General features: G+C 36.4%; 1 protein-coding gene across 1 annotated transcript; it reads left to right on the plus strand.

Moving 5' to 3' along the window:
* The first annotated feature begins 11,917 nt into the window (after nt 1-11,917).
* On the plus strand, nt 11,918-109,290 carry CD226 (CD226 molecule). The gene is made up of 6 exons (XM_036741338.1): nt 11,918-11,981; nt 12,300-12,638; nt 71,582-71,929; nt 101,662-101,758; nt 104,490-104,532; nt 108,771-109,290. Exons 1-6 carry the CDS (start codon nt 11,936-11,938, stop codon nt 108,879-108,881), a joined length of 984 nt encoding a protein of 327 aa, XP_036597233.1. The 5' UTR covers nt 11,918-11,935; the 3' UTR covers nt 108,882-109,290.
* The last annotated feature ends 34,889 nt before the right edge of the window (nt 109,291-144,179 follow it).

Genomic DNA, 144,179 nt, shown 5'->3' on the forward strand with positions numbered 1-144,179 from the left:
TTCCTATGACTATAGATATCCTTAATTTCATCCTCTGAAGCTGTCGAGTGTCTGAGGTCATATTTGAACTCAGGTCCTCTTGACTCCAGGGTCAGTGCTCTACTCACTGCACGACCTGGCTGCCCCAAAGATTAATACTTATTCTTTTTTTTTTTTTTTTGTGGGAGTGCAGGACAGTTGGGGTTAAGTGACTTACCCAAGGTCACACAGCTGGTACATGTGTCAAGTGTCTGAGGCCGGATTTGAACTCAGGTCCTCCTGACTCCAGGGCTGGTGCTCTACTCACTGTGCTACCCAGCTGCCCCTTGCCAGTATCAGAGATACTGGTTGTAAAAATTCTTTCCCAATTTTCTGCTTCCCTCCTAATCTTGGTTGCATTGGCCTTGTTTGTACAAAAACTTTTCAATTTAATGTAATCAAAATTATCCATTTTGCATTTCATAATGCTCTCTAACTCTTGTTTAGTCATAGATTCCTCCTTTCTCCATAAGTCTGACAGGTGAACTATTCTCTTCTCTTCTAAATTGCTTATAGTATCAGCCTTTATATCTAAATCATGAATCCATTTTGACTTTATTTTGGAGTATGGAGTAAGATATTGGTCTATGCCCAATTTTTGCCATACTATTTTCCAGTTTTCCCAGCAGTTTTTGTGAAATAGTGAATTCTTATCCCAGAAGCTGGACTCTTTGGGTTTATAAAAGAGTAGATTACTATATTCATTAACTACCGAGTCTTGTGTACCTAACATATTCCACTGATCCTTCACTCTATTTCTTAGCCAGTACCAAGTAGTTTTGTTGATTGCTGCTTTATAATATAGTATAATGTCTGGTATGGCTAGGCCTCCTTCCTTAGCATTTCTTTTCATGAATTCCCTTGATATTCTGGATCTTTTGTTCTTCCAGATGAATTTTGTTATTATTTTATCTGGCTTTATAAAATAATTTTTGGTAATTTGATTGGTATGGCACTAAATAAACAAATTAGTTTAGGTAAAATTGTCATTTTTATTACATTAGCTCAGCCTAACCATGAGCAACAGATATTTTTCCATTTATTTGGATCTGACTCTATTTGTGTGAGAAGTGTTTTGTAATTGTGTTCATATAGTTCTTGAGTTTGTCTTGACAGGTAGACTCCCAAATATTTTATAGTGTCTACAGTAACTTTAAATGGAATTTCTCTTTTTGTCTCATGTTGTTGAGCTTCGTTATTATTACATAGGAATGCCCCAGATTTACATGGGTTTATTTTGTATCTGGCAACTTTGCTAAAGTTATTTATTATTTCAAGTAGTTTTTTACTTGATTCTCTAGGATTCTCTAAGTAAATCATCATATCATCTGCAAAGAGCGATAACTTAGTTTCTTCTCTGCCTATTCTAATTCCTTCAATTTCTTTTCTTCTGTTATTGCTAAAGCTAATTTCTAGCACCAAGTAGAATAATAGAGATGATAATGGACATCCTTGTTTCACCCCCAATCTCACTGGAAATGCATCTAGCTTATCCCTATTCCATATAATGCTTGATGATGATTCTAGGTAGGTGCTATTTATAATTTTAAGGAAGACTCCATTTATTCCTATGCTTTCTAGTGTTTTTAATAGGAATGGGTGTTGTATTTTGTCAAAAACTTTTTCTACATCTATTGAGATAATCACAAGATTTTTGCTAGTTTTGTTGTTGACATGATCAATTATGCTGATAGTTTTTCTAATATTGAACCAACCTTGCATTCTTGGAATAAATGTTACCTGGTCATAGTGTCTTATTCTCTTAATAAGTTGCTGTAATCTTTTTGCTAATATCATATTAAAAATTTTTGCTTCTATATTCATTAGGGAAATTGGTCTTTTCTTTCTCTGTTTTGGCCCTTCCTGGTTTAGGAATTAGTACCATATTTGTGTCATAAAACGAATTTGGTAGGATTCCTTCTTTGCCTATTTTCCCAAATAGTCTATAAAGTATTGGAATTAATTGTTCTTTAAATGTTTGATAGAATTCACATGTTAATCCATCTGGCCCTGAAGATTTTTTCCTAGGGAGTTCATTTATGGCTTGTTCACTTTCTTTTTCTGAGTTGGGGTTAAGTATTTTATTTCCTCTTCTGTTATTCTAAGCAGTTTATATTTTTGTAAATATTCATTCATTTCCCTAAAATTATCAAATTCATGGGCATACAATTGGGCAAAATAATTCCTAATTATTGTTTTAATTTCTACTTCATTGGAGGTGAATTCACCCTTTTCATTTTTGATACTGGTAATTTGGTTTTCTTCTTTATTTTTTTAAAACAAATTGACCAAAAGTTTATCAATTTTATTGGTTTTTTCATAAAACCCACTCAGTTTTATTTATTAATTCAACAGTTTTCTGGATTTCAATTTTATTAATCTCTCCCTTGACTTTCAGTATTTCTAATTTGGTATTTAATTGGGGATTTTCAATGCATTCTTTTTCTAGCTTTTTCAGTTGCATGCCCAATTCATTGATATCCTTATTCTTTATTTTATTCATGTAAGCATTCAGACATATAAAACTTCCCCCAAGAACAGCTTTCACTGCATACCATAAGTTTTGGTATGTTGCCTCATTATTGTCATTCTCTTGAATGAAGTTACTGATTGTTTCTATGATATGTTGTTTGACCCACTCATTCTTTAGGATTTGATTATTTAGTTTCCAATTAGTTTTTAGTCTATCTTTCCAATGCCCTTTACAACAAATAATTTTTATTGCATCATGATCTGAAAAGGATGCATTGACTATTTCCACCTTTCTACACTGTATTGTGAGATTTTTATGCCCTAGAACATGGTCAAATCTTGTGTATGTGATATACTGTTGAGAAAAAGGTATATTACTTTCTATCCCCATTCAGTTTTCTCCAGAGGTCTATCATATCTGCCTTTTCTAAAATTCTATTCACCTCCTTAACTTCTTTCTTGTTCATTTTAATGTTAGATTTATCAAGTTCAGAGAGGGGGAGGCTGAGGTCCCCCACTAGTATAGTTTTGCTGTCTATTTTTTCCTGTAACTGCCTTGACTTCTGCTCTAAGAATTTGAATGCTATACCACTTGGCGCATATATGTTAAGTAATGATATTACTTTATTGTCTATGGTGTCTTTTAGCAGGATATAGTTTCCTTTCTTATCTCTTTTAATTAGATCTATCTTTGCTTTTGCTTTGTCTGAGACTAGGATTGCTACCCCTGCTTCTTTTTTACTTCAGCTGAAGCTTAATATATTCTACTCCAACCTTTTACCTCTACCCTATGTGTATACCTCAGTTTCAAATGTGTTTCTTGTAAACAACATATTGTAGGATTATGGTTTTTAATCCATTCTGCTACTTCCCTCCATTTTATGGGAGAGTTCATCTCATTCACATTCACAATTATGATTACTGTGTTTTTTCCATCCTATTTCTCCCCCATTTATATTTTTGTTTCTCTCTTCTCCCTTCCCATCCTCAAAAAAATTTTGCTTTTGAGCATTGCCTCCCTCCATATTCCCTCCCTTTCAGTCACCCCCCTTATCTTATCCTTTTCCCCTTACTACTTCTTTCCTCCCTTCTAACTATCACCCCCTCCCCTTTCTTTCCCCTTTCCCCTCCTACTGCCTGTAGGACAAGTTTGATTTCTATACTTATCAGAATATGTTATTCCCTCCTTGAACCAAGTCCAAAGAGATTAAAGCTCAAACACTGCTCTCCTCCCTCCCTTCTTTTCCTCTATGATAATATATTTTTGTGTCTCTTCATGTGATATAATTTACCGTTTTCTACCTCCTCCTTACCTCTTCTCCCAGAACAATCCCTTTGCACCCCTTAATTATGTTTTTTATCATCACATCAGTTAATTTATATTCACACCTTCTATTTATATCCCTTTTGATTGTCATAATAACTATACCATTCTCAAGACTGACATATATATAACATATATAAAACAATATAATCCTATATAAGGATGTAAACAATTTTCCTTATTGAATAACAATGTTTTTTTCCCTCCCTGTTTACCTTTTTATGTCTCTCTTGAGTTTTGTATTTGAAGATCAAATTTTCCATTGAGCTATGGCCTTTTCATCCGGAAGGTCTGGAATTCCCTTATTTCATTGAATGTTCATCTCCTTGGCTGCTTGCAGTATTTTCTCCTTGACCTGATAATTCTGGAATTTGGCTACAATATTCCTTGAAGTTTTCAATTTGGCATTTCTTTCAGTGAGTGATCAGTGTATTCATTTGATGACTATTTTACCCTCTGGTTCTAGGACCTTAGGGTAGTTTTCCTTGTTGATTTCTTGGAAGATACTGTCCAGGCTCTTTTTTTTCTTCATCATGGCTTTCTGGTAGACCACTAATTCTTAGATTATCTCTCCTAGATCTATTTTCCAGGTCGATTATTTTTCTGATGAGATATTTTACATTTTCTTCTATTTTTTCATTCTTTAGATTTTGTTTGACTGATTCTTGATGCCTTATAGAGGCATTAGCTTCTACTTCTGCAATTCTGATTTTTGATGAATTGTTTTCTTCACTTAGCTTCTGTACCTCTTTTTCCATTTGGCTAATTCTACTTTTCATGGAGTCATTTTCTCTAATTAGATTCTGAACCTCCTTAACCATTTCACCAATTTTACTTTTTAAAGATTTGTTCTCATCAGTGAATTTTTTCCATTTTTTCTTTTACTTTTCTAACATGGTTTTTAAAAATCCTCCTTGAGCTCATCCAGGAATGCTTTTTGGGCTTGAGACCAGTTCATATTCCCTTTTGAGGTTTGAGATGTGGGTATAGTGCTAATGCTCTCCTCTTCTGAATTAGTATTTTGGTCTTCTCTGTCCCCGTAATATGATTCAATGGTCTTTTTAATTTTTCTAGCGTGCTTCTTCATGGTGGTTGCCTTTTTCTTGGCTCTTTAAATGGATGCTTCTGGGGCCCAGGGGGCTCTGTCTCAAGCTTCTTGTGCTATGAACTGGGGGCCTGGTTACTGGCTTTGTGTGCTATGGAACTCTGGTTTTGTCAGCTAGAGGCTATACAATGCTGCCACTCCCCTGGTGCTGAGTTGGTCTGTGTCAAGGTCAAGGCCAGGTGATGTCTTTCTGAATTTCCCCAGGATTACACTGAAGCTCCCAGTGTGAGGTATGGGGGAGGGGTGGTCTGGCTGCTGGAAGTCTCCTCTTCCCCTATGGCTGGGCTATAGCATGGGTGGTCTCAGCTGTTGTCTGCGCTGGTGTCTGGCAATTTCCTTGGCTGTGCGAAGGCACGTCTGGAGCCCTGGTGTTGGCACTTGCCAGTTCCACCCTTCTGGGACTCAGGAACTCTTGCTGTTCTGCTGAGGTGGGGCCTGCTGGGATGCCTTCCTTCCTGTACTGGTCTCCTTTGGCCACCACAAGAGGGGCCCATCTCCCCAGCCTCTCAAGCTATAAGACTTCTGAACCCCCACTTCTAGCTTCTCTATTCTAGGGTTTTTCCCAGGACCATATTCTCTGGGTGAGGAAGAGAGTGATGAGACCCATTTTATGTGGAAATTAAAGAAGGCAAGTTTCAAACCTTTAGACTGTGGGCTGAAAGCCTCAGGAGTAGCTGCTGCCACAGCCACAGGCTCTGCTCTCCTGTTTCACCCAGCTCTGACAGACTCCTATCTTTGGCTGAGAGTCCTGGGGATTGCCACTACAGCTGACAATTTAGCCCCAGGCCTGGTCTCACTCCCACTCTGGTATGATTTAGTTCTACATGCTCAGTGCTTTCCCAGTCTGGTCAGCTGGTTGGGTTCCCCTGCTGCTCCTGCTCTGGTGTGGTTGGGTGTAGTTCCCCATGCCCAATGCTTTCCCAGCCCACAGATCTGTGCAGTCGATCCTGGGGACTCTCCTGGGCTTGAAGTCTGCCACACTCAGTCTCCTAGTGGCTTTTACCTCTCTCAAATCTGCTCAGATTCCCTTTTTTAGAGAAATGTGGCAGAATTTGTAAGAGAGCTCCAGTAAAGTCCTGTTTTCACTCTGCCATCTTAGCTCCACCCCAATAAACAAATTCTTTTAAAAGTTCATAGATTAAAACCAGTCTTTTACAGAATTTACTACAGGGTACCATGAAATCTGCCTTTGTTTCAAGTTTTTCTTAAGTCTACACTTGCTCCCTTTCCTCCCCTTTCTTTAATTTCCATTTGTGTGTTGTCTTCCTCTGTTAGACTGCAGGCTCCTTGAGGGTAGGGATTCTTTAAAGAATGTGTATTTGGATCCCCAGTGCTTAGCACATAGCAAGTGTTTAATAAATGTTTATGGAGCAAATGATTGGTAGAAAGCTGGCCTTGGAGTGAAGAAGATGTGATTCTAGTTCCTTGTATGCCACATACTGGCTGTATGACCCTGAACAATTCACCTAGCTTTTCAGTGATCTAGGAAGCTATGACTATAAGTTACAGAGAATACACCAAGATGAATGTAAGAGTACATTCTTCACCAGAAACTCACTATGCCAATAAAATCAAAGTTTCAGTCAAAAGAATTCTTGGAAATCTTTCCTTATTTCTTTAATCTTTCTTCTGAACAATTCTGGAGGTTCTTTATATTATTTCTTTTTCATTTCAAGGCTCTTTCAGAATTTGTCATATCTTTTACCTTTCAAAGAATATTTTTGACTCAGTTTCTTTTGTGGTCAAGTACTTTTTTACTTAGATTCTCTTTTCTTTGAATGCTTGCACATTTACCCTCCTCAGTCAGCTTTTGTCTGTCCAAACAATCATCCTTTTGAATTTTTTATGATATCTTTTTTGAAAATTTTCATGCTACCAAATACTTTAAGATAACTTACTTATGTTGTGTCTCTCTGCTAGCATCTGTTGCCTGTTGTGTCTTTCAGATTTCCACAGTTGGATGAAGCAGGTCTCTTTTTTAAAAAAATTAATTTATTTTTAATTTTCAACATTCACTTCCATAAGATTTTGAATTCTAAATTTTCTCCCTCTTCTTCCCCTCTCCTTTCCCTAAGACAGAGTGCAATCTGATACAGGCTACGCATATACATTCATATTAAACATTTTCACATTAGTCATGTTGTAATGAAGAACTAGAACCAAAGGGAGAAACCATGAGAAAGAAGAAACAAAAGAGAGAGAGAGAGTAAATAGTATGCTTCAATCTGCATTCCGACAATGCACTCCTGATTCTGCTCACTTCACTTAACATCAGTTCATGTAAGTATTTCCAGGTTTATCTGAAGTCTGCCTGCTCATCATTTCTTATTGAACAATGGTATTACATTAAATTTATATACTACAACTTGTTCAGCCATTTCCCAATTGATGGGCATAGCCTCAATTTCCATTTCTTGGCCACCACAAAAAGAGCTGCTATAAATATTTTTGTACGTGAGGGTCCTTTTCCCATTTTTATGATCTCTTTGGGGTAAAGACCTAGAAGTGGTATTGCTGGGTCAAAGGGTATGCACAGTTTTATAGCCCTTTGGGCACAGTTCCAAATTGTTCTTCAGAATGGTTGGATCAGTTCACAATTCTACCAACCATGCATTTCCACATCTTCTCCAACATTTATCATTTTCTTGTTTGTCATGTTAGCCAATCTGATAAGTATGATGTGGCACCTCAGAGTTGTTTTGATTTGCATTTTTCTAATCAATGGTGATTTATTTAGAGTGAATGTCTCTTTCATAGGGGTAAGAGTGACCAGTGGCCCCTGGTCACCATATTAAGGCCTGTTCCCTAGCTTTACCTGTCCCATTTTTGTATTTTCCATAGTCTTTCTTCCAATGAGCTTTCTGCAGTTCCTGGGGTTAGCTGGGGTGGGAGGAAGGGAGAAAGGGGGACACAGGGTCTAAGAAAGGTCATTCAAGACTCTGATGAGAAGATGCTTCCAGAAACCTTTGCACATAGATCTTTTCTGTGTCCTTTTCTCCTTCCCTATACTCACTGCTTGTTACCTCCTTTACTGTATTGATTAATATTAATTAGTTATGTGTTTCTGGTTTTCTTCATGTTACACTTTATTTCCCAAGGTTAATATTCTTTGCTCCTCACTCCCTTTTCCTTCTTCTCAGGTGATCTGATTCATGGAACTCAACTTGCCTTAGTAGGTTCAGATTTAGAGCTAGAGGAAGCCTCAAATGTTATCTAGTCTAATCTCATTGGTTTATACATGAGGAAACTGAGGATCAAAGAAATTGCCTGTTACACTTGTAATAAATAAATAGTAGAATTAGGATTTGAACCTAAGTTCTCTGACTCAAAAATCAAATTCTTTTCCCCTTGAATTATGCTGCTTCTGTGATAATGTGAACATTGTCAGAGGGATATCTTCAAAATCTGGGTAAACCAAATTACAAAATCACAAGCTGTGGTCTAGTGCAGGCCTTTGGGCAGCTAAATGGAAGAATGGAAGCCAAGGTAGAGAGGCCCAGGATTCTGCCCACCCTAATAGTGGTAACTCCTTTGGCCAACTGAAAGAGGATGAATTTCAAAAGTCAGGCAGCCACTATCATAGTAGGGATCCTGGGATCCTGTTCTGTCCTTTGTTGGAGAAGGTAATGGGGAATCTAGGAACCCTGGGAGTGCTCTGACAAGCTGGTGAATTGGTCTTTATTTTTTATTTTTTGGAGGGGGAGTCCTGGCAAAAATTACCTTGTGACAGTTTCTTTCAATTTTCTTGTTTCTCTCCTGGCTCAGTTTACTGCATTTGGGAGCTTTTTGTTGGTTTATTTGAGGTTTGAGGTATGTCAGGGAGAGGAAGCTCCCCTCTAGATTACATCTAAATTGGTGATCTTCCCAGGATCTCATACTACTTCGTAATGTTTCTCAACTCTTCTCTATTACTTCCTTCTGCTATTTATGTTAAGCTCATGGTTATGAGGGTTTTTATTTAAAGTGATTTTAATCAACTGATCACAAGTACATATTTGAGCAGCATATTTAGATGGATGCAGAAGAAGCATAAAACATAAAACCTTCCTTTAAAGACCATACAAATTCATTGGAGCATTTCATGAAACACCGGAAATAACACTGAACAATATAGTCCACAACCAATTGCCAAGTTGCATGATCAAGACAGATCAGCAATGCTATATGAATTCAGAGTGGACATTTCATGTTGATAAGCTTCTCTTTCATCTTCTAAGAAAGATAAGTTAGAAGCCAAATTCATTCCATGAAGATACAGTAATGAAAAGATCTATTAATTGTTACTGATAGAAATGTTTCTTACTTTATGAAACAAGAACAACAGATGTGCAATAAACATTTTTATTTGTATTATAAATCTGAGTAGCAGAAGGTAATATTAATCCTCTTTTTTCTCCTCAAATATTTCTTTCTTCAGCTATTCTGCCAACAAGAAAGGAGGGAAAAGGAGGGGGGAAGGGTTGCAAAACAAGCAAGGCAATTAGAATTTCTTTCCAGTTACCTTAAAGATATATGTTCTATTCTCTTTTGAGATATATGTTGGTTGGTGCCAGTGACAAATTAAAATTCTGGGCCTGGCTCCCACAAAGCAAAATTTTGTAAAGGATCTTCCTCCAGTTCTTGGTCTCAACTCTGTTATGCCCTTTTATAATGCTTTAAACTTTACGGACCATTTCCTCCACAGTGCCCTGTATTTAAGGTATTGTCCCCATTTTACAGATGAGAAAAACAGAGATTCATCAGTACGAATGACTTTTCTGTTGTAACACTGCTATGAAGTGGCAGATCTGGGATATGTACTCAGGTCTCCTGGCTCCATTTCCAGTGCTTTTACTATATCAGTGGGGCAAGGAGTTCTTTCATTTGTCTCCAGAGCACTTGAGGGGCTTTTGAGGTGCTTTTTTTTCCTCTGAGATGGGTGTTGTTACAATGTTTAAAGTTTAATTCCCCTTCTACAGTATGGCTCAAGTAATGTCCTTGCAATTTCAATACTGTATGCTTTAGAAATAATGTGTCATGATTGTTGCTGGTTCACAGGCATCTCTTATTATCATTGTTTTCCTTGTCTGTGTAATGGGAATAATAATACTTGCTCTGCCTCTCTCACAGGGCCATTGTGAGTATTGAATCACATAACAGATAGGAAAATTTTTGTAAAGATACTATGCCATAGGAATATGAAGTGATATTATTATTATTATAATATTTTGTTTTCTACTGTTAGCTTGTTAATTCCATGGCACTTGGGAAGACTCCTCATTCTGATGTCATTTCCCAGACAAATATGGAAAAAAATTTTAATGGAACAAAATATGAAGAACAGGACCAGACTTGACAAAATTTGTCTACAATTTTGTTCTGTCCCCAGTCTCTTTTCAAGGCCAGTGAGAAATGCTCTTTTCAAGGCATTGTGCTAGCTGTAATAGGTCTATTTTTCTTTTTCCTTGATTTAGAGATCATAGAATCATAGATTTAGAGCGAGAAAAGATTGTAGAGGCCATGAACTCTGACACCATGCTCCTATCTTGCTGATAAAGAAACTGAGGCACAGAGAGGGTTGAATGACTTGCCCATAGTCACACAACTAGTTAGAAAGTGCCCAAGGTAGGATTTGAAACCAGGTCTTCCTTATTCCATGTCCAATGCCATATCTACTATACCATGCTTATTTCTAGTACTGATTCCTTCTGATGTGGTTTGAGGGGTTCAGGAACCCCAAGGACTGCAGTACAAGACAGGGTCATCTGGAATGAATTGATGGACTCAAGCAATCTTTAGGTCAAGATGGCAAAGGTTTATTGTTACGCTATTAAATGGGCAAAAATTCTTAAGGAGTTTGTGACCTTAGGAAAGCCCGGGTGGAGGGGTGCCAGGGGAACAGTGATTTTAGGACTGCTACATCACTAAGTTAAGTAGCAGTCAGGGCCAACTGAGGACTGCCCAGTTGGTCACTAATCAATGTCTTATTTGACAAGATGGATATAGGGAGTGTACATATGACTTAAGTCTGGGATACATATGAGGAGTCCAGGATGCACATAATGAGGTAGGGAGTTGGTATGGATAGTCTGGTGGGTACAGAATATCTTTATGAGCCAATACAAAGACAGTTCAAACTAATAATTCCTACGTGTGTGGTTTGTTACTAAACCAGGGAGAGAGATAAGTGTTTTGCTGGGGCCCACTCCTGGGTAATTGCTATGCATAATGTCCTTGTGCTGGGGAGAAACTGCCAGGGATAGTGTTTTTGAGGCTAGGGAGAAATATGGTCTTGGAATTGGGGTCTAGGCACAGGCACCCAAGTACCCCATCACTTCGGGCAAGAATTCAATCTAATAAGCTAATTTACACTTGTGAGCTTACTATTTTGGCCCTTTATGAATATTTAAATGTATTTTAAAAGGCAATTTTTTTTTTGAGGCAGAGGAAGTTTGCAGTAGAGGTCTGTGTCTAACTTAAAAAGTTACAGAGTTGCCTGGGGCCCACAAATGATTAAATGACTTGCCCATAATTATGCAACTTAACGTGTATTAGAAGTAAGATCTAAACCCAAGTCTTTTTGACTCCCACCAGACCATTTTTCCTCTCAAGGGATCCATTAAGGAGATGGAATGCTAGATACAAGTGGGCCTTATTTATCCTCCTTATATCACTAGTCTCAGCCAGGAAGGCTCAAAAAGAAGAATCAGTAGCTGCAGGACCATCTTAAACAAATGAAATGGGTGCGGCTAGTGAGCTGAAAAGCTTTACTGAAACAAAAGCAAGAAAATAAGCTTATGATCTTCTCTGTGACAGGAAGGAATTAGGAACTTGTCTAACCATATGTGAGAGTAAGCTGACTACAAAGGTACATGCCTTTCTTGAATTCTTTGATATTTGAAAAAAAAAAAGAGAAAGAAACTGAAGCTGTTTTAATTGTGTTCTCTTTAGAAAAAAAAAAGGCCTAATACTGTTGGCATCTTAGAGGCAGGAAACGGTTCACTGAATTCAATGTCAGCCTGCAAGTGCTTCCAGAGATGCATCGTCTTCCTTTCCTTTTTGTTATTCTTCAAGCATACAAAGGTAGGAATACCTTTTCTGGCTCTCTCTTTCTTTTTTTTTTTAATGTGTATTTTTCCTTATGTGTCATAAAGAATCAGAACTTTAAATGATTCAAAGGTCACACAGATGTTTGTTTTTTTCAGGTGTTCCGAGAAACTAGATGCTATAAAGATAACATCGGCAAAAATGTTTTTAGGCTTATAAAAATGATTATTATGTTATTTATTTGAATGAATACATTGACAATTTTGCTAGGTCTTAGAAAACCAGCTATTTATTTGGAATTTTGTGTATTTTTTTAAAAATCTAATTGAATTACTGTTATGTTGTACATTTCAGCCTTGTCTGAAGAGGAATTTGTGGATACAACTGTGAGGCTTGCCAAGAATATGATTTTCGACTGTGTGTATCCAGGATTGGACTTAATAAGCCAGGCGGAATGGTTCAAGATCACAATAACGGGGAAAGATTCCATGGCTATTTTCAGTCCTGAGTTTGGTGAGGATATCAGGACAGACTATATCAGTCGGGTTCACTTTTTGAACTCCAGTGTGACTGCAAATGATGTTTCCCTTTTTTTTCATAATGCGTCCACAGCTGACCTTGGCCTTTATTACTGCAGTCTCCAACTTTTCCCTCTTGGACTTTGGGAAAAGGTGATAAATGTTGTCCAGACAGGTAAGAGCAAACTTCCTTAGCACTTAACTCTCATCCCTCTTGTCATTAGAAACTTCTAGACCTTAGTAGAAACGGGTAAGTAGTCCTCATCACTAGACTAGTTACACAGTATTTTGTAATCTGGGAGCAGAATTTTTAGAGGGGCTAACAATTCAAATCAATTTAATTGTTCTTAAAATATGATGAGTTTGTAGTGGAATCATCTAATGGAAATATTACTTTACCAGTTTGAATATGAGATAATTGAGGTTGCAAAAGTTATATATTGTTGTAAGGCTTTCCACTGGCAAAGCATATTCTAAGTAAAGTTGGGAAGTAGGTTGAGTTTGTCTTCTACTTTCTTTTTCAGTATCATTCTCTCCCCTCTTTACAATTTTACTTCCACCTAGGCACCTAATGCATCTATGTTACTAACAGATAGTGATGGCTCCCTTATTGCACCCAGCATAGACTTTATTCAGTGTCCTTACCCTGGATCCCTCTCATTCTCCCCAATGTCCCATTCATTAGGGAGTTATTCTCTCTTAGCATGCTATCATTTTGGAAATGAACCCAAGGGGGCCCTGGTCTTGGTGCCAGGAAGATAGAAATAAACAAATAAAGCATTTATTAAGTACTTAACAGTATATAAAACAGTGTACCAAGCATTGGGGATAAGAATAGAAGAAAATTTGAATAATCTTACACTTATTTATTAGTTATGTATCCCAGTCGGGATAAAAATTGTACCTACAATCACAGTGGTCTTGTGAGGATCACAGGAGATGATGTATGAAATTCATTTTCGAATCTTAAAGTTCTATATAAATATCTGTTACTATTATTAATAATATGAATTAATTTAATCATGACTTATTGCATTACTTCTTCCAGGAGAATTTGAATTTGAATTCAAAGGGAAGTATTTCCGATGATATAATTCTAAACTCAAGAGACAGGAGAGTGGAAGTAATTTTTCTCTAGTGAAAGGAGATTCTTCTGAGTTTCCCTAAAATTATACTACTGAGGCAACCGCCTACTTATTCAAGCCAGCCCTGTCCACATGGCTTCTGTCTATTTCCCATTGCCCTATTTTTAAGGGAGTAACAGCTTGAAACTGTCACTGTCATTGCCAATAAAAACATCAAAAGGTAGGGAGTTAGGAAAGGACTCCAAGTCCTGTTGATATTCACTTGTACCTAAGCACAACGCATTCCACCCACTCCCCCCACTGGCATTCACTTGGTATCAGTTGTCAGGATCCTTTTGCTCAACTATTCATTCACTAAAGAATCCATTTTACTGTTCCAGTCCTTGTTGGTTTCTGTTTTCACTCATCAGTGAAGTACTTTTTGTAAGCTTATAGAGTACAGTCAACTCTTAATTATCCATGATAATAGAAGACAGCTTTGGCAGGCCTAAGAAGTATTAGTGTGTTACCTACCAGATGTCCACCATTGGCTGGAGACAAACCTGGGTTTCACCTTGCTTCTCTGGGTGGCAGGTCATTGTAGCTTTAATCCCAAGTGAGATTTTCTGCATCCTGCCTGAAGTCAGCCAATTTAAAACCTATAGTTTGACCTCATCCCAGATGGGTAGGCTATTGGGAATAGAGAAAAAGAGATGGATTTGCAAAGAACTAAATTGAAGTGGCAACCTTAAGGTAGGATTGTTGAATCTTATGAGTAATAAACTATGGCTATGCTTTCCTATTTTCTATCATAGGAGCAGAGAATGTAGAAGTGAAAGGGGCCATAGAAGTCAACTCATCCAAATTCCCCTATTTTATAGATGAAGAAACTGTAGCATAGAGAAGTTAAGAGTCTGGCCCAAAGACACAGATATTGGCAGGATTGGAGCTGAGGACTTCTGATTCCAGATTCAATCTTCTTTCTGCTGCTGTATTATTACTTGGGCTATAGGAGTAAGAATATTGGTTTTGTAGTTAGTGCATTTGCATTTTCTTTGCTCTCTCTTTTTCTCTCTGCCTTTGTCTCTGTCTCTATTTCTGTCTCTATCTATCTGTCCTCTGTGTTTTGGAAGGCCAGATTAGAGGAAAAGTGTTAGTGTGTTAGTATTTGATTGGATGTTTTCCCTTTTTTGTTTTCGAATAAAAATGTGATTTCCAAAATTCTAGCTGTATTTTTGCAGTAATGATACCAAGTCTAAGTAATCCCATTGCCACAAAAGAAATTTCTTGAAAATGGGCAGTATTCACAAATAATGTATTCGACCTCACAAATGCCTATTCTATAAGGAGGGCCAGGGAATTCTTTTTTTATTCACTTCACAGAATATAAGGGACAGGGCTGTATGAAATATTGTGCCTATGTGGCCCATGATAAGATTTTTTCTTGTTTTTTGTGTTTTTGGAGGGGGGAAGGCAAGGCAATTGGGGTCCAGGGACTTGCCCAAGGTGACACAGCTAGTAAGTGTCAAGTGTCTGAGGCTTCATTTGAACTCAGGTCCTCCTGACTCCAGGGCTGGTGCTCTATTCATGAGAAGATTTAAATAATAGGGATGGGAGGTGGGAAAAACTTCCTTCCGGGGCTGTCCCTGCATGGAGTTATACCTCTAAATATTCTAATTTGGTCAAAAAAGTGCCAAGGCTTTTTTGAAATATGTCCTTGGGAGGGCCTCAAGGATTTAATTTAAGTAAGCTAATCTGGGATTTAGTGGGGATGGAATGGAGCGCGAAGTTTGGTGGAGAAGAGAAGAAATCAATAGCCTCACTATCCCTCTTTTCTCCTTTTCCTTCATGATCATTGTTACACAGAGGGAGATTCTCACTCCCAGGTAGTCTAGGAGGTTGATATCCACAGTACACCCTTGAAATAAGGCACTATGGTCTCCTTTGAAGATATATCTTGAATAATAGGTATATTCCAAGGTAGCTGTCTATACTTGTCTAGCCCTAGCTTAAAGCCAACAAATGCAGTCATGCAGAGGTCACTTGCCCCCAAATATTTATGAAACCATAGCTGAAGTTCAATCATTTCCCCTTTTTCTTTCTTCCTTCTTAATGTCCTCTATTTCCTCCACTTCAAAAAACCAAACTAAATCTTTCACCACCCTTTCAGTTCCTTTTCAGTATTCATGCTCAGCCTCTTAGAGCAAAGCAATTTGTAGGTTTTATTGTAGAGAACTGGTACCATTTTCTAAGGTCCATTCTAGTACTAAAGTTCTGTGATTTTATGGTGATGCATAATTGCTTTTTAAAAAATGTATGGGGTTCAAAATCTCTCTCTCTCCCTCTCTCTCTCTCTTTCTCTCTCCCCCCCCCCCCCTATATCTCAACTAGAAGTTATTCCAGATGACCTAAGCAAAGGGAGCTAGCTGTACTCTGTTCACTTTTCCATTTCCATTTGATAGGCTTAGGTTTGAAAAAAGGTCTTCGGTATATCAAAGTTCTTTGTAAGCAGGCAATCAAGAAATATTTATCAAAGGCCACTATGTGCCAGGCAGTGTGCAAAATTAAAAGGGGGGAGAAAATATTTTTTTGCAAAATAAATAAAGTAATTTTAGAACACAAATAGCTAGAGTACTTAGGAAAGACTTCATGGAGGAAGTGGCACTTGACCTGAAATTTGAATTGAGCTAAGGATTCCAAGAGGTGGAGGTGAAGAGAATACATGCTAAGTAGGTAAGGCAAAGGTATGGAGAAAGGAGATAGAATGTTGTAAAGGAATAGCAAAAAATAGCTCCTAGGTAGCAACTAGGCTTTCTACTAGGTGTCAAGCCACAAGTGGCAAGGTCCTTCAGTACTTGAGAAGATTCAGTCTCCCTCCTCCCACCAGTAACATGGGACAACATTGGCTAGGGGGTCTTAACATTTTAAAAATCAATAATTCACTTCTTTTTCCTTCAATTCAGTAATAATTTATTAACTGCTTACTATGTGCCAGGTACTATGTTAGGCGCTGCAGATAAAAAGAATAGCGTAAAAACAGTCCTGGCCTTCAGAGAACTTACATTCTTTTGGGGGGAAGGGTCTAAGGAACATATATGCAGATTAATGTTAGAAAATATGGACAAAGTAAACAGAATAATTTGTGGGGCATGGAGTGTTTATGTGTGGGTGAGAGGGCCAGAAAAGAAGGCTTCTTAAAGGAGGTAACACTTGAGCTGATCCTGGAATCCAGGTAGGGATTCCAAAAAGCAGAAGTAAAGAGGTCATGGGGGCCAGTTTGCATAAATGCATGAAGACTAGAGGGCAGCTAGGTGGCAAAGTGGATAGTGCTGATCCTGAAGTCAGGAAGACTCATCCTCCAGAGTTCAAATATGGCCTCAGACACTTACCAGCTGTGTGACCCTGGACAAGTCACTTAACTCTGTTTGCCGCAGTTCCTCATCTGTAAAATGAGCTGGAGAAGGAAATGGCAAACCACTCCAGTATCTTGGCCCAGAAAACCTCAAATGGGGTTATGGAGAGTTGGAGAAGACTGAAATGACTGAATAACAACAACATATAGAGACTAGAGATGGAAGGTGTGTCCCTATGGGATGTAGGAAGTGTAATAACGATGTTGCTAGCAGCTGCTGTGGGGGGATCGACAACACCAGCATGTAGGAGGGCTGCTAGACAGGTCCTTTGATCTGCTTTTCTGAGGAAAGAAACTTTAAGGGGTAACAGTCTCACTTTAATCAAACATACATATATCATTCACTTAGTTCAGGGGGAAAAGCCAGCACCCTGAACTTCAGACAGAATACAAACAGAAATTACAAATATACATTATATAAACAGAACAAATAACACAAACTGGTCTATCCATAGTAATAGTTTTTGTTTTGTTTTTGGAGGGGAGAAGGCAGGGCAATTGGGGTTAAGTGACTTGCCCAAGGTCACATAGCTAGTTAAGTGTGTCAAGTGTCTGAGGCTGGATTTGAACTCCCCCAATAGCAATACATAGATACCAGAGAAGCACCAACATGTGGGTTTTTTCAAAGTTGGGGGTGCTCCTTAACAATGGTTACCCAGAGTCTCTCACTTAGTTCAAGTGGAAAAGCTAGGACCCTGAACTTCAGAGCAAATACAAGCAGAAATTACAAACAGAAAACACCAAAAGATCTATATAACACAAACTAGTAGAGATGCTTCTAGTTTTCTGTCCAACATCTCAGTGCATCTGGATTTTCAAGCCAGGGAGCTCTTAACAATGGCTGCCCAGGGTCTTCTCTAGTCAAATCACATGACATTCTTCCAGTGAGTGAGAGCCCCAAACAAAACACTAACCTCTTGAGTTTATATACCCTTCCTAGGACTGGAAGGCTGCACACCTAATCAGCAAAAGGGTATGGGCCTGGGGCTTCATCCCTACATAGCAAAAGGGTGTGGGCCTGGGGGTTTGCACCTAGTGCGACTTAATCAAAGGCACTTGATTACTTTAGTATTCTAAAAGAGAAAACTATAAAAAAAGTCCCACCTTAATTACCACTACAGCTAGAAGGTCAGTTTAGCTGATCTCTCTGTACTAAGGGCTTATATTTTGCTGAATTGACTGAGACATTCAGTCATTCTTTTATCCAACAATATATGGAGCACCTAGTATCTTTTGCTTTTCTTTTTATGTATGTAGTAAATTTAGTGTATTATTTTCAAAGCTGTTCTTGTTTGTGATTCCCATTGATCTTTGATATGTTTTTTTCCATATGTTTTTTTTAAAGCTTCAATGACACTTCTGTTTGGTAAACACATTTCCATCTTCCTCTGGCTACCCTCCAATTCCTACCACCCCATATTGAAAAAAAAATATAAAACCTTTGTATCATATATGGATAGTCCAGCAAAACAAATCTCTGCATTAGCCATGTCTGAAATGTATGTCTTTTCCTGTACCTTGAATTTGTTACCTCTGTGTCAAGAGATAGGTAGTGTGTTCATCACCAATCCTTTGGAATTATTGTTGGTCATTGCATTGATCTGTGTTCTTAAATAATAATAATAATATCATATTTATATAGTGCTTTAAGGTTTGCAAAATACTTTATAGATATCTTGTTTCTTCACAACAATCCCGGGTGGTAGGTGATGTTATTATCCCCTTTTTACCAATGAGGAAACTGAGGCACAGAAAGAGTAAGTGGCTTACCCAAGGTCACAAAATAAGTATCTTGAAGCAGGATTTAAACTTAAATCTTCCAGATTTTAAGTACTGAGCTCTATTCACTGTACTAACTACTGGCTAGTTGCTCCCAATAGCTGGCATTTCTAATAGTGCTTAAAGGTTTGCAAAGCACTTTACATATGTTAATTCATTTTATCCTTAACATGACCTGTGAAGCAGGTGCTATTATTATCCCCATTTACAGATCAATTTTTCAAAACTGTTTTTCCTTACTTTTTTTATATAACTATTCTCCTAGTTCTGCTTACTTGACTTTGCATTAATTCGTACAGATTTTCCCTGCTTTTCAGGAATCTATCCCTTTGATCATTTCTTAAGGCACAATAATAGGCTATTATTGTACATTCACATGCTATAATTTGTTTAGTCATTGGTTAGGTGATAAGCGTAGTTGTTTGTTTTTGCTTTTAAATTTATTATTCATTTTTTGCACTTAAAAGCTCTTTAATTTCCAGATTTTCTTTTCTCTAGCCCCTCCCCGTATCCATTGATAAGACAAGCTATATGATATCAATTATACATGTGAAATCATGCAAAACATATTTCCATGTTAGACATGTTGTAAAAAAAGCAAGAAAAATTAAGAAAGTAAAAAACATTATACTTCAGTTTGTGCTCAGAATTCATCAGTTCTCTCTCTGGAGGTGGATAGCATTTTTCTACCAGTACTTTGGAATTATCTTGGATCATTGTATTGATTATAGTAGCTAAGTCTTTCACAGTAGATCATCATTACAATATTGCTGTTACCATGTATAATGATCACCTGGTTCTGCTCACTTGACTCTGAGTCAGTTTATATAGGTTTTCCCAGGTTTTTCTGAAACTATCCTGCTCTTCATTTCTTATAGCCAATAATATCCATCACAATCATATACCACAACTTGTTTAGCCATTACCCAATTGATGGGTATCCTTTCAATTTCCAGTTCTTTGCCACCACAAAAAGAGCTGCTATAAATATTTTTGTATATATAGATCCTTTTCCTTTGTCTTTTCTCTCTTGGGATACAGACCTAGTAGTTATATTACTGGGTCAAAGAGTATGCACAGTTTTTTTTTAGCCCTTTGGGCATAGTTCCAAATTGCTTTTCAGAATGGTTTGACCATTTCACACCTCCACCAACAGTGCATTAGTGCCCCAGTTTTTCTAAATTCCCTCCAGCATTTGTCAATTTCCTTTTCTCTCATATTAGCCAATCTGATAGGAATGAGGCGGTATGGCAGAGCTATTTTAATTTGCATGTCTCTAATCAATAGTGATTTAGAGCATTTTTTTTGTATTACTATAGATAGCTTTTATTCCTGTTCTGAAAATTGCCTGTTCATAATTTTCGATCATTTGTCAATTAAGGAATGGCTCTTATTTTTATAAATTTGATTCAGTTCCCTATATATTTCAGAAAAGAAGCCTTGATCAGAGAAACTTACTATAAAATTTATTTCCCAATTTCCTGCTTTCCTTCTAATCTTGGCTGTATTTTTTTGTGTGTGCTTGTGTATGTGTGCAAAAATGACAATTCTATTTAAATTAACTTACTTTTTAAAATTTAAGTAGAATTGTCATTTTTATTATATTGGCTCAGCCTCCCCATGAGCAATAATTATTTCTCCAGTTGTTTGGATCTGTCTTTATTTGAATGAGAAGTGTTTTGTATTTTTTTCATATAGTCCTTGTGTTTGTCTTGGCAGGTAGTCTCCCAAGTATTTTCTATTGTCTTGCAGTTACTTCAAATGACATTTTTCTTTCTATCTCTTCCTGCTGTTTTTGTTGGTAATATATAGAAATTCTGATGATTTATGTGGGTTTATTTTATATCCTGTAACTGTACTAAAATTATTGTTTCAACTAGTTTTTAGTTGATTCTCTAGAGTTTTCTAAGTATAACATATTATCTGCAAAGAGTGGTAATTTTGTTTCCATTTTCTATTCTTATTTGTTTGAATTCTTTTTCTTGTCTCATGCTATAGTTAGCATTTCTAATACAATATTGAATAATAGTGGTGATAATGGACATCTTTGCTTCACCCAGATCTTATTGGGAGGGCTTTTAATTTATTCCCTTTACAAATAATTCTTACTCTTGGTTTTAGATTTATGCTACTTATGATTTTAAGAAAGGCTCCATTTCTTCCTATGCTTTCTAGTATTTTTTAATAGGAATGAGTGTTGTATTTTGTAAAAAGCCTTTTATGTTTCTATTGATATGATATGATTTTTATTGTTTTTGTTATTGATATTGTCAATTATGCTTATAGTTTTCCTAATGTTGAACTGGCCCTGCATTCCTGGTATAAATCTTACGTAGTCATAGTGTATGATCTTTGCGATATGTTGCTATAATCTCCTTGCTAGTATTTTATTTAAAATTTTTGCATCAGTATTCATTAGGGAAATTGGCCTATAATTTTCTTTCTCCATTTTTGCCTTCCTCAGTTTAGGCATCAATTTATATCATAGAAGGAATTTGGTAGAACTCCTTATTTAGGATTTTTTTTTTCAAATAATTTGTGTAGTATTGAAATTAATTGTTTTTTAAATGTTTGGTAGAATTCCCTTGCAATTCCATCTGGTCCTGGGGATTTTTCCTTAGGGAGCTCTTTTATGGCTTATTCAATTTCTTGTAGTTGCTGTTTAACAACAACAAAAAATAATCCTTTGGTTTGGACATAGAAAGAAATGTTTCATTTGATTGATGAGTGAATGAATGAATGAAATAATTAAAAAGCATCTATGGAGCACTTGCTATGCATGAAACTGTGCAAAGTGCTAGTTGTATAAAGTTATATAAAGCAAAGGAAGTACCTGACTTTATGGAACTTACATTGTAATAGGGGAATCACTCCCATATGAAAGGGAAATTTTGGCTAGGAAAGTCCCTGGGATGATGAGACTGGGCTCAGAAGAGTGAATTGTCACACCCCTTCCAGATACAATGGCAGAAGTTATATATCATGGGTCTAGGCAGTTCAATTAAAAAATATTTGGCCTTGGGTTCAAGAATTCCACTCCTAGCACTTGCTAGCTGTGAGAACCTGGGTCAGAAATCTAACCTCTTTGGGGACACTAACACTTGAACATTTGTGCCCCAGGATTATGAGCAAAGTACTTTGCAAACACTGAAGTACTAATTGTTAATTTCTTTTGTTCTGGTTTTTGCTTTCTATCTTGTTTTGATTCCAGCATCTGAAAGAAAGCACGTCACTAAAAACAGCCTATATTTATTTCTGATTTGAACCTTTCTCAATTAGAAGGAAATGACATCTTTTTAAGAGAGATTGGCATTCTAGCTTTAATTTTTCTTTAAGCATTTGTCTTCACTCCTTCCACCTCACGTTGCAATGCTTTACTCTCTTTTCCTCATCTCAGAGTCAGTGGCACAAAGTATAAAAATGGCCCTACCTGCTTCATATTGTGACAGGTACTAAGTTGTATCTTGGGAGTGCCCCTCTCTGAAATGTTGCCGTCTGTCAAAGGAGATGCCAAGAAGAATTAAAAAGGCCAAGGTGAAGAATTTGGTTTTTATTCTCTCTACTCTAGGGTCACCAATACATACTAGCTTGGTTTCCTTTCCTGTGTAGATTCTTTCTGTTTAGTCCATTACACTGTTTTGTTGTTTTGATGTTGGTTTCATGTGATTTAAAATAGGAAGAAAAAGAGAAAAAATCACCTTCAAAAATAACATTTAAAGAAATAAAGCCATAAAATCTCTCTTATGGCCCATTCCAACTAGATCAGTAACAGGCCCTTTCCTTGTTCTTATATGAAAATAAAAGTGTTCTGTAAAAATGCTGCATTTCAGTAGTTTTTGGTTTTAAAAGGAAATAAAATCTTCAAAAGCACCTATAAGAATTATTTTCAGGATTGTTTATTGAAGAAACTGAACGCTTTTAAGGGCTTGGAAATCTTACTCTTTAATGATATAGAAGATAGGTGGTAAAGGAAATTTTAAGACTTGTAGAAGGCAAGGTTATAGTCAATGCTCTTCTCTAGAGTGAAATGAATATGAATTTACAAGAAACTTTCCTCACCCTAAACCATCCCAAAGCTATTTTTTTTAAATTGAATCCCTAACTTTCCATTTATCATGCACAAGGAACCATATTCAAATACAGGTATCTTCCAGCAATTCTAGCTCTCTCTGATAGTACAGCTCTACAACCTTATAACCAAAAAATCAGGAAACCTTAAAAAGAATAGGATTATTTCTAATAGTTCATAATCAGATTGAAAGGCAGGGTGGTATATAGCACTGAGAACTGGTCAAGCCAAGAAGACCTTGATTCAGGCCATAAGTCTGACGCATACTGACTGGGCAAGTCATCTAACCTCTCAGGGCTAAATTATTCAGTTGTTTTCAGTTGTGTCCAACTTTTCATGAGCCCCTTTAGTGTTTTCTTCACAAAGATATTAGACTGGTTTGCCATTTCCTTCTCCAGCTCCTTATACAGATGAAGAAACCATGAGAAATGGGGTTAAGTGATTTGCCCAGGGTCACACAGCTAGTAAGTGTCTTAGGCCAGTTTTGAATTTAGAAAGATAAGTCTTCCTGATTCCAGATTTGGTACTCCATCCACTGTGCCACCTAGCTGCTCCATTATGTGAGGAGCATATATGAAACCAGAAACTTTGTATGCAATCAAGGTTTCAAGTATTTAGCAGTTTAGTGGTAGAATAAGTTTCCAACCAAGCCCCCGAAAAAGGAAAAGAAACAAGCTAGCATCAACCTCAGTTTTCTCACCCATTCCCAATTTGACCAAAGGACCTTGCGTACTTCAGAGGTTCAGAAGATTCGGCTTTCTCATCAGAGTCCTAGCAATGCCTGCTCACCTCTAGGACAGTTGTGGTTGGCAACAGTATTGCAACGGGAGCTGAAGGCAGAAGGAATAAGACAAAGAAAAGCAGATTCAACACTTCATGTATGAGGAGCTTAGCAGAAAGACTATACCTTACTAAGAGGAACGTCCTGAGGACTCTAGCAAAAGGATTTCCAGGAGCTGTGTTACCCCTTTATTTCATGTGCTAAGTTTAAGCCCACTCTCTTGGAGGGTGTATGTACTGTGGGGATACTGTATTGCAGACCTTTGGGACAGGACATAGGGGGACATTTTGTACCAATTATATCACCATACTAAGGACCCATTTCTTACTGGTAATTTATTCTGGTTAAGTAATTGATATTAAGAAACAATCACGTGGGAGAAGCAGTGGCTGGGAGCTATAGAATTAGAAAAAGTAACCCAACCTTTCAGAGCTACCCTAAGAGCTATCCTAAGAGGATATAGCAACCACTCTTTGGGGACCCAACCTTTAAATGTGAATTTGGGATGGGAGAGTAGCCTCAGAGTATATACTACATAAGTGACTATCAGATATATAAGAAAAGTAAATACAAGGTAATTTCAGGGGACATGCACTAGCCGCTGATTGTGGGGGAATGGTCAAAAGGAACTGGGAAAAATTCATGTAGAAGGTACCACTTGTGCTAAGCTTTGAAGAAATGGAGAGGTTCTCTGAGGTGGAAGGGAGTAGAGAGTGAATTCTAGGTATATAGGACAGGCTATGGCATGCAAAGGCAGGAAGATGAGAAATGGAATATCACGCATGATTTGAATAGGCCAGTTTAGTTGGAATACATAGTTTATGAAAGGAATTCATGTCTAATAAGTCTGCAAAGGTGGGCTGGAACCAGGTTGTGAAGGGTATTGCCAACCAAAAAGAAGAGTTTGTGTTTTATCATAGTTATTTGGGAGCAGTTGAAACCTTTTGAGCAGAGAAGTGATGTGATCAAACCAATGCTTAGGAATATCACTATGTGGTGAATGAATTAAAGAGGGGGAGAAACTCCAATCAGGGAGAGAAATTAGGAGACTACTACAACTGTATAGGTGAAAATAAACATACAGGGTAAAGTGCAAGTGAAGGGGTAGATTAAGTTAATAAATCAACTCCCTGATCTAAGGTGAGGAGGGCCTGAACTCAGGTGGTGGCCATGGAGTAGAGGGAAAGGGACAGATGTGAAAGATGTTGTGGAGGTAAAATTGACAAGACTTAGCCAAATGATAATGGAGAATGAGTGAAAAAAAAGAGCCAAAGATGCCTCTAAGACTATAAAACCTGGGTGACTGGAAGGATAATGGGGAGGTAGGAAGAAAGCTGGTTTTGACAGAAAGATAATTAAATTTGTTTTAGACATCTTAAATTCAATGTGGAAAACAAAAGTGTTTGTTAAGTACCTACTATGTACTAAGGAAAGAAGATATAAATAAAAAAGTAAGTCAGTTATTGAGAAGTTCACATTCTGTAAAGGAAAATAGTGCAAAGAGGAGAATTCAGCTGCATGGCAGATGGAAAGGACTTGTGGTAGTAACAGCTCAAATGACAATGCCTTGTGGACCAGAGAGCCTAGGTATGGAGCAGATGGTAAAGTTCAGTGATCCACACTGTTACTTGGTTACTCGGTTACTTCTCTGGTTATCCAAGCAGTGTGAGCAGTCATGTCCCTGACCAATGATTTTGGAGAAAGGTATAGTGGGCCTGAGAGTTTCTAGCCAGGAGGAAGAATCCAGCACCTAATGGGAATTGATAATGAGGTCTGGGGCAGGAGAGCAGCCTGTCCTAACTGGACCCTCAGGCTGCCTGTTGCTCTCTCAAATACCAACAGGATATCCAGTTCAAAATATTGAACATTGGTGATACAACACTGAAGATCAGGAGACAAACTAGGGCTGGATACATAAATGTAAGAGATATCTGCTTAGTGGTTATAGTTGAACCTCTGGAAGCTGATGACATGTGAATTGTCATGACAGGGAGTTGATTGAGAAGTTGTAGAGGGCAGGATCCCAGGGACAGTTCTTTGGTATACCTATGTTTAAGGGGAAAGATTTGGGTGATGATCCAATGACAGGGACTGAAGAGTGGTCTGGTAGGTAGGAGGAGAACCAAGAGAGAAACATAATGAAAACCCAGCAAGGAGAATAATTTTTTTCCAACAGACTTCCTCCATGAGACCATATGAAGGTTACAAGAGCATTTGAAGAAGTTGATTAGTCCTTTCATCAGCCTCGTTCTTCACACCTCTCCAGCTGCTTTCACAGAATCAATCATTGACTCTATGAGTGGGAAGTGGTCTCAGAGGCTATCTGACTTTCAGCAAAACTTCTATTGCAGTAAGCAGCCACAACAGCTGTAGCATTTCCTCTTCAAAATTAGCACATTTTGGGTTGGTGTTTGGAGGAGTTTGGGATGAGAGAATGAGAGACATTCTGAGTAAATGGGTATTTCCCATGATCAGAGAACATCTTGTGGTTGGAAGCAATAGGTAGGCTTGACTCATAGCATTTAAAGTCAAAGAAACTTATAGCAATAAGCAACTTCAAAGATCATCCAGTCAAAGCTTAGAATAGAAAACTGGTTCTTGCCCAAAGCTACACATGTAGTGAATCAATAGCAGAGACCAGACTCTGAGGTTAGTTCTTTTCTCACTATACCAGTTCAATATAAGAAACATTTATTAAGTGCCTACTATGTGCCAGGTACTGTGAAAAGTGTTGTGGATATAATTAATAAAAAGACAATTCCTGCCCTCAAGGAGTTCACAATCTAATGGGGGGGGGTAGCATATAAAAGGAGGGAGGAAAACGACAGAGGTAGAGAGAAGGGCATCAAGGGATAACTAGTACAGGGGTGAGGGGTGCATCTTGTTTTGTGGAATTGAAACCAGGCAGAAGAGCAGACGGAGAGTGGAGTGAGCTGTATACTATACTTCCTGTCTGAAAGAGTGGAAGAGACTGCCTAGGAAGGTGGCATTGTAAGCCTTTAAACAGAAGCTACATAAGCAGTGTTATAGAGGAGATTCCTGTTTATGTCTGGGTTTAATTCAATTCAATAAGCATTAATTAAATGCCTTTGAGTTCTAGGTACTGGGGGTTCAAAAACAAAAATGAAAACTGTCCCTGCCCTCAAAGTGCTTACATTCTATTGGATTAATCTAGAGTAGTAATCTTCAAACTTTTTGATTATTTATCTTTATCAGCAAAAGATTTTGATCATGTACCCCCTATATATATATATATATATAATGTATAATATATAATATATATTATATATAATATATATTATGTGTAATATATATTATATGTAATATGTAGTATATAATAAAAGTGAAGTGAAAATATTCACTTATTTAGCAATTATAAACATGTAATATTGCACGAGGCAGTATAGTTTAGTAGAAAAAGAACTGGCCTAAGAACCAGGAAGATCTGGATTTAAGTCTCATTTTTGGCACAGATTGGTTGTGTGACCCTGGGCAAGTCACTTAATTTCTCAGTACTATTTTCCCAATGGCATCTACATAGCTGCTATTATGGATTTCTGGGTAGCTGTTATGTTATAACCATCCTCTATATCTTGTCACTGAACCCAGATGGCTCCAAAGAAGAAAGTGAGGCTGGTGACTATGCGTAGCCCTCCCTTACTTAAATCCAATTCATTTTCAAGTGATAGCATCACCTTTCTCATGTCTTGGTCTTTTTCAAGAATGAAGGACAAACAACAACCTGTGAGTAGTACCCACTGCCCTCCTGAGGACCCAACTGGCCAGTTTCATTTGAGCAATGTAGCTCCTCTTCCCCTCCCCTCTCCTCTCTTCCCTTTTTCTTCCTTTTTCCTTCCTTTTCTACTTCCTCTCCCTCTGTCCTCATAGGGTATCATACCCTTACCTGCGGGTGCTCTGCCCAAAGGAATATAAATTTTGATTGCTGAAACCTGTCCAGGTATCTTGTGGTTTACTGGCTAGATTTCTTTGTTAAGGACCATGCCTTAAACGCAGTTCCCTCTGGCTCTCATTGATTGGCCAACAATAGGGCCCATCCCAAGCTCCACTTAGCAGTCATAGTCTGGGCCCTGATTGGCTTCAGAGTAAATGTAAATAGCAATTGTTTCTGTTTTGGCCAGAAACCCTGAGGGTCTTCCCCCTCCCATATTGTCCTTTTTTTTTTTTTTTTTTTTTGGACTAGGTAAAAAATGCCATTCTTTGTCTCACCTCTTACCCAGCCTTAATAACTGAATGAGTGTTGCCTCAGTCAAAATGAGCTCTGGGAAAGACTTTAGCTTAAGAAGGCGAAGGTCTCCCACTGCATCCTCGGCCATCTCCAGTCATCCCTGATCTGTATCTTGCCACTGGATCTAAATGGCTCTGGGAGAAGAAAGTGAAGCTTGTGACTTTGCACAGCCCTTCCTCACTTAAATCCAGTTCATTTGCAAGGTGATGCCATGACTGTCTAACTCTCCTCTGGAGCTATCTGGGTTCAGTGGCAAGATATGAATCAGAATAACTGAAGATGGCCCCAACCTTGGAGCCAGGAAGATCAGAGTTTCAATCTGGCCTTAGATACTTACTAGCTATGTGACCCTATTGAGCCCTTAATACTTTTTTTTGTGATGTTACCCATCTGTAAAATGGGTAACATCATGAAAATTGTCATGAAAATCAGATGAGATAATATATGTAAAGTGCTTTGCAAATTTTAAAGCATTACATAAATGTTAGCTATTATTATTATTATATTCAGGTGTTATATTAGAAAAATTTAGAGAATTCTGATCAAGCTATAACTCTTGTTAAATACATACCTATAGAATACTTTTCTATGGGAAGGTATTATTAGAACTCAAGCAACAAGATTTTAAAATGGTTTCTATTGATTCTGCAATTCAGTCATAGCAACCAATACATTGGGTAAATGGTGAATCTAATGTTAGAATCCAAATACCATGTGTCAGCTTTAAAATATATAAATCTATTCAGTAAAGAAAAGTTTGCATTTTGTTAGATATATTTCACTCTTTTAGGGTCTATCTTTATAGGTTAGAGGAAAAAGGAGAAAAAAAGAAGATAAAGCAGTATCTTTCAGATTCAGGGATTACATGAATAAGGGTCTTGATTTCAATGAGTAAATACGCTTTTAGGAAGAAACAAATTATAATTTAGAGGACTACTTTAATATCTTAAGGCCCTTTGAACCAATGAGAATGAAACTCTTCTGAGGGCACACATATTAGCTTCCCAGATGTGGATGAATCTTTTTTTTTTTTTGAAGGGGGAAGGCAGGGCAATTGGGGTTAGGTGACTTGCCTGAGGTCACATGGCTAGTAAGTATGTCAAGTGTCTGAGGCCAGATTTGAACTCAGGTCCTCCTGACTCCAGGACCAGTGCTCTACTCACTGCACCACCTAGCTGTGGATGAATCTTAAAGACAGCTAGTGTCTCAGAATGGTAATATAAACCTCAGTTAATGATACAAATAACTACTTAAATATAGTACCTCATATTTACAAGGTAAACTTTAAAGTTTACAAAGCACTTTCATTTGAACTCCACATTCCTATTGGGGGACAGTGCAGGGATTTTTGGCCCCTTTTACTGATGAACAACCTTGGGCTCAAAGTATTTAAGTGAGTTACTCAAGGTCATATAGCAGAATGGCTTACATATAGACTGGAATACAATTCAACAAACATGTATTAATTCCTGTGTACTATGTACTCTACTTTGCTCTGGGGATGAAAGAATGAAACAAGATACAAGTCCTGTCCCAAAGGAGCTTGTAGTTCAGAAGAAGGGGTAAGATGAACGAGTAATATTAAATTATTAGTGCATAGGGAAGTTAGATTTTGGGGCTTGCTCTCCATGTATTATGCTACATTACTTTACACAAAATAGGAAATTAATAAATGTTGAATTGAATCCTAGGTAAATAGAACAGCAAGAACAAAAGAAGAAAGAAAGAAAGTTTGGAATATGTTTGAGCAGTAGAGGTTGATCCAGTTTGGTTTGTGCATAAAAAGGGTAATGAGAGACAAGAATAGAAAGACAGGTTGAAACCAAACTGTGGGGATGCTTTTGCATCAATTACTCTGACCCTGCTCTCGAAGAGCAAAACCTGATATCTCTTCTTCAGATTTTTAGTGGTACCCCTTTCTGCAGTGTTCTTGGTCACTATTAATGTCCAACTACTACTTAACCAATTAACATCAATTAGCTTGCACCAAGGTTTTTTGGTTTGTTTTTTGATTTTGTTTTTTACTTTGAAGATTGGGTAAAAACAGAAGTATAAACATTTCTTTCGACTACCATGAGGGCTATTCTTGTTTTCTGGGGAAAGAGTATGCTCTGACTTAGCATAATATCTGCTCAGTATTGGTCCCAGAGGTTCATGTCCAAATGTGGCATCACTTGTAGATAACTCTGCCATCTCAGTTATTAACGCGCAGAGTACTGAAGGTTCTCCTTTAGGAGATTGATACTGAACTGGCTGGCCACAAAACCTGGCATGAATTCTGCTCCTGGACCTCCTAGGAGCTCACTCTCCTGTCCTTTCAAATCTCATAAAATCATAGCCATCTCCACTTCCTCCACCTAAAAGGAGAAAGAATAATCATAAAGGAGCAAAGAAAAGCCACATGTTGGCCACAAATGGGGAGGGCCAGAGGCCTCTTCCTTTAAAGCATTGTTTCTCACCACAAAAGACAAGAAAAGAGTAAGATCAGGAGGACTGGGCCTGGCTGACTAAAACCCTTTGAATGTATTTCTCTTCTATTTATGTTGCCAATCAAAAAACCTCCTCTTCATCACATAGGTAATGGATTAGAACCAGATACAGGTTGTCTGGGCATTCTCCACATATTTTCAAGGGGCTTCCATTAAACATCTTTATGTCTCTCTAGAAGCAGGTGCCCCAGTCTCTTCCATGTGGGGAATTACATCATCTGACCATGCTGATGCCTACTCTCTAGCCCTCCCTATACCCCAATTATTTTTGAATGCTAGACTAAGGAGTTTAGGCTTTATTTGGTAGGCAATATGTAGTCACAAAAGATTTTTGATTTTGGTGTTAAATGATCAGAGCAGTGCTTTAGAAAAATTAATCTGGAATCAATGTGAATGAGATCAGTTAGAAGCCTACCTCAAAGTGGTCTAGATAAAAGGTAATGAAGGACTGAATTATGGGGCTGTCAATTAGAATAAATAAAAAGAAATGGAGGCTTAAATCCTATTTGGGCACTAATGATCATGTTTGTGATGTAATTAGAAAATAACTAATATTATCTTTATTTACCAAGCAAAGAAACTTGTCAAGACCACACACGCAAAGAAGGGAATTCATCCAAGATCTAATGAAATCTCATGATAGACATAGTTAATAATGGCTCCTAGATCTTTTTTCATGAGTTATAATGGCTCAAAACATCTCAACAGTATGGCTTTGATTATTTCCCCCTAGATTTATTTCCTCAAATTAACTTGCTTCCACATGCCCTTATTAAAGCTCATGGGCCATTTTCCCCCTGCATAATCATTTAGCCTAAAGCTATCTGCCTACAATTTTCCCTTCTGTTTTGGCATTTCCCTACCCCTAAAAATATACTGTCATGGGTAAGCTAGGAGATGGTATAGTATTTACAAAAAACGCTAAATGAGATTGGTGTGGTTAAAAACGATGGATCTTCCTTATTTCCCTTAACATTTCTCCTTTGAAGATGTCTGTTTATCCTCATTTTTTTCTTTAAGCCACTTCTTTCATTCATAGAACAATTCCTACTAATCCTGAAGTCACTTTTAAAATTTTTGTAGTTTAAATTAGTCTTTAACCTAAAACCTTATAAAAAAACTTTTTGAAAGTTTAGATGCATTATATTCACTGCCTTCTTTTGTTATGGAGATTATTCATCTCTGCAAAGAATCTTAAGCATTTTGTCAGGTATGGTTTTCTTGTTATCTTTTTCTCATTTGGCTATAGTTGTTTTATGTATTCGCGATTTTACTCTTTTCAAACATAGTCGTAAAATTCATGAAGCTATGCTGCCCAATGTCTCCTCTAGAACCATTTGTTCTTTTTTTAATGACAATCACACTGGTCATCTGGTAGCCCTCTGACATTGTAGTCATGTGTGACATTTAACAATCAGGATTTGGTCTGAGTGCCTTCAGAATTCTTGAGTAGTTGCCATCTTGTCCTAGTGAAATACATTTGCCCATTTTGCTAATTAGCTCTGACATTCACTGTTGCTGGATGCAGTACTTCTTACCCATATGCTGTAAATAATAATTATAGGATTCCCTCTAACATTTCCTCAGTGAGGCTAGAAGTAAATATTGTGTCTCTGACAGATCTTTTTCATTTCACTTTAAACCCTTTGTTGTCCTTCATTTTTGTCATTAAATACCCTTGAGATGATTTAGCTGAGTTGAGCATTCATAGAGTTTTTTTAAATTTACTTTTACTCTAATGCTTCTTACTGATTCATGGGCAATATTGTTAGTAATGATCTGCCATACTCCTACATAAGGTTTAATAAGTGAGTTTGTATTCTTAACAGGTATTATTACTCTTGTCGGTCATATATTCCATTTGTCAAGGAAATCAAGAGTTTGCTAGGTGAGGTAGTTTCTAAGCTTCTAAAAAATCTTCAGTGTGGTAATTGAGTTAACTCTATTTATCCAGCTCCAATTGCTTATTGGAATACAGAACTGGGTGCCTAATAAATATTTTACACTCAATATGTCAAAAACTAAACTCATACTTTCCCTCAAAACCTTCTCTTTGTTCTAACTTCTTTATTAGTCTTGTGGGTACCACCATCGTCCCAGTTACCCAGTTTTACAATTTAGGTGTCATTTTCAATGCCTCATTTTCTTTCCCTTCTCCTCTCCCTCAACATATCTAATCCATTGCCAGATCTTTTGATTTTGCCTTTGCAACATCTTATATCCTATCATCAATTCTGACCTTGTCACCAACATGGCACAAACTCTCATCACCTCACATGTGGACTATAATAGTTTGCTTTTTGGTGTCTCTGTCTCAAGTTTCTCTCTATTTTAATCCATCTTTCACTCAGCTATCAAAGCAATCTTCCAAAAGTGCAGGTCTGACCATATCAACCCTCCTCACCTCCCCCCATTCAATAAACTCCAGTGGCTCCCTATTACCTTTGGTATCAAATTTGAAATCTTCTGTTTAGTTTTTAAAGCCCTTCATAATCTGGCTCAATCTCCCTCAATAGAGGGAAGACATCAACATTAAGGGGAATCAGGAAAGGTTTCTTGCAGAAGGTAGGATTTTAACTGAGACTTGAAGGAATTGAGAAAAGCCAGGTGGCAATGAAGAGATGAGGTTGGTGAGAATTCCAGGTATGAGGAACAGCTTGTGAAAATGCCCAGAGTTGGGAGATGGAGTATCAAAGTGTGAGAAAAAGCCAAGAGACCAGTGTCACTAGATTACAGAGTAATTGGGGGAATGGGAAGTTGTATACAAAAAGTAGAAAAGTTAATGGTGGGGGTAGGTGTGGCAAGTTATGAAGGGCTGTGAACTCCATACAGAAGGGTTTAGATTTGATCTTAGAGGTGTAAGGGAGCCAGTACAACCTAAGTAGGGAGTTGACATAGTCATACATGCACTTTAGGAAGATCATTCGGGTAGCCGAGTAGAGGATGTACTGGAGTGGGGAGAGACTTGAGGCAGGAATACCACTGCTTTCCTTATCTCTAGATTGAGGATGATAATCCCTGTTTTGCCCACTTAACAGTTGTGAGGATTTAATGAGATAATGTGAATGTGCTTTGTAAACTATAAAACCCTACACCAGCATCACTTTCCTCCCTCAGTCAAATGGCATTTCAGATCTGCTGTTTCTGTTTTTCTAAAAATATTTTTCAATGGTACCTGTGTTTCTCCGGGATTACAGTTTTAAACTGTTCCCTTCCATCTTTCCAAACTCAGGTCTGTATTTTGTGTTTGTAGCTCCTATTGCTAAAATTGGGAAAATTTTTCCAGAATTGTTTTGGGTCACCTATTCCAAGCAGAATTTAAGACCTTGTCGTGGAATGAGGATCATTTTTAGAGAGGAGTTCACAGATGCTTTTTACCTTAGATCCTTTGCACAGTTTATTTTTTACTTTTAGTTTACAACACTCAGTTCCACAAGTTTTTGAGTTCCAAATTTTCTCTCCTTCCCTCTTTTCCCCCCTCCTCCCTCCCAAGATGGCATGTAATCCAATGTAGGTTCTACATAGACCTTCACAATGAACTTATTTATATAATAGTCCAGTTGTAAAGAAGAATTATAAACAATGGAATGAATCATGAGAAAGAAGAAACAAAACCAAAAAAGAAGGAAAAAAAAAGAGAGAACAAATGATTTGCCTCCATCTGCATTCAGACTCCAAAATTCTTTCTCTGGATGTACATAGCTTTTTCCACCATGAGTCTTTTGGAGCTGTCTTGGAACCTTGCAATGATGAGAAGAGCCAAGTCTATCAAAGTTAGTCATCACAGATACTGTGTGTCTGTAATCATGTATAATTATCTCCTGGTTCTGCTCCCCTCACTCAGCATCGGTTCATATATGTCTTTCTAGGTTATAATGAAGTCCATCTGCTCCTCATTTCTTATAGCATAATAGTATTCCATTATATTCATATGCCACAATTTGTTTAGCTGTTCCCCAATTGGTGGGCATCCCCTTGATTTCCAATTCTTTGCCGCCAGAAAAAGAGCTGCTATAAATATTTTTGTACATATTGGTCCATTTCCCACTTATGTGGTCTCTTTGGGATATGGCCCTAGAAGTGTTATTGCTGAGTCAAAGGGTATGCACATTTTTATAGCCCTTTGAATCAGTTCACAACTCCACCAACAATGTAACAATGTTCCGGATTTTCTCTCTCCCTCTCCTCTCCCCACCAAGATGGCATGTAATCCAATGTAGGTTCTACATATACCTTCACATCAAACTTACTTACATAATAGTCCAGTTGTAAAAAAGAATTATAACCAATGGAATGAGCTATGAGAAAGAAGAAACAAAACCAAAAAAAAGAAGAAAAAAAAAGAGAGTAAATAGTTTGCCTCAATGTGCATTCAGATTCTGTAATTCTTTCTTTCGAAGTGGATAGCTTTTTCCATCATGAGTCTTTTGGAGCTGTCTTAGAACCTGGATTGCTGAGAAGAGCCAAGTCTGTCAAAGTAAGTTATCACAGATACTGTGCGCCTGTAATAGTGTGTAATGTTCTCCTGATTCTGTTCCCCTCACTCAGCATCAGATCACGTAAATCTTTCCCCATTGGGGAAAGAACCTTGATTTCCAATTCTTTGCTACTACAAAAAGAACTGCTATAAATATTATATATAAATTTATATATTTTAAATATAAATATTTTTGTATATATTCGTTCTTTCCCCAATTGTATGAACTCTTTGGGTTATAGCCCTTGAAGTGGTATTGCTCATCAAAGGGTATGTGCATTTTTTATAGCCCTTTGGGAATAGTTCTAAATTGCTCTCCAGAATGGCTGGATCAGTTCACAACTCCACCATCAATGTAACAATGTTCCTATTTTCCCACATCCTCTCCAGCATTTATCATTTTCCTGTTTTGTCATGTTAGCCAATCTGACAGGAGATATGTAGTACCTAAGAGTTGTTTTGATTTGTACTTCTCTAATCAATAGTGATTTAGAGCATTTTTTTCATATGACTATAGTAGATATCTTTAATTTCTTTCTCTGAAAACTGCCTGTTCACATCCTTTGACCATTTCTCTATTGGGGAATGACTTGTATTCCTATAAATTTGGTTCAGTTCCCCATATATTTTAGAGATGAGGCCTTTATCAGAGACACTGTTTGGAAATAATGAATTCTTAACCCAGAAGCTGGATTGTTTGGGTTTATCGAAGAGTAGATTGCTATAGTCATTGAGTACTGTGTCTTGTGCACCTAACCTATTCCACTGATCCACCACTCTGTTTCTTAGCCAGTACCAAGTAGTTTTGATGACTGCTGCTTTACAACACAGTTTAATATCTGGTATGGCTAGACCACATTCCCTAGCATTTCTTTTCATTAATTCCCTTGATATTCTGGACCTTTTGTTCTTCCAGATGAATTTTATTATTATTTTATCCAGCTCTGTAAAATAATTTTTTGGTGGTTAGATCCTTTGCACAGTTCAAGATGAAATCAAGTATTATTTTGTTTCCTTGTAGATTCTAAAACTACTTCTTCTAGGGAGCAGCTTTTTGTTCACTTCAAAACTCATCCAAAGCCTAATCAGAGGAAGAATTCTGGTCATCTATATGGGGCTGATTTAACCATCCCATGTCTATTACCTCAGCTCAATTTGTGCGTATAAACTTCAGGCTCAAGGGATCTATAGACTCTATCAACTACATTTTAAATTATTTATGTATTCAATTTTCACCCCATATGGATGGGTCAGAGGACTGTATCCACAATATAGTGTATCCAGAAAGTCACCCAATAAGCTTGAATTGGGTAATAATTTATTTTAAAAAATGGTCTTCTTTCAGCTCCAGTGTCCTAATCTATAAAATGGGGATGAGAATTCTTTTGTAATCTAATTAATAGGATTGTCATGAGGCTCAAATGTATCATGAAAGGGTTCTGTAAAATGCAAATCTTTGTCATATTATCAAGTCTTTTTTCCCTCCAAAGCTGTTCTTGATGTTATTTTTAATCTGATTTTACATGTATATTGTGTTTGGGAGTGGGGTATAAAACCTAAGGCCCAATTCCCTCCCATCTTCCCCTTTTCCCAAGGATGACCTTTGGTTTTAAATACTTCCCACCATAGTAGATACTCTTTATTCTTTAATCTTCACTGAACTTACGTTCAGTGAAGTGCTTTCAGAAATTCGGTTAGTCAGCAAGAATTTCTTAAGTGCTTACTGTATTCCAGGCACTGTAATAAAAGATAACAAAAAGAGCCCCTTCCCTCAAATATTTCACTTTCTAATGGGCAAAATTGAATCTATAGAAGCTGGTGAGATCATCAAGAGAGACAGTAGAGAGCAATGATGTCAAAGACATAGAAACGGTGGGGCCCTTTATTGATATCTAACCATATATTGACTTAGTATAAAAATGTGATATTATCTATGTTTTATTGTATTTTCTAGTTGTTGTAAACATAATATCTATCATTAGATATTTTCCAATTACATTTTAAACTGGTCCAAGTTCCACTCAGGAATGTTGCGGGCTTTGTGTTTGACACCTCTTTTGTAGAAGAAAGGAGGGCCTATCACAGAGAAACATGGGATAATTACTATTGGTTATGGCACAGATGATGTGGATATAACAAAGGAGACTTAGAAAACACCATCAAAAAAGTAGGAGAACTTGCTCAAATTTTCCTCTTTCAAATTCATTTTGTTGCCTCAATTTTAGTTCAAAATTATAGGTATTTAGTGGGTCATGGAGTAAGAGTTGGAAGGAAAGTTAGAGATCAACTGGTTACACCACCTCATTTTACATATGAAAACCATGATGCTCAGAGGGGTTCAAGGACTTGCCTAAATTCAAAGGAGTAGTATGTAGTAGAGCTGATATTAAAACCCAAATCTTCTAATTCCAAATCTTATTCTCTTTAACCTCTGAAACATTGCTGCAGACTTTCATATTTTTAAAGGGAAAAAAATAGCATTTCTTCTCATTCTCAGTGACTTAAATTTTGTAAAATTATTTTATTACTTATATGTCATATTTTAGATGCTATTATCTAAACTCTTGCAAGCATTTCTGTTTCTTTTCCCCTCCTCCTTGTGAGTATGTTTTTGGTTCATTTAATTGGTAACAATTGGTCATTTGTCATGGGGAGATATTTCCTGTCTTAGAGAGCTTGAATGAGTGGGTAATTAATGTAGTAGGGGTTTTCAGTGCCAATAAGAAGATTAGGCATTTTCACAGCTTGAATACAGTTATCTGTGATATCCTGTGACAGAAAAGAAAGATTAGTTTCTGGGTCCTCTGCTCAAATAAATCTAGAAGAATCTAAAGGATAGTAGGACCAGAAGAGAGAAAACTAAATTCACCCTATTAAGCAACTTGGATAGTTTTTCTGGGGGAGGGAAATATATGTAGCATTTATGATATTTATAAATTGGGAAGAGCCTTTAACTTAAATTTATGACATTATAATTATATTTCTACTAAAGTCCTATTCTGATAGAGTTAGTTTGACCCTAGTTTCACAAAACTATCCTCTGGTAGGCAATTTTCCAATGGAATAAAGTACCAAGAATTTCTTTTAGAAGTGACTCTAATATCCTGAAAAAACTGAAGATAATTTCTGACACAAATTTTCTATCTGGAAAAATAGAATATTTTCTATTTGTTTAGTGAAACTTGCTTTGGAAAATGCTCTAAATTGTCGCAGTAGACCTTCATTTCACTTTCCTAATTTTTTTAAAGGAACAAGTTCAAACATAACACTAATTTATATGATGGATCATTGTGTATTAGAATAATTTCTAAAAATATTCTTTTTTTTGTACTTCCTTCCACTGGAAAATTGCTGAGTTAGACAAAGTTGAGAAATCTTAAAAAAAGATAGGAGCTAATATATAGCTAGGATGTCCCAAAACACTCTCACATATGTTATTTGATCCTCACAACAAGTCTATGAGATAGGTGCTATGATCTCCATTTTACAAATGAGAAAACTGAGGCAGAGAAAGATTAAGTGACTTGAGAGTCACATAGCTAATAAATGTCTCAGGTGGGATTTGATCTCAGATAGTCCTGACTCCAAGTCTGGTGCTCTATCCACTGTACCATCTAGTCGCCTTTTTAAATTGCTTTGGGACCAAAGAGTTTAAGTATATGAATAAAGAAAATAAACTCATGATAGTAATTACTTATGTTAAATTCATATATGTGTACTGTTTAGAGGTTTGTATAGACCTTTACATAAATTAAAACAATAGCTTCCACCAAAAACTTCTTCCCAAGGACTTAGGAGTGAGAAGTCCTTTGTTCTGGTGCCAGATCTGCCACTTACTGGTTGTATGAACTTGGATAAATCATTTAAGTTTTCTTGGTCTCATCCCTCAAATTTCTCCTCTCTAAAGAAGTTTAGATTAAATGATCTCTAAGGTTCCTTATTGTTCTAACACTTCTGTCATTGGCATAAAAATATGTGAACAAGCAGTGGGCATCAAGCTTGTTTCTTAAGAAGATGGCAAGCAAGGTGTGGGTGTAGATCTTTTGAGCAGGAAGGTTACTGCAAAGGGTCAAGTCTCTCATGCATGAATCATAAAAAGAGAAAAAGAAAGCATATGGTTGGAGTTGTATCTTTGGCAAGATAAATGACTGACGCTACAGGATGCATGCAGCATTGCATATGTCTCAAGAGTGGGTATGAACATATGAATATAGTAGGCAGAGTGTGTCATGAGGGAAATGCCCAAACCTTGAGGGCTCTTCTAGCAGTTCACAAAGGTGAAGACAAATAAAGGGAAGATAATGTTTACAATTAAGTGTGGGGCTGTGGGACCATTATTCCTCAGACCAAGGCAGAAGGAGTAAAATAAGTTAATTTCACACAGTTTCCCCAGGGCAAACAAACCACCAAGCTACAGTTCCAAGTCCTTACAGATCCATTTTGGGGTTTGATTAGATGTGGGAGGAGAGCATAATGGGAGATGGAGGTGAGGTAATAGATACCACCATGGGGAAGCTGATTACCACAGCTTTTAAAGAGCTGGTTTGCCACCTCCAGCAGAGTCTGGTAGTGCACAGAACACTCTATAACATATTATTAGTACTTGTGAACCAGTAATGATAAACAATTTTTATTGTCAGACCTAATAACCATTTACTGCATTATTCAGCAAAATGAAAAGGAAGGTAAGCTTTGCCAAATACCATTCATGTCACATGCTGATGATGCCTTTTTCCTCTTCAAAATTTATTCCATCTTAAAATTTCAAGAAGAGATTCTTTCCTCTTCCTCACTTCTTCCAGAGTCAATAAGCCAAGGTAGCAAACATTTATTAAGCATTTATTTTATGGACTTAATAGGCACTGTGCTAGGCTTTGGGGATACAAATTGGAAAGTCAGAAAACAATCCCTGCTGTCAAGGAGCTCATCAGCCAGTTTAGAAGGCAGCTTCTTATCTATGTTATGATGATCCTTTAAATCTTGTGGGGAAAATAAACCTCATTGTACAGTGTGACAGATTTCTCTGGTTAAATGCTTTTTTTCTTCCCTCTTTGAGAGCTGACATTTATTTTTGAGGCAGTTAAGTATTGCAGTAGATTGAATGTTGGGCCTGTGGTCAAAGAGAATTGATTTCAAATCCATTCTCAGACACTTACAATATGTGTGACCCTGGGCATGTCACTTAACTTGTCTGCCTCAGTTTCCAGTAAAATGGGGAAATGATAGCACCTACGTCCTAGGTGGTTATGAGGATCCAGCAAGATAATACTTGTAAAGTTTTTAGCACCATGCCTGGAACATATTAAATGCATGTTTATCTTATGTAACAATTTAAGCTTTTCAAAGCCCTTTATAAACATGATCTCATTAGATCTACAACCTGATAGGGCATGTACTACAGGGATGAGTATATCCATTTTACAGATGAGGAAACTGAGTCTCAGAGAAGTAAAATGACTTATCCAATGTCAAACAGCTTGGATTATATCAGAGGTAGTATCAGAACCCAAGCCTTTCTGATTCATTGGTCAATTCTCATTGCAGTGCACTACACTGCCTTTCTATACTGCTGTCATTGCACTGCACGACTAGAAATGCTGAAGGCCTTTGCCTCATCCAATTATTTTTAATTAGAAGAACATATTATACAATTGCTTCATAATATCAGGTTATAGTTTTCCAAGTGTATCCATTTATCTTTTAAATGGAACCAATGGCAGCAGGAGAGCCACCATTCAATTCAATTTAATAAGCATTTAGTAAGGACCTATGCAAGACGTTGTATTAGGCTAGGGATAGAAAGAGAAAACAGAAAAGAGTCCTTGCTCTTAAGAATCTTGTATACTACTAGAGGTAAAGGTTGGGAAAGTAGCCACAGACCCTTTAAAAATTAAATATAAAGTTCGGCAGATGAACGGTAATAGTCCAGATGCATGGAATACACAGACAACTTCCAATTCTCTTGTTTTTAAATTTTTAAAAGAAATTTCACTTTTTTTAGTTAGTAAACCTTTATTTTCTCTCTGCCACTTCCCTTCCCCCTGAAAAAGAAAAGAAAAGATATTTGTAACAAATTGTTAGAAACAAATCTGCACAAAATATTTGTAGCAAAATAAAATTCTGCATTGTTCACATCCAACATGTCTAATTCTAAAAGAATCTATCGTCCCCCTGTCGGAGGGATGTGGGGCAGCATTTATTAATATCAGTCCTCTGTGTGGCTCCACATGGCAGGAGGAATCAAGCAGTGGATCAGAGCAGGAGTGCAGGGAGTGCTTTGCTGGTGCAGAAGCAGGGTTCTCTTGCTTCGCCCTGCTTAGATCTGGGTCACGGTCCTCGTTGGTGGTTCTTGGGGGAGGAGGAGTGCTGGTGTGGCAGAGCTTGCAGTGATGGTGGAGTAGAAGCAGCTCTGAAAACATCAGTGCAGTCCCTAAAGCTAGGAACAAAGTACTCTCTACTCTACAAGCAGTCATACCCTGACAGAAAGCTCAAGGGTCAAGTAGTTGGCTGGGAACATGAACAGGCAATGAAAAAGGATGCAGACTATTGAATCTTTTAGGTGACAAAGAAGATCAAAAAATACATCCAGAAGTCAACAAAGTCAAAGAGCCTACATCAAAAGACTCCAAGAAAAATATGAATTGGTCTCAGGCCATGGAAGAGCTCAAAAAGGATTTGGAAAAGAAAGTGAGAGAAGTAGAGGAAAAATTGGGAAGAGAAATGAGAGTGAAGCAAGAAAACCATGAAAAACAAGTCAATGACTTGCTAAAGGAAACCCAAAAAATACTGAAGAAAATAACACCTTGAAAATAGACTAACCCAAATAAATTAAAAAATAGACTAACCCAAAAGCTCAAAAGAGCTCCAAAAAGCCAATGAGGAGAAGAGCGCCTTGAAAGGCAAAATTAGCCAAGTCTCATGTTGACCAATATTTTCACGTTCTTTCTTGGGGTAGAAATGGGGAGAAAATTTGTAACTCAAAATCTTGTGGAAATTAATACTGAAAACTAAAAAAATATTAAATAATAAAGTATAGTGGAAAAAAACCTTTCACCACAGTGCTAGCAACACAAGAGGGAAACAGGGTAGTAACAATGTTCAAGTGAAGTGGATTTTACAAGATGTAAATTGCAACGATTTAAAATTTTAAGTTCCACCTCTTCTCCTTTTCAACCATTCCCTTACCTTTCATGCCCCAGCAAAAGCTAAGTAGTCTTAAGGGTAGTAAAGGACCTGACTAATCCTCAAAAGGAACCCTTTGTGTTTTGTTTGTGACATGCTATGTCTTTGGGAATGTCTACCATTATGGCAGGAGGCCAGGTAAGGCATGTGATTATAGGCCTGGATGGGTACTTATAAATATTCCTGAGGATAGTATTAATTCTGGAGCTTATTAATTTTCAGGGCAAGATCCAAAAAATTCAAAATGCAACCTCCAAGCTCTTCTCAGTGAATTCTAGATCTTGATCAGTCTGTCTTTTTGTGAACTCTCAGAGTGAGACTGGGATCCTAGGATTTTAAAGAATCTTTGTGTAACCCTCTGAATCCTCCCCCCAACTGCCCCAGCATCTTATAAGGTGACTGAATACCCATGACTGTTTGAGATAAGTATTACAATGGTGCTCATTTTACAGATTAGGCAAAAGAAACTCAAGGAAATTATCCATCTAGGCTAAGGTCAAAAATCTGAGACTCCAATTTAGAACTTTCTAATTCCATTGCAACTGATTTTTCTCTCTCATCTTACTTTATACTAGTTCACCCAGTTCAGCAAATTAGTATTTTCCTAGAAATACAGTCTAGGGTTTTGCATTTTGCTCTACATTGGCTTGGAAGCTTTTTAAAAATCAGGATGTCAAGATAGTTTATCTCTTGTGGTTTAAGCTAATCATGATTTATTTATGTGTATCACTTAAATGTCTAAATTGCACCTGGGAGTAAATGATATTTTCCCATTGAATACAACTGAATCTATCAACAAGCAAAAAGGATATTTTATTCTTCTGACTATTATTCTGTAATAATGTGCTTTGGAAAGGAAATTGCAACAACTGTGATTAACTCCACCTTAATTGAAGCACATTACAGAGTATTTGTATCTGTGCCATTGGCTTTACAACATCCTGTGATTAGACCTAGATTCAGAAATTTTATGGCTTTTGTTTTGTTTTGTTTTTAAAAGGCAAACACATAAATGTGATAAATACAATTTCAAGGTAATGGAGTTGGGAAGCCATTATTGGAGGCAATTCTGAAGGAAAATAGAGAGTGTAAAATGATGACTTAAAAATATTTAAAATTATGGAGGTGGAAATTAAATTGTGAGCTTTGGAGGGTACTGTGTGCTGCGCTGGGGAAATGGAATTTACCCTGAATCAAGGGAACCAGTTTAGAGTGAGTTGAAGTAGTCTGGGAGAATGGCAAAAACTTGAAGATCTCATCTTTTAAAGACTTCCATTTCTTTTCTTTAAAATTGTATCATGGCTGATTTATTTTTATTCAAGTTATGTCTTTTGTCAGTATGCATTTTATGTCAAAAAAATGACATCTTTAGTTTTGGAATCATCTTTATTTCCATATATATCCCTCCTAATTCCTTACCCATAAAGCCATCCCTGAAACAAAGAAAAAGAAGAGAGGGACAAATAAGATAGTACAATAAAATTAACCAACATATAAGTCAAATTTAATGGTACATACAATATCCTGCACCCATCTTCTTTGAGACAAAACTTAATCAAAAGCCTCAATTTCATTTTTTCAGAGAAATTTTTATTGATATTCCCCATTTTTACATTACCATCAAGGATATGCTACAGCCAGCTTGAACTAGCTAGCAAGAGCCCATTATTAAATTTTTAGTGTGAGCATTTTGTGCCTCAGAAATTAACAGATGCTACAAATCAGGGCTTCATTTCTTATTTTGCTGATTGTCTAGACACAATAAAGTGATGGAGAAAATGTTAATAATAATAATGCAGATTAAACTTAAAAGTGTGTCTTTCATAGATTATTTTTGGGAGAAGAGCTGGTTATTAAATATTTACCTGCACAACCTTGTCATATTTCTCAATATTTTTCTCATCCCTCCTCCTTCCAGAGAACCATCCCTAGTAACAAAATTAAAAAAGAGAAATAATACTAAGATATGGAAAATGTCTGATATCTTATGCACTGTTAAATTTCCAATCCCTTCCTCCCTGTTTCACAAAGTAGCAGGATGAAGGGCCTCTTCATATCTTCTTTGGGTCTAAACTTGGTCATAGCTTCACAACATTAAGTTAAGGTTTTGCTTTTGTTGTTGTTGTTAACATTTGCATTGCTGTAGCCATACGTATTGTTTTCCCAGTTCTGTTTACTTCTTTTTACATCAGTTAAGTCCTTCCATGTTTCTTTGTTTCCATCATATCCATTATTTATCATATTGTGGTAATATTCCATTGTATTAATGTACTCCCAACTTTAGGCATTCCCTAACTGAATGGTATCTACACTTTTTCCAATTCTTTGCCACCACACACAAAAAGGTGCTACTCTAAACATTCTGATATATATGGGGCCTTTATTTTTTTTATCTTTGAACACTTCAGAGTATATCCCCAAAATGGAATCTCTGAGTCAAAGACCATGAATATTTTGGTTTCTTTCTTAGCACAATTACAAATTACTTTCCAGAATGATTGACCAATTCATGATTCCACCAGCAATGCCTTAGTGTGTCTATCATTTTATAACCTTTCCAGCATTGATTATTCCCATCTTGTGTGATTTCTACCATTATTTTCTGGTTGTGAGGTGAAACCTGAGAATTGTTTTGATTTGTATTCCTCTCAATATTAGTAGTTTGGAACATTACTTTGCATGATTGTTAAGAGCCTGAAATTCTTTTTTTGAAAACTAGTCATATCCTTTGACTACTTACCTTTGGAGAATAGCTTAGGTTTTCATATAGTTCTTCTAGTTGTCTACATAGGCTATCCCAGATTCCAAGTTTAATGTTTAAATCTTCATTAAGTCTTTTAGAATATTTTACATAGCTTTTATATCAGACCCTTTAATAATATTTAAACACAGATCTTCCCCCCCATTGTTGATTGCTTCCTTTCTCCTAGTTGCATTAATTTTGTTTGTGCAAAAGTTTTTTTGATTTAATGTAATTAAAATGACTTATTTTATCCTTAGCAATCACCTATAAGAATTTATTCCATAGCCATAGTTGTGAAATGTTATTTATCTGATTATCATGTAATTCTTTAAGAATATAATGTTTAATAATCAAGTCACATATTCATTTTGAGTTTATTTTGATGTGTAGTGTAATTTGTTGCTCTACAGCTAATTTCTTCCAAACTTCTTTCCATTTTTTTCAATAATTCTTATCAAATAGGGAATTCTTTCCTAGTTAGTTTATGCTTTCAAATGTATAGAACATATGGTTATTGAGTTCAACTCTTTCTGATTCCCTCTTAATTAATCTGTTCCATTTACTTTTCAATTTTTTAGCCAGTGTCAAATGGTTTTAGTTACTGCTTCACAATATTGTTGAGTCTTGGAAATTATCTATTTTCTTTTTATTATTATGTTCTGCCTCCCCATTATTTCCTGTGATATTCTAGATATGTTATTCTTCTGAATGAATTTTGCTATTATTTTTTAAAACAATAAAGTATCTTATTAGTAGTTTGATTAGTTTAGTACTCATTCTGTAAATTATTTTGGGTACAACTGTCATTTTTGTTATATTGGCATGGCCTGGCTATGAAGACTGAATATTCCTCCAACAATTTTGTTTTTCTTTTTTAATTTCTTTAATGAATATTTTAAAATTGTGTTTAGGTAGATTTTGAGTGTTCTATGGTAGATTGACTCACTGTTATTTGTAACATTTCTTTTTTTTTAAATTATTTATTTATTTATTTTTAGTTTACCACACATGGTTCTACATAATTTTGAGTTCCAGATTTTCTCCCCTCCCTCCCCCCTCTCTCCCCAAGACAGCCTGGAATCTCATAAAACTACCATGTATAACTTCGCATTGAATTAATTTATACACGAGTCAAGTTGTGGAGAAGAATTATGACCAATGGAATGAATCATGAGAAAGAAGAGAGAGAACCAAAAAAACAAAACAAAACCAAAAACAAAAACAAAAGAGAAGCAAAAAAGGCGAACATGTAGTGTGCCTCAATCTGTATTCAAACTTCACAGTTCTTTCTCTGGATGAAGATAGCATTCTCCATTGTGAGTCCCCTGGAGTTGCCCTTGCACCTTACGTTGCTGAGACGAGCGAAGTATGTCAGGGTTGGTCCTCACGGAATCCATATATCTGTGGTTGTGTACAATGTTCTCCTGGCTCTGCTCCACTCACTCAGCATTATGTCGTGTAGGTTTTTCCAGGTTGTTACGAAGTCCATATCATCCCCATTTCTTATGGCACAATAGTATTCCATTACCTTCATATACCACAGCTTGTTCAGCCATTCCCCAATTGAAGGGTATCCCTTTGATTTCCAATTCTTGGCTACCACAAAAAAAGCCGCTATAAATATCCTTGTACATATGGGTCCTTTTCCCGCTTGTGTGATTTCTTTGGGATACAACCCTAGAAGTGGTATTGCTGGGTCAAAGGGTATGAACATTTTTATAACCCTTTGGACATAGTTCCAAATTGCTCTCCAAAATGGCTGGATCAGCTCACAACTCCACCAGCAATGTAACAATGTTCCAATTTCCCCACATCCTTTCCAGCATTTATCATTTTCCTGTTTTGTATTTTTAGCCAATCTGACAGGAGACATGTGGTATCTAAGAGCTGTTTTGATTTGCATTTCTCTAATCAGTAGTGATTTAGAGCATTTTTTCATATGCCTATAGATAGCTTTAATTTCTTCCTCTGAAAACTGCCTGTTCATATCCTTTGACCATTTCTCAATTGGGGGATGGCTTGTGTTCCTATATATTTGGCTCAGTTCCCTGTATATTTTATAAATGAGGCCTTTATCAGAGATACTAGTTGCAAAGATTTTCTCCCAATTTTCTGCTTCCCTCCTAATTTTTGTTGCATTGGCTTTTTTTGTACAAAAACATTTCAATTTGACATAATCAAAATTATCCATTTTGCATTTTGTAATGCTCTCTATCTCTTGTTGGGTCATGAATTCTTTACTTTTCCATAAATCTGATAAGTAGACTATTCCTTGCTTTCCCAAATTACTTATAGTATCAGCTTTTACTCCTAAATCATGAACCCATTTTGACTTTATTTTGGTATATGGTGTAAGATATTGGTCTATGCCCAGTTTTTGCCCTACCATTTTCCAATTTTCCCAACAGTTTTTGTAAAATAGTGAATTATTAGCCCAGAAGCTGGCCTCTTTGGGTTTATCAAAGAGTAGATTGCTAAACTTGTTGATTTCTCCTACTTGTGTACCTATCCTATTCCACTGATCCACACCCCTGTTTCTTAACCAGTACCAGGCAGTTTTGATGACTGCTGCTCTGTAGTACAGTTTAATATCTGGTATCGCTAGGCCACCTTCTCTAGCATTTCTTTTCATTAATACCCTAGATATTCTAGACCTCTTGTTTTTCCAGATGAATTTTGTTATTATTTTGTCCAGCTCAGTAAAATAATTTTTTGGTATTTCGATTGGTATGGCACTGAATAGATAGATTAATTTAGGTAAAATTGTCATTTTTATTATATTAGCTTGGCCTAACCATGAGCAACTGATATTTTTCCATTTATTTAGATCTGATTTTATTCACATGAGAAGTGTGTGATAGTTATGTTCATATAGGCCCTGGGGTTGTCTTGGCAAATAGACTCCCAAATATTTTATAGTGTCTACAGTAACTTTGAATGGAATTTCTCTTTCTATCTCTTGCTGTTGGGCTTTGTCAGTAATGTATAGGAATGCTGAGGGTCAAGTAATACTGGGAGGGGGAAAGAAAATCCTTATTTTGTTCTCTTTTATTAGGAAATTCCTAGTATTTCCCCATTGCATCTGTTAACCTGAAGGTTTGGTTAAAGGAGGCAAATGAGCTAGGTGATATGTAAATCCGTATCGTTTATTCCCTTAAAGCTAGCAGAGCTAGCTTACTTGTACATACAAGGAACCAGACAAAATCAGACTGCCTGAACAGTCTTTTTCTTTAACAGACTCAGCATGCCTGCATTACTTCACTTTTGTGATCCCTATGTATGTTTAACCATGATACAAGAAAAGGATTTTCCTTAATGGAATAGGTTGTAAACACAATAAGTCAGGATAGTTGACAAAGTGTCAATTGGGATTACAACCCAGGATCTCTGTGTTTAATTTACCATTAACATTCCATAACATAGCATATGCCCATAAAATATTAAGATAAGAAAAAGTCACATTATTAAAGATAATTTTCTTGGGTTAAAGGTCTCATCCTTAATGACCTTAGACAGAGGAGGAAAGAATGCTCTTAAGTCAGCCTGATCTGGCCTTGTTGACATAGGAAGAGGCATCCTCTGAGTTTACTCAGAGAACAAAGAGGTTGTTTGTTTAAGTTGGTTAATCATTTCAGTCTCTTCCTCTGGCCCATACTGAAAGTTACAAAAATGATATTAAATGATATTAATGATCATCACAGGTAATATATGACTTAGATACTTTTAAATCATATTTTAAAAACCTGAATATGCCTGTACTTTGTAAGGTTTTGCTTTTTTTTTTTTAGCATGAATAAATGTTGTCCTTTGTCAAAAGGTTTTTCTATTTCTCTTGATGTGATTTTGTCATTTTAAATACTTTTATATTTAATATGATTATGTTAATTGTTTTCCTAACATTGAACCATCTGTATATCTCTGGTATAAATCCCACTTGATCACAAAGAATGGTTTTTTTTCTGAATTGCTATACTATTTTTACCAGGACTTTATCTAAATTTTAAACTTACTATTCATCAGCACATATTTCTATAGTGATTCTTTTGCTTCATTCCTCCCCAGTTTAGTTATTTGAACTACCTTTGTCCCATAAAAAGAATTGGGAAGTATTTTCTTTCTCAATTTTTGGGAATAATTTGTATACTGTTGGTTAAAAGGGGGGTAGAATTCTTCTGAAAACCCATCAGGACCAGGGTCTCCTTTACCCCTCCCTACCCCTGGAATTCTTATAAAGCTAGTTTTATTTCTTTTCTGAAATTGTATTATTTAAAATGTCTAATGTAAAATGTACTGGAGAAAGCGACTAATCTATCATCATTTAGGTCACATGATCCTCAAATCCAAGGACCTCAAGTTAATTTTTAAGCAACAAATGTTTTATAATAGTTAGATTTCATTGGGCATCAGTGATCTTTGGCTATTATTTTGCTATCAAATCATTTTACTAATATAATTGACAGCTAACTTACCTCAGTAAAACTGTCAGTAAGAAAAATTATATTTCTCTCTTTTCTAACACATACAAAGGATTTTTTATTTTATTAATTTCAGCAATGTGGAGAATTCCAGGTGTGGAAGCTCTTTTCAACCTGCCCAGAACTTAGTAGATCACTAACAGGGAATTGCTTGCCCAGGGTCACACCATTAATAAGATAAGATATAGGATTTGGACCCAACCCTTCCTGATTCCAAGCTGAGGTTTCTGTCTCTTAGGCCATCTTACCTTTACTAGTATATGCAAATAAATTCATCAGTAAGGCATATTTTTTTTATCTGAGTGGAGCATTGTAAATTGAATGCTAGAGTGCATCCAAATGTGTGTCATTGGGAAATGACTCAAATAAAATAAATTTTTTGGGTTAAAAGTTGGTAATATTTCAACAATGATACATGAGGGTATGAAAAGGGCTTCCCATTTCTCTGTATACATTCTGCAACAATACAGCAAGAAGTGCAGTAGAAAGAACATTGTACTTGAAGTTAGGAGATCTCATTTGAAAAATGGATTTCTTTTCAACATGGGGAGGTTCTGACACTACGTGAGCATAAACAATATATTTAACCTCTTTGAGTCTCAGTTTCTTCATCTGTAAAATTTAGTACCCAGCTCACAACATTGTTATGAAGAAGGATTTTTAAAAATCTTAAAATGTTATGAGATGATTTCTCATCATTATTGCTTTAATTTTCTTATTTTATTTCATACCAAAATTTAGGCTCTCAGAATCTCAGTTTCCTCATCTATAAAACCGGGATCCTTCTGATTCCAGAATAAAAGAGAGGTATTGTGTCGTAGTAGATAGAGAGCTGGCCTCTATATTAGGAAGATGTGAGTTTAAGTCATGCCTCTGATCCGTACTAGTTGTACGACTCTGGCCAGGTCTCTTAACCTATAAATGGCAGAGAAGGTATAGCTGTGTATTGATAGAGGGAGTATACTTATCAGGAGTTCTTTACCAATGAATTCACATGTTGAATTCCCATACCATCCCCAAATGGAGATAATTATAACTGCCTTGTCTACTTCAAAAGTTAAGTGTAAGGATCAAATGAGATCATGTTTGTGAAAATACTTTGCATGTATTCTTTTTATTTCTTTCTCTTCCTTTTCTTCTCTCTCATCCTTCTTTCATCTAACATTAATACACACATATCACACAAAACTCACTCCACCTGCCCTCATGATACAGGTACCACATCATACACACATACTACATATACCACCTGCCCAACCATCCTCCCCACACATACCAGACCACACAGGCACACACATACACACACAGACCCAGATACACACACATACCCATGTGAACCCCAAAGTGACATATCATCATCTTATTAGTGCTGCATTGTTTGAATTAATAATTCCCAGGAAAATTCTTGACTGGAGGACCTGACCATTATTTATTTCAAAGTGTTATTTTTTCCAACTAATTTTAGGTTGGAAAGTTTCTCTGCTTCAGTATAAAACCCTTCTCACTTTGGGAATGACCCATGCTTGAAGGTGAATGTCAACTCGTAGGCTTTTTCAGAATTCACCAAATTGGGCTTTTGAGATTGTGAAATTAAGATTTCTAATTTCAATTCAAACCCTGATTTGTTTTGTGATCTTGGTTAGTTAAGCCTATTCATCTTTATGTTCTCTGTTTCCCTTTATTATAATATGAACAATGTGAATTACTTCTCTTCCTTAATATTGTGAGATATAAGTAATAATTGTAAAGGTAACCTGAGACCCAGAAAAAATACTCTTTCCTTAGTGATGGCATGATAATGACAGTACTAGATTATAAACTTCTTTAGGACTGTGTATATATATATATATATATATATATATATATATATATATATATATATATATATATACATATATACATATATATACACACACACATATATATGTATATATGTGTGTGTATATGTATATACATACATATATATATGTATGTATACACACAAACACACACACACATATATATGCACCTACCTACCCACCCATACTCTCTCTTATGCATAGTTTCTATAAGTAGTTACTACTTAATTAAATATTTTTTGATTGATAGACCCTCATAGACTGAGGCTTGAAATATTAAGTGATTTATCCAAAGTCACACAATGAATATAATCTTTGGAATAAAACTAGAGATCCCCAAACAAGGAGGTGAACTTTTATCTCAAAGATAATCACTAAGCCTGGGTGGTATGAGAGTTATGCATATAATATGGTCATTGAGGGTATAGCAGCTAGTATTTACAGAACTCTTTAAGGTTTGCAAATCACTTTACAATTCTTATCTCTGGTCTTCCCATAACCTTGTGAGGCAGGTGCTATTGTTATCTCTGTTCTCATCCCACAGATGAGAAAACAGAAGCACACAGAATTAAAGTGAATTGCCCAGGGTCACAGAGACATTAAATGTGTGAACCTGGATTTGAACTCAGGTTTTGCTGACTTTAGGTCCAGTGCTAAAAAATATCGATTTTTTAAAAAAAAATATTATTGGTGGTTGTGGAATAAGAATGAAAATATACTTTTGTGAAGAAACTGAAGAATAGTAGTGGTAAAAAAAAAGTAGTAGGAAGAGTAGTGGTAAACCAATGGAGAGCATTTGGCTTAGGGTCATGGAAGAAGAAATATAAATATTGTGGTGGGAGTGTACTAGAGAACATCTGGAGAAAATAAACGAGGTGTTAGAAAACATATGAATCTGATCCAGATGCATGATAAAATAGTGATGGAAGGCTTCAGTTATCCCTATATTTGCTGGAACTCTCTCTGACAGAAGAGCAGTTGAATTCATGATTTGATGAAAATTTCATTATTCAAATGGCTGAGGAAATGATATGTACTATTATTGACCTGATTCTTACCAAGAATCATGTTTCTCATTACCAAAACTGAAACTATGGAAAATTTGTAGGAAAATGACTAACTCATCTTGGAATTTTTAATAAAGAAGATGAAAGCCTGATATAATCTGACGTTCACTATAGACTTTGGAAGAATATATTTCAAAGCGTTCAGAGAAGTGATAGGTAGGGTTTCAAGACCTTAAATGCTGCAGCAAAAGTTAGTCTAAGAGAGATGAAATGCTCTCAGAATTATATTATGAAGACACAAACAGAAACAAATCTGATTTCCAACAAGTGATGAAGAGTTCTTTCCTCCTCCTGTCAACTCTTCTGTAGAAAATACCCAACAAGGGGTGACACAATCTTTGCTCAAAGATTTCTACTGATAGGGAAGCCATTAATGCCAAAACAACTCCTACTATTTTGAGATAGCTATAATAATTATGCATTTTTTTCTTAAAATGTATTAATAAAAAAATAAAAAAAAATAAAAAAAAACAAGAAAAAAATGTATTAATAACATATATGTACACATATATTATCCAGATACTTGCTGGAGCACCCTCTGACTGAAGAGCAGTTGAATTCCTGACTTACTGGATGAAAATTTTATTATTCAAAAGGATGAGGAAATGATAAGCACTATTTTTGACCTGATTCTTATCAACAATTATCTTTTTCATTGCCAAAACTGAAATTATGGAAACACAGCTTTATAGAATACATAGGTTATACCCAGGGTAACATTAGACCTTTTCAAATACACACACATATTTTATATATAATGCGTACATATAAGATACACATTTAATATATCATAATATGTAACACATATTATATAGAGACAGAGACAGATACAGAGAGAGTACTTATGGTTAGTAAAGTGCCCAACATAAAGTATCTCATTTAAGTGCTATTATTACCCAATTTTACAGTTGAGAACTTGGAGAGAGGTTTAATGACTTGCCTAGGAATACACAGTTGGTTAAGTATCAGAAACTGTATTTAAACTCAGGTCTTCCTGATTCTAGCACTCTATCCACTGTGCTGCATAGGTACCATATTTGTTGACTTTGTTTTTGAATACTGCAAATTTATACTATGAAAAGGACTTCTTTTCAGATCCAATCTATTTTAGATAGCCAGGGTTTGGATTCCATTTCTGACATTAGTGTTTTATCTTTTCCTTCAGGCATTGGTAACTAAGGTGGGGCTCCAGGTGGGGCTCCAGGTGGAGCTCCAGGTGGGGCCAAAGAAGGGAGGTCTGATTATATGTTTGCTCCCAAGTAGGCCCCAAACCCCTGTCTATTAAGTGCTAAGCCTATGTGGGCATGAAGCCCTCAGGGTCGTTAAGGGGAGTTGCTAAGACCAGAGCCAATAGTAAGAGCCTAAGTTCTGGTGTCTCAGATGACATTTGATGAAGGTTAAAGAGTGCATAAAAAGAGAGAACAGAGCTATTTGCTTAGGGCTCTCACTCTTGGCCGTGTGCTGATGTGGAGACTCTGGGCAGCTGTAGTTAAGAGCCGTCCAGCTTGTAAACCCGGATGTTTGGACTTTGTTCAACTCTGGTAACTATGCATTGAGATTTGAATCAGACAAGGTCTGCCTGTTGATGTTTGTAATTTGTTTGTATTTGCTCTGAAGCTCAGGGTGCTGGCTTTTCTCCCTGAACTGAGTGAATGATATTTGTATGTTGGATTAAAGTACGATTGTTAACCCCTTAATGTTGCTTTTCTTAGTAAAGCAGATCAAAAGAACCTGTGTTGGCAGCTTTCTGTGTGCTGGTTGTTGTTGGTTTTACACAGCCACAGTAGCTGCTAGCAAGATTGTTGCAACACCTTCTCAGGAACAGTGAATAGAGAAAAATAAACCCAAAGAGATATAAGAGGGATGTAAACAAACTTGTCTTGTAGTTTACAAAATGACTAGCATCATTAAATCTTGCAGCATCTGCATACAAGCTGGTGTGTATGTATGTGTGTGTGTGTGTGTGTGTGTGTAGATTAAAAACAGAGAGCATTCCTAGGTGTAACTATAAAAAGTGTGAATACTTCATCACAAGGGCTAGAGCTAAATATATCTCCAAAATGTATGGAGATATAAAAATTGTTACAACCAGTAACTGCAAGATGAAGAACTGAAGACATCAGAAATAATAGTAGCTCATTAAAAAGCTTGAAGCCTGTGATAAAAAAATTGGGAGAATTCAGTTTGAAGATTAAAAAAATTATTGTCTGTATTCAGTATGTTCACTTTGAAAAAGGAAAAATACCCAAAACTTTTAATGTTCTTTGAAATTTATTAAAAAGTTACTTGTATTTTAATCCATAGGCTATAAATAAGAAAAGAGCAAACTGTGCTGTAATTTTTCTAGGGCTCTAGTTTTAAGGAATTTAAAGTTTCCTAGATAGACACTTGGAATTCTTTAAAACTGGGCTCCTGAAGCATCACCATTACCAGATGCTATTGGCTCAGGCTAAGGGGATGATGGCAGTGACCCAAGAGGTTGGCAAGACAATGAGGATTTTAGTAGTTCTATTAGAAAAGACAGCAGATGGGGAGGAGTGCTACTGAATGCAGTTCCCTACTACCTTGGTATGTCAGGGGGCACTGTGGTATTCTGCAGGCCAGCATGATGTAGTGTAGGAATTTTTAACTTTTTTATTTTTGGTTTCATAGATCTCTTTGGCAGACTGGTGAAGCCTTCTCCAAATAATGTTTCTAATTCATAAAATAAAACATATAGAAATACAATGAGAATCAATTATATTCAAATTCAGTCATTAAAATATACCTGTTTTTAAAAACAAGAACATAATTCCCATGTTTGGTACCCTGGCGCAGTATACTGAGCTCTGGATTTGGAGTCAGGAAGACAGTTTCTAATTTCATCTGTGGTACTTTCTAATTGTGTGATCCTGCTCAAATCACTTAATATCTTTCTTCTACAGGTAGCTACCTAGAGTTTCTGATACTGACAGAATCACAGATCTTTCATGCTTTTGTGTATGCTTCAATTTTAAGTAGCATTATGTTGAAAGACTTGCCTGTTTACTGATGCTTTCTCCTCACCCCCAGTCACATGAACCTTTTTTTCTCAGATGAAAATGTGATGGCCCAACACTCAAATCCCCAACTAAGATATTTTTGCTAAGTTTTTGCAAGCACAAACTGTACGATGTCCTCAGGTCAGGACATCCTGAGCTTTCCCCAGGCATGGAGCTGGGATAGGGTGGGACTGGGCTGAAGAAGAGCTCAGTGAGGCTATAGATGCCACTGAGGGAGGAAGCAAGCAATTTGGTAGCTTCCTATCTTCTTAATAAAATTAAAGTTAATTCTTCTAAGTTCTATTACTTTGGTTGCTGAAGAACTTGCTTATGCTTTCAGCACCCTCTAAAATAGGAGCCCTAGGGCAAAGACTCTGTAGTCCTCAGTTTACTTATTGATTTTTCCCCTGCTTTTTATTTAAAAAAATTGGTTAAGTTTGGGTCTGGGAAAAGTTATCTTTTTGTCCTCTGGCAACTGTGGTTACTCCTTGACCTATAGATAATACAGATTTCCTTTCGTGCCTCAAATGAAAGATATTGAACAGAAACAGGCTTCAGACATGTTCCTTCTTATACTATCTGGCTCTCTCTGTTTACTTGTCAGTTCTGTATTGGCCTGGTAACTACAACTACTCCTGTTTTCACCCACAATTGCATTAAAAAATGACTGGATTTTTAATTTCAGTTGCATTAGAACTTAAGCTAAATAATTGAAGCCTTTTCTGCAACATAGCATTGTGAAAAATCATGCTTATTTTGTTGCTATTTGAAAAGCACCTGGAGCTCTCTTGAAGCAAGTTATTAAAGTATAGTCACCTGACACATGCTTCTAATGAGGCTGTGATGCAGAGATGGATTGGTTTCTGCCATCACTATTTGTTAAGCCTATGATTAAAGTCCTAGGAACTCAATAACACTGAAAATCTTATTAAGAAGTCAATTAGAGAATTAGACTGGAACAAAGGACTCTCAGATTTCAAGTCTAAATGTATATTGCCTGGACTATCTAATGGTTTATCACCTCTGAAACTGAGTGTATATATATATGGGGAAAAATTTATTGTAATCCAAAGATAAATTAAGATTATCCCCTTTAATTCTGCTTAGTTCAAAGTTCCAGGGTTTTTTTCTCTCAAATGACAGTTAGTTACTCACAATTGTAACTGATCAACCAACAAATATTTATGAAGCATCTACCATGTGTAGGGCAGTATAATGAATGGCGTCACACTCCTCCAGGTATCATTAAGAAGATTTGGGTATCAAGGGAATCAATGAAAAAAAATGTGAAGGAAGGTAGTCTAGCCATACTAGATCTCAAACTGTATTATAAAGCAGTAATTATCAAAACAATCTGGTCCTGGCGAAGAAATAGAGTGGTGAATCAGTGGAACAGATTAGGTCCAAATTACATTATAGTAAAGACCATAGTAATATGGTATATGATTAACCCAAAGATCCAAGCTTTTGGAACAAAAACTCATTATTTCACAAAAACTGCTGAGAAAATTGGAAAACAGTATGGCAGAAAGTAGGTGTAGATCATCATCTTACTGTATACCAAAGGGTACATGATTTATACATAAAGAGTGATACCAGAAGCAAATTAGGAGAGCATGGAATATCTGTCAGATCTATGGATAAGGGAAGAATTTATGACCAAACAAGAGATAAAGAACATTACAAAATGTAAACTAGGTAATTTTGATTATATAAAACTAAAAAGTTTTTGCACAAATGAAACCAATGCAACAAGATTATAAGAAAAGCAAAAAACTTGGAAAAAAATTCGCAACAAGTATCTCTGATGAAGGCCACATTTCTCAAATACATAGAGAACTGAGTCTATTTTTATAAGAATATAAGTCATTCCCCAATTGATAAATGGTCAAAGGATGTGAACAGGCAATTTTCAAAGAAGTCAAAACTATTTATAGTCATATGAAAAAATGCTCTAAATCACTATTGATTAGAGAAATGTAAATTAAAATAACTCTAAGGTACCACATCACATCTATTAGATTGACTAATATGACAAAAAGGGAAAAAAATAAATGTTGGAAGGGATGTGTGAAAACTGGGAGACTAATGTACTGCTGCTGGAATTGTGAACTGAGCCAACCATTCTGGAGAGCAATTTGGAACTATACTCTTTGACCCAGTAATACTGCTTCTAGGTCTTTATCCCAAAGAGATCACAAAAAAGGGGGGGGGGAGGACCTATTTGTACAAAAATATTTATAGCAACTCTTTTTGTGGTGGCTAAAGAATTGGAAATTGAAGGGATGTCCATCATTTGGCGAATGATTAAATGAGTCATGGTATATGATTGTAATGGAATATTGTTGTGCTATAAGAAATGACAAGCAGGAAGATTTCAGAAAAACCTGGAAAGACTTTCGTGACCTGATGCAAAGTGAAGTGAACAGAATCAGGAAAATGTTATATACAGTAATAGCAATATTGTTCGATGAAAGAACTGTGAATAACTTAGGTATTCTCAATAATACAATGATCCAAGGAAATCCCAAAGGATAATGATGAAGTATACTATCTGCCTCTAGAGAAAGAATTGACATTCTTGGAATACAGACTGAAACATGCTATTTTCCCACTTTCTTTAATTTTTTTTCTTTTGAGTCTTTTTGTACAAAATGACTACTAAGGAAATGTTTTACATGATTGCACATGTATAACCTACATCTGATTGCTTGCCATCTCAGAGAAGGGGGAGGTTAGGGTGGGAGGGCTAGAATTTGGAACTCAGAACTTTAAAAAAATGCCAAAAATTGTTTTAAATGTAATTGGGGGAAAATCATACGTACATACATACACACATATACGTACATACACACATGTATCTATATCTATATACATATATATGTATATGTATCTATATACCTATATATATCTATATCTATCTATCTCTCTATCTATCTATATACAAGAAGATCTGGATACTGAAGATAAATGATCATCATTTACTACAGAGGACCTGGACAGAAAAAGGAAATAGATAAGTCTGGGATACATGAGAGGCTTCACAAATAGGTATGAAATAGTTATGATGGAGGAATGGGCACACTCTCTCTCTCTGTTAAAAACAGGTGGACTGATTATTTCTTGACTGCTCTTTGATGATGACTTCATCTTTAAAAATGTAGATGAAATGACAAGAGAAAACTATATTCTGGATCAGATTTTCACCAACAAGGAGGAACTATTTGATAGGGTGGAAATAGTAGGAACCTTGGAGAAAACAAACAAAAAAACACTGCTCATCTTAGAATTTGTGTTACAGGAGAGGAAAACCAGGAATAATTTGATATGTTTCCTAGATTTGGGAATAGCAAATTTTGAAGATTTCAGCAAGAGGATAGGTAATATCCCTCTGACTAAAATTCTTTGGGGAAATTCAGCTCAACTGTGATGAGAAGGCTTTGAGAATGAAATCCTAATGAGGAGGAAAAAATGGAAGTTATCTAAAGAGACCAATATGGATACATGGGGAATTCATAAACTAACTTAGATTTTCAAAATAATATATAGTTCAATTCAACTATCATTTATTAAGATCCAACTGTGTGTGCTACATGTTGAAGATACAAGGGCAAAAATTTAAAAGGCCTTGCCAATAAGGAACTTAAGTTCTACTAATGGGAAACAAAACATGCACAAATAAGTAAATGCAAAATAAATACAAAATAAGTTCAATGCATGAGGAATAACAATTAGGAGAACCAGGAGAGGCCTGTTGTAGGTAGTGGCACTTCAGCTGAACCTTGAAGAAAGGTAAAAATTCTAAAAAGTAGATGTCAGGAGGGTGAGCATTACAGACATGGGCAGAGAACCTGTACAAAGACATGGAGATGGGTGATGGAATATTGTATATAGGCAATAGTATATAGGCCAGTATGACTGCAATCTAGCATGGAAAGAGCAAAGTATATTCATTCTGGAAAGGTAGGCTGGTGCTAGATTACGAAGGGCTTTAAATGTGAAACAGAAAAGTTTGGATTTTATCCTGAAGCAATAAGGAGGTATTGAAACTTTTTAATCAGATAAGTAAATACAATAGAGCATATAATGTGAACTTGTGGTTTTCTAAGTCAATATATGGCTGACAGGTGTCTATTTCTACTTTTGATACCACTGGTGTAAGAAAAAAGGATCAGAAGGAGGAGAGGTTGGTGAGAAAATCTATGGCAATTTTTTTCTTTTTCTATTGATGAAGAGAAGAAGATCAAAGAAGGGATAGAATTGCTCTCAGGAAGTATCTGATGATGATACCTGAAAACAAAGGGAAGCCTCTACTCATATTTCACTTTTGATTTCTCTGTCAAGGAGAATGATTGTTGAATGGGAGATACAGAATATTAGTATTCAATAGGTAGCTAAAAACCAAGACAAATTAAGGATATGGCAAAAAAAGCACCCAGCTATATTTGATGTACTAAATTCTGACCTCTATGAACTATACCCTTGGGTTTTAAAGGAAGATGTGATGACTGAGCTATTGTCAATAATTTTTATGTGATTGTGGAGAACTCAGGTAAAGCAGACTTCAAGGATCACAAACAGCACCCCAATTTTCAAAAATGGTAAAAGAATAAAATCTACAAATTAAATACCAGTGAACTTGACTTTAATTCCTGGGGGAAAAACTCTTAATTCTATCAATAATGGGGTGGTTGGTGAACATTTGTAAAAGGAAATGTTGATCATAATGGGCCAGCATATCTTCAAGAAAAGGTCAAGCCAGACTATTTGTTTGTTTTTTTTTGAATAAGATTGCCAAACTGGCAAATACTAGGAGTTCTGTGGACATAGTTTATTTAGACAGTAGGATCATTGATTTAGAACTAGCAAGGATCTTATAAGCCCACCCAGTCTAACTACCATTTTTTTTGGTGAAGACATTAAGAACCAGAGAGGTTGCATGAATTTTCAAAAGCCACATGTATACTAGCATTTGAAAAATTTCATAATTGTGGGAAAAATGGAAAGATTGGGGGTGGACGGGTCAGATGACCGTGCAGATAGGTGGACTTGGAACTGGTTGAATGGATGATTCCAAGGAGTAGTCAGCTTGGAAGGAGGTTTCCATGACAGGCCCAAGGGTACTTGGTCTTACACTGTTTAGCATTTTATAAGGAACTTAAGTTAAGTCACAGATGGTATCCTTAGCAAATTTTCAAAGAACAAAAACCTTGGAGGGAAAATAATATGTTGGATGACAGAATCATGATCCAAAGAGATCTTTACAGGCTAGAACATTGGACTGAATCCATAATCCATATCCATAACAAGGACAAATGTAAATTTGTACACTTGGCTTTAAAAAAAAATCAATTTCACAATTATAAGGTAAGGAAGTCATGGCTAGACAGCAATTTGTCTGAAAAAGATCTCGAGTTTTAATTGGGCTGCAAGCACAATATGAGTCAATACTGTGATATGGCAGCTGAGGAAATGAATGCAACTGTAGCCTACATTTTGGTGGAAAATAATGTTTATAACTAGGGAGGTAATACCATTGTCCATTGTCTTGATCAGATTACTGGAATTTTATGTTCAATTCTTAGCACTACATTTTAGGAAAGATATTGAAGGGAACTAGCATATTATTGTGCTGGCCTTGGAATCAACAAGATTGGGTTTCACCTGTTTCTGGTGCATTCTGGCTTAGAACCCTGGGACAATCATTTAATCTTTTAGTGCTATAGGTAACTCACTAAGACTATAAGTGTCAGAGAAGGGGCCTTTAGCATAGATAGAAGAAGTTCCTCAAAATAGAAGTTTCCAATACAATGAGATAGCAAGTTTGGTGTAGAAAGAAAAAAAATTTAAGCTAAAGGGTATCCAGAAGAGAGCCATGAGGGTTGGCAATGGCTTCAGTTTCACACTACAGGATAAGTTGAAATAGTTTGAGCTATTTCATTTGGAAGAGAGAAGATCTGGGGAGTGGGCAGATGGATGCTAGCGGTCTTCAGATGTTTGAAGTATTAGAAAAACTATTACATAGAAGGGGAATTAAATATGTTCTGTTTGACCTCAGAGGGTAGAACTGGGAACAATATCTGAAGCAAATTTAAGTTCAATGTGAGGAAAAAACTTCAAAGCAATTAGAATGATCAAAAAGTAGAATCAGCTGCCTTGGGAGGTAGGTGCCATAGTAAATACAATGCTGGAGTCAGGAAGATTTGAATGAATGAATGATAAAGAATTCATTAGTTTTGTGCTCTGTACAAAGAACCATGCTGCGCACTGGAGAGTCCAAATAGAAAAGTAAGATAGTCTATGCTTCTAAAAGGGGAAAACAAAATATATAGAAGGATAAAAGTCATATGGAAAAAACCAGTGCAGCTTAGGATGTAGTTGCAATAAACATGTTAATACATTTTGTTTAACGTCATTTCCATTGATAAAACCACATCTGTTTTTAATGTTAAACCACTTGACAGTGTCAAGGACCTTAGCAATAGGAACTTTCTTTTTTGCATCTTCTGTAGCTGTGGCTGCTGAAGATTCAGGCCCTTAAGAATTGATAGAAGCTGTTGACAGGCCCTGGATGATGGCTGCAGGGGCTAGATTGGAAGCAGAGTTGACGAGTTTAAATCCTCCTTCAGATGGATGTTAGCTGTTCGACCCTGGGCAAGTCGTAACTCTCTCAGTTTCTTCATCTTTAAAATGGTAATCATAATAGCACTAACCTCTCAGGGCTGTGATGAGGATAAAATGAGACAATATGTATAAAACTCTTCATAAGCCTTAAAATGTGTTATAGTTATTTCTTTTGGGCTCTTGGCTAATATAATGATCAATTCAATTTCCTGGGTGGTGTGGAGACCACCAGAACCATTGTGGGGATGCTCCAGAGGCTCTGGAGTCAGGCTAATTTTAGGACTTGAGGCTGACTGTTGAAGAAACTGGAGAAAGCAGAGTTTGTCTTCACTGTTGAACTACTTTCCATCTCAAGGACCCTCTACTTTTCTTTGTCTTTCCAAATACCTAACATAGTCATATTGCCCCTTAGCTACACAGAACCTTATACTGGTCCCTCCTTCAAGGCTATACCCAGTGTAGAAATGTTCCCTTTATTTTACTCTCCACTTCCCTAATGCAATAAGCATTCCATGTATCTTTTTTGAAAGGAATTGTTCAGTTACTGAAACAGTAAGGCAATAAACACAACATCAACAATAATTGTGAATATGCCTACATAGTTCAGTATCACAAGGTATGAGAGACTCTCCATAAAGAAGGTAAAAGAAGTATAACATTTATTCATACACCAGAAAATCATATCCCATAACCAAATGTTCAGCTCCCACAGCCAGTCAATGCATTTTATCATAATAGCAAGGAACCTAAAACACCACATCACAGCCTGGAAACCCGTCATCCCAAAACCTCTCCGACCCCCTGCTGGGGTCTTCCCCAAAACAAACTCATGGTACAGCTAAGTCAGCCTGTTCAGTTCTAACAATCATGAGGGCAACCATCAGCAACCATTAGTAGCCATAACATCTCTCTCTCTCATCATTTTCTGTGACAGAACTTCCTTTTCCTGTCAGAAAGCTCCTCTCACCACGTGTAACCTAGGCTTCCTGTAATGTAAGCAGGTCAAATGGCCTATTAATGGATGGGAAAGATCTTCAAGTCAAAATTGCTAATACAGTTACTTATTGTAATAATTTTATGAAAGTAATTCCCACTCTATTACTGACTTATTAGGGGGAGGTATCTAATGAGAACAACATGACTATATTTGAGATCAATGAGGAGGTCTGATAATCAGAAGGCATGCAAAAAAAATGATGCAAGCAAATGTAGTTAAGTGAGATTGGCTACAAAAGAGAGGAAAGGTCATGCAAATATAACATAGATTTACATAGCACTTCAAAGTTTTCAAAGTGCTTTTGATACATGATTTCATGAGACCCTCCAAGAAATCCTATGAAGACAGATGCTATAGAATTATTGTTGATATTTTACAGATAGGGAAGTTGAGGCTCAACATGGCTAAATTATTTGCTCCTGGGCACAGGCTTAATAAATATCACATGTGGGGTTTGAATTTAGGTTTTCCTCACTTTAAGCCGAGTACATTGTCATGTTGCCAATAATATATTCTTTTAGGTATGATAGAGAAGACAGGAATCATAAGTAATACATATGGCTCCTAGGAGTAGATGGGAAGGTCACAGAATCATAGATAATAACAGGGTGTAAAGACAAGGAAGAAATAATCAATTTGAATTTTCCTTGTATTTTCTCTACCAATAAGAATGATCTTCAGATAAGAAAGTGTATTTTAAAAAAATAATTAGTAGATGCAACAACAATGTTTCTAGCAGCTGCTGTGAGGGTGTAAGACCAACAACACCAGCACACAGGAGGGTCTGTTAACACTGGCTTTTTGATCTGCTTTTCTAAGGAAAGCAACTTTAAGGGTTTACAATCTCACTTTAATTAAAATATATGTGTGTGTGTGTGTGTGTGTGTGTGTGTGTATATATATATGTATATATATATATGCATATACACATATATATGTGTGTGTATATATATGTTTGTGTGTGTGTATATATATATATATAATTCACTTAGTTCCAAGTAAAAAGGTAGCACCTTGAACTTCAGAAAAAACACAAGCAGAAATTACAAGCAGAAATTATATAAACAGAGCAAATAACAAACAAATCAACAGACAGGCTTCTAGCTGTCTGACTAAGACATTACATACATAGTTATCAGAGAGAGAAGTACCAACATTTGGTTTCTTCAAAGCCAGGGGGCTCTTAACAATGGCTATCCGGAGTCTTATCTGGCCAAATCACAGGAACACTCTTCCAGTGAGTGAGCCCCAAAAGCAAGACACTAACTTCAGAGCATATATCTCCTGTTTAGGGCCCTGGGGCTTAGTGCCTATTTAGCAAAAGGGTGTAGGCCTGAGGCTTAGCATCTACTTAGCAAAAGGGTGTGGGAAAGATTTTTAATCATGAGTAGCACCATGTCATATATATTGTTTCCAATCAATGACTCTTGATTCAAACAAAGGCAAGGCTCATCAAAGATACTTGATTGCCTTAGTGCTGAGAACCACTCCAAAACAAAAGATAACAAAAAGTAACACTTTGCTTGCCATTACAGTAGGAAACTGGAACATTTGAAGTAAGGAAATGTTGAATCCCTAGTTGAATCAGTGAGTTCAAGTCAGCTGACTTCAAGAAATTGCATCCTATGGCTCTGAGAGAACATGGAACTGTTATAATGGAAAGAAAGCTAGATTGTTGGATCTTTGGGAATTCTAGAAAAAATAGGAAAGGTGACATCTGACTGAAGGTAGGAAAATATTACCCTGATTTTCAAAAAGCATGAAGAAGGTGAATATTTGAAACCATATGACAGTGAGTGTGATGGTGATTCCTGGTAAAATTCAGAGCAGATCATTAAAAGGATGATTTGTCATAACTTAGAAAAGGAAACTTAAATACCTGTAAGCCACATCAGACTAACAATTTCCTTTTTAAAAGGGTCATTAAAAATTTTGATTTTCTTCAGTAGACTGTAAGCTCATTAAGCACAATCACTGATTTTATTTTTGTCCTTGATTTCCCAGCATCTAGCACAGTGACTTATACATAATAGGTATTTAATAAATATTTTTTGAATGGAATTGTTGGGTAGTGTGCCACATTTTTTTAAAAAGAATTTGACAAAGACTCTCATGATCCAGATGAACAAAATGGAAAGATATGGGCTAGATGACAGTTCAAGGGGAAAGTTTCAGTATTAGTAGAATTAGAATATTGCTCTCCAACTACGTTAAGTTAAAAAAATTGAAGATGAAATCTGGATTTACATAAATAGTTTAACAAGGCCAAATGACACTCTCTACATGGTTTATGTAATAAGATAGCTGCACAAAGATGGCTTAAATTAGTAACACTATATACCAGGTACTCTACTAGGGAAAAACTGTCAAAAATGAAACAATCCTCAAAGTGTTCACCATCTGTATGGGGAAGGAACTTTTTATATCTATCTATCTATCTATCTATCTATCTATCTATCTATCTATCTATCTATCTATCTATCTATCTATTTATCTATCTATCTATCTATCTATCTATCTATCTATCTATCTATCTAATAATTTCAGGGAGGAACTAGCAATTGGGATTAGGGATCAGGAAAAACCTCATTTGGGGGTACTATGAAAGAAGCAATTTATACTTACCCTAGGTACAAGAGACCTTCTCTTCAGTAATCTACATTACATTGTCCTCTCACCCCAAATCTCAATGGACTAGCCATCCAACTGCATTAGGCATTTGTCATATCTTTTGAATTGTTAGGCTAATCTCTTTTGAATAAGAATGGATTTCATTGATGAGGTCCTGTAATGTTCTGGACCTTGATGCAACTGGACAATCTTGTCATCTTTAGGATATCTCCCTTTTACAGTATATCCTAGATGAGAGTGGATACTTTTGAAGACTATATGTCTTCTGTTTTATGCCTCACTTGATTCTAATTTATCAAGGAATCTTGGATGGTCTTAACATCAATATGTTAAGACCATACAAGACTCCTTATTGGGAAAAAAAGTCTTCAGGGGTATGTTTTTTCCCCCTACAATGTCAGATGCTTTATTGAAATCAAACTGTGATAAATAGAACAGAATCTTGAATGCTCTGCACCTTTTAGTCAATTGTATGATTGTAAAAATGTGGTCTCTTGGGTGATCTTAATATTTTCTGGAGAGAGGGAAGTGATAGTCCTCTTGTATCTTGGTCTCATAAAACTAAGTCTAGAGATAATACCTGTTTTTGACTTCCAGATTTTAGGAGTGATGTTGACCAGTGACCAGTTGACCAGTGAGCATCTGAAGCTGGAGCTGAACTCAGTTCTTCCTCACTCCAGGCCCAGTACTCTATCCATTGTGTCACTAGTTGTCTCAAGTGTTGGAAGCAATAAAGTGCTAAATAAATGCTAGTTATTATTCAAATAAGGAGATTTGAAACCATGCTACAGGAGGATCAGTTGGAGGATTTGGGAATTTTTATCCTTGAGAAGAGAAGCAAGAAGAACAGGGGAAACAGGAAATGTAAATTTTGAAATTCAAATATTTGAAAAATTACTTGAAAGATGGATTAATTTGTTTTGTTAGACTCATGAGGGCAAAATTAGTACCAAATGCAAAGTTACAGGGATGCAGATTTCAACTCACTATAAATAAAAACTTTCTAACAACTGGAACTGTTGCAAACTGAAATAGCTGCTTCACAAGCTAGTGATAAAAGTGGAGCCTAGATAAGTCTGTGTGATTATTATGGGTGTTGTAGGAGGGGATTTATGCTTTTTGACTATATGACTTCTAAGGTTTCTTTTGACCTAGAATTCACAAACTTGTTTTTTATTTTTAAAAATACTTTATTAACTCTACATTAACATAATTGGCTTCTTTTAATAATCTTATGTCTTTTATTTGATGTACTAAAGAACATTATTCTGAGAAGGGATTCACCCAGCTGCCAAAGGTTGACATGACAAATAAAATAAAATAAAGGTTAAGAACCCCTGCTTTAAGGTTCAGTAAGGCTATGATTCTATGAAGAGTTTAATGTGTTGCACCTTCACCTGATTTTCCTTTTTACTGGGAAACTATAGACAAATGAATTTCTTTTTTTAATATTTGATTCATTTTTTTTTTCAGTTTTTGACATTCACTTCCATAAGTTTTAAATTTTCTTCTCCTCCCTGCCTCTCCCCAAGACAGCATGCAATCTGATATGCGCTCTACACATACATTCCTATTAAACACATTTTCACATTAGTCATGTTGCATAGAAGAATTATAATGAATGGTAGAAACTATGAGAAAGGAAACAAAACAAAACAAAAGAGAAAATAGTCTGCTTCACTCTGCATTCCAACTCCATATTTTTTTCTCTGGATGTGGATGGCATTTTCCATCATGAGTCCTTTGGAAAAGCTTTAGATCCTTGCATTTCTGAGAAGAGCTAAGTCAAATGCATTTCTAATGGTAGAATTCAAAGTAACAGGAGGAAAGAGAGGTTCCCCTCCTTAGCACATATGTAAGGCAGCCCTGGATGAGGATGGGAACCTCTCCCCTACCCACCATGGCCATCTAGGGCAGCAAATTATACTCCAGCAGAGCATAAGTGCAGTTAGAAATTTGACCTTCCCTAGTACAGATATGGCATTCACTAAGATCTCTGCTTTGAAATGTCTCATGGGTATAGTCCTTAAAGATTTAATTTTATGAAATCCATAATGACAATAGGCTGAAAGACTTTCCTTTTCCCAGTTAAGGGATATTAGGAGATTGAACTAAACTTCTAATTTTACTATGGAAATTTGTCAGGCAGAAAATCTGTGGTAAAATTCTTAGATTAAGTTTTCAGTTAGTATGGTTTTGGTGCAACTCAGCCTAGTATTCTTTGGCTTTATGATTAACTGTCAGTTTCTACAGATACTAAAAAGTGGGCCATTCCTCCCTCATACTATAAAATGGCTCTCATCTTTATACCCTTCAGATTAACTTAACTGATACTATACATGACTGACTTTGCCAGAGGTATGTGCAGCTTTCTGAAGTAAGACATTTTTCTCAGTCTAGAGTGAGGAAGGACAGTGAATTACTTTAAACACCAAATTACTTGGACCAGAGCTACAGATGAGACTCATCCCCAGTGGAACTAGTGCTGAAATCATTTGACTGAGTGTGCCAAAGTGGAAGATGACAGTGACTTTTTAAGATTATTTAGCAGAATTATGCTGAAGTGGAAAGAGTGTAGGGTTTGGAGTCAGCAAGGTTTGGGTTTGACTCTTGCTGCTTGATACCTACTAACTATGTGATGATAGTAGGTCACAGCCTCTCCATGCTTCAGTTTCCCCAAATGTAAAATGCTTCCTGTGGTTGCTGGGAATGTTATATGAAATAATATAATGAAGAAGGAAGTGAACAGTTATTAATCACCTGTTATGTGCCAGACACTGTGCTAAGTGCTTTACAAATATAATCCCATTTAATTCTTGCAGTAACGCAGTGAAATAGCTGCAATGTTTCGCAGTTGAGAAAACTGAGGCAAATAGAGAATAAGTGACTTATCCAGGGCTACACAGCTAGTAAGTATCTGAGGCCAGATCAGAATTCAGCTCTTCCTCACTCTAGGCTCAATATTTTATCCACTGTGTCACCCAGCTGCCTCAAGTGTTATAAGCATTAAAGTGGTACTTATATGCGAGTTATTATTTATTGTTAAAACATGCAGAAATTGATTTCTTATACTATTTCTCATTAGAGGTATGTCCTTTAATGCCTTTGTTGTCTTTCATATTTGAAAAGGTTATAGCTACTGGTAATCAACAAAAATGTTTGGTGGTTTAGAAAATGTTCCATGGTTTTGATCTTACCTTTCATATGTAAAAATCAACCTCAGGTCTGTGGTCATGGGTTTTTATAGTTCTCTCTGTTCCACTTACCAGATGAAAATGATCTCAGTTGTCATTTTTTCTAAGCGTGATCCCAGCTATCTCTGTGATGTCCCCAACAATTGCTAATTCAGTGACAGGGAACTCACTACCTCTGGGTGCTGCTCTTTCCATTTTTGGACATCTCTAATTATTGGAAAGCTCTTTCTTAAACAGAAGACAAAGACTTTTCTTCTCTGCAACATGCCTCTGCTCAAACAGTGCAATAATTGCTCATTCCAGGAAAGGCCATGCCATTCTTAGGTAAAATTGTGAAGTAGGCAAACTGTGTCTTTGGCATCTGAGGCTCTACTTCCTGAAATTCTTTCCCTGATCTATAATGTCTTTATTTTGACTGTCCCTCCTTACTCCCTGTCTTTTAGGCACCCACCATCCTTCCTTCCTTCCAAACCTGTTCTCAAGTGTGGTGTCAATTATTGACAACTTAGTGTAATTTTAAATCAATATTTTGAAATGCCCATGTATTTCAAGTATATTTTGTGGAATACACCTTCCGTTAAATGAACTTGAATCATTACTGGTGGAAAGGAAGTTTTACTAAATTATAAGACCAAGCACTTGTTTATCCCACAGAGTCTCTGACAACACATAACTAGCAATTATTGAACTCTGGGTAAATTTTGGTGAAGAGTATTGGAAGCAACCTATCTGGTCAGGTGGCTATTAAGAGGGAAGGGCAACCTATATGAACACAATTACAAAACACTTCACACAAATAAAGTCAGGTCTAAGTAAATGGAAAAACATCAGTTGCTTATGGTTAGGCTGAGCTATAAATATAATAAAAATAACAATTTTACCAAAATTAATTTACTTATTCAGTGCCATACCAATCAAACTACCAAAAATTATTTTATAGAGCTGGATAAAATAATAACAAAATTCATCTGGAAGAACAAAAGGTCCAGAATATCAAGGGAATTAATGAAAAGAAATGCTAGGGAAGGTAGCCTAGGAAAATCATAAACGCGGGAGAGGATGTGGGAAAATTGAAGCATCGTTACATTGTTGATGGGGTTTTGAACTGATTCAGCCATTCTGAAGAGCAATTTGGAATATGTCCAAAGGGCCATAAAAATGTGCATGCCTTTTGACCCAGCAATGCCACTTCTAGGGCTGTATCCCAAAGAAATCACACAAGTAGGAAATGGACCAGTATATACAAAAATATTTATAGCAGCTCTTTTTGTGGTGGCAAAGAATTGGAAATCAAGGGGATGCCCATCAATTGGGGAATGGCTAAACAAATTGTGGTATATGAATGTAATGGAATACTATTGTGCTATAAGAAATGAGGAGCAGATGGGCTTCATTATAACCTGGAAAGACATATATGAACTGATGCTGAGTAAGGGGAGCAGAATCAGGGGAACATTATACACGATTACAGACACATGGTATATGTAAGGACTAACTTTGATAGACTTGGCTCTTCTCATCAATGCCAGGTTCAAAGACAGCTCCAAAAGACTCATGATGGAAAAAGTTATGCACATCCAGAGAAAGAATTATGGAGTCTGAATGCAGATTGAGGCAAACTATTTGCTCTCTTTCTTTTTTTTTCCTTCCTTTTTGGTTTTGTTTCTTTTTTTCTCGTGATTCATTCCTTTGGTTATGATTCTTCTTTACAACTTGACTATTATGTAAATAAGTTCAATGTGAAGGTATATCTAGAACCAATGTTGGATTACATGCCTTCTTGGGGGGAAGGGAGGAGGAGAGGGAGGGAGAGAAAATTTGGAACTCAAAAACTTGTGGAACTGAGTGTTGTAAATGAAAAATAAAAAATAAATTTAACACCCCCCCCCCCCCAAACAAAAACCCAACAACTGGAAACTAAAAGGATACCAATCAATTAAGGAATACCTAAATCATGTTGGTATGTGAATGTGATACTATAAGAAATTATGAAACAAATAATTATAAAAAAATAAGAAAGAGTGGAAGGCAGCAGTCAGGTGAGTCCTAAGAGTGGAGTTCTGCAAAGGTGAAAGTAGTGGCCTCTCAGGGCTAAGGATGGGAAGAGGAGTGGTCACTCATATGGCAAGGGGCTATCACAAGGAAAATGTTTGCACCCTGAAAAAAGCCCTGATCAACCTTCCCTAATTACAAGCCTCATTTCTGCCCCTAAGGAGTTTATAATCTAGTTATGGTGAATTGACCATGTCCTAAATGCCTAGTTATTAATGTTTCCTAGAATGCAGTCCTTCCTCAGCTCTTCCTCTCAGGATTCTTATTTTCCTCCAAGGCTCATTTCAGGAGTTGCCATGAAACTTTTCCTGATCCACCCAGATGTTAGTGCTCACTCTTTCTCCAAATTTCCTTGTATTCACTTATATGTGTATGTATTTCTATCTTCATAGTAGCATATAAATTTCTTGAGAACAGCCACAATTGCATTTTTTCTTCCACATTCTCAGCACCTTGCATAGTGCCATCAACATTTTTAAACAAATCTGACTTGTGATTTAATCACTATTGAGAATTCTCAGTGAAGAAACTTCTTCAATATTTGAACAACTTATCTGTATAAATGACCTTAGAGAGTGGCTTTAAGATTTGGGATGCTGAAAGGTTAAATGACTTGCCTGTGGCCTCATGGCCAATTTATACAAAAAGTAGGACTTGATTTTCTGACTCTAAGCTAGTTGTCCACTAAAGCATTACCTTTATGTGTCATATGTATAATGGGTACATAGTAAAAGTCAATTGAATTGAATTGATTTAAGCCAGGCATGAAGTAGATTTATTTACATTTTATAAATAAGGAAAATGAGTCTTTTAATGGAATTTGATTTGTTTTGCTTTGCCTCAGAGGGTGGAACTAGAAAGACCATTTTGAATACCAGTATTAATTATTGTTAAAAGATTTTTAAAAGTGTCATTACCTCCAAAAGATTGTCATGCTATAACAGCAGATATATGAAACACTTTTTTGCTTCTTTTCAGATGGTTTTGAAATCCGTGTTCCATCAAATAGCCATATGGTATCAGAACCTGGAAAAAATGTCACATTCGTATTTCAGACTCACATGGCCAGCCCCTTGAAACATGTGACATGGGAAAGGATTCGGTCCCATCAGATTGACCACTTAGCTTCTTGTAACTTGAACAACGGGAAAAGTTATGGCTTAAAATACCAAAGAAAAATATCGATAAGCTGCAGCCAAGGGATGAAAAGTAGCTCTATTGTCATTCAAAATGTCACTGCTTCTGACTCAGGATTTTACCAATGTTGCTTAACCACCAACACAGGAGAAAATGAAACCTTTGTGATGACATTGACTGTGACTGATGGTAAGTAAAAAAATGAAATTTTGGATTGTTATGAATTTAGAAATTTCCAGTAACTGCAGTAACTGGTTTCCGTTAAGGATTATTTAGTATGAAAAATTAGTTCCAATAGAATAATTTAAGGAGATTAGAAGTTACTGTAATCTTCAGCAAGTCACCCCTTGTTTAGTCTCTGATCATAGAAATCACAGTAAATTCATAATACCCTCCCCTCAATTTTTTTACTTGCCTTGTTCCTGAAATGAAGAAGCTGCTAAGTCTGTCAGGTTAAGATATATGTTTGATATAAATGGTCTTGAAATGATCTCTAATATTTGTTTGTGTACCAATCCAGTCCAGTGAGTTTTTACAATGATTCTAGACACAGGAATTGTGCTAGGTGATAAATACAATAATAAAATAACAAGTAGATTGTTCCCTGAACAAACTTACATTCTATGGAAGGGGATATTAATGTAGATTAGATAATACATACATATTCATTACTGTATATCTAACTAAACTGTATATTTTTGAGAACTGAGATTGTGTCTTCTATTTCTTTAGTATTCCACCAAAGCATCTTGTATGCCACTGTTTCAGGACTTAATGAATCTTTGTGGAATGTGATTGAATGGACCAATCAATTCTGGGTATTATTCTGTATTTGTTTGTCATAAACTTGAGCCTTTATGACCTCTATAATCTTCACAATTAGGACATAATGAAAAAACAAAGCTCTCATTAAAGAAATATACTCACTTTGAAGGAAGTCATGGGGATGGTTTATATTAGGTTCCATCTTATATTTGAGTAAGGGATAGGAGACTTGAAGCTCTATTCAGGATTAAAATGTGGACCCTAGCATTGCTCTTTCACTCTGAGAAACATACCAAAAATAATCCTTTATTCTTGGTGCTGACAGAAGTTGTCTATCACTTTATGCTTTTATTTTCCATATGCCTTTAGTCAGCTCATTTACTTTGGCTTTAATTTAGAGTTTTAAAGCCAAGCCAGGTTTGGGCTGCCTCCTTCATATTCTTGGCAGTGCCCAGGCTGACATTTCTTTCTGAAATGGAACTGAAGAAAAAATGCTTAAGGTTCTGTATAAGCAGCAGCAGCAGCAACAGCAGCAGCAGCAGCAGCAGCTGTGTGTAACAAGAAAAGAGTTTGCCAAAGTCGTAACTGATTTTCACACTTAATCACTGCGGGCTAACTCACATCTTCATTATTCCCATTGATGATAATCCCAGTTATGGGTGAGCTCAATGTTGAATTTGTAACTCTGAGCCAAAAAGAGGTCAACAGAACATTTCTTTATACAAAAAACTTGGAAGGGGGGCAGACTTTTAAATACTGACTCTGTCTCTTTTTGGACAAGTAAAGAAGTTCATTTCTAAAATATTCCTTACTTAATTAGGCTATATTATAGAATTGCTTATAGGGTCTAGGGTCCCCCAATAGTCTAAAGAATATGAATAAAAAGTATCTGCCAACTACCTCCAATGGACCAAGACAAGAAAATGCTTTAGGCAGGTAAGTGGTATAGATACAGGTTTATTATACTGCATTTTATTCTTGCTCATCATAATCGAAGAACAAATGAGAATTTTTACAATCATTTCATTGTAGTGGGGATAATGAAAGTAATCTTACAGGGTTGTATAATGTATGATTAATTGATGAGACATCCTTCCAGCCCACCACAACTTAGGAGGTCAGAAAAAGAGATCTGTGACATGGGGGTGGAGGCTGACATGGAGCCTACATAAATGCAGCACAGGAGTGGGACATGGTGATTACGACAGCAGCAGCAGAAATGTCATGATATCTCAAGCCATAGATGGATAAGGGGATTGGACAACTGGTTGGAAAGAGATTACAGGGGATGCCTGTGCTAGCACTGGGCACAGGACCAGAATCTGTTTGACAGCGTCATTGCCTATACCAATTTCCAGGTCACAGTTCAAGGACAGAGAGGAGCACTTTTGGTTATGAGTGAGTGGAGACCCTGAGGATCAATATCATTTATGGTTTCAAGGGAACAGGGGCCCTGGTATCACAATGAATAAGTAAATTAACTTATGTAGAATTCTCATTTTTATCCTATTGGCTCAGCCTATTCATGAGCAATTAATTTCTCCCTTTGTTTAGATCTGTCTTTATCTGTGTGAAAAGTGTTTATTTGTGTTCATATAATCCCTGTGTTTGTCAAGGCAGGCAGACTCCCAAGTATTATATATTGTCTACAGTTATTTTAAGTTGCATTTCTCTTTCTATCTCATCTTACTGAGTTTTGTTGGTAGCATATAGAAATGTTCTTGATTTATGTGGGTTTATTTTGCATCTGTACCTTTGCTAATTGTTTATTGTTTCAACGAACTTTTTAGTTGATTCTTTAAACTTCTCTTAGTATACCATCATAGCATCTGCAAAAAGTCATAGTGTTATTTCCTCGTTGCCTATTTTTATTCTTCTAATTTCTTTTTCTTGTCTTATTGCTTCAGCTACCATTTCTAATATAACACACAATGGTAATAATAATGGGTATCTTTGAAAGCAATGGTAAAGACCCCTGAAATTATTGAGAAGGCTTCTGTTTTATCCTTGTTACAGAAAATGCTTGCTGTTGGTTTTAGATAGATGCTACTTACATTTTAAGGAAAGATCCATTGATTCCTATGCTATCTGGTGTTTTTAGTCAGAATGGGTGTTGTATTGTGTCACAAGTTTTTTCTGAACCTATTGAGATAATAATATGATTTTCTTGTTTTTGTTACTGATGTGGTCAATTATACTGATAGGTTTCCTAATGTAGAACCAGCCTTGTACTCCTGATATAATCCTATTTGCTCATATTACATGACCTTTGTGATCTATTCCTGTAACCTCATTGCTAGCACTTTATTAAAATTTTTTGTATGAGTGTTCATTAGGGAAATTGGTTTGTAGATTCTTTCTCTGTTTTTACTTCTTCTGGTTTAGGTATAAAAACCATATTTGTGTAATAGAAGGAATTTGTTATAACTTCTTTGCCTATTTTTTTAGAGTTCATGTAGTGTTGGGATTAATTGTTCCTTAAATGTTTGGTGGAATTCACTTGCAAATCCTTCTGGTCTCAGGAATTTTTTTTCTTAAGAAAGCCATTTATTATTTTTTCAATTTCTTTTTCCAAGAGAGGTTATTTTCTCTTCTATTAATCTAGGCACTTTATCTTTATGTAAATATTAATCATTTCACTTAGATTGTCAGTGTTAATGGCATTGGACAAAATTGGGCAAAATAACTGCCAATAATCGACTTAATTTCATCCTCATTGATGGCTTATTACCATTTTCATTTCTCTTTTTGTGGTGGCAAAAAATTGGGAATTGAGGAAATACCCATCAATTGGGGAGTGGTTGAACAAGTTGTGATATATGATTGTGATGGAATGCTATTGTGCCATAAGAAATGAAGAGCGGAATACTTTCAGAAAAATCTAAGAAGTCTTATATGAACTGATGCAAAGTGAAGTGAACAGAACCAGGAGAACATTGTACACAATAACAGCAATATTGGAGGCCGCTAGGTGGTACAGTGGATAGAGTGTTGGACCTAAAGTCCGGAAGATTCACCTTTGTGAGTTCAAATCTGACCTCAAGTATTTAGTAGCTGTGTAACCCTGGGCAAATCACTCAGCCCTGTTTATTTCAGTTTCCTCATCTATAAAATGAGATGGAGAAGGAAATGACAAATCACTCTAGTATCTTTGTCCAGAAAGCCCCAAATGGTATTGTGAAGAATCAGACATGAGTAAAAATGAAAGATCAAACAACAAAACATCACTATTGCAGTGATGATCAACTACGAAAGACTCAGGTACTCTGTTCAGAACAACGATCCAATACAATTCCAATGGACTCATGTTGAAAAATGCTATACACCTACACAGGAAGAACTAATGAACTCTGAGTGAAGACTGAAGCATACCTTTTTCACTTTATTTTTTTTGGGGGGTGTTCTTTTTGTGTTTTCATTTGGAACATAGCTAAATGGACATATGTTTTGAATGACTTCACATATATAATCTCTATATTTGTATTTTAAGGGATGGGGAAGGGACAGGTGGGAAAGAGGGACTTTGGAACTTAAAAATTTAAAAAGTGAATGTTGAAAATGTTTTTAAATGCAATTGGGAAATATTTAATCAAATAAACAGTAAGTTACTATAAGAGGTACCAGTTTCTTTGATGAAATGGGATCAACAGAATTATTCCAGTCTCAGTTCAATTTGACTATGGTTGTAGAATTAAAATCAAAATTTTCAGTTATGTATGATAGCTCAATTTCTAGATGAAAATACTCTTGCCAGCCTTTACAAGTGAGCTGCCTACTTAAGCATGGGCTCTTCTCTCTTCATGGTCTTTGCACAAATCACCTCATTCAAGGGGCATCATGTTGGAAGAAAGTGAAACTGGTTTTTTTAGTACTACTCTCCCCACCAGCCTTATACATTGGCTTAGTGATTAATTCTTTTTTTTTTAAATTTATTTATTTAACATATTTGGTTTTCAGCATTGATTTTCACAACAGTTTGAATTACAAATTTTCTCCCCATTTCTACCCACCCCCCCACTCCAAGATGGCATATATTCTGGTTGCCCTGTTCCCTAGTCAGCCCTCCCCTCTATCACCCCCCTCCCCTCTCATCCCCTTTTCCTTTCCTTTCTTGTAGGGCAAGATAAATTTCTACGCGCCCCATTGCCTGTGTATCTTATTTTTTAGTTGCATGCAAAAACTTTTTTTTTTTGTTTTTGAACATCTGTTTTTAAAACTTTGAGTTCCAAATTCTCTCCCCTCTTCCCTTCCCACCCACCCTCCCTAAGAAGTCAAGCACTTCAACCTAGGCCACGCATGTATCATTATGTATAACCCTTCCACAATACTCATGTTGAGAAAGGCTAACTACATTTTGCTCCTTCCCAACCCATCCCGCTTTATTGAATTTTCTCCCTTGACCCTGTCCCCTTTCCAAAGTGTTTGTTTTGATTACCTCCACCCCCATCTGCCCTCCACTCCATCATCCCCCCCCTTTTATTTTTTTTTATCTTCCTCCCTCTTCTTTCCTGTGGGGTAAGATACCCAACTGAGTATGTATGGTATTCCCTCCTCAGGCCAAATCTGATGAGAGCAAGGTTCACTCATTCCCCCCTCACCTGCCCTCTCCCCTCCTCCCACAGAAATGCTTCCTCTTGCCACCTTTACGCGAGATAATCCACCCCATTCTATCTCTCCCTATCTCCCTCTCTCAGTATGTTGCTCTCTAGTCCCTTAATTTCATTTTATTTCTTTTAGATATCTTCCCTTCATCTTCAACTCACCCTGTGTCTGCTCTCTCTCTTTTACATATATATGTGTGTATATATATATATAAACACACATATATATACATACATACACATGCATACATATACACATAGATACATACATACATACACATTCACTTATATATATATACATAAACATATATATATGCATATTCCCTTCAACTACACTAATACTGAGGTCTCATGAATCATACACATCATCTTTCCATGTAGGAATGTAAACAAAACAGTTCAACTTTAGTAAGTCCGTTGCAATTTCCGTTTCTTGATTACCTTTTCATGCTTCTCTTGATTCTTGTGTTTGAAAGTCAAATTTTCTATTCAGTTCTAGTCTTTTCACTGAGAAAGCTTGAAAGTCCTCTATTTTATTGAAAGTCCATATTTTGCCTTGGAACATGATACTCAGTTTTGCTGGGTAGGTGATTCTAGGTTTTAATCCTAGCTCCATTGACCTCTGGAATATCGCATTCCAAGCCCTTCGATCTCTTAATGTAGAAGCTGCCAGATCTTGGATTATTCTGATTGTGTTTCCACAATACTCAAATTGTTTCTTTCTGGCTGCTTGCAGTATTTTCTCCTTGATCTGGGAGCTCTGGAATTTGGCAACAATATTCCTGGGAGATTTCTTTTTGGGATCTATTTGAGGAGGTGATCGATGGATTCTTTCAATTTCTATTTTGCCCTGTGGCTCTAGAATATCAGGGCAGTTCTCCTTGATAATTTCTTGAAAGATGATATCTAGGCTCTTTTTTTGATCATGGCTTTCAGGTAGTCCAATAATTTTTAAATTATCTCTCCTGGATCTATTTTCCAGGTCAGTGGTTTTTGCAATGAGATATTTCACATTGTCTACCATTTTTTCATTCCTTTGGTTCTGTTTTATAATATCTTGATTTCTCATCAAGTCACTAGCTTCCACTTGCTCCAATCTAATTTTTAAGGTAGTATTTTCTTCAGTGGTCTTTTGGACCTCCTTCTCCATTTGGGTAATTCTGCCTTTCAAGGCATTGTTCTCCTCATTGGCTTTTTGGAGCTCTTTGGCCATTTGAGTTAGTCTATTTTTTAAGGTGTTGTTTTCTTCAGTGTATTTTTCAGTATTTTTTTGGGTCTCCTTTAGCAAGTCATTGACATGTTTTTCATCCTTCTCATTTCTCTTCCCAATTTTTCCTCTACTTCTCTAACTTGCTTTTCCAAATCCTTTTTGAGCTCTTCCATGGCCTGGAACCAGTTCATGTTTTTCTTGGAGGCTTTTGTTGTAGGCTCTTTGACTTTGTTAACTTCTTCTGTCTGTATGTTTTGGTCTTCTTTGTCACCAAAGAAAGAATCCAAAGTCTGAGATGAATCTGGGTGTGTTTTCGCTCCCTGGCCATATTCCCAACCAACTAACTTGACCCTTGAATTTTTCAGTGGAGTATGACTGCATGTAGACTAAAGAGTTCTATGTTCCACATTTGGGGGGGATGTGCCAGCTCTGCCACACCAGCACTGCTCCTTCCCCAAGAACCCCCAACTTGGACTGGACTTAGATCTTCAGCAGGCTCTTCACTCCTGCTCTGATCTGCCACTTAATTCCTCCCACCAGGTGGGCCTGGGGCCAGAAGCAACTGCAGCTGTAGCTGCCCCACCTCCACTGCCCTGGGGGTGGTGGCTGAAACGCGAACTCCTTCCACTCCCACAGCTTTTCCCACTAACCTTCTCTGCTGTCTTTGGTGTTTGTGGGTTGAGAAGTCTGGTAACTGGTGCAGCTCACTGATTCAGGGTGCTAGGGCACGCTCTGCTTGGCTCCTGGTCTGGTTGGTCCACGCCGCTCATGCTGGGCTCTGCTCCTCTCCCAGCTCCCAGCTCCATGTGGGATAGACCTCACCCAGAAACCATCCAGGCTGTCCTGGGCTGGAGCCCTGCTTCCCTCTGCTGTTTTGTGGGTTCTGCAGTTCTAGAATTGGTTCAGAGCCATTTTTATAGGTTTTTGGAGGGACTCGGTGGGGAGCTCGCGCTAGTCCTTGCTTTCCAGCCACCATCTTCTGTCCTTCATTCTTGAAGACGACCATCACAGCCAGGAAGTGTTGCCATAACATACAAGGAAAGATTTAAGTAGGGGAAGGCTGTGAAAAGTCACCAGTCTCACTTTCTCCTGCAGAGCCATCTGGGTTCAGTAGCCAGATATATATCAGGACAACAGGAGATGATCTGGAATACAGTGGGGAACCTAGGCCTTGTTCAAGTTAAGGTCTTGAATAGGTCTCAGTTTAACTGAGGCAACACCCATTCACTGATTAAGGCTTAATTAGAAATAAGGCAGTGAATGGCCTCTTTAAAAGAATTATCTAGGAGGGGAAGAAACTCAGGGTTTCTGGCCTAAACAGAAACAATTGCTATTTACATTCATTCTGAGCCAATAAGGGGCCAAAAGATGACCAAAGGTGGCCTGGGACCTATTGTTGGCCAAGCAATGTTGTCCTGATCTATATATGACCACTGGACTGAGATGGCTCCAGAGGAGAAAGTGAGACTGGTGACTTTGCACAGCCCTCCCTCACTTAAAATCCAAAATCAATGACCTAAGAAAGGGATGGAAAGATTTGCACGAAATGGTGAAGAGGAAAGTGAGCAGGACCAAGAGAATGTTGTATATATTAACAACAATATTGTATTAAGAACAACTTTGAGTCACTTTGACTATTATAAATGCCCAAATTAACCACAAAGGACATATGAAGAAAATCTATATTCAGAGAAAGAACTGATAAATAGAACTATGTATAGAATAGTTTTATACATACACACATACATACACATTTGTGTCTAATGGTAGCCATCTCTAGGGGTAGGAGGGGGTGGGTGATAACCCAGGTGCTAGAGTAGCTACCCTATTAACCATAAAATGTTAGAAGACATAAAGGAAAACCTTCAACACACCAGGCAGGTCTATTCTGAAGGATTTCTGTGAGATTATGGACAAGTGTGAGAAATGGTGGGTGATTTGTGGTCTGGTACCCTTGTCAATAAAATCATGACCCAATGGAGCACTCAAAAAGTGGCAGTCTCGTCCAGTAGCAGAGCCAGGACTACCATCCTCTTAGGGCAGAGAGCTTACTCTTCAATCAAAAAAGATTATTGATTTCCTATTATTGTTATGCCGAAAAAAGTGAGCAAGACCCGGATATAAATTTTGATGTGGATTTATTCAAGCACTCGACTGTTCAGAGTAAAGACTCAAATTGAACAGCCCCAAGCAGGGGCAGGGGCAGGGTATTTAAAGGGAAAAAACGCAAACTGATTTCCATGGAGGTGGGAGTACAAACTGTGGAGCAAGCTGGGGCAGGATTATTTCCATGGAGATGGGAGCACAAACTGTGGGGCAAGCTGAGGCAGGATTATTTCCGTGGTGATGGGAGCACAAACTGTGGAACAAGCTGGGGCAAGATGAGGGGGAAACTGGGGGACAGGGCACAACATTATCAGTCAAATAGAAAGCAAATTACTTCATTCTAAAATACCAGATGTTGTTTAGGATAATTGAGAAAATAATTTGTATTATAGCTATTCTGGGTGTGTTTTTAAAGTGAAATATATACACATATACCCAAGTCCTCAATGCCCAAACAAAACAAATCCCTCAAATACCCTATGCCTGAATTGTCTTCTCTGTTACTTAATTCAGCAAGAGGATTGCTTTCAAGATTCATCTTTTGAACTACCAAATCAAAGATCAATCTTGAGACATGATGAGATAACGCTTTTAGAAATCTTGGCTGTTATTTTAGTAAGGAGATCACATCTATCATTTGGCTCTATGGGATAGTCTGGCAAAGTGTCCTTTGTAATTACTAACAGAGAAGCCTTGTTTCTGATAATCATGCATTGATTTTCTTGATTGTTGATCTTTTTGGAACAGCACTTACTAAGCTGAAAATTGGGAAAAAGACTTCATAGAAATTTTCTCAGATAGGGGCAGCTAGGTGGCACAGTGAGTAGAGCACCCACCCTGGAGTCAGGAAGACATGAGTTCAAATCTGGCCTCAGACACTTGACACACTTACTAGCCGTGTGACCTTGGGCAGGTCTCTTAACCCCAATTGCCCTGCCTTCCCCCCTCAAAAATAATTAAAAAAAGATAAAAAAATTTCTCAGATAAAGGTCTCATATCTTAAATATATAAAGAACTTTGTTAATACAAATCATTCCCCAGTTGAAAAATGGTCAAATGGTATGAACAGGCAGTTTTCAAATGAAGAAATCAGAACAATTTATAGACTTATGAAAAAATGCTCTAAATCATTATTGATCAGCAAAATGCAAATTAAAACAACCTTGAGATATCATTTTACACCTATCAGATTGGCTAAAATGATTGAAGGGGAAAGTGACAAATGTCAGAGGAAATGTGGGAAAATTGGGAGACTAATTCATCTTTGGGGGAACTGTGAACCGATCCAGTCATTGTGGAGAACAATCTGGAATTATGCTCAAAGAGTTATCAAACTGCCTATACCCTTTGACTCTACACTAGTAGGTCTATTTCCAAAGATGATTAGGGAAAAAGGAAAAGAACCCATATGTTATAATAGCAGCTCTCTTTGTGGTGTCAAAGAACTGGAAATTACAGGGATGCCCATCAATTGGGGAATGGCATAACAAATTGTGGTATGATTGTGATGGAATACTACTGTGCTATAAGAAATGATGAGCTCAATGATCTTAGAAAAACATGGAAAGACTTGCAAGAAATTATGGAGAGTGAAATGAGCAGAACCAAAAGAACATTGTACATAGTAATAGCAATATTGTTGGGGCTTTTCTTTAAAATTGGTCAGTCAGCATTTATTAAGTACCTAGTAAAGTCAAGTAAACAAGCATTTACTAAGTGCTTACCATGTACCAGACATTGTACTAAGTGATAAGAAAATAAAGGATGCATGACCCCTGCTTTCATGGAGATCTCATTCTAAAGGGGGAGACAACTGGCAATGTACATATAAGATATAAGCAGGGTAAATTGGAGGCATGTGCTAGGCACTGTTCTTTTTTTTAAATATATGGAGTAAAACAAGCACTTCCATAACATAGTACTATAAAAAGAGGATTGCATATGAAACTGCAAATCTACAATGCACAACTTGCTATTCCTTTCAAATATACAACAAAATTTGCATGTAAATTTCTATTTTTTTTCCTTATTCCCTCTCCCCCCCTCCAGATGGCTACCATTAGACACAAATAGATATACATAGGTAAATTCTTCCTTATCAGTTATTTTCCTGAATGTGTATAGTAGCTTTCTTCATATGTCCTTTGCAATTAATTTGGGTATTTATAATAGTCAAAATTACTTATTTGCTCAAAGTTGTTCTTGAAACAATAGGCTTCAGATCTCCTTAGTGTTGTTTTCTGAATTCTCTCTGGGGGCTCAACCTCAGGGACTCCTGTCCCCCTCCCTTAAGCCACAGGTAGGGCTCCAGCCCCATTGTCCTGAAAATGTTCTTGCTCCTTGTGGTACTACACTCACCTGGCAGGCATGGCTTCGTTGCTACTGGCCCACAGCCACAGTGGGAGATCACTTCTGGTCAGTACTTCCAGGCCTGGCTTCTGGAAACAGCATGGGGTCCTTCAATCTTCCCCCACTCAGCCATTGGCTATTCCCCAGATGAAAATTTGTGAGGTAAAAGTTTGTGACTTGAAATTTCTTGAGGCCTAGTCTGGCTTCCCTCCGGGCCTGCTGTTTGGTAATTCAGTGCAGTCAGCCTGGAGGTGTTTACACTTCACTCAGGCCAAACCTCAGCCTTGGTGAATCTTTTATGAGGTCCTTTCAAGTTATTCTGGACCACTGCTTTCCCCCTTTATTTTTGCTGCTCTATGTTAATTTCGTGGTGATTTTCTACTTGTGGAGGACATCTAGAAAGCCTGGAAATTCTGACCTACTTGCCATCTTCCCAGAATGCTCCCAGCAGTATTGTTTTAAGAATGACTTTGATTGAATAAGTAATTTTGACTATTATGAAGACCCAAATTAAGTATGAAGGACAAATGAAGAAAGACACTATCTACATGCAGAGGAAGAACTGATAAATAGAAGTTTTGTGTAGAATAATTTTACATATCTCTATATCTATATTTATTTCTAATGGTAGCCATCCCTGTGGTGGGAGTGGGGGAGGGAAGGAATAAAGGGGGAAAAAAGGAAATTTACATGATAACTTTGTTGTGTATTTAAAAGGAATAGCAAGTTGTAGATAGTGGGTTTGTGGTTTAATGTGCAATCATCTTTTTTATTGTACTATGTTATGGAAATGCTTGTTGTATTCTATAAATTAAAAAAATCTGTTTCTGCTCTCAAGGAGATCATGGTCTAGTGGGGAAGATAACATGTAAATAACTATGAACAAACAATACATATAGGGGATAAATTGCAGATAATCAACAGAGGGAAGGCACTGACATTAAGCAGGATCTGGAGGGGCATCTCACAGAAGGTAGGATTTTAGTAGGAATTTGGAGGAAGACAGAGAAACCAGGAGGTAGAGATGATGAAGGAGAAAATTCCAGGAATAGGGGACAGCCAGTAAAAATGCCCTAAGATAGATAGAGTGACATTTTCAGAAAGAAGCTGTTTTGTGGAATGTGACTCCTGAGCCCCAATAAGTAGGTAAGGAGATGGAAGAGAATTACCCCTCTTTCATTTGACCTTGGCATCTTCATTACTGAGAGGCTTTATATCTCACTGTTTGTCAGTGGAATCATTGTAGGGAAAGGGCAGAAAAACAATCATGGAGAGTGAATTAGGAATAGGTAGCGTTTTCAAGGAGTGTGACCTCTGGCAGTAGAGAAGAGAGATGGTATGGACTCAAGAGAGAACTTGTTCTGGCAATCAAGTGTAAAGCTGCAGAGAGAAGCAGAGCCAGGGGCATGCAGATACACTCATGCAAAAGATGTTGGGGCCCTATAATATTGGAGGCATGAGTTCCCTAAGCCATGTGTATTCCTTATACATGTGTTTCACTCATCACTAGTGATCTTTCAGTTGGTGCTCACTTGTCTTACAGACACTGTGTGTATTTTTAATTTAGTGTACCCCAGGTTTTTTGAGGAATTTTTGTAGCTACTATTTTACTGTGCCCTCTTAGTAAATACCATTGCTTTAGACTGGTTAACTACTGGAGGGTAGTACACTGGTGTTGGCTGGTGAGCTATAGTTTTAGGAGATTGGACCCACAGGATACTTTTGACACTTTTGTCTTGCCAGTGGATTTCAATGACTCTGGAGGAGAAAGTGAGGCTGATAACTTTGCACAGCTCTGCCTCACTTAAATCCAATTCATGTTCAAGACAAGACATCCTTGTGATATCATTGGTCTTCTTCAAGAGCAAAGGATGAACAACAATAACAACTTTGGACATTGTAAGAGTAGTCATCACCAATGGTAGTGAGTACTTGCAACCTTGTAAATACAGTATTGGGGAGGTAGTCCCTAAAGGAGGGGTGCTATATAAGGCCTTCATCTATGATATGTATGTGTCCTCTATGCATTTTTAGAGACCTACTGGAAAGATGTGTCTTCTGGGATTCTTTTTGGATGTTCTATTTTGCAGGGCTGTTTGCTTTCTCACTTGAAAGGCAACAAGGGGAAGTATATTTTCTCTCCTTTCATCTTATTAGCTATGGAATTTAGCAGTAGAGTTACTCATTGTTTAGGAGATATACTGTATCCAACAGTTTAAGAATTTGAGGCTGAGGGGCAGAGGACAACTGTATAGGAAGTGTTCCAAATCAGCAACGAGTAGTTTCCAGTCTGATAAATTAAAATCAGTTTAATGATCATGTTATTTGATTTTCATTATGTCCAGTGCATTCAAATTTTATTCTCAAAGTATTAATAATATATACTTGTGAGGCTTTCGTGTAGTTTCCAAGCCTTCGACCTCTCTCATTTCTTATTCCTAATCCATATTTTCTGCTATATTTCTTACTATCTCTCTTCTTTCACCTTAGCTTTGAAGTCACCGGTGGCATACTGTCCTCCCTCTTCCCCACGTACTTATATATGTGAGAGAGTCACAGGGTGAAATATATTTACATTCTGATTTAATTTGGAGGGTCTTACTGAGTTCTTGTTACAGTGCATCTCCTAATTAATTACAAAACATGCTGGTACATAAACTGCACTTATTTTCATGGTGAAATATTTATCATGAGCATTGAAGTATGAGATGACCAAATGTCACTGTTGCCTTTGGGCATATGATGAGACCATTTCCTTTGTCTAACTTTCTAAAGAGAAGTTGTGAACTGTCCTCTTCAACTGCAACTTTCTTTCTTCTGGTTTTATTCAAAGTGAAAATATAAAGACTGACATAATTCAATTCTTCTAGTAGTGTGCCTAGTTGTTGCTCATTAAACAAGAATGTCACATTTAGAATACCAATATTTAAGCTAAAGTTTATAGTGCAGCTAAAGATGATGTGATTCTTAACACCCTTGGCCAATTTTTCTGACACTTTTACCACTATCACCACAGAAGCAGAAAGTTTCACATAGGACTGAAGGTGATTTGGTACTTTTCTTTTATACAGACCTAGCCACAATTAACACCATCATCACCAAGTGACTAACCTACTGGCAATGAATCTATTTGTGCTTAGCTAGAGTGGTCCTTAGAGAGCAGTCTTTGGTTTCAATGGCTTTCTTTCATGGTAATACCTGCTAGACTATGTGCTCTGCTGGCACAACCTTTGAGAATCCAAGGTCACCTCTATGCCATGATGAAACTTTGTAGTAAGACTTCTGTGAAGAGTCACATTATAGTACTTTTAAAAATATGAATACTCCAAAAGAGAATTATATAGCAAACACAGACATTCACAGAAGTCTTGGAGGCAAAGTTCAGGTGCCAGCTTGTCACTGTCCAAATAGTTATCATGTGGGCTGAAGTTTTTAAGTGCCAGGTCATATAGGATTCTGGCTGTTCACCAGGCAGAGAAAAAACATTGTAAGGAACTATTAAGCTTTATTTTAAACTGCATCTCCATCATTTTTTTTCACCTTTTTGCTTTGGGTTGGTCACAGGAAGCCTTTGTGGTTGACTGTTTTTTGTTTTTTTTCTCAACTGTTAGTGGTGTTCACCTTTAACTACCTTGTATTTAACGGTATTTATAACTATTCTGCATTTACTAATATATCACCTTGTTGTCTCTCTGATTAGAATATTATCTTGTTAAAAATACAGATGTTTACATTTATTTCATTGTCTTTGTATCCCCAGCACATAGTAAGCACTCAATAAAAGGTTGTTGATTAATTTATTGGTGAGGATTATGTTTTGAAGCTCTTTAGAAGAACATTGTTGGCTATTTACTTAGGAGACAGCTTAAATTTGGATGCCATTGTCATAATTTTCATAAATTTATCATTTCTGTTCCCTAATAGCTACTTCCTGAGAAACAAGGAAAGGTTTCTGAAACACAAAGGCTATGAAATTGATTTGTGCAAAGAAGTTGACCTTTCAAATCTCAGAATAACATCAGCATAATGAGATCCAGGAGCTATGTATTTCAACTTTACAGATATGTTCAACAAATCATCAGGGCCACCAATATTTTCACTAGTCTAAAAAATTGTCACTGACCTTATTCATTTATCAGCGTGATGCCCTCCTCTTATCAAGGCTAAGGGAAATCCTCAGTTATTTCATGCTTAGTTTACTGCAAAATCCTGAATATAAAGGCACTAGTGATAGAAACAGAATTTCTTTTCTGTAGTATACGCTAATGTGTGTGTGTGTGTATACACAATGTACGTAATTTATGTCATGGTGGCGATATGGCATGAGACTCTTAGATTGAGTGTTTTATCTTGGTGTGCTGAATCAGGTAATGACATTTCCCTGTAGTATCCTAATATCAGAGACTAGTTAATGTCCAATATGAGTTCAATTGAAGATGCTTATTTCTATCTAGGACAGGGAGGCAAAAACTCAGACCATTTTGCCCAATACAGACTCTGGTTGCCTTATTTTTCCTGCTATTGATGGATTTCAGTATTTTGATATGTTTGCTTTTTCTGTTTTTCTTTGTGAAATGTATAATGTAACAGTATATTCTAAGTTCACCATTTCCCCCTCCCTTCCACCTTGTCTTCCCTTCTTTCCCTCTTCCCCTTCCATTTCCCATAAGTAGCAAAAGGATAAGTATCCTTGAGTTTTGTTCAAACAGAGGCTACTCTGATCTTGGAGCTCTAAATTACTTGACTTATTTTCTATGGTTTGAGGAAACAATAGACCTTAGTGATTGTTGCTGCTCACCTTGTGCCAGGAGCACTTCCGTCAAGGGCCTGTTTCAAGGGTTTATACTTCAACCATAAATACTTGTGATGGGCAGAAACTTGGCCTGTAGAGACACTGTCTAGGAGTGAATTATTAATTTATGTATTCTACTGACTTAGTTCAAATTGTTTAAACCGTATTTATGCTTTAGGAAGGGAGGGAGAATGGTGCCTTTATGGTTCAAGACACTTTTGTCTTCCTATGAATCAAGACAGCCCTGAGATGTAAGTAAAAGCACCCTTGCTAATCAACATGACGCTATTGCTAGGACTGGGAAATAAATTCTCTTTCTTCCAGAGTAGGGTTTAAGTGTTGTTTTTATTCTACCCAGGGTCTCTTTGAGGTACTTGGGAAAAAGGAATGTCATGAACTATTGATTAACTCCCTGAAACAGCCATGTGAACTTGATTGCTTTTACATTTGTATCCTGCCCTAGGCCTACTGAATTGCTTGGGGAGAAGGCAGTCTGGTTCCTAAGTCCTTGTAACTCACCTGTAAGGAAACAAGGATAAAATGGGGGAAAGAATGAGAAGTAATTTTGCTTTTTGAGTAATCAGAGTAGGTTAGAAGAAAATTAAAGGGTTAATGCACTCAATTCCTTTAGAAACCCTGTGAATTTCTTTTTAGAGAGACTGTTAAAGTTAATAGGGAATAAGATCTTCCCATTAAGGGAAGCTTGTTTAGTTGTAGGAAGACTTACACATTTTTTGTTAATTTCTAATTAGGCACTAAGTCAGGAGGGTTGTGATGCCTTCTGGCTCTGAGCCTATTAGCTGAAAGAGTGTGTATTCTGAGAGGTGAGCTTTTTGCTTCGGGGGCTCACTTTTGAGAAGAATCTTGTGATTGCCTGGTTGAGACTCTGAGTGGCCATATGTTCAGTTGCCTGACTGCTCAGAGGTATTCTATTCAGTGGTGAATGTAAAGTGTGTGTGTATATCTATATCTATATCTATATCTATATCTATATCTATATCTATATCTATATCTATAGCTTTGATTCAGGCAGTAGAGCTCTGTCTGTTGGTCTTTATCTCCCTGCTCTGTATTTGATCTGTTTGTATTTTATGTAATTAAAGAAGAATTGTTGACCTCTGAAACAGCTATCTTTCCTAGTAAAGCAGATAAAAGAACCTGCACTAGCAGCCATCCTGGGTATGCCAGTGTGGTTGCCATTACAGAAACCTATCTTCTGTTTAGATGGAATGTCTATTGTTTTTCTTAGGGAAAGTTGGATCTTCTCCCCACTTTGATACTTTAAAATTGGATATGCAGAAGAAACTCATTATAGCCTTTCATTTGTATTGAACATTTATTTGAAGAATTGAAGCGCTTTCACCAAACTGACCTATTTTTTTTTTCACATTAGCTCTGAGAAAGTTGCAGTTAGTGTCTCCAGTTTATAGATCAAGAAATTGAGGAATAGAAAAATGGAGATTTCATATTTTCTGGGTTCAACACAGCCTATCTGTACATTGTTCCCTACTCTCACAATACAACCAATGCACTTTCTTTTCCAGTAATATTTTTCCTGGGTCCTCTTTTTTTTTCCTCTATACTGTCTCATATGTTGATCTCATCAGTTCCCATAGGTTCAATTATGGTATGTCTATGCAAATGATTCTCAGATCTGTAGCCTTACTCTCTCTCCTGAGCTACAGTCATATATCACCAATTGCCTCTAGGACATCTTGAAATAAATGTTCCACAGACACCTCAAATAAACTCAACATATTCAAAACAGAACTAATTATCTTTCCCCACAAATCCCCCTCTGTGCTGAAATCCCCTGTTACTGTCAAAGGTCTGACCATCTTCCTAGTCACCCGTGATTGAAATCTTAGTGTCACCCTTGATTCTTTACTCTCATTTACTCCACAAATCCAGTCTGTTGCCAAATCTTACTGCTTGTACTTTTACTTCTTTCACATACATCTTTTTTCTCTCCATTCACGTAGCCACAATTCTAGTTCAGGTCCATGTAACTTCTTGCCTGGACCATTGCAATAACACTCAAAATGGTCTCTTTGCCTCAACTCTCTCCTTCCTCTGCTGTGTCCTTTCCTTAGTTAATATAATGATTTATCTAAAGCATAAGTCTGACCATGTCACCCCTACTCAGTGAGCTTCAGTGGCTCTTTATTACCTCCAGGATCAAATGCTGCTGGCATTTAAAGCTCTTTATAGCCTGGTACCTTTCTACCTTTACAACTTTTTTTGTTTTATTCTGTCCATACACTCTACAATCTAGCTACACTGGAATATTTTTCAGTTCCTTGAAATGACATTCTATCTCCTGTCTCTGTCCTCTACATGGAATGCTCTACCCCCTTGATTTCACTGGCTTTCTGCAAGATTCAGTGCATGTCCCTTTTTGTGCAGGAGACCTTTCCTAGTCTCCCTGATCACTAATGCCATATGAGATTATCTTCCATCTACTCTGTCTATATTTTATATGTACCTAGTCACACACATATTTTCTCCTCCATTAGAATGTATGTTCCGTGAGGGCAGGAGTAGTACTGCTTTTGCCTTTCATTTTCCTCCATAACTTAACACAGTATCTAGTACATAATAATTAATAAATGCTTATTGACTGATGATTTTCTTACAATAAGTCGATTTTTGTAGTGTGTCAGAGTCTACTTACATAGATCTAATATGTCTTTCCATTGTTTTTTGTCGATATTGATTCACTTGAGATCATGGCAATGTACGATTTGCAAACATATAAGATCATGGGGAAAATATTGGTATTAAGAATATGGTCTCTTGTGGAAATGAGAAGCATCATCGACATAGTGCTATACAACTTTCCAAATAACATTTGGACCAGTATCCCTCTCCTATTACATGATTGGTCTAGTTTATTGTCCATACGCAATATCTATCTAAAATAAACAGACAGACTCTCTGGATTTAACAGTATGTTGTAACTGGCCAATCTGAATTTTTCATCTGCTTTGTTTTTTAATGTGGATGTTTAAATCAATCCATTTTGAATGACTGTAAATTTCTTTTTTGTTGTTTTTCATTTTTTTAAAAAGGGATAAGGAGAAGAGGCATCATATTTTTTCATCCAAGTTGCACATCCCAATTCTCCCACAAGAAGCATGCCAGGTGGGGGGATGGGAGATGGCACTGGGGGTTGTTCATTCTGGGGCACAGCTGGAGAAGGGTAACTGGCAGGTGGCATTCCAAACCATGGAGGAGGGTGTGGAGGAACAGCATGACTTGGAGGCAATCATGGAGGTAGAAATTTGGCGTTGTATGTTGGTAGGGGAATGTTGGTTGGTGGAAATGGTGCTAGGGGAAGCGGGGTAGGTGGCAGAGGGTTAGAAGGATATATGTGAGGATGGTGTGGCAAATGAGTGAGTGATCCATATGCTGAAGGCAGAGCCCCATAAGCTGGTCAGTAAATTTAATCGAAGAAGGTTTATAACAATTTGGCATGTAATGCAATTAGTACAATGACATCTGTGCATAGCACCATTTGTTGAAACCTGTCATTGATGGGTATTATGACAGACACTGTGTGTCTACCTGGAGGCAGCTAGGTGGCTCAGTGGATAGAGCACTGACTCTGGAATCAGGAAAACCTGAGTTCAAATTTGGCTTCATACACTTACTGGCTGTGTGACCCTAGGCAAGTCACTTAGCCTTTGTTGCCTTAATTCATTGGAGAAGGAAGTACAAAATCACACCACTATCTTTATTTGCCATCTTATTTTATTCTATCTTGATTTCCACTTATTTTCCATCTCTTTCTCTACTGGTCCATTTTCTGTTGCCTACAAACATGTCCATGTCTCCTCATCCTGAAAAGCTCCTCACTTGATCCTTCTTTCTCTACCAACTCTCATCCTATATCTCTTTTTCTCTTTGTAGCTAAACTCCTCAAAAAAGCCATCTACAATAGGTGCTCGCACTTTCTCTCCTCTCACTTTCTTCTTAATCCCTTACAATCCGGCTTATAACCTTTTTATTCCACTGAAGCTGTTCTCTCCAAAGTTACTTGTGATCTCCTACCTGACAAATCCAGTGACCTTTTCTCATTCTCCTTGACCTCTCTGAAGACTTCGACATTGTTGAAAGCTCTCTCTCCTCCTTGATGCTCTTTTCTCTCTAGGTTTTCAGGACACTACTCTTTCTTGTTTTTCTTCCTACTTATAGTACCACTTCTTTTCTGTTTCTTTTGCTGGGTCCTTTTCCAGATCATGGCTTCCAACTGTAGGCGTTTGTATTAGCAGTTTTGATTTGAAGATCTTTCCCACCCATTAGTAGGCCACATGACCTGCTTACGGCACAGAAAGCCTAAGTCCTTTCTGACAGGACAAGGAAGTTATGTCACAGGAAATTCTTAGAGAAAGATGTTGTGGGGGCTGGTGGCTGATAGCGGCTGCCCTCATGATTGTTAGAACTGAACAGGTTGACTTAGCTGTACTGTGAGTTTGTTTTTGGGGAAGACCCCAGCAAGGGGTCAGAGAGGTTTTGGGATGGTGAGTTTCTGGGTTGTGATATTGTGTGTAGAATGTTTTACTGCTGTGGTCGACTGGATAAATGACTTGTGGATTTGGTTCTCTTGTGTCTGAATAAATGATTTACTTCTTCTATCTTCTATGTGGAGAGTCGTATACTTTGGATATAGAACTGCATAGGCATTTTGACAATTATCATCTACATTGTAATTATTGCCTTACTATTTCAGTGTCCCTCAGGTTGTATCTTGAGTCCTCTCCTCTTCAACCTCTATCCTGCTTCATTTGGTGATCTCATTAGCTCCCATGGATTTAATTACTACCTCAAGGCTGATGATTCTCAAATCTACCCTTTCTACCTCAATATCTCTGCTGCCCTCTAATCTCATATCTCCAACTGCCTTTCAGATATTTAAACTGGATACCAGTAGACATTTTATTAGCTATCATCTCAAGAATGTACACTGAGTCTGTTCAAAACAGAACTCATTATTTTCCCCCCAAACCGTCCCGTCCTCCTCGGTTTGCTGTTACTCTACAGGGCAACACCATCTTCCCAGTCTCTCAGACTCACAACCTTGGCATCATCCTGGATTTTTGACCCACTCACCCCTCATATCCAAGCTGTTGCCATGGGCTGGCAATTTCACTTTGGTAACATCTCTTGAATATGTTCCCCTTCTCTCCTCTGATGCTTCTACCACCCTGGCACAGGCCCTCGACATCTCATGCCTTGAGTACTACAATAGCCTACTGGTAGCCTGCTTCAAGTCTCTCCCCATTCCAATCCATCCTTCATTCAGCCACTCCAGAAACAAAAACAAAGTGCTCTGTTCAGCATTCAAAGACCTTAGTGACCTAGCCTTCTCCTTTCCAGTCGTCTTATGCCTTACTCCCCCAATACATAGTCTTTGAGCCAGTGACACTGACCTCCTGGATGTTCCACAAACAAGACACTCCATCTTTCAGCTTTGGGCATTTTCTGTGGTTGTTGCCCATGCCTGGAATGCTCTACCTCCTCTGCTCTAACTACTGACCTCCCTGGCTTCCTTTAAGTCCAACTAATATCCTACCTTCTACAAAAAGCCTTCCTTAGCCTCTCTTAATTCTAGTACTTTCCTTCTTTTAATTATTTCCTATTTATTCTGCTCATAGCTTGCTTTATATATATATATATATATACACACACACACATATACATGTATATACACACACACACATATATATATGTATATATATATATATATATTTGTTTGTATGGTATGTCCTATACTAGATTGTAAGCTTCTTGAGGGCAAAGACTGTCTTTGCCTCTTTTTGTATCTCTAGTGTTCAGAACAGTGTCTTTCACATAGTAGGGGCTTAATGAGTGTTTATTCATTGGTTGATTGACATTTGGGGGTCACTTAGAGGTAGGCATATTTAGTCTTTTTTGATTTATCATCATTAAATCTACAAATAATCCATGAGGATCAGCTCAGGACTCATGATTATCAGTCGCTGTGGCAAATATATAGGCAAGGGTTGTCTTCCTCTAGATCTGCCTTTATCTACCCCATGATCCTGAAGAGCCAGGCTTAATAATCAACACTAGAGGCTCTCTGGGCTCTGTATTAGCTATCACCTCAAGAATCTACACTAAATCTACTCAACCATTCTTAAACACCCTCTCCCTCTCCCTCTCTCCCTTCCTCCCTCCCTCTCTCCCTCCCCCTGCTTCCCTCTTCCTTCCTCTCTCTCCTTTCCTCTCTTTCTCTTCCTCTCTCTCTCTCCCCCTCTCTCTCTCCTTCCAGGGAGTCCATGAATGCTTGCTAAGTTTTCTCAGAAGTTCATACCTGGGTTCATTGAAAGAGACATGAATAATACTTCTTCATTCATTCAGACACATTCTCAAACATGCATACTAACTTACTCATCGATCATATTGGCAAATAACCACTCACAGATCACACCAAAGACAAATACACTGCTTGAAATTCATGTACTCAAAAAACTCTATATACTTAAGATAGCTTTTAATATACTTATGTCTGTTCAACCCAACTTCCTTCAACCTCCTTCCACCACGAATGCCTTGTGTTAGGGAAACATCTGTAGCCAGAATGGACTTTGTTTTCTTTGAATGACTCAGCTTGCCTCGTTGAGCTTCCCTGGACGCTGGGGCTTGCTCTTCCGGGGCAGGACCAGAGCTTTCTGTGTGATGAGTCGTGGCGCTGGCTGAGGGGAGGTGTGTTAATGTGGTCTACGCTGGGGGAGGGGCCAAGTCAAGAACCAATCGGCCCTGGTCGTTCAGGCGGCGCTTGATGATGTCAAAAACTCTATAAGAGGGGAGAGGACAGCTTGAAGATCCTCCTTTCCTTTTCCGGTTGGAGCCAGAGACGCCTACAGCCGAAGCTGAGCTGCCGGTAGCAGAGCTGACTAGAGGCTAGTGGGTAATCTTCTTACCGTAGAGGGGAAGCATGTATACGATTTTGCCTTATACCATCTCGCTTCTCTGTGGCCTCCTAGTTACTCTTGTGAGGCGGACTTATTGGGCCTGGAAGCTTTTGATGAAAATATCAAAATGGGGATGCTGGTTTGTGGGATTGTTACTGTGGAGTGTAAATACATGCTTTAGTTCTCCTGCCTTCTGCCTAGAGAATTCCTTATATCCTGCGGTTCCGGACCTTTTAGGCACATATGAGATTCTCTTTGAAATCATAAATTCTGCCTTCCTAATATAACATCTTGATGATTCTTTCAAAATCCTTGGGAGAGAGCGGGAGGGAAAATCACTTTTTTGCTATGGGTAGCTATGAGCCTATGTTGCACATTTTAAAATTTTAATTCTGTGTAGGATATATGTAGTAGCAATTTAGATTTGAAGATCTTTGCCACCCATTAATAGGCCACGTGACCTGCTTATGGCACAGGAAGCCTAAGTCATATGTGGTAGGAGGAGCTTCCTGAGAGGAAAAGGAATTTATGTCACAGGAAATGGAGAGAGAGAGAGGGTGCAGTTATGGCTGCTAATGGCTGTCGTGATAGAGCTGAACAGACTGACTTAGCTGTACTGTGAGTTTGTTTTTGGGAAGACCTCAGCAGGGTTTTGGGATGGTGAAGCTTCATGCTGTGGTATTATGTACTGAATGCTTTACTGCGATGATAGATTGGGTAGATGGCTTATGGGATATGGTCCTCTGGCATCTGAATAAATGGTTTACTTCTACCTTCTATGTGGAGAGTCTCGTATACTCTGTGATACAGAAGCACATAGGCATTTTGACAATTATCATCTATGTTATTATTGCCTTACTGATCCCACACTGTGAGTGGCTTTAGGTAAGCACAAGTCACATAATTTTATTCTTCCTTTATTGTAAATGCTGAGCAGATCAGAATGAGAGAGAAAATAGATAGATAATGAAAATAGAGTATCCAGTAAGTAAGTAACTTACTGTGTACCAGGCACTGCGCTAAGAGCTGGGGATAAAGATAACATCAATAGTAACAAGAAGAAAATAAAATTGTCAATACTCTCATAGAACTTATGGTTTAATGGGGACTGGGGAAACATTAAGGGGTAACAGCAAGTATATAGGTGGAGAGGGTGAGCTCAGAAGGAAGCACTATGATATAGTAGTTTCAAGGAAGGACTCAATCATCGAGTTGACCTTAGAGTGGAGTGCTCCTGGGGGAGTGGGAACAAACAATAGTTTTGTGGATGGAACATATTGGAGAGTGAGGATTGGCTTTGGAGTCAGAGGATCTGTTTTCAAAAGCTGCCTCTAAGGTTTACCATCTGTATCATTATGAAAAAGTCACTTAACCACACTAGACCCCAGTTTCTTTAACTGTAAAATGAGGGGGATGAATTAGATGGCCCCCCAAATTTTGTTTACCTCTAGATCACTGATTCTCTGGATAAAACTAGCTCTATGGTCATATGCACCATAGACTATTTTATAAGTTTAACATATACATGGGAAATTCCTTTTGTGAGTAGAATGTCCAAGGCTGAATTTGTTCTATCAATTCAATTCTTTTTTTTAAGTGGACATGACACCCAATAAGAGTCTATATTTTCTGCAACTCTCAATCAGTTTTCCGACTGTAAAGATATGGTATGCTATATAAATTTCTTTACAAAAGCCTGTTTATCTCTTTATATTTTTATCAAGGATACATCTTTTAAATACATATACCCTTCACACAAAGATTTTACATAGATCACACTTATATATGACTTTAAACTTTGCTTTTTTCACAGTCCTAAGAGAGAGGTAGTAAACTATTACTATCTGTGTTTTATGGATAAAGAAACTGAGGCAGAGATTTTAAGTGACTTACCTAGGATCATGGCTATAAGTACAAAATAAGTCCCAAGAATTGAACCTAGATCTCTTATTCCTAATCCAGCACTCTCTACTACTCCACACCACCTCTCATGAGCATTTGGGCCAATAGTGGCTGATATAATTTCTTTTACCTGTTTATAAACTATTGTCTATAGTTATACTATTATTTTGGACTCCTTTCTTCTTTTAATATCTTAAAAATTTATCCTGAAGCGCTCTTAAAATTCTACGATCTCTGATGTAAGGGTAGGGGTTAGGGTTGAATCAATCAATAAATCACTCCCTTCCCCCAATCAAACACCTCCTATTTAAAGTAAGAGATATTTTAACCGTGATACCTTTACTGAGTAAGAATAGTTTTACTCAATCAGTGAAAGGCACTGAACTTGTTTAAACAAGCTAACCTATCAATTTAGAGAGAGTAAAGTACATTGGATGAAATGAAGGGACGCTGCAAAAGAGATATATTGGTATTGGATGAGACTTGTTCATGCCCTTTGGGATTTCTACAGCATAGCAATCAAGTTATGAACCTAAGCATTCAGATATCTTGCAGCCTAGAGGAGAGAACAGTTCTAGTCAAGACCCTGAAAGGGAATTGCTTGCTAAAAAGTGAATTAGAGCTCATATAGAACGTTGAAGAATCAGAAGAGCTGGACATCTCCTCAGCATCCTGTTAATATTCCTGGAATTGCAACAACTATTGGAAGTGTCTATTTTGGGAGCCAAGCAAAGCTAGATACATCAAAGACAGGGAGCCTTAGGACACTACAAGGAGTCCATCAGAAAGTTACGCCATGACTAAGGGACACTTTGTGAGGGCTCCATAATCAAGACAAAAAGATAACTACTGGTTACCCTTTTGTCCTATATGCTCTATGCTTGGGCTCACTTATTCCTAGAGTATTCCTGTACTTGTGGGAGAGTGTGCCCCTGGTTTAGGAGGGGAGCTTTGTATCCACTATTCTTACTATATTGCCTTAGTTAATATCCATGTCTAGAAGCTAACTATATCTGGCTGGTTAATTGATATCAATTAATTATCATTGGGTGGAGTACACTGGTGGGAGCTCTAAAGTTATAGCTTTAGAAAGAATGCCTCCATTCCCTCAGGGCCCGCTAGTAGCAGCCACACTCTGAGGTTCTGACTAGCCAGTTCAAATGGGGAAATGGGGGTTTGAGATTGCTGCTCCAGATTAGGTGTTACTCTCATATGGATATTTTTTATATATTTGGTAAAGTCTAGCCACTCTTTCCCATCTCAGTATCTTACAGAAACTGTGATTTCTGACTCGTCACATGGTACCTCAGGGATTATGGTGATAGAGTACAAATGTAATGGTTCCATCATTGTCACAAATGAAGGTAGTTTGATTAAAAATACTGGAAAATGTTACATTGTATGTCTGTGTTCCTTTCTCTTAATTTTATCTATAGATGCTTTGGAAATGATCTCATTTAGCAGGCTCTCACTCCAATCTCTCTTGTCTCATTTCCCCCTTGGTTCTTCTCCCTAATTTTGTGAGTCATCTTCCTCCTTTAGGTTGGCTTTGATTGCCATTTCTCTTTTCTTACACAGGAGCTTACATTTGCATACTGAGCTTTTGGGGACCTCCTCATTGTGGCAATTATTTTGAGCCAGTTAAACTTCTCTAAAGAATGATAATAGTCTTGACTTTTTTCCATTTCCCATTTTTCAGAGTTGACAGCACATTTAAACATTGACTGAATTGGAGCTGCTGTGATCTGTGATCTTGCACAGTGTTTTCTCCTCATCTTTATTTTTTCTCCTAATTTGGTATTGATTTTGACCTTAGCTCTACCCAGTTGATGATAATATGACTGCACAAAGACAGTTACTCCTGAAATGACTCCTGGACCTATAACAATTTTTTTTTGCTAAGATACTTGATTTCATTTTTTTTGTCTGTATCATATATCTTAGTTCTGGCCTTGTCCAGAGCTTTATAATTCTCTTCATGAGGAAAATGTTCATCATGTACAGATGTGAACCTTCTGATTATTCTGATGGCTGTTGACTTCTTTTATGTCTTGATTCCAAATCATATATTATAATAGGTTTGCCATTCTTCCTTTTACACTGAAGTCACTGAGTCCCAAGCGATATATGGACTTGGTTTATATAATCTTATCAAATTTCTCATAATTACACATTTGCTCACCTTCTGCAACATCTGTTGGTCTATGAGTCAAGCAGTTATTAAGATTTTTGTTAATCTCTTCTTATAAACCTGTCATCATGCTAGGTACTGGGGTACTACTATATATTTCTATAGGTACTATAGCAATAGTGAAACTTCTCTTGCTTTTCTCCCTGTTGTGGGAGACAAAATACTCACATATGCAAAATGTATATGAAGGTAGTTTTCTGGAGGGGCGAGGCACTAGCAGTTTGGGGGATCAAGACAGGTCTTTATGCAAGATCCAGTATTTGAGCTAATATTGAAAGAAACAAGAAATTTTGAGAAGCAGAGATTAGGAGAAAGTGTATTCTAGGCATAGAAGGATAGCCCTAGGTGGAGGAACAGAAATGGAAAATATGGATAACTTTCTCTAATACTTGTCTTATCTCCCTAACTAGGCTGTAAATTGCATGAGGGTGAGGTGGTTTGTGCATTAATGTTCTTTGTATGCTCCAGAGGGACAGGTAGGTGACATGGAGGATAGATAGAGTGTCAGACCTAGAGTCAGGAACACTCATCTTCCTGAATTCAAATCTGGCTTCAGATACTTACTAGCTGTGTGATCCTGGGCAAGTCATTTAACCTTGTTTTCCTCAGTTTCCTCATCTGTAAAATGAGCTAGAGAAGAAAATGGTAAACCACTCCAATGTTTTGGTGAAGAACACTACAAGTGAGATCACAAAGAGTTGGCCATGATTTAAAAGTGACTGCACAACAACATATATTTCAGAGATTCCAGCACAATGCCTTCCACAAAGTAGCTAATCAATTCATACTTTTCAAATGAATGAAAATCTGTGATTACCGTATCTTTAAGAAAAAGGTCACTTTGGAGCTAAGGGCACATAAAAAAGCTTGCATGAGTCCTTGGTATTCATGCATCTACACTGCTCCCCACACCCACCCACCCCCCATGATTGTCAGCTTCTCATGGATGCCAGGCTGATTTTCCATTGCTACAACTTCATCACCTTTTGGCATCCCCAGCATTTAGGATAATATTCAGGAGGTCCATTTATTAGGGGAGTTCTGGAATGAAATGTTATATTATTATTGTGGCCTGAGAGTAGGCAAGGGTAGATCCCATCTGGAAATGGCAGGGGGTGATGATAAAATCATTTTTGGGGAGGCTGCCCTTATATTAAAATGTTAATTTTTATTTTCTTCTTGTCAATAATCCTATCCCATGATGAAAACCTCACACCACAATGATGCATATAATTTTTTTCAATTTTTGCTCATCAGAGACTAAGAAATAAAAAAGGCTCTGTCCTTGTTTACTCAATTTCTTACTGTAACATTGCTTATAAAACAAAAAGTCCAAGACATTAGCCTTGATTTTTATCAAAAATAAAAGGAAAAATCTTTAGCCAGAATGGTTGATCGGGAATGTTTGCAATGAGTACCTTATGAGTTGAAATGAAGAGAATCAGATGAAATTAGGATTTTTCAGGTGTCCAAAGATGGACAGAAACAAAATCTGGAAACCATTAGGAAGATATCTAACCATTAGTATAACGACACAGCTTTCCGGAAGGGATGGAAACTTGGTTTAGAGCTATTACTCTGCCCTTACCTTCCACTTGGGGCATACATGCTGCCTGGAAGGAGTTTACTTTGGGACTCTGCAAAGTTGCTTGCCCAAAGGTAAGATAATAGTAATAATGCTTCACATTTCTATAGCAATCTACCCTTTGTAAAGCACTTTTATACATATCATTTCAGGAGATCATTAGAACATTCTGAGCTATAGGAAGGAAGGTTTGTCAAACTTCTTTAATGGATGGACAAACTGAAGCAGAAGGAGTGACAGGACTCAGCTAAGGTCACATAGTTAGCAGTACAGCTGAGCTAAAGCTCAGGTTTTCTGACTCCTTGTCCTGCATCCTTTTCATGACAAGGTTAAGGGTAGAGTAGAAGTCTCTGTTCAAATTTGTTGTCATCTGTTCAAATCACCCAGAGAACTTCCTTAAACAAAGTTTTCCTTGCATATAACAAATTGTATTTTCAGGGGAGTGTGTGTGTGTGTGTGTGTGTGTGTGTGTGTGTGTGTGAGTGATACCTTGAATACTTATAAAATGATTTAATCTTCATCTGGCAACTAGGTGATATAATGAATAAAGCCCTAGGCCTGGGGTCAAGAAGATCTGAGTTCAAATGTGACCTTAGACACTTACTAGCTGTGTGACTCTGGACAAGTCTTAACTTCTATTTGCCTCAATTTCCTCATCTATAAAATGGGGATAATTATAGCACCTACCACCCAGGGTTGTTATGGAGATCAAATAAGATAATAATTGTAAAGTGCTTAGCACAGTACCTAAAACATAGTAAGTGCTTTATAAATATTAGCTGTTATTCTGATAATGACTTTTCCCATAAAAGGTAATATAATTGTTTGGGGAAAATGGCACAATGTCTATCTATCTAGAGGCAGCTAGGTGGCTCAGTGGGTAGAACACTGGCCCTAGAGTCAGAAAGACCTGAGTTCAAATCTGGCTTCAGATTTGCTGTATGACCCTGGGCAAGTCACTTAACCTCTGTTTGCCTTAATCTATGAGAAGAAAATGGAAAACCATTCCAGCATCTTTGTCAAGAACAACCTATACATGCTCACGAAGATTCAGATACAACTACAACATCTAACTTTGTGAAGAACAAAAAGTTTCTTATCATTAACTTCAGGGTGATTGTTACTCAGTATACTGTTTTTTTGTTTTTGTTTACAATCATGTAGCCAGTTAAGGTAGTTTGCACACATTGACTTGTTCCATCTGAAGCAGTTAGGTGGGCATAGTGGATGCAACAGTGGACTTGGAGTCAGGAAGACCCGAGTTCAGATCTTGCCTCATCCTCACTAGCTGTGTGACCCTGGGTAAGTCATTTGATGTCTCTGCCACAGTACCTACCTCACAGCAATGGTGTGAGGACAAGGGAGATAACATGTGTAAAGCACTTTACAAATCTTAAAGTATTACATAAGTACTAGCTATTATGCAGAAATTGGTTTGTACATAGTTTTCTTTCTTAATTCCCTGAATTGTTCTCCTTTCAGCAAAAACAGACCATCAAATTTTTTTCCTCATGGCTGGAGGGGCGGCTTCATTCTTAATTCTTGTGACATCTATCATCATCATCAGTTATTGTTGCAGGTGAGTATATTTGCTAATCAAAAGCCTTGTCTGCATCAAGTCTGATGTTAGAAAAAACTGTATTCCATATACTAATAGTTTGTCAAAGTTCCTCGGCTCTTATCTTCATTTCTTTCACTGTTCCTGCAGTGATGAGGATGAGGAAATGAAGGAGAACAGCAGTGGTGGTGATGCTGGAAAAGAAACCTCAATTAGAACATTTAATAATTGTTGGAGTTGGCAGTCTGCCCATTCCTATGTGATCTTTTGGGTTCTAGCTATATTACTGACAGAAACCATGCCTTTCTGTTTCCTTCTGCCTGTCCTGGAGTCAATGGTAAATAACCAGAAAATAAATTTCTGGAGTCAAGATGATGGCAGTGTGTGGCTTGAGGAAGACCAGAGGAGAAAATAGGAGAGGGACGCTAATTAGTGGTAGGAGGTAGAAAAAGTTCAACATACCCTTTTGGTAGATTCTTGGAATATTATAGAGGAAAAGACCTTGTTTTATCTTCTAGTCATAAGGGGGAGCTAGTTATGTGATGCTCTATGTTAATGGACATGTTAAAATTCTACAGATCAGGAAGGAAGCGGAGCCCCAGAGCAGTTTAGTAATTTGCCCTTTCCTAATATATTATTTGTATTATTATATATTAATATGATATGATATAATATGATATAAACAATATAATATGATATAAATAATATAATATGATATAAACAATATAATATATAAGCAATATAATATGATACAAACAATATAATATGATACAAACAATATAATATGATCTAAGCAACATAATATGATATAAACAATATGATATAAACAATATGATATGATATATAATACTATATAATATAACAAATATAATATATATTATATATTCTATATAATATATTAATTATATTATTTCATGATATATTATGACATAGCTTTTGCCACTCTCTTTTGCACGCACATTTTAATTGAAGTCATTGAGTACAGAGGTAGACATTGACTTATTTGGAGAATAAATTTCTCATAGAGTTATCTACTTGTTCCTCCTATTCAGCATTTGTTGGTACATCAGTCAATCAACTAAGAAACATTTACTAAGCACTTGCTATGAACCAGACATTATGTTAGGTGCCAGAGATATAGAAGAAAAAAATAAAGTCCCTCCACTCTCGCTATTTAGGGGGACATGTTCATATATACAAAATGCATATAAAGTAACTGGGGAGGCACCACCACCTTGGAGGAGGTGTGGTTTATTATAAGGCCTCAGGTAAGGGCAGAACTTAAGTTAAACTTTGAAGGCCATTAGAGATTCTAAATGTAGTAGTAATAGCAACATGTCACATTTATACAGGAAGTTAACCTAGCGAGTTTTTATCCCCATCTTACAGATAAGGAAATTGAGGCTCAGAGAACTTGTGACTTTTCCATAGTGAAACAGCTAGCTAGTAAGTGTAAGAGCTGTGATTTGAATACAACATTCCTTACTTTGAAGTCCAGTGCTTTTTAAAGTATTAAACCAGCCCTTTTTCTTTAAGCCATTAATTCCTGAAACAGGATACATCTCAAGATTTCTGACAATTCTAAGAAAGGAATTTCCCCTTCTTTTGGCAACTCTGCTCCTTCTTATATCTAAAGCAAATTCTTTCTGTATTGGGACATTTTCTGTTTTATTCTTGGTTGGGATGAAAAGCAATGTTAGTATTTCTCCATAATAGGTATAAGTCCTAGACCTATAATTTCATCAGTGTAAGGAACTCCCTGGTGAGCACATACCAATGCAGGTCAGCATCTTTTCTTCAGCTTATATTCTTAGAGAGCTGCTTAGAGAACAGAGAGGTTAAGTTACTTGTTAAGGTCACACAATTAGAATGTGTCAAAGATGGGACTTGAATCTTTATGACTTCAATGCTGGCTTTCTATATGCTCCTTCTCTCTACATAATAACCTTGCATTTATATTTGAACATAGTTACTCATGCTATTGAAGTCACTTGCTATTTGTTTCTTTTTTTCATTCCCCATTATTGTTTTCTCTTTCCTTCACTAATCCCCTATTGTGTTTTTCTCCTTTAAGGTCAATGAATATTGGTTGGATTGAAATATTTGTTAAACAATTCTCCTTGTATTACTACCTGTAGTATAAGGCAGTTATAAGATATGGGAATAACAGTGTACATATACAGCTTGTTCAGTAGCGAAGAGCTCATCCTCGTGTGTCCATAGAAGAGTGGCTTGTAACTAGCTGTAGGAAGTTGACAGATGCTATTTAACGGCAGATGTCAGCAGGAGGAAGTAGTGAGGTGAGGTTAATTGGTGATAGCAACTGACACCTCCTCACAAAGGCCTACTACCAATCAGTCACAGAAATAGTCCTATGTGCCCTTGAAAAGCCACTTTGGCCTAGTGGACAGAGAGCTGGCCTCAGAACCATAAGGCTTAGTTTTAAGTTTAGCTCTGATATAAGCAAGGGGCAAATTACTTAACTTCTCAGTGTTCTAGGCATCTGTCAAAGATTACAAATTTCAGAGATGTTGCCTACATTAGTAGAGGGAGTGTTCTTATTTGGGAGATCTCTATATCAAATCAGAGATACAGACTCTATCCCTATTTGTAACACAATAAGATAAGATACCAGAAGAGTGATGAAATAGTGAGATTGCATGATCAAGATGCCAGAAGAAGGTAAGGGGTTTTAAGACTAGATAGCATACCATGACTTGTCCTAACAACTCTGTTAAATGTGGATTTCCAGGAGGAAGAAAGTGTCTAAGGCACTGTGGGATACTCAGACCCAGGTAAGGTTTCTCAAGGATGAGTTTATTTTGGACATTATTCTTGTGATAACTTTTTCATGTGTGTGTGTGTGTGTGTGTGTGTGTGTGTGTTGTTGATTTCATATGAAAAACACTTTTTATAGTAGCCAACCTTGATTTTATTCCCAAGTGACCTGGTCATTGCTAATGACCTCAATTGACTTCAGCTAATCTTCAGCTAGCTTCTAATATCCATGTATCTGATTTTTTGATTGACATTTTAAAATTGGTCTTTTAACATTTTTAACCCTTTATAATAGATTTCATTATGTTAATACTAGTAAAGAAATAATTTCTATTCAATATTAACTATACATTGTCACTGAAAATAACATAATATGTTCTATAAGCCAGCATGAGAAAAGTACAGAGACAAAGTGACACATAGAAAGAACACTAGATTTGCAATTAGAAGATATGGGTTGCAAGTCTCATCTCTGGGAGTTACTATCTTTGTGTGTGTGTGTGTGTGTGTGTGTATACAGTAAAGTCACTTATTTGACATTCAGATCCTTCATTTATAAATAGAGGTAGCAATACTCTCTTATCTCACAAGATTGTAGTGAGGAAAGGCCTATGTAAAAGTAAGTTATTTACTATGCTACTCTACCAGGCTCTTTCAAATTAGTAAATTCTCCTATGTATAAATTATAACTTTATATTCCTTTTTAGGTTTCTCAATATTTAAATACCTTCTTTCTGTTATTCCCAAGTAATTAGAAATTTGCTGGAGACTAAGGGTAGAGACTGACCCTTAATCACATACTGCTTGCAGACCTTGGAAAATATTTTTTTTAAGATAGGCATGTTGGTTGATGTCTGTAGTCCTTGCTCCTTGGAGGATGAGGCTGGTGAATCACTTGAGGTGAGGAGTTCTTATCTCCATTAGGACTAAAAGCCAATCAGCCAATCCACACCAAGCTTGACATCAATATTGTTAGCCTGTAGGAGTGATGGAGAGGAAAACTGGCCCAATTTGGAAAAATGAAGCATGTTAAAGCTTCTCTGTGGGACAGTATTAGTGTTGGCCCATGAATAGCCTCTGACTTACCATCCATACTCATTCCCCCCACCCCAAATAAAAACCCCAAACAAAACAACTAAGGCTTATAGGTTCAGGAACTGGACCTATGGTTTCATTAGTACAGGGAACTTCCCAAGAGAAAATTCCCTTTGTCAATAAATATAAACACTATTATTTTTAGTCTTAGAAAGCTACCTTGGGGACTGAGAGGTTAAGTGACTTCCTCATAGTAATACAGCCAGTATGTATCTAAGAAGGGACTTGATCTCAGATCTTCCTGGTTCTGAGGCCAGCTCTTTATCAGTTATAGCTCTGTCTCTGTCTCTGTCTCTCTGTCTGTCTCCCCCCCATCTCCCTCCCTCCCTCCCCCTCTTTCCCTCCCTTCTCCTCATTTTCCTTCCCTCCTTTTCTCTTTTTTCTCTCTTTTTCCTTCTCTTTTCATAGGTGTACATCTCTATATTTTTATCTTTATTTTTATATAACTGTATCATCTATATATTACATATATATCTATATCATCTATCTATCTTATCTATTTATCTATGCATCTATCTATCTATCTATCTATCTATCTATCTATCTATCTATCTACATTTGTATCTAAAAGGAAATTTAAATAAATGGTAATCAGTGTTCAATAGGATAGGATATGATGAGAAATTTCTGTTTTTTAAGATAGCAATAACTCATTGCTCTCTATTCCCTTAGCATATATAAAGCTTTTGAAATGATTTTGCTCTGGGGTGGAGGTGGGGTGGCACTTCAGTTGGATTTATTTCTGAAAGTCAGTGGAGTTTGATTATGCAACTGCACAGTGATAATTTGTTTCAAGGACATTTCTTGACCTTTGAAAGCAGATCAGAGAGGTCATCAGAAAAAAACAGAAACAAAATGATTTAAAGATTTCCAGCAGGAATACAATTTGGCTTCTTTGGGACACTAGGGAAATGTTAAAAGTGTTATTCAAAATTAATGAGTTATTTAATGCTAGTTACTATGACTCCATTACCACCTATTCTCTGACTTGTGAATTCTATGTCTTTTTCTTTGGCAATGCCCAGTCAGGTAACCTGTAATGAATCCTGGAAAAGAAACCAAGACTAAATACTGAAAGATGCAATAAAACTCATTCGTTCACTTGAACTAGAAAAAATCCTTTCTAAACTGCTTTAGAAAATAACTTTTCTGATTCTTATTCAGCAGAAAAATAGGTCATAGTAACACATTTATATAGCATTTTCTTACACACACACACACAAAAGCTTTCCTCATAACCTGGTGAGCTATATTAAAGTGCAAATGATTTAATCACCATTTTGTAGATGAAGAAACTGAGACTCAGAAGGATAATGTGACTTGCTTGGGTTACATGGCTACAAAGTGGCAGAGCTAGGGCTTAATCTAAAACCTATCCTGAGTCCAAGGATGGTCCTCTTTCCATGCTTCCTCTGCTACTCCATCTTGCCTTATATTCTATCTATAAAAAATGGAAAGTGGCATGGAGATTTGAGTTAATTATTTTGATAAATTAGTTAAAAAAATGTTTCACAATTGAGAAAAAAGTATTGCTATCACTTGAAATATTAGATTGGCAATATGTATAACTTGAAACAATTTTAAAACTATCTTGCTAAATTTCAGTCAAAGCGAAAATGATTTGAACCACCATCAGAAGCTTTACACATACACACACAACTGATAATTTTGCTTGCTTGGTAAATTAAAACAAAATTTAGTAGAAATAATTTTGTTATTTGTTGTCCTGAAACTAGTATTAGTCCTGACGTTTCTGGGCTACATCTAGGATTCTTAATTTTGACATGTTATTTATAAAATATACAAAATGAAAGGAAACACTTCATATTTTTATCAGTATTTGAAGAGAGGAAGTTAGAGTTTCCTGTTCAGGGTTTTAAAAGAAGGGATTGAGGGAGAAAAGCTTAAATGCTATGAGCAATTAGACATGTAAACAATATGTATATATACACATATGTATATATGTACATACACACACACACACACACACACACACACACATATATATATATACATATATATATATATATATATACATACACACATACACACAGACATATATGAAAAAGAGCACTTTCTACCTGTAGTCTTAATTTCTTGGGGCATTGAAAAGTTAGGTGACTTACCCGGGGTCTCACAGTGAGTATTATAGGTGAGATTTGAACCCTGGTCTTCTTGGCCCCCTCTGTAGCCACTATACCAAACTGCCATTTTGATGTTTTTAGGTGGACTAAAAACGATGTGATTCTTGAGTCACATTGAACTGAGGTCCTTTTTGTCTTTTTCTTGTTCCATGGGCTGCTGTGTCAAAAGAATTCAAGTGGCCAATCTACTGCCAAAATGACTCAATACGTAGTGAGGCTGGTTATTTGATACATACACACACACACACACACACAAAGATCTCATAAAAGATTTAATGTAAATAATTAATATATCTAATAATTCATAATTTTAACATATAATTATGTTATATACACACATGTTATATACAATATATACATATACATGTATCTTTGTGTATGTGGATATATATGTATGTTTAAGTGTGTATGTTACTATGTTACTTGGTGAGATTTTATGAATTAACTATGAGGAACTTTTCTGATGGAAGTGATTGTATATATACACACACTCATATATATACATACATACATACATATATACTTACACATATATGCGTATCGTATACATATGCAAATACAGATACATTGACAGTATTGGAATAGGTTATTGGAGGTTAAAATGACAGTGTTTATGTGACCATGAAAGTGAAAGGTAAGTTTCTTTTATGGTCCTTTCCTTCATTCCCTTATCCTGAAAGACTTTCTTCTGCTCTTTAGTTCACTCTATCCTTTCCGAGTGATGGGATCACAGATTTAGAGAAGGGACTTTAGAAGTTATCTACCCCCTCACTTTACTGACAGCCTTGACATCTGTTGTATTTCACTTCAAACTTATACTTTCATATTAGGAATGTATTTTCATATAGAAGTTCACTATGGACACTAATAATGAAAATGCCTCATGGAGTCAATTGTGATGGGGTTTGCTGAGAGTGGGTGAAGGCCATCAGAGCTCATGTATAATCTATATTTCTAGTAACCACTGCAATAGAAACATTTACTTTTCTGAAATTCTTTCCTACTTCTTTTTCTAGCCATCTAAAAACTATGCCAGAAATGGGGTTCCTGATCAAACTCAAGACTACAAAGAAGAGGATATTTATGTCAACTGTCCTGTCTTCTCTCAAAGACCAAATCCAAGATAGCAATTCTTCAATTTGATCCAAGCAAGCATATAAAGTCAAATGAATATTGTCTTTAGAGAGTTCCTCCTCTGTATTCACAGATCTATATTGATTGAATTTACTTTGTTTTATACAGGAAAGACTGCATAATCAAGTACATATCTGAGAGATTGGTAAAATAAGTGGGAGCAGGGAGGCATGATAACCTTCCATAGATTATCCCTCTCCCTCCTGAATGCCGTTGCAATAGTTTAGTCAGAGTCACTCCAATGGCTTGCTCCTCTGAGCCTCGTACTGGTGAAAGTGGAATGAATAGATGACTGAAAAAAGAGATGATATGAGGTGGCCTTTCCTTCCTCTCTATATATCTCTTAGTGTACCTCTTTCTGTAACTTTTGTTTTCCATCCCAAAATAGTAACTTTTTCTCCTCATTCCACCATTACGTTTTTATGTCTTTGAATTTTCTTCAAGAATTCCCCTTTAATATCCAAATATCCCTTAATTATTATCTAACCCATTAGTAAGACATTAGTTGACAGTCAACTGAGAACAAGAGTAGGACACTATATTAGTAGTTGGAGTTATGGTTGATGAAGCCACCAAATGCAAACTCTTTTACTCTTTGTCCAGAGCAATGTGACTGCCCCTTCTGCTTCCCAACCATACATCTAGTCTAGGCCTGTTGGTTAGCATACAATAAGAAGTATAAAAACAAAAAATGTCAGGTTAGGTCTGACTTGTTGTTTAGTCATTTCAGTTGTGTCCAACTCTCTGTGGCACCATTTGGGGTTTTCTTGGCAAAATTACTGAAGTGGTTTGTCATTTCCTTCTCTGGCTCATTGTACAAATGAAGAACTGAGGAAAATAGGGTTTAGTGACTTGCTCAGCATCACACAACTGGTAAATGTTTAAGGTCAGATTTGAACTCAGGAAGATGAGTCTTCCAGATTGCAGGCCCAGCACTCTATTGACTGCCACCGAATTGCTAATGGTATAAAAAATTACCATATTGATCCTTAATTTCTGAAGCATATTATTCATTTTACTAAAAGGTACAATTAAATTCTACAGATATTTTAAGCCTAGAGCAAGCCATTAGGCAAACTAGAGAAAAACAATCCATTTCCCAGGTTGTTTTCAAGACACAGGTGTTGTAATTTATCATTAAAAACATATCAACTAATTTAAAAATATTTTGGCCTTTATTTTATAAACATAACATTAAAATTGTTTTATAGGCTGTGAAAATTCTTATTTACCTTCTGTGGCTCAGCAAGTGAAGAGATACATAATCAGTGTTCACTTTATACAGTTAAGGGAAACAGTGTGGTACGACAGGAAAAGCCCTAGATTTGCAAAGCTAGGTTCAATATCCAGACATACCACATACAATGTATGTGGTCTTGGGCAAATCATTTAACTTCTCTGGGTCTCAGTTTCCCCATTTCTAAAGTAAGAGTGTTGTATTAATGACCTCTGTGGTTCCTTTCATCTTTAAATCTCTTAGCGTATGATTTCATATGTCAAGGGATAGATATGTCCTCTGTTGAGCAGGTACCAATGTTATTGCTATAGGATATATTATGATTAATAGTCAATAAACATTTTTAAAGTACCTATTATGTTCTAGGCACTGTGCTAAACACTGGGGATACAAATAAGAAAGTCCTTGTTCTCAAGGTGTTTACAATCTGATAAAGACTGAACATGTCATTTCCACACACATAGGGAACTGCTGGATAAATAAATCAATGCAGATTATTCTTTCTCTGTAACTTACAGTCTTAGGGAGTTGGATAGAGCACTGAGAAATTAAGTGACTTGTCCAGGGATCCAGGTAATTATTAGAACCCTTCTATGCCTCTCTCTGAAGCCAGCTCTCTATTGATTATACCATGGCACTTCTTATATTATTAGATTATATTTTATTAGATTCATAAAGTGCTTTCCAAAAAAGTTTAGTTAAAGAAATAGAATCTATAGTTTATACGATTGTGGCCCATTCTGTTTTACCACAACTGTGGTAGGCCAAATAGGATGTATTTCTTCTATTTGTGGGTGAGATGAAACATGTTTAATGAAGCTTGATTTCATTTTAAATAGTGTATGATTCTTTCTTAGCTTTTAAAGAAGATAAGAAAAATCACTTTCAGGCCAATCCTGACAACCGAAATCTCCCTGATCAATGGAAGTGAGAAATAAAATAGATGTGTCTTGAAAAAAAATTCAGAGGGAGGCAAATTCCATCTAAAAGAGTGATTATTACATGCAGCATTCAATAGAACTAGAAATCATTGCTCTTCACTGTTTTTGCTAATGGTTTTACTCCAAATGCCTATGGCAGCTTCCTTGATAGGTCAGAGTATTTGAAAAGGCTTCAATTTTGTTTTCATTTTTGGTTTGAATATTTTTGTATCTATTTCAGACCATTTTATAGAAATATCCACTTTATGTCATCCTTTTGGGGGTTAGGTATGTATATATGCAATACATGAGTCATCATCTTGTCTGATGATTTCACTCTCCCATTCAGTAGACTAAAGTGGTTGCCTATTAACCTCTTGGATCAAATATAAACTCCCCTGACATTTAAAGCCTTTTACAACCGAGTCCCAAGGTACCTTTCTAGTCATATTATATATTATTCTTTTTCATGTACTCTGTGTTTCATCCATACTGGCTTTATTGCTGTTTTTTTTTGCAGATAATACTCTATTTTCCACTTCTATACCTTTGAACTGATTGCCCCCCAAACCTGATAGGCACGTCCTCCTTGTTTTTCCTTCACAGACTCCCTAGTTTCCCAGTTGAGCAATGTGGCATTCTTTCTTTCTTTTGTCCTTTCCTTTTCCTTTCATTTCCTTTCTTCCCTCTTCACATAGGGTATCACCTTATGGTGCTCTGCCCAAAGGAAATGTAAATTTTCATCTCTGAACCTTTTTGTTTTGTTTTGTTTTTCCTCTTTAAGACCAGTCAACCCCAAATCATACTGGTCCCAGACCCACCCCTACTTGGTCCCTGTTTGGGCCCTGATTGGTTCAGAATGAATGTAAATAACAATTGTTTCTGTTTCTGGTTTGGCTAGAAACCTCAAGGGTCTTCCCTCCCAGATCTATTTTTTCTAAAGAGGGCTTTCTTTGCCTCATTTTTTTTTAATTAAGCCTTAATCACTGAATGGGTGCCTGCCTCAGTCAAACTGAGACCTGTTAAAGCCGTTAGCTTGAAAAGGCCATCCTGGGGCATCTCCAGTTGTCCTGATGAATATCTGGCCCCTGGACCCAAATGGCTCTGGAGGAGAAAGTAAGGCTGGTGACTCTGCACAGCTCTCCCTCACTTAAACCCAATTCACTTGCATGTCATGGCATCACCTCCCTGATATCATGGTCCTCCTCGAGAATGAAGGATAAACAGCAGTTTCCTCCCAAAGTCATCTAAAACACCTCTTCTACGTACAAATTTCCTGATTTCTGCAACTCTCCGCTTCTAGGGCCTTCCAAATGACTGTATTTATTTGTATTACTGTTGTGATAAAGTGAGCAGAATTCACAACTTTAAGGTATAGATCAGTTAGGTAAAATTTATTGTTATTATGTTTGGAAGAAGTCAGTTAACTAACAAATTTTCTCTGTAGCCAAGTGAACTCAGTATGCTATGTCCTATCTGTATGTAGTATGGAAGTATGAAGAAAAAAAAATAGAGTCAGTCTGGGTTTTAGAGTCAGAGTAGATACTTACTTATCTGTCATTGACCTGGTTGAGTGGAGAAGGGAAACCTTGTTTTTATTTTTGGTTATTATTTCAGGGAAACTGAGGAAGGGGAAAAATCATTAACATGGAGTGGGGGATGACTACGGCAGCTTATTTTGCATTAAAATGGCAGCTAGTTTAAAGATGAAATCACTCATGCAAAGAGAGTACATATATAGAACCTCTCTTTATTTTTCTCCATAATATTAATATATACATGCTGATAAATTATAAGCCCCTTGAAGGCAGTAATGACTGAATTTTTATCTTTGTGTTAAGTTGAAGATGCTGATTTCCTTTCAAGTCTATGAGTCTGAGACCAGGATGGGCAGACCCTGACTTTTTCATGCTCTCCCATTTTAGTTTATGTGTCTGTAAAAGGAAAAATACTCCTTTTCTAACATCTTTTCCATGAACTCTGGTTGGAATTTTCCCCCTCTTTATGTGAAGATCTGGAAGGGATCCATAGTAGAGGCTAAGAGATGGTTGGAGGCCATTGTAAACATAAGGGGGTGTCCTAATTTTTTCTGGAGGGGGGAACACAGGGCAATTGGGGTTAAGTGACTTGCCAAAGGTCACACAGCTAGTAAAGTGTGTCAAGTGTCTAAGGCTGGATTTGAACTTGGGTCCTCCTGACTCCAAGGCCGGTGCTGTACTCACTGCACTACCTGGCTGCCCTCCTATTTTTGTTGTAAATTTGAATCTATGAATGATATGAGAAGTGAAGTTGAATTCACTGTGGTATAGGGAATCTTAGCTAGTCATTGACAGCAGATTTTATATTTTGATATTTAAAACCCCAAATTAGAAAAGGTAGATAAAGATTTTGCTAAGAATTTTCATAATAGGAAGAGATTAGCTAACCACATGGCAAGAACAGGAGATGAAAAGTGTATTGCCAGAATCTATACTGGTACCTTCCTTTTGTCAGAAGGAGGTGAGAAAGATATCCAGCATGTTGGGTGGATTTCCTCTGGGGTACTTATGGGAGGACATAGACAAGAGTCACACAGGATGGATAGCTATGGTTAGATTGCAATGTGTATCACTAAAAGGAACTTCCAAATCAATGTAATCACAGGTCCATTTGAGTAGTTGAGAATTCTATCCCTTAGATTAAATATAGACCTAGCCAGCAAGGGATTATCTGAAGCTACTTTATCACAATCTATGTTGTACCAGGAGGTTTCTGAAGATAATTCTATCAAATATTTAATGAGTAATTCCAATACTACATGAAATGTTTGTAATAATAAGAAACTAAGGCACCCTTCCAATCTGTTTCTGTGACATAAAGTTTTGACACCTAAATCAGGGAGAGACAAATCAGAGAAAGAAAACTACAAACCACTATATCTAATGAATATTGATGTGAAAATTTTAAATAAAATATTAGTAAGTTGACGATAGCAAATTCTTAGAAAGATTATACATTATGACCAACTTGGGTTCACATCAGGGATTCAGGGTTGCTTCAACATGAAGACAATAAATTTAATAAATAATAAAATGATTATATTAATAGATACCAAAAGTATTTTTCTTTATAAAATCCAGCATTCATTTCTATTAATTCTAGAAATAATAGGAGTAAATGTTTTTTATTAATATAATAAATAGTATTTATTTAAGTCCAAGAACCAACATTGTTTGTAATAGAGAAAAGTTAGATGCATTTCCAGTGAGATCAGGAGTAAAGAATGGATGCCCATTTTCACCACGACTATTTATCATGATGCTAGAAATTCTATCTATACTAATAAGACAATAACTAGAAATTGAGGGAATAAACATAGGCATAAAGAAAAAAAGAGTTATGATTTTTGCAGATGACATAATGATGTAGTTAGTGAAACCTAGAAAGTCAACTAAAATTAATTGAAATAATAATCAGCAAAATTTCAGGATATAAAATAAATTGACATAAACCATCAACATTCCTATATATAAGCAACAGAACCTACCAGAAAGAGTTAAAAAGAGAAATTCTATTAAAAACAACCATAAAAACTTTAAAAACTTGGGTGTATATCTAACAAGATTTATCTAGGACTATGTAAATTTACTAGAAAACACTCTTTACAGAAATAAAGACAGTCCTAAGTAATTGGAGAAATAAGTATTGTTCATGGGTGAGTTGTACCAATATAATGAAGTGATTGTGATTTAGTTAGTATTGTACCAATCAAAGTCCCCAAAGAACAACTATCTTTATACCTGTGTGTATGTGTATATACATATATATATGTATACATACATACATATGTATGTACACACACAGAGTAATGAAATTAATATGAACAAAAGGTCAAGAATTTCAAGGTAATTGATGAAAAACATAGGAATGAAGGGGAGTCTCTTAGTACTAGATCTCAAACTGTACCATAAAGCAGTAATTGTTAAAATGATTTGGTACTGGTTAAAAAAAGGTTGATCAGTATTACAGATTAGTTATACAACATATAGACAAAAACAAACACAATAACGTAAGGTTTGATAAACCCAAAGACCCCAGGTCTGTTATTTCACAAAATTCATCATTTTGCAAAAACTGCTGGGGAAAATGGACAGCAGACTGAAAGGTATAAGATTTAGACCAACAATTCACACTGTACACCAAGATAAGCTTAAGATGGAAATATGCCTTAAATATAAAATGTTTCATAGTGAACAAATGAAAAGAGCAAGGAAAAAATTATATATGGATAGAGGAGGAGTTTATGACTAACCAAGTAAGAGAAACCACACAAGATAAAACAGATAATTTTGATTATGTAAAATTAAAGTTTTTGCATAAGCAAATATAATATAGTAAAAACAAGAATGGGAAAAAAAGTTTGAAATAAGTTTCTGTGACAAAGGTCTCATTTCCAAAATATATAAGCATCTGATTCAAATTAATAAGTCTAAGGATTATTCCCACATAGATAAATGGTGAAAGGATATGAACACACAATATTCCAAGGAAGAAATCCAGGCTCCTACAATTATATGAAAGAGTGCTCTAAGTGGTTGATATTTAGAGGAAATGCAAATTGAAGTAATTTTGAAGCTCCAGCTCATAACCCATAAAACTAGTGAAGATGACAAAAAGGAAAAGGACAAATGTTGTATGAGTACACTATTGGTGCAAATGGGAATTGGTCCAACCATTCTGAAGGCAATTTGAAACTATATCTGGAAGGTTACCAAACTGTTAATGAAGTTATTCCATTACAAGGCTTATACATTAACAAATAAAAAAATAAGAAGAAAAGGCTCTACAAGAAAAAAATATTTATTGCAGTTCTTTTCATGGCAGCCAAAATTAAAAAAAAAACCTAAGGCAATCTTATTAGAAATTTTGTCATATGAATGTAATGGAATATTATTATGCTATGAGAAATGATGAAATAGATAATTTTAGAGGAAACTAGGAAGACCTTCTGTAAATGATGTAGGGAGAACTAGAAGAGAAACTCTATAGAATTAATTAATGTTCTCTATCAAGAATCCAAATAAAAAATATGCAAAAGTTAAAAAAGAGACAAGATCTTATTAATGTGTGTGTGTATATGTGTGTATATGAGTGTGCAGGTATGCATGCATGGGAGAGGGAGAGAGCTGGGTGACAGAGGTGTGACATTGGAAGAAGTGGCAGTGGTTGATTCTGTTGGAGTAAATTAAAAGTCTAAATTGCTAGCTATTTTTAAGAGTATACAGTTTCATTACATTCAAGCCTCGTACATATTATGAATTATAACACAAATGACCATTAGAAGAAAATATGAATTAAGCTAATAAAGAGTCTAAAATTTAATGATCTATAGTACATAGCAATATATCACAAAACAATCTATATCTATATCTATATCTTTATGCTTTTCAACATGTTCTCACATATTGTGTTGTTCTTCGTTCTCAAAGAGGACCATGACATCAGGGAGATGATGACATGACTTGCAGTTGACTTTGATTTGAATGAGGGAGGGCTGTGCAAGGTCGCCAGCCTCACTTTCTCCTCCAGAGCCATCTGCGTCCAGTGGCCAGATATTCACCAGGATGACTAGAGATGGCCCAGCATGCAATGGGAGACCCTTTTATGCTAAGATTTTTTCAGTTTCTCACTTTGAGTGAGATAATGCCTATTCAGTGAATAGGCCTCTTTAAGCAGTAAGCCAAGGGATGGCCTCTTCAATTAAAAAAAAAAAAGAAAGAAAATCAAACTGGTAGGGGAAGACCCTCAGGGGTGCTGGCCAAAAGAGCAAAGGTATTTACTTACCTTCACTCTGAACTAGGAGGGCCCAAAAAATAGCCATTCGGTGGTGCTTGGGCAGGAACCTATTGTTGTCCAATCTGTGAGCTCCAGAGTGAAATGGGATTATTTCATGTAATCCTCATAATGACCCCAAGAGGCAGGTAAGGCAGGAATTATTATTCCCATTTTACAGATGAAGAGACAGACTCACGAGAGTATGTTGCACAAGATCACAATGCAAGTAAACAAATAAAGCTAGGAATGGAATACATAATCTTGTAACTCCTTGTCTTGGGCTGTTTTTCTACTTTACTTTTATCTTAGCCTATAGGCAGAATGTAAGCTCCTTGAGAAGAGGGTCTATTTCATCTTTGTCTTTATATTCTCCTCAGAATCTAGCAAGTCCTTGTACACATATGAGGGCTTGTTAAATTGAATTTGAGTAGTATAATGTATAGGTTATACTCATTTTTATAGTATTTTACTGAGGAAGAATCACATCTGAATTATAATTTTCTGAATTAGTAGGTTCCAACATTTAAATATATTTCTATTCATGTTCTTGTCTATGCATCATTTATTTTTCTACCTGTATCTCTCCCCTTCCTTCTCCTTTAGATTTATCCCTTTTATCTTACAACAAAGAATTTTTAAAAAAGAGGATGAGGAGGAAAAATGAACAAAAATGATCAACAAATTAAAAAAATTGGTTTTGTATGCATTGTTCCACACCTGTGTATCCCCCCCCACCTCTTCATAGGATTGGAGGATGATGGGGATGTCTTCTTATATCTCTTCTTTGTGGTCAAACTTGTTCTTTCTAATTTCATAGCAGTAATCTTTGACTGTGTTGTGGTTATTGTTCTTTCCGTTTCCATAGAGATATATACATATATACGCACACATGTACATACGTGTGTGTATATACACACACACATATACATATGCATGCACATATATGAATTTGTGTGTAGCTCTTTTCCTGTTTCTGCTTATGTCACATTGTATAAGTCCCTAGAAAAATTTCCATACTTCTCTGTATCCATCATGTTCATTGATTCTTACCACACAGTAATATTCCATTGGGGATGTACTGGTAATTATTTAACAACTGAATTTCCTAAAAAAAGTGTGTATCACACAATTTAAAATTTAATCTGCATTATTAACATTTTCTCCATCACTTTCTTAAGCCCAGACAATCAACAAAACAGTAAATCAATCCTTGATTTATAGTGTTTGCCAATTTCCTAAGTGTAAATGCTCCCACTGAAATTTTAATAATAGGCTCTCTGAACTGATATGAGTGGGTTCCAGCATACTCCAGAGTATAATTTACATTTATGTAACACAATTTGTTTAAAAATGACCTAATCAATGGACATCTAGTTTGTTTCTAATTCTTTGTTACCACAAAAACTGCTGTTACAAACATTTTGGTACATATGGAGCAGCAGGTTCAAAACTGATGAAATTTTATAGTATTCTAAATGTCTTTTTTTTTGAGCTACATTTTATACTTTTAATTTGCAAGTTCAGCAGGGTTTTTATAGCATATATAGATTCACACTAAGTATAGATTGAGACATTATGCTCATGTCCTAAGTTTAGTTCTTTTTTCTACAGAAGGGTTAAGAAACATAATTAGTTCAGTGATTGTTAGAAATAAAGATGGTCTTGACCTTCATAATCAAGTTTCTGCATAAAATAATTGGAGGCTTTTTTTTCCCTGAAACCACAATTTCATCCCAGTTGGTCATCACTTCTCTGGGCTTTACTATCCTTATCTGCAAAATACAATACCTGATTTTAATCTGTCCCAGAGATAGTGTACTTAATAAAAAGCATTGTAGATCAATGGATAGCATCTTAGAGTTAGATGCTAGTTCTTTGCTTTCCTGTGCAATTTTATAAATCTTCAGAACTAGTTAGTATTATGGCCAAATTTTTCTTAGACACTATTATTTTAAGACATTAAAAAGAAAGATAAAATTTCCCCCATAACACTTTGGGGGTATAGGAAAAGGCTTTTAGGTGAAGGATCTTATTTTTCTTTGGAAAACCCTCCTATTTTAGGGTAGAGATTGTTTAACTTTTGCAAACTTGGCATACTGTAATCAGATTTTTGCTCCATTTGATCTTATTTTACTTTGACTTGTTATCCAAATGCAATAATCCACGACATATTCCTCCATCATGCGTAAATTCCCACTGAATGAATGTCATAAAAATATCTGTCAGAAGTAGCACTTGAATCTATGTCATTCTTGTACTGAGGCCTGCTCTCTATCTACTGTGCTATGCTGCCTTTCATAGAGAAGAAAAATCCTACAAAATCAGTGTGTTAGGAAAAATGTTGACAGAAACACAAATGGTAAAGCCATTTGTCCTTAAAATATGTCCCTCTGAGTACAATGCACCGTTACTTTATCATTAGTCAAGGATTTTGGATTTTCACTAAATACTCTGAACTCTGACTTCAGGTTGAATGCATATTGTTCTGCAAATCGGTACTTTTATTTTGAAGGAGGTCTGCATAATCAATGGCTTTTTCAGTAATCTCATTGAGATTGCAGATTCAAGTTTTTCTGTTCTGATCATTTTGTTGTGCAGGACATAGATTCTTCTCTGATAATTCTTATTTCTGTTTTAAACCATTCAGGAAAGGTGTGTTGTGGTTGCATGTTTTCCTCAAAACCCACAGGATCCTCTGTCTCACCAAATTTTGTATTGTTTCCCTTTATTTTGTGATATTTGTGCTTGAATTCATTTACTATATCTGGAGGCCACATTTCCTTCTGTTGTTACTGTTTTTCCTGTTGATTTATCTGTTTATGTTCGAGGTCTTTGAGATTTTTTCTTCCTGTAATCTTTGGTACTTTCAAGTGTCCCCCCCACCCCACACACCCTGCCTTGTTTTCCATATTACTCACTTCTGACTCCCTCTCTTTTGGTTATGGTTTACTTGGAGGCTGGATCTCAAACCCTCCTACACTGGACAACTCACAGATTACCACCCTAGGTCTATCGCCTAAATAACTTTGGAGTGGTCAGAACTGGCCTTAGCTGGATGTTGTGCTCTTTCCCTCAGGGTTAGCAGAGTGTTACACAGCTCCTTGATGACCTGTCCCACTCCCTGTGTTCCTTAGTTCTCTGATCAGAAAAAAAGTCTAGTCTGCTATCTTGTTGCTCGTAGGATCCAGAAGGATGCCATTAAAATTGGATATGATAAAACAACAAAAAAATTCTAATTCTTGGCACTCTGGAGAAAACCACTAAAACAATTTCCAACATCTTCATTCAAAAGTTTGTAGAACTTTTTTAACTATTTAGCTATGGTATTGTTTAGTCATTCAGTCTTGTTTGATTCTTCATGACTCCATGGACCATACTGTCCATGGGATTTTCTTGTCAAAGATACTGGAGCGGTTTGCCATTTCCTTCTCCAGCTATAGCTGTAGCATCTGGATATTGGTTCACCACTGGACACAGTGCCAGGAAACAGCATAGCTTTCTTTTTGACATAATGCCTTCAGAATTTCAAACAAGGTCTCATTTTCTTAGTCTGGTTTCCCATTAGAAAACAGATTTTAAATTATGGTGGAGTCAAATTTTATACCCACTGCTTTGTAGGACCAAAGGTTATTATAGGAAATGATTCTGGGAGAGGGTGATTGAGTGGGTCACCTAAGTATTATATCTGTAGGTGCATTAGAAAAGAAGCCAAAAGTCAATCTCAGCCCTCCAAATTCTCAAACAATTAACCTTGAGAGCATCACTTACCTGATCCCCTTGAAGAAAAATGCAAGTGTTTGTTTCTTCTAACACAGCCCCATATAATAGGTGCAGGCTGTGGCATTAGAGAGGGAGTTAGATGAGCTTCATAAGCTATAGATGAGTGCATTGTGCCATACTTAAAGGCCTCAGAATGAGTCAGATTTTGATTGGAAATTCATTGCAGTAATGAATGTGCTGCTTCAATTGCTTATTCATAACAAAATTTATCAGATGTGTTCAAAATTCCTTACAGTGCACAAAGGCATTATTCTTTAATAAGCTAACAGGTTGCATTTTTAAACTCTCCAATTCATTTTCAGTATTATTAAATTTTCTCATTAACAGCTTTAGAAGTGGTCTTCAGAAGTGCTAATTTAACTCACTAGTTTCTCTTCTTTTCTTTTCCCTATAGGGAGGGTCATGGGGATCAAATTTGTATTCCATGAGTTGACATATCTAATATTACTGGAATCTTAAAGTCACATTCTTGCAGTGACAAATTCCCCATCCATCTCCTTTGAAAACATTCTTGTTCCTATCCTATTTCAAAACATTTAACCTCTGCTAGGCATTCTCTTCATGGGAGGATTATTCACAGGATCATAAATTTAGAATTGTAAGGGATATTTGGAGTCATTAAGTCTAAGTGTCTCATTTTACATATGAGGAAACTGAGGCCCAAACTGAGACTCCTTACATTGTCTGAGCTCCACCCAAAAAAGCATCCATGTCATTCTTCCAGAGTAGGAGTTCTATTAAATACCTTGGGAAGTGACATACTTATGTAGCTTTAACATTCAGTTCCAATGGACAATGGCTAAGGAAATATGAATTAATTATAAGCTGTATTTTAATATGGGCTTTTAAATGACTGCAAAGATGAAGTGGATTGATTGTTCTCTTTACTAACTTTTATGGGATCAAAAGAGAACATTGCATTTAGAAAGTGGAGCGTTGAAAAAGAATACTGCTTGAAGAGAATGGTAGGACTCCTGGGTTAGCATATTGCCTTCCTGCCTACTCATTGCCAATTACATTTAGGTGTTCCAACTTAACCTGTTTCTATGAGCCAGACTAGGTGAATGAGGTTTAGGGATTGGTTACTATCCCACCAGGGAGAATCTAAAAGCTTCCTGGATGAAACAGATGGTTATCTCAGTTATCAAGGTCTTGCCACAGGTACCTCATTCTCTTTCCTTGTCAGCTTCAGCAACCATGGATCTTTTGTATCCCAATGGTTCCTCCAGACTTTTATTTCCTCATCTTGCCTTACCCTTTAGTATTTGTTCTCCTAAGTCCTGTATGCTGAATTTCTGGCTTTCTTCTTTGCCTTGACCCTTACCTCATGTTTGCTTCTGTTCTGATTAGGTGGTTCTGCTTGCTAATGGTTCCTAAATTAGGACAATGCCAGAATCTAGCAGACTCCTGTGTCTGTATCTGACCCTAAGATCTGTAGCTGCCTATAGTCCTGACCCTTATGCAAATATTATTTTTTCATGTAACTTTAGAAGAACTTTCTAGGATGTAAAAGAAGGTCAATCTGTGTTGGCAATTAGAAGTGGGATGTATCACTTCAGACTTCACTATGATTCAAGTGAGGCTTCTCTTTTTCAAGCTTCCATGGGACTAGTGAGAGAATTCACTGAGGGAAGAGATTTTACAATCAATAGTTTCTGGAAACTTGTGGTAGGAGCCACATCAGGATTAAGCATAATAAAATAAATACTAAATAAACACTCTTTAAGATCTAGAAATGCAAAACTTAAGGACTGTCTTATAGTTCTGTGTTTGGTGGATGGCAACATAAACAAAAGATTAATTTTCTGTAGGTGCCTGATCCCCACCTAGAATACCATGTTTATTTAGTGCTTGTGTGTGTGTGTGTGTGTATGTGTGTGTGTGTGAGTGTGTAAAACTACTCTAAAAGAAAAAAATAACAAACACAAGTGAGTGTTTCACTGGTAATGTATATTTAAATTTATTATAGGGTTAGTTGCACAAAAGATAAATGAGAACAAGAAGGCTACATGGGTAAGAAGAGCCAAAGCAGAAACAGCAAGATTAAGATTGCTTACAAAAAAGATATTTTATATATATATATATATATATGTATATATTCTGCAGAATTCTACAGAAGAGAACACATAAAAGAGGAAAAGGGAAGAAAAACAGAAGGCAGACCTGAGAAAGGGGGGTCTACACATCCTGTTGGCCCTTTGTACAAGTGATTATTGTGGAATGTTTTCTGCATGAAGCAGCCATTTTAACTTGTAGGAAAGAACCAAGTGAATGGCTGGAGATGGATGATCATACATTTCTGCACACCATGATGCCTTAAAACCTAGATAATAGACCAAGTAATAAGTTCTGCTCCATCCATATCACCTTCCTTTTTACATGAGTGAAAGTAGTAGTGATATTGAATATTTCTAAAGGTATATGAAAACAATATCTGCCTAAAACATTTATCAGCTCTATCTAGTTTTGAAAGAGATTTAACTATAACTGGGTAGTTAAACAAAAGAAACCCAACAACATTTCACTTAGCCTCAAGGAGAAGATTATACCCATGTAAAACAACTGTGGTCTTCTTTTATAAAATATGTCAATATATTTGTGACCTGGGCTACTGGAGAGGTCACTGCAATGAAATGCTATGCATTTCAGCTATATTAAAGAAATGTCAAAACAAAACCAACCCTTCTCCACCCCCACCCTTAAGTCCACCCCAAATAGAAGTTTGAACATAGCATAAAGAGTCCCATTGCTTAAAATGTCAAATATCATTAGAAAACATCTCTTTTGGGGGTTGGGTACTCCCCAATAAATACCTATACATATTCCAAGGGGTCCATCACCCACTTCCTCCTTACCCATCTCAATCTCTTAAAGAATTAGTAAATACCAGTGTTGTCACATGAGAATGAAGATGCATTATATTTGTGAAAAAGACACCAAAATGTACTGTAAGTAATGTTGATTTTACCTGAGTTATTAGATGTCATACCATATCAATCAAAATTGTGCACAGCATCATGAATAAAACCTTGTAACATCAGACTTTTTCTCTAATGAAAGACCTTGTGATTCCATTTAAAAATAATTTCCATATGATAATAAAATGAATTTAATTTGACATTTCCCAGTTGGAGCTCCCAGTAGTCCCTTTATGTAGATCCCGTGTAATATTTAGTCTTTTGTCCTTCTGCAATTTTGGGGTGGGGAGAGCAGGGATGGAAAAGAGGAGGAGTTTCACTCAAAAATATAGTCCTTGAAACCTTTTAAATGTGTCTGCTGAGGGTGAGAAGATTGTGGCTGATATGAGTAGATTAGGAAATCATTGTTTTATAATTTGTTTCTGGTTAGTGCCCCGGATACTTCATTGACAGGGCAATCATGCCCTTCCTTTATGTCCATTTAGCTACTTGAAATACAATTTCATATGTTTGTGGTTTTTTTATAGCTCCAAGTTATGCATATGCATTATGAGTTTGCTATATTGTATAAGAATGTAGGCTTTTTAATTCCATCTCATTATTGGAACAGGAAAGAGATTTGTTCCAGGAAAATAACATTCAAGGAAAAATAACCAAACAGCCACAGCATAATAAAAATCAGTCTTTTCCTGTAACTTGAAATGTGTGGGATTTCTCTTTATTTTTTGTTGAACAGTTATTCATAAAAAGCATGCCACATTTTTTTTTCTTTTTTCTGGGCTTAGAAGCTATACAGAGGAGGTGGGGGCAGGAAAGAGGTTATTTAGAAAAGCTGTCAAGAGATATAATCCTGTTTCACCTCCATTCAGGAGTCATTGAAGCAGTAGTATATAGCAGAGTTTTAAAAGCTAGCCTTTCTGGGATCAGACTAGCTGGGATAAGTTGTTTTGGTTGTATTATAGATTCCTATTATATTTGCTCAACAATTTTTAGTGATGAAAGATTAGGGCCAAACCACCTCAAGTGATCAAAAATCTATTTTATATTTTTTAATCCAAAGAGCTAAATAACAATAGTTATTACTTCAGTTTTCACTTTACAATTAATGGCAGAAATAACCTAGAACCTTTAAAAGCAGTCTTATAAAATGCTTTAAGCCAGCAAGATAATTCTTTCTGTAGTTTTTCATTTCCACACTTCTAGTAATCCCCATTTCCTCCTATTAAGAAAAATCCAATATCTGTCAACATGGAGTAGACAAAGTTCTCACAAACACAGACTCCTACAAAAATGAAGCAAACAAAAGAAAAGGAAAAGGAAAAGAAACAAGTGGCACAATAGAGGGCATGCATTTTAGGCTGGCAGCCTAGAGTAGTACCTCTTGTATAGCAGGTACTCAATCAATATTGCTTAATGAAATATTATTGATTAGATTTTATATCTATTGATCCAGTCTCCTTAATTTGATTGCCTAATTTCTTTAGGATCTAGACAAGTGGGTAGCTTTTATTCCTAAATTTAAAAAAAAATTTTCTCTGTTTCCTATTTTATCATTTTTTTTGTAATATAACACAGATATCCCCAATGTAATACTCAAATGAATGCATATTTAGCCATTACCATGTAATGTAACTCCTTAAATAGATGAGTTTGTTTTAACAACATAATTTTTGTGTTGCAAAAAAAGAATATAATAATTATTCTTCATGTGGGCTCTGTGATTAACAGTTATTTAATAAACATCTTGCATGTGCTCCACACTTTGCATGAAAGTTAACATATACTTTGCATGCATCAAAAAGTCAGTGTCTTGAGTATATCACATATTAATATAATAACTAATAATAAGCTCATGGCTAACATAAATATAAAGAAAAGTAAGCCCTTAAAGTCTTTACTACCAAAGCTCCATGAAAGTGGAAAGCTAAATCCTTAGCTTGATCTCTGGTGGATACTTTTTGATTAGCATTAGGAAAGAATGGGAGCTACCATCACAACCAAGTTAACCAAACACACATTGGTTGCATAAAATTAAATTCTTACCTTTTAAAAAATTGCCTACATACAAATTTGTATCTTTGGTTATTCTGTCTGTGGCACTATAGTTAGTCCTTGATGTTGCAATGTACTTCTTCATTAACAGCTCCTTTCCAGGTTTAGAATTCAGTACAAAATCCCAAGTCTTTAGATTTCTCATTTGTCAGCAAGATATGCTTGCTCTTTTAGAGGTCTGTGACAAGGACCTTCTTAAAGGAAGGAAAAAAACAACCAAAGTCTCACTCCTTCGACCTACTAACAAAACTAAAAAGTAGCTACTCAAACATTAAAGCATGGATAAAACATGTATGATAAAGTCTGGGTAGGGTTGCTGCATAACTTGGCTCTCTCTGCTGTTGATCTTGGATGCTAAACTTTTAACTGCCACATAATTACATTCTGAAAATATTCTTTGGTTATCAGAGGGGTAGATATCATGAGACTTGGAGTCTAGTTCTGGCTTTGCCATTTACTACCTATTTGGACAAGTCACCTAATCTGTCTGGGCCTCGAATTCCTCACCTATAAGAATGAGGACAGTTCAGCTAGGTCAGTGTTTTACAGTCCAAACTTTCCAAACGACAAGGAGAGCACTGAAAGCCTCTACCATGGACTCCTTTGCCCTTTGTAGCCTCCATCTAGTAGTTTCTGATTCTTCATGAGTCTGGTATCAGGAGCTGGGGATAAAGAGGGAGCAAGGGATGGAAAAATCAAGATTCAGGAAAGAGGGGAAAAGGTCAGTTTTAAGATTTTTTTTAGTGATATAAAAACCTTTGGTAGTCAAAGCTTTGCATAATGGTAATAATTCAGTGGCATCAGTCTGTACACTGGTATTGGGAATTACTAAATTAAATGAATTCTACAGTACTTTCTTACTCTAAAATTATAAAATGCCACTAGAGGTTTCTAGTGGCTCTGTGCTCTCTTCTTGGCCACTTTCTCTGGGACAATTTTGTCAGTTACTTTAAGGAAAACAGGGATAGCATACTTATAAAATTTGCGGATGATAGGAAATAAAGAGGGACAACTGTACTGGAATTCAGGATTTTTTAAAAGCACCTTGAAGTTTAGAAGTATGGGCTGAAATCAGCAGGAAGAAATACAATAGGGACAAATGCAAAATCCTATACCCGGTTCCCCCTTCTCCTCTACTCCAATTTAACTGCATAAGTATTTGATGGCAAGGTGGCAATTGATGTGATAAAGATCTAGGGGTCATTTTGCAAAATGTAAGTAAATTCAGAATGTATTCTCTGTGTAACATGATAATCCTGCGGGTTAATGCAATCTTAGGGAGTGGTAACAGAGCTACTATTTTTTGAACAAAGGAAGCGATGGTCCCATTGCACTCTGCTCTGGTGACACCACATCTGGAGTATTATTTTCAGTTATAAGTGCCACATTCGCAAGCTGGAAAGTGTGCAGAGGAAGGAGACTGAAAATGAAGACCCTATTCCCTTTCATATATGTATTGGTTGATAGAACTGAAGATGTTTTCCTTAAGAATAGAAGACTTAGGGGGATGGTGATGACTATCTTCAAATGAACAGAGTTATCACATAAAATACAGATCAGACTTATTATGCCTGGTCTTGGATAGTGGAAATTTCAAGGAAAGAGATTTCAGCTGACATAATAAAAGCCATAACAAAATAAATAAAAAACAACTTATTAACACTTAAAATCATTCAAAGAGGCAATAAAATATTTTGGAAGCTAGGGAATTTCCTTCCATAAGAGGTCTTCAAACATAATCTGGGTGACCACTTGTCAGAGATGCTCATTCGTGCTTCTGGAAGGCATTAGACTAGATGATCTGCATGGTCTTTTCCAAACATAAGTTTCTATAACTCAGATTAATCATTCTAACAATAATGAGCCAAGATAAAATGGGGCTACAGAAAATACTGGAAAAACATAATAAATTCTTTGTAACCTTATGTTTAATAAAGGGCAAACTTTCACCTTTATTTGAAAATAGCAAGCTAGCAAGTGAGGTAATGGGTGACATTTTAAAGGTTATCAGTGTATGATTGTCAGAATTCTATTTAATTATGTAGTTACAGAAACTTCCTCACATGATAACATAATGTAAATAAACCAAAGTTATACTACTGTACAATGGTAATTGCATTAAGTAATTATACATTAAAGAACATTAATTCCATTATCCAAAATGTTAATCATGCAAAGTCATGAATAAATAGATTCTTCTGTCCATCTTTCCCATGCTTATATTGTTAAAAGCATAAAAGTATCATTCAATTTTTACACCTATACTTTTTTCTTTTTATGTTTTTCAAACTTTTTCAAAGTTAATGGGACTACGAATAACAAACATTGGACCTATGGTATTAGATTCATTTTATTTAGTATAGAACTGGATATGTAAACCATAAATTCAAGAGATACTAGTTGATTTCAACTAAACATGCCATCCTTTTTTGGCAAGGGGAAAAATTCACACACAAAAGGTATTTTTAAAATTTAATGTCCTAATTTAATTGCCATCTTCCCACTATGTGTTTTCCTTTCTTTGCCAGAAATGTTCATTTGGGGGGGCGATCATGAATCTTTTTCATACCACTCTAAATGTTTCAATTAACATTTAAATACTGGCAATCAGCAAACTTACAGTGAATGTGGTCTTGAAAAGGATATTGTAAGTCAAAACAATATAAATTGAATCTGATTTTTCCCATAGAAACAATGATGTAATTGTGAGTTATGCTCTTAACCAAGAACCTACTATTCACCTTTTATAGAAATGAACCTAAATAACATATTGAATCAATTGTTTAATCAATTATAAAAGACATACCTATGTACTACTCAATATGGAATTTTAAAAAAATGTTTATGAAGCAATTAAATAGGCAAAGATAGTAACCAACTATATGACCTCTAATTTAATTTATATTCAAAATTCTCTGGAAAGTTGAATGAGGTGAAGGGCTATAGAGCTACAAAGAAATGGTCCCAGAGTAGGGACGTATCTGGGGTGAAAAAGCAATTGATACTCCAGGAAAAGCTGTGTAGGGCAAACAGGGGACCCCTAGGAGGGAGCTGTAGAGAGATAAATTTGGGCAAATTGATCAGGTCAAGAAGTTTGTGCAGTTTGCTATAAGAGATAGATAGCTAAAGGTTTAGGTGTTACTGGCAAAGTGATAGAAGTTGCCTATAACTGGGAAGATTACTTAATTCCCTTTATAGAGAATTGGACCTTCTTTTTGAACCATGTGGCTATGTTTTTATTTTTAATTATTAAACACATGTACAAAAGTTTACCATGATTAACACATAAAAGGATGTGTGAGATAAAATTCTGTAAATCAAATTTTGTTTTCTAATTAACTTACATTATGTAATTCAGAAGTATATTATCTTCTTTCCAACTGAGTTGAACTGGCAAGAAAATCCTAATATTCTAGCTTTAAATTTCTGTGTCTCTCAATCTTTATGTTAAATGGTCAGCAAAAAATACTCAAATACACTAGATTATTATTTAATTAAAGGTATCTTGCATGAATACTTCTGTAACTTGAATTGTTATCCCTGTTTTGCTTTTTGAATATGGGGAAAATAGGGAACACACATAAACTTATGGGCAACTTAACTGAATCAAGGGAGTAATAAAACCCCAACATGGTGACACATTGATATGACAACTAGATGGTATTTACACTCTGCTTTCATCTGTCCAGAACAGCTGTCATTGGAAATAATGCAGTTTGTCATGTTATTTATGTAAGACTGTCAAGAAATTGAATGAATTCGGTCTATTTCCAAGTCTCATTGAACTGCATGTCTTGAAACAATGAAATGTTTGGTTAGAATTTGAATATATCACCTATTAAAATTGGATGAAAATGCCTTTTTTCTGGAGAAATTTTTAAACCAGAAAAGGAAAAGTTACTTAAACTTAGCTAATCTCTTGGTAACGCATATGTGAAAATAAGCCCAGAGGATAACATAAAATGAAAACTTATTCATCAAATAAACATATAGAAGAAAATAGAAATTCTTCTCTTTCAAACTAATCTCATTTTTCCTTTAAATGATGATGAGAGGTCAAAGTTCCCAAAAGGTAAAGAAGCAGGAAAATCATAAAGGCAAAATCTAGACCTAAAATTTTCTTGATTGTTTCTTTAAAAATATCATGTTTACCAACAATACCTAAACTCAATTGCATTTAAATTATATTTCAAAAAGCTTTTGTAGCATTGGAGGAAAATATCCTGATGATATAGGAAAGTAGAAATTTTCAGGTAAAATAAAAATCATCCCATTTTCCTTTGTAGTTCAAAGCTTTCCAGATTTTACACTTCTATGTAACATTAACATTTCCCTAGCAAGGGTGTATAAATGATTGCAAAATATTTACAACATAAGGTGCTGCAGAAATGGTTAAACAGTATTAATAATCACAATTACAATATGATGAATCTCTAGGAATACAGAGCATAGCAATTTGAAATCCTCTAAATTAAATATCATTCAGGGTCAATAAATTCTAACTTCACACACAGAACTTGGTAATCATCTATAATACACTATAAAAACCAACAGTGCTTGCAAAGTTTTTGACTGGCTCTAGAAAAAACAACAGCAAAAATCTATAGTGGTAGCGATTCAGTTTTGAGTGATAATCATAAGGAATGTGTCCTATAAAAAGGTTCAGAGATGAGCTTCATGAAGGTTGAAACAGGAAAAAAGTCAGAAAATTCACTCTTCCTTCCTTGGTAGTTGATAAAAAGAGTATAGAGAAGCCTAAAAAGGAAGACAGGAAGCAATGTAATTGCAGTCCAAAGGAAGGAAAGAGTATTGCATTGAGAACCAGGTGATCTGTTCTAGTCCTAGTTTTGCCACTACTAATTATATGACCTAGGGAAAATCAGTTAATCTCTTCAGGTCTCACTTTCTCCATCTGTATGATAAAAAGATTGGATCCTTTTTATCTCTAAAATTCTACGACCAACTGGAAAATACATAGCCAAAAAAAGCCACTTCACTTACATAGACACTATAATACTTTTTAGTGTATCTGTCAATAATAACAGCTGTAGAAAAGATTCAGGCAAGATGGTAAAAATGCCAAAAATAGAATTTTGAAAATATAGGCTTGGAGAAGCTCCATGAAAGAGGTGCTAGAAGTCTAACCCTGCCTCTAACTTTTTATTTATACCTGCAGAGAATGTGTTAAGGAGTCTGTTGATGCCTCTGTTCAGAAATTTAGCCCCCAACATAACCCTCAAATTACATTACCTCTGCATGATGGTGAATAACTTATGTACAGGTCTCATTTCACTATGTCCTTATTATCTACTGCACGACAATTTTGTTACAAATTCTTCCTGTTAAATCATTCCCAGAAATTGAAAGAACAACAAATCTTTGCCTGGTCTGATACAAACAATCCTTCTTTTAATTTTTCTAAGACAGTGGAAAGCTGGTACTCTGCCTTTTTTATTTTTCCATTTTAATCTAATCCAAGGTCAGAATATTAAGAAGGACATCTCATTGTCAGGTAACTGATATTAGAATGGTGCAACAGTCTAGCCCCAAATACTTCAGCAGAAAGTCCAGGGAAAGATAATCTTAATACTAACCTATAATAGTTTTCTTGCTTGTGTTCCCCACCTCCCCCCACCACCACCATGATCATTGTGAAGTCTAATTTATCTTCTTTTCATTCTAAATTGTGTTACATAAATTCCATAGCTTACAAATGTCAAAGAGAAAGACGTTAGCATTTGAGCACTTGAGAGATTCACTAAGGGAGTGTATCCCCTTTTATGGTGGTTAGTATGTGATGTTTTAAAGGTATTTTAAAGGTATCTTCTTTGTAAAGACTTGGGGGCTGGGAGGGAGAAGAATAGGTATTGAGCTAGTAAATAATTAGAAAAACATTGGACATGGCTATCTTGATAAAGTGGCTTAAATATATACTGCTTTCATTTAGGGTATTTTTAGGTACTTAAAAATAATACATAAACAAAAGGCTAAACCTCGGTCCCATTGAAACAGTATTGCCTCTTTCCTATAGTTATCAAAACTAGACTTGTAATTCATCACTAGAATACTCTTTTTTGGCTTATTTTTGATTATGCACATTTAAAGAGATTGTCAGAATATTTTAGTGATAAAGTAAATCATGTTTTGTTTTGTTTTTCCTAAAAAGGTTTTTGAAATGTTGGGTGAAAGCAATGGGACATCTTTAATATGCACCATAAAGATATTATGTGCAGTAAATTGGTTCCATAGAGGCTACTGCCAACAATAAATTCATGTCTTTGTCAGTCTACTCTTTTCTACAAGGGATATCAAGTGTAAGCTTTCATAATTAAAAATGATAGAATGATTTTTAAAAAATCATTGTCCATTGGAATTGATATTTGAATGACGTGGCAGTGGTCATCTGACTAGTTTCCATCTGAAGAGGGGAGGCTCAGTTTTACTAAATGCCACTTTATTCCACACATATCTTATCAACCTCTTGCTATGTAGGTAGTTTTATAGATTTCAATATAGTAAATATAAATTGTGGCTGTGGCCAGAATTGATTGAGTGAAAAACACTTGAAACTTGCATAATGAATTTTTTTCTGAATGCCTATTTTAAATAAATAAAAAATTATACTGTTTTTTTCCCCACCAGGATAATAGCTATTTGATCAAGGTTATTTTGCATGTCCTTTATTTTAAACATAGTATCTACATATGCTATTAATTCTATACATGTTATAGCAATTAGCATTATCAGGAGGAAAGAAATCTGAAAGAAATAAAAATCCTTGAAAAGCCGCATGCATTAAAAAGGAAAGTAGTCCAGTGTATCTGAGTTTCAAGAAATCCTACATCTTCTGTACTGGATTCAGTCAGCCTTTCCTTCTTTTCAATAACTTAGAAGTAGAACTGGCTATTTTAATCTACCAGTATCCACTCACATTGTTTTCTCCATTCATCCATATGAATAAAGAACCAGAAGGTATCTTTGGTCCATTCTCACCCCTCCCTCCTTTGAGAATTTTACATGCAAATTAGGGGGACAATTTGAAGGGAGAGAAATGATTTGTAAATAGCGAGAAATCTTCAGCAAAACTTCTACTGTTTCAAATGAGTTGTTCTAGCTGACTCAAGTTGAATCAGTTTTATGAAGTCTCAAGTGATTGATACAGCAACTACATTTATTTTTGGTGGTTGAAAAGAAACCTATCTGCTTGTCATTTTTATTACAACGCTCATTACTTGGTGTCACGAATATTACATTAATATAAATTCTCCTATCTGTTCACTTTGCAGTTTTATCTTGGCTACGGTTGCACCAAGTGTGTACTTGCAAAGTTTTGCCAAAATAGATGTGCAAAAATGGAACAGGAAAGATTTTATAGCAATATTCCTCATTTTGATAAGGTTCAGTTCAAGACTGGGCAAGAAAACCAATCTCTCTGTCTGTCTGTCTGTCTGCCTCTCTGTCTCTGTCTCTCTTTTTCTCCTTTACTTCTTTCGGAATGAACTGGTCCAACTAGACCTGATCTTTACTAGTTTGCTATCAGTTAGTCTCACTGACAACTAAGGATCAGATCCAAATATTTTTGTTTCCTAAACAACTTCAGTGCAGGTATTGTGGGTCCCCATAAGCCAACACAAGAGCAGACTTAGCTAATTAGCAGAACCCCCCTGGGCTACTGACTGTGCACCCTGCATGTTAATAAAGCTGAGACATGAACTAGGCCCCTGAGGGCCCTGCCATAAGTCCCATGTGGAACTTTGTGGTCTCTAGGCAACAGCTCAACTGAGCGAGCCAAAGGAGAGACAGTCTCTCTCCCTCTGGATGAGGCTCCACCAGGAGCTGTGCAAAATGGTCTCAGCTGGAAGTTGCTCTGGTATAACATAGGCTTGGCATTGCAAAAGCAAACGCCATGAGCTGAAGTAATTCAAAGCAGTTTCAACCCTGAAAAGCGGGGATTCAGGATAGGCTCGGTCTTTTGGTACCAGTCATTTCCTCTTCTGCTGTTTCAGCAAGTCCACAGCATGGTTAGAGAAAAGGGAATTTCCCGCTGCTCCCCATCTCCCCAACAAGGCTGAGGATAATTACTTTCTTCAGTAGAATTATGATTGACATTCTAGAGGGTTTTTCATTCTCATATGAGAGACAGAGAGATTATCAACAGTTTGTTTTAAGGGGTGGTGCCCATTTAGACAAACTCAGGCCCTTTTGGTTCAGCATTTGTTGGCTGAATGTGTCTCATCTGCCAGCAATCGGGTTAATGAAAAGGGTATTTAGGATAGAAGTAAAAGACCTTACCATCATCTAGCAAATATACTATTTTCTAATCAAAATGATTCTTAGTCATTAACATTTACATTATTCTAATGTCACATAGATTAAAAACAACTGATGTAGTCCTTTTTAATCTACTCTTGGTTACATATCATGGTTACAATTATCCAGATAATTCAGATAGAAATTTTCCATTTTGGTTTGAAAACACCACAAAATTGATGGATAATGTTTTTAACTTAAATTCTCAGATTACCACAACACAGTGGTTAATTTCTTCTTCCCTTGGGGCTGGCTATCTTGATCAGACAAGGTATTGGGGATAAAAATGGTCCTTGATACAATCTCTTCCATATTCACAGTCAGTTCTAGGGCCAACAACATAACTTTAGATCTGGTCACATAGGTAAAACTCAAGCAGTATATTCTCTTTATTTAGGAGGTTGAGATTCTGCGTTCTGCACATGGCATTTATGAAAATTTAAATATCTTGTTATCTAATGCAATCTTTCTCATTTTGTTCTTTTGCTGATTCTAAAATGGTTTTGCTAAGGTCATTTTAAGATAATTTTTCTCTTAATATTTCATTTTGAATTGCTCTGTCACTGAAGTTTAAACAGGTAGTTGATCAGTGATTATAATATTCTTATATACTTCAAATAGAGAGCCAAGAAGGGCAGGGGGCAGAGAATGTCAGAAACCAGGGTAACACTAACCAGAAAGAATGTGATAATGTGAATTGTGGGACAGCTGGATTTGTTCATTTTGTTCAAACAACATTCTCCTTTCTCACTTTTGCATTTACATTTGTCATAAGTGCAAACTTGATTACATAAATGCTTTTGCTAATGAGAAGCCTTTTTACAGCACTAATTTAAAAATAGATATTGACATAACAATCTTAATTTGAATTCACCAAATTACATTTTTTAACAATTTAAGTGAGCATATCCTGTCACCCTCAGCACACATTTTATATATACTTGTTATATATAGATGGATAGATTGATATCCGTCTCTATATTTCTACATACACACACTCATACGCATACACACAGAGAATAGAGCTACGGGGCCCTGCTTAACATGGCATTTTTAATTTCTTGTTCTCTTAATTGCCATGGGATGTGTTTATGTGGACGGTTTTGATGTTGTTTGTGGTGTTCACTGATTATATTTCTGTCAAAACCTCTAACACAGAAGTGACTCCAGTGTTCCACCACTATTAACTAAGGACAGGTTCTGTCATTGGGAGAGTAAATAGGAAATCTCAGCCAGGGAGGCAGGTGGAAAGTGCCTGATACTGAGTGTAATCAAGAGGTCACAACCCAATCCAGGCAACATCCCACCATGTGGAGGCTTTTACTGCCTTCAGATCAAAAGGGATTTGTTTATTTAAACAACTTTTCTTACAATTCGAAATCAATTTCTTTAAACATAGATTCCCCAAAGAAATTCAATAAATAAAAGACTTAGCCTCTGACTCTAGGAAGCAGAGCTCCAGTTTTTAACCTTCAACTGTGACCAGGACTAGAACTGACACAGCTCAGTTTTCACTGCAATTGGTCTTCCATGGATGCAGAGGGTACAAGTTGTTTCCTGACCCTACAGGCAGGTTTCAGGCTAGACTGTCTCTCTGGTCAACAGTGGTTCTCTCTGTGTCATTGGATGAGGCTGGAGCTGTAGCTAAATCCATAGCTGCTAGACAGCGACAGGGGCTGCTGGTGCTCTTCATTTTGCTCTGAGGTGTAGCTGGGAAATGTTTGTGCCCGGGACATCTTTGTTGAACCAAAACGGTGACCTGGAAGAGAAGGTAAAGAGAAGTACAATAAATAATTTCAGCTGGAGACCAGTGTACTTCTAACAAAGAACACCCATTACAAAACAAACATCACCCTGTTGCTCCCATTGAGAAAACATTATTTTGAATTGTAGTAATAATGCCTAAGACGAAATTCTCAGGTCACTTGCTCTTTTTTTTCTTTGCACATTTGAGGGTCATTAGTAATTATCATTTGGTGAAAATTAGCTCAGAGGAGATAAAAAATTAATTAGTTGCATTTTATCTTACAAAGAACATACTTGGTTTCATTCATGTTCTATCTGCCATCTATGGGAAGAAGTATAAAAGATATACCCAGAAAAACAATAACATGAAACTATTTAATGAGGTCACATTACTGTCATGAACTTAGGTTGGAGCTTTCTAAAATGATGGCAGCTTCCTTGTCAAATGTATAAGCTGATGACTCACAGTACATATTCCTTTTGTGTGCAGGTTGGACTAGATGATCCTTAATGTTCCTTCTGTCTCTTAAATTCTATGATCTATCATTCTGAATTCTTTCAGTGATTGAAACTAGGAACAAATGGCAGATATCAAAGGTATTCATCAGTGATGTGCTGGTAAATGTTTGACAACTGCCTCTCTGAAAAACATGCATGAACAACATTTAATTTAATCTTTTCAATCTGCAAAATAATGCAGATTTTACTTAATCTGCATTATAAACATTTTTTCTCATCATTTTCTAAAGTCTAGGCAAACAACAAAGCAAAAAAAATCAAGCTCTGATTTGTAGCATTGCCAATTTCTGAAGGGGAAATATTCACAATGAAAATTTAACAATCCACTCTTACAAGCTACTTCAAGCTGAATACCTTGCTATGTTATTAGAGGAATAAAGTTTCCTTAAGACCTCTTAAATAAATTTAATGTTCAATAAAATAAGAAAGGAGCCTAAAATCACTTAAGATTTGCTACCTGGCCTAATTTTCCTTTCAATAAGTGAATAGTAAATATATTGTTCAATGGAACAAATAAAACATTGTTTCTAGACCCATTGGAAGAAAAAAAAATTGCCAGTTTTGGGGATGACATTTTGCAATTTAATGAAGATGTCTACAACTTGGACATCTGACAAAACCTTCAGTATATCCTTAAAAGAAAAGGGCAATTCCATGATTAAAATTAACTTTCCCTCAATCTTTAATTCTCAAGTCTTTATATATTGTTTTGCCCAAGACAAACATTTTCTTGGTAGCAATAGTTGCTGTTTACTGTTTTTTTTTCCTGTTTTTTTTTTTTTACTGTTTTTTTTTCCTTCCAGATTCAAGAGGTCTATACCACACGGTATAGAAGAATTAATAACAACTTCTCTAGTTGTCAATTTTCTCTGACAGTCTTTGCTTATTTTCTAAGGATGAATTAGGCTATTTTGTAAAAACAGTTTGTCAGCTCTTGGTGCTGTTTTTCCTTTTTGACTTTTACTTTCCTTTGAACTTTGGGCCAACTGATTACATTTAATGGTGGCTTGAACGATCCTTGAAAAGCTCTATTTCACTGTACCAACAGCTATTGCAATATCTCTAGCAGTTATACAAGTATGTTCTTTAATAGCTACAGTATATTCATATTTTCTTGGATTAATATCCATTCTCTTAAGCCACAGAAATAATAATAGAACAAAAGATAACAATAAAACACTTGTGTATTGCACAAAATCCAGCACATGTTTGACATAGAACTAAGTGAAGATGAAGAAGCACATTCAAACCACTTTCACTTTGTTAAAAGTTAGATTTCTGATGTAGACTACTGTAAATGACCAGACTACTGCATGACCACAATTCTTTCAAAATAAAGCCATATCCACATTCTCTTTCTTCTACCACCATCTTTTTGTTGGTAAAGAGGAAAGTTGGAGAGAGAAGGAAAAAAAAATTAAAGAAGATAGGATTGAGAGAAATACACACTTAACAATCAAAATTATGAGTGTGGATGGGATGAACTCAACCATAAAAAGGAAGATTGAAATGGATTAGAAAGCAAAATCTGACAGTGGTTTTACAATAAAGACACTTGAAACATGAAGATTCACATAGAGTTAAAATGAAAGACTAGATCAATATCTATTATGCTTTTGCTCAATTAAACAAAGCAGGGTTAGAAGCCATGATTTTAGAGAAAGTTATAGGAAAAATAGGAAGGATAAAAAGATATCAGTGAGAAATGTATATTACACTAAAACACATCATAAATAATGAATTTATATCAATACTTAATATATGTGCCTGATAACATAAAATTTAAATACTTAAAAGAAAAAATTTAATTGCACTAAAGGGAGAAATAGCAGTTGAACTAAAATAGTTGGTACCTTAATGTATTCCTTTTAGACTTAGACAAATCTAACAAAAAAGATAAAAAAGAAAGAAGTTAAGGGTCTGAATAGAACTTCAGAAAAATTAGAGATGATAAATATTTGGTAATTACTGGATGAGAATATATTATATATCATATATCTTATATATGTATATATAAATATATATCCACTGTATGTGGCACTTTTAACCATATACCAAAAATTGACCATATATTAATGTATAAAGAACTATCAAAAAAACCAGAAAATCAGAAACACTAAATGAATAACTTAATGATCATGATGCAATGAAAGTTTATTCAATACAAGGACTTTTAAAAAGAATTAAAAAGTAATTAGAGACTAAAAACAATTCTAAAGCACTAGAATATCAAATAACAAGTTATAGAAATATTTGTCATTATAGAAACATATGTCATTATAGAAAATGAAATAATGAGACAATATGCAAAGACTTATGGAATGCCACTAAAGCAGTTCTGAGGGTAAATATTACATTTTTAATGCTTTTATCAATAAAAGAAAGAAATGACAATTCAATGAAGTCATCATGCAACTAAGACAGTGTCCTCCTTTAGGAGAATGACTAAGCTAATCATGGTATATGAATGTAATTGAATATTATTGTTCTCTAAGAAATAACAGAAGTGAACAATTTCAGAAGAAACTAGGAAGATCTCTAAGAAAATCCAAAGGAATCAAGATGAAACATGGCCCTACCTCTTGACACAGAGGAGATGAACTGAAAATCTAGAAAGATATACATTTTGGGACTTGGCTAATATAGGAACTTTTTTTCCTACTCCATGTAGACATGGATTGAGGGATTAAAAACCACTCAATGGGAAGGATTGTAGTGGGAAGGAAAGATTCGTAAAAAATTTATTACTTGATTAAATGAAAACAATTAGATCAAATCTGGGTGCTCAGTGATATAGTGCCCTGCCCTCTTGTTGCTACCACATTTCTCTTTCTTCATTAGATTTACCAGATTCTCTTGGCAAAGGACTGAAGTAATCAAAATTCATTCTGTCTAAATGGTGACTGTTGCTGTTGCTGCCCCAAGTACTGGGAGTCAGAGGTGATACTGAAAATAGGAAATTAAATAGACTGAGATGGCAATAAGCAGAAAGTACCAGGGAAAATAGCCAAAATGAACAATTATTTTTTATCCAAAGTAATTTGGACACCATAGTAGATGATCTAAGGAAAAGTATAGTGAAAAATGCATTACATTTGAGATCAAAACCTGGGCTCAAACCCAAGTTCTGACACAACTGCCTATGTGGCCTTGGGCTGGGCAGTTAACCTCTGTGGACCTCAGTTCCTTAATACAAAATGAAGGGTTTGGATTAAATGACCTCTAGAGGAACCTAGGTGGTGCAGTGGATAGAATATTAGAATATTTGATGTGGAGTCAGGAAGGCCTGAGTTCAAATTCTGCCTGACACACTAGCTGTATGACCCTAGGCAAGTCACTTAACCTCTATTTCAGTTTTCTCAATTAAAAAAAATAGATAATAATAGCACTTATCTCCCAGGGTTCTTGTGAAGATCAACTGAGATAATATTGATAAAGTGAGTAGCACAGAGTTGATACAAAATTGGTCTTACAAAAATGTTCATTCTTTCATTCCTTTCTCTCTCTGTCCTTCCCTCCTTCCCTATGTTCCTTCTTCCAGGTCCCTACCAACTCTATATCCAGTAAATCTTTCCTTTCTAAATTTCATGACCCTAAGAATTACCTGCAGGTTTTCTTATAGCATTGTGACTCAACATATCTTTAAGCATCTCAGTCTAACCCAACCCAGGTCACTCTTCTACATGGGAAGAGAAAATCAGCATGGTTTTAATTTGTTATTATTTTGGGTATGTGAAAGTAGTAAGAGTTTATGTTCTTTCCTATAGAGAATAAATATTTGTCCATAAACAACTAATAATTCAATAGTACTGAGTAAGGAGAATTTTCATTGGAGGAGATGTAGAAAATATATAAATAGAATACTAAAATACCTAGATCTCAAAATATCAAGGAGGAAGAAAACTTTAGTGAAACCATCTTAACCTATCATTTAAAAAGGGAGAAAGAAATAGAACTAGGAATAGCATGAATTTAGTCATTCAGAGTAACTATCTGTGAATTTCAGGGGCTACAGACATTTTAAACTTGTATTTCATCAGAGAATACCAATTTTTCAAACACTGATTCTAGGTGATGCACTCCTATTCAAAATATAGCCCTCTTGGAAATGCACACTGACACTTTTACAGCAAATGGAAAAATCTGATTGATCTGATTGGAAAAGGAGTGGTCCAGAACAAGGTCTCTGTGTCCCCTGCTCCTGCCCTGACATGATGATTCACTTTGTCTAAGTGGGGATGGTGATACTTAACATCACATACATTCAGGTTTGAGATCCTTGGAGAATAAGTGTTAACTAGTCCAAAAGATCAGCAGCATTACTAGTAGTCTAATGTTACTCTCATTTCAAATTCCCAGACCTAGGAGATCTGCTTTATTCCCGAGTTATTTGTATATCTTAAAAGTAGTTGAAAGTAGGTCAAGGGCCACTTCTAAGTCTTTATTCTCAGTAAGCTAAAAGGTGCATTTGGAATATAGGTGGCTCTTCAAATAGGCACAATTGCTTTTGTCTTCCTCAGAGAGTTCAGTAGAGAGGCTCTATGGTAGTAAAGTAGTGGATAGAGGACTTGAGTCAGCCTTTTAGTATAGAATAGCTGGCAGTCATACAGTATTTTACAATCTGCAAAGCTCTTTAGAAATATTATCTCACTCTATTCTCATTATAGCCTCTGGGAAGTAGATGTGATAATTATAATCATTTTACAGGTAAGGAAACTGAGGCAGACAGATTAAGTGACTCCCAGAGGGTCACTAGTGAATATCTGAGGATGGATTTGAACTCTGGTATTCCTGGCTCTGTGCTATTGCTCTCTCTATGCACCGTCTAACTGCCTCCAAGCTATGTGGAAGACCTGGGTTCAAGTCCTCCCTCTGAAATGTAGTGCTATGTGATCATGAGCAAGTCACTGAATCTTCCATTGCTCCAGGCAATTAAGACTAAGTTCCAAAGGGTAAAATAAAGAAGTATGGGAACTTGTCTTTTCTCAAGGAGATCACAGCTTAGTTTAGGGAGAGAGATTAGATCTATGCTATGAAAAGAAACAAGGCTGTAAATGATGTGTCTCCTTGAGTGGGTGGTGCAGATAGATAATACACTTATACTTATTGCAAATAGGAGTTCAGAGGAAAGAATTATAGAAATCCAAAGGAGCTGAATTTAAATTTACTTCAAGCACTACAAATAACTTTTCCTGTTCCCCAGTACTGTATCTTCAATTCACTCAAGTAAATCTGTTTATTACCCTTTATCTCAACCACTCCACTGCCACATTTATGTTTTACCCTCTATTTGTAATGTTTCAAATGGCTTCTTCAGAGCTCAAACTACCATTGCCTACTGTTTAAGGCTGCATGAAAACAAACACTGTTACTCCATAAAGCAGGGAAATGGAATAAACATAGGATTGTTTACATTTCTATAACATTTTGCAATCACTGGGGATCCTTCATACATTACCAGCTTTGACCTTCACAGCAATCCACTGTAGTTTGCAGTGTGGATATTATCATCCCCATTTTAAAGAAAAGGAAGATTATTTGAGGCTAAGCGACTTGTTCAAGTGTCAAACAGATAGTATGCATGCTGTGGAACCAACACTTCAAATAGATTTTCTTACTTCAAATAGAATGTCTATATAATGATTTCCTACCTACTTTTACCTTTTCTGGACAAGTCACAACTCACATTGTTCATTCCTTGCCATACAAAATGATGCACCATAAACATAAACAGTGTTATGTAGATATAGGGGCTTAATAAGTGCTTTTGTGGTGATGGTAATTCAACTCAAGGCAATAAGCATTTATTAAATAATTACAGTGTTCAAGGCACTAGAGAGATAAAGATGAAAACAACAGCCTGGCCTTTCAGGAGTTTAATTTAACAGAACAAGCCAATGAAAATAATGAAGCTAATGAGAAAGAGAATAAAAAGAAATTTAAGCAATTTCTTGGTAGACATACGCGTTATATCCCCATGCAATGTTCAATGAATCAGACCTAGTATTAAAGAGATGGAATGAACAGATCTTCTCACCCCACTGCACAGTCTACGATGATGATGATGATGATGATGATGATGATAATGATGCAGATCACATTTACCTAGTATTTTTAGCCTTATAAAACACTCTCGCAGCAACTCTAAGAAGTAGGCAGTCTTATCAAGTCAGTTTTACAGGTGAGGAAATTGAAGTTGTTATATGTTGTCCCTAGGCTGTTCAGAGTATCCATTCAGTAGTCAGGGAGAAAAGTTCAAATCAATCCTCAGGCACTTGCTTAGTTTAATCTCTTAGTCACTTAACCTCTCTCAGCTTCAGTTTCATCTTCTAGGAAATGGAGATAATAATTCCACTGACTTCAGAAAGTTGTAAGGATCGAATACATGGAAAGCACTTTGAAAACCTTTATGTGCTGCCCAAACTTTGCCTAGCTATTATTAACTTAAAGTCACTTGTCCAGCCATAATCATATAACTAAGTGTCTGAGGCAGTTTTGGAATCCCTGTATCTCCTAAATTCCAGTTCAGCTCTTTTTCTACCAGGCTATACAAAGAGGAGAAGTTCCTGAATATGTTTTTAGTAAGTATTATATTTTAAATTAACTGTATTTGAACATCAGCCCAGTACTCCCTGAACCACAGAATTTCAAGCCGTACCATATTGCAATAACGGAGAAGGAACTTAAAGCAGCCTTAAAGGAAATCTTCTACATGTATATCATAAAGTGTCAAGCTAGTAATAAACTAGAGGGAACACAATAACAAACAAAAGAAAATGACAACCAAATCTGAATGCAAGACCAGAGACTCATATCATTCACAGAGTACAGAAAACAAAGAATGACAGCAGCCAGATTATGAATGCCCTTTCTGTTCTGAAGATTTAAGGTAGAGTTTTAAACCCTGAAAGTAAATCCTACTCACAGTGTGCTCAGTTTCTATTAAATTCTCTCTTCTTTACCCAGTTTTATTACTGGAAAAAGACACGGGGAAGTTTGCCTCCTCCCAGCCTCCCTACCTCAGAAAGCAAGAATGATTCCAATGCATTGGTGTGTCCATTAGCAAGAAAGGGGTTAACAGATCTAAGCAGAAAACCTTAAAAAACCTTAAATATTCCAGACATCCTTTACTTTGTTTCAAAGTGTACTTACTGAAGAAATGGAGGCTATTAAAATTTTTTTTTATTATTCTTTATGAAAGATGCAATCTGTGCTAATGGAGGGCCACCTTAGTGGACAGAGCTCAAGAGCCCTGAGGGCATAGCCCAGAGAACTCAGAAAACAAAAAGGTGTAAATGACATATTTAAGTTTCCTATTTGTAATTAACAGTTGAATTTAAGCTGACACCAGCCAGGGAAAGCAAGCAAAATGGCCTAGGGCCACCTGCGTTTGGGAGGAAGAAAACTAGGCAATATATAGAGAAGTGGTTGATAACAGTTTAAGTTAATAACATGGTGCTAGTTGTTATTTATATTTCGAGACTGTGTTATATTCAACATACTCCACAATTATTCTATAGTTTATATGTAGAGTACCCTGTTACCAAATCCTATCACTTCTACCTCCATACAATCTCTTGCATCCTTTCCATTATCTCCACTTACATTGCTGCCACCTCGGGTAACACCTTCATGCCCTTGCTATTGTAATCTTTGGACAATTATACTAACTTCCTGTTAGACCATTTCAACAGGCTCCTAATTTTTCTCTTTGCTTCCAGTCACACTTGACTAGATGCCCTCTACCACGAGTACTCTGAAATTATATATTTATATAAAAAACCCCTTTTATTGTTTTTCCCAGAGAAGGTGTGTGAAATTCATTTGGCTGCTCTCATTTGGCATGTAACAAATGTTAATGATAACTAAATTTGATTTCAGGAAAAGCAATAAACATGTAGAGAATATTCATAAAAATGTTATCTCTAAATCTATAATCCTTGTTCAATTCATCCTCCACACAGCCACAAAAATAATCTTCCAAAGGCACGCCTC

Source organism: Trichosurus vulpecula, chromosome 1 (assembly GCF_011100635.1).
Source record: "Trichosurus vulpecula isolate mTriVul1 chromosome 1, mTriVul1.pri, whole genome shotgun sequence".
Taxonomy (NCBI): Eukaryota; Metazoa; Chordata; class Mammalia; order Diprotodontia; family Phalangeridae; genus Trichosurus; species Trichosurus vulpecula.

Coding starts and splice junctions, on each gene's coding strand:
- CD226 (XM_036741338.1), top strand. CDS start 11,936: ATGCATCGTCTTCCTTTCCTTTTTGTTATTCTTCAAGCATACAAAG. Junction 11,982..12,299: donor TATTCTTCAAGCATACAAAG/GTAGGAATACCT, acceptor TGTACATTTCAG/CCTTGTCTGAAGAGGAATTT. Junction 12,639..71,581: donor GATAAATGTTGTCCAGACAG/GTAAGAGCAAAC, acceptor GCTTCTTTTCAG/ATGGTTTTGAAATCCGTGTT.